At 54.5% G+C, this 141,359-nt stretch overlaps 1 protein-coding gene across 3 annotated transcripts; it reads left to right on the plus strand.

Moving 5' to 3' along the window:
• The first annotated feature begins 284 nt into the window (after window positions 1-284).
• Window positions 285-67,043, plus strand: PHF2 (PHD finger protein 2). 3 transcript variants are annotated; one of them, XM_072760730.1, is made up of 22 exons: window positions 285-698; window positions 32,758-32,843; window positions 37,494-37,608; window positions 45,424-45,584; window positions 47,230-47,371; window positions 49,524-49,710; window positions 50,169-50,331; window positions 50,737-50,824; window positions 51,159-51,265; window positions 52,278-52,369; window positions 53,248-53,337; window positions 53,894-54,262; window positions 55,412-55,531; window positions 55,884-55,999; window positions 57,425-57,603; window positions 57,679-57,749; window positions 58,349-58,509; window positions 61,999-62,273; window positions 63,520-63,615; window positions 63,994-64,103; window positions 64,323-64,746; window positions 65,153-67,043. In XM_072760730.1, the coding sequence occupies exons 1-22, from the start codon at window positions 601-603 to the stop codon at window positions 65,239-65,241; spliced, it is 3,339 nt and encodes a 1,112-aa protein (XP_072616831.1). In that variant the 5' UTR covers window positions 285-600; the 3' UTR covers window positions 65,242-67,043. The 3 variants fall into 3 exon arrangements, with proteins under 3 accessions (XP_072616831.1, XP_025840269.1, XP_025840270.1); XM_025984484.2 differs by lacking the exon at window positions 285-698 and adding an exon at window positions 1,463-2,024; XM_025984485.2 differs by lacking the exons at window positions 285-698; window positions 32,758-32,843; window positions 37,494-37,608 and adding an exon at window positions 43,738-43,785.
• Window positions 67,044-141,359: the final 74,316 nt, after the last annotated feature.

Here is a 141,359-nt window from a genome sequence, read left to right on the forward strand (position 1 = left end):
CATCTCTCCCCCAGCGGGTCCCCTCACCCCTCCCTGTCCCCCACCCCACCCCTCCCTCTCCCCCAGCGGGTCCCCTCACCCCTCCCTCTCCCCCCGGGCTCCCCCCCAGGCTCCCCCCCAGGCTCCCCCGGCCCACCTTCACCCGGCAGGTCCCCGGCCCGCCTTCTCCCCCGGCCCGCGGCCCGCCTTCCCTCGGCAGGAGCGGCGGCCCAGGCCGGCGGGCGGAGGCGGCGCCACCCGGGGCGCTGACGTAGAGGCCGCTCGGCGGCCGGGGGTCCCTTCGGTGGGGCCGCGGCTCCCCGCCCGCCGCCCCCGCGCGTCCATTCCCTTTTGTGTCCCGCGCGCGGCCCGGCCCCGCGCACACTCGCGCCCTGCGCCCCGGGGCCGGCGGGCGGCTCCCGGCGCGGCCCTGCTCCGCGCGCCCCGCTTTGTGTGGACGCGCCGGCCGGGTGCGCGCGGGCTGTCGTGCGCCCCCGGCCCCGTCCCGGCCCCGGCCCCGGCCCGGCCCGGCCCGGCCGCCGGCCCCCCGCCCGGCCCGCCCGGCCCGCCCGGCCCGACCCGGAGCGCAGCGCGGGCCGAGGGCGGGCGGGCGGCGCGAACATGGCGACGGTGCCCGTGTACTGCGTGTGCCGGCTGCCCTACGACGTTACCCGCTTCATGATCGAGTGCGACGCCTGCAAAGACTGGTTCCACGGCAGGTGAGCGCGCGGCCCGCCGCCGGCCCCGGCCCCGGCCCCGCCGCCCCCTCCCCGCGCCCCCGCGCCCCCGCGCCCCGCCGCCCCCGCGCCCCGCCGCCCGGGCCCCGGTGCGCGCCCGCCCGCCCGCCCGCCCGCCGCTGCCCGCCCGCCGCTGCCCGCCGCTGCCCGCCCCTGCCCGCCGGCCGCAGGCCCCCGCCGCCCGCCGCCCGCCGCCCGCCGGCCGCGCGCCCTTTTGTGCCCGGGGCGGGGGCCGGGGCCGGGGCCGGGCGGGCGCCCCTCGCGCGGCGCACAAAGCGGGCCGGGGGCCGCGCCGGGAAGTTGGGGCGCCGCGGGCGGCGGTGACAGCGGGGCCGCGGGGAGGCCGGCTCCAGGCCCAGGCCCGGCCCGCCGCCTCCCCCGCGAAGTTGCAGGAACTTTCCCGGCGCGGGCGCGGGCCCCGGAGAGGCTCGAGCGGCGGCCCGGCCAGGGGGGCGGCCGCGGCGGGGGGGCGGCCCTGGGGGGTCCGGCGCGCCCACCCCCCGCCGCGGACCCGGAGCCCGGGACGCGCGCGCGCGCGTGTCTGTGTGTGTGTGTGTGTGTTTGCGCGCGCGGGGGGGGCGGGTTCCCCCGCACCCCACTTCCTTGGCCCGCGGGGTGGGTGACAGCACGGCTCCGTGGGGGGCGCCCGGGTCATCTTGACCTGTGCTCTTGGGGGCGGGGGGGCGGGGGGAGGCCGTGGGGTGGGGGCCGCGGGCCGGCCTGGGCTCCTGGCTGTGACCTGGCCCCAGGCCTAGTTCTCAGAGCGAGGCCCCTTCCCACCCAGAAGTAAGTGGGGAGGAGGAAGAAGAGATGCTCACGGTGCCCAAACTGCTCCAACAGGTTCTCACGTGTTTGGGCCTGGACAGGACAGGGGCCAGGGCCGGCCAGGGGTGGCCAGGGATGGCCAGGGCGCGTGCCCTCTGGGGCTCCACCAGCCGGGCTGGGGCGACCAGGAGTGTGTGCTGGTGGGTGGTCCGGGAGTCCCTGGCTCTCCCGCTCCCCTGAAGGGTGGATGGGCCGGTAGCTCCGCTGGTTCCCAGGTTGGGGAGCCAGGCAGCCAGATGTGACAGGACCTGCTCTGGTTGGTCAGTACCAGGTGGTGGAGAGGGGCAGCGCAATGCCTGTGGCAGGGACCCCTCCTGAAATCCCAGGGGGCCTCGGGGGCTGCCTTTCTGCCTGTGGATTCCCAGGGCTGCAGAGACCCGGGGCAGACAGAGGTGTGGGGGGGCTGCCTCTGGACTCTCCAGGACGGTCCTGCACGCACACCCACCAGCTGGCATCCCCTCCAAGTTCATGGCTGGACCAAGGGTGAGAGCTGCCACCTGATCCTTCAGGGCTACTCAGTTCCAGAGACGCTGAGAAGCTGACCCTGAGCTGCCGGCCTATGGGGGCCCTCCCCCTCCTCCCCCTCCTTTCCTCCCCCTCCTCCCCCTCCTCTCCCAGGGCCTACTGAGCTCCCTGGGTGCCCAGGCCCCATGGAAGGCCTGGGAAGACCTTGCGCTGCGAGGAGCGCTCTCTGCCAGGTTGGGAAGGCAGGCCAGGTCTGAACTAGACTTTGAGACTGGGGGTGAGGGGTTGGGGGGGAACCCAGCAGTGGGGGGGCAGACCGGGCAGAGGGGCTGAGAGCTGGCGGATCTGCTGGACTGGCCAGGGTACGTTTAGCCTTATCTCCTTACTCCTCATTTCTCAGGGGAGGGCTTTGATTTGATCCAGTGTAGGCACAGGTCAGTTCATCAGCCTGGAGTCACTGCTCCCCACATGGGGTGGCCCTGGGGTCTGCGGGGCCGTGCTCCTCTCCTGCCCTGGGCACATGGTCAAGGGCCTTTCAGAAATGAGTCTTGACATAGCTTTCCCTGGAGGCTTGGGGCAGGTGCCGAGATGGGGCTCACAGGATCCAGGGGTGAGTCTGGGCACCCTCCCTCCTTGCCCCTGCACAGACTCCCTCTTCTGTGATGAGAGGGTGCCATATGCTGCTTGTGCTGCCCCAGACTCTCCAGATCCATGTCTCCCTGTTCTCTTGTTTACTTGGGGTTCGACAGCTCGCCTCATTTTATTTTATTTTATTTTATTTTATTTATTTTATTTTATTTTATTTTTTGAGAGGAGAGGGTGCAGGGATACCTAAACTAAGCAGGCTCCATGGTGAGTGCAGAGCCCAACTCAGGGCTTGAACTCACGACCTGAGCCCAAATCCAGAGTTGGACGCTTTCCTGACTGAGCCATCCAGGCGTGCCTCAATTCATTTTTGAAAACTTTATAACTTTTTATTTTTGAGAATTTTGGACTTAAAAAAGTTACCAAAGTGGTTCCGTGTCCATAGACCCGTCAACCTGCTTCCTCCAAAGGTAGTGTCATGACAGACTGTGCAACAAGCACAGAAACTGAGGCAGAAGCATGGGGCAGGCCCCAGCGGGCTGTTAGCCAGGTTTGACTTTCCCTGACTGCTCCTCCTCTGTTCCAGGACCAAGGGTGCATTTCAGTCTCCTGAATATTTCTTTTAGAAGGAAATTTTGTATCATTCCCTGAAATAGCACATTAGTGTAACTTGCAGGAGAGGTACTGTAAAAATAAACATAACCGTTAAACGGCGGCAGGCTCTAACTTGTCCCACCTGTGATCTGTCACGTCCCTCCAGGGCACCGTGTTTGGGGAAGGCTGGGAAGGGTCTCTGTGGTCACCCACACTCACAGGGGCCCAGGCTTTGCATCCCACCAGGCAGGGACGTTGTTGGGGCAGCTCGGTCCTTGCAGTGCCGCCTGTTCCCAGGGCACGTTGGCCTCTGCAGGAAGCCTGTCTGCTGGGCTGGGCTGGAAGGGAGGAGTGGGTGGCACCCCATCTCCTGGGTCCGGGGCACCCTGCAGTCCTGCCAGCCTACCCCCGCACTGCCTGCATGGCCTGCACCGTGGCCCAGGACGCTGGCCTCGACCTGGGGCAGGGAATTGTGGCCAGCTGCCTCCCGAACTGTCGTGTGTGTCTGGCAGGAAGTGTGGCGCCCTGTGGGCTCGGGGACTTGCCTCCTAGGTTTGGGGCTGCGGAGCCCCCTGGGGCCTGTGTCCCCACCGCTGCTGCAGCCGCAGCCGCATCGAGGCTGCTGCAGGGAGTGACCAGCATCTTGCCTTGTCACCACCCTGGTGGGAAACGGGAATGAATGTGTTAGAGTGCCACACATCCCGAGGCTTCCCGGTCCCTGTCAGCTGTCAGTTCCAGGGGCTCTGGAGGCATCAGCAGTAAAATTTTAAGGAGCTCAGAAGCCGGAGGTGTGGTGCGTGCCCTTGGGCGACAAGTTTCCTTGACGTCTCTCGGTAGATGTTTTTGGGCACGTGTTGTGCGTGGGTTGAGGTGCTGGCTGCAGAGGTTCCCAGGGTCACAAGGCACATCCATCACCTCTTGTGGGGTTTCTTCGACCCGAGACAGACTTGGATGTGAGGAGCTTGGTGCCAGCCTGGGAGAGCCCTGTGGGGCATGGAAGCCGCATCGGACCAGGGCTGGGAGCCCCATGGGGCCCCTGACCCAGGAGTGGAGGGGCGACCTGATAGGGTTCCTCTGGCCGTCGTGGAGATGTGGGGGGACACGGGTGCGCCCAGCAGCCAGGCCAGGTGAGAGGGGTGGGCAGGCTGGGTGTGATCTGCGTGCAACTCTGATTTCCGCTTGTCCATGTGTGCAGCTGGGCTCCTCCCCGCGAGGGGTCCCTGCTCTGGGCTCACCATCCCAGGACTGGTGGGCTTTAGGGGTGCTTCCACATCCTTATCCCACCCACCCATCCCTCTAGGGGTGGAGCCCTGTTGGGAGTCCTCGGCCCCCACTGGCTGGCCCTGTTCACCCCGAGAAGTGAGAAACATGTGCACTGGAGGGAAAGGGCCCACCAGGGTCAAGCTTCCACGCTGTGGCCTCCACACCGGAGGTGGCAGTTACGTCCTCGAGCTGGGGTTTCCTGGGTGTTGGGAGGCCATGCAGTCTAGGTGAGTGTGACGGGTTAGTTGGGGAGACGGTCATCTTGGGACCAGGAGTGCTCAGTGTGTGAGTCAAAGCGGCTCTGAGGAGGTGGGGGCAGTGTCCTGCCTGCATCTCGAGGGCACAGTGGAGGCCCCGTTCCTCCGTCCTTGGAGTCGGGCTCGCTGTCATCACCACGGTGTTGCTTTTATTGGAAGTAGTGGGCTGCAGGCATGTGTGATATGGCCTCCGTCCTGCAGCTTGGGTTTGTCGGGGTCGCTCAGGCTCAGGCCTGGCCTGAAGTTAGGCAAGGCCCCTTCCCCGGGCACCCTCTCCGATGGGCCATGCCTCCCCCCCACCTCTGTGCTCAGGGCACCTGGCCACATGGTAGGACTTTCTCCCAAGAGAATGAGGGGATTGAGGGTAAGTGTCCCAGGAAGTGGGATGTGCCAGGAAAACCCTGCACTGAGGTCCTGGGGGGGAAGCAGAGCCCCTGGCAGGCTGCTGACTGGCCGATGTGGCTGCAGCCCTTTGGAGGGGCTCTGGCATCATGCTTAGTCCTGTTTGTCGGGTCCCACAGTGGCCTACCGGTCGGCTACCTCGTCCCCTCACCCCACAGTGAGAGTCTTCACGCCCAGCAGGCGCACGCACCCAGCTTATATTAGTCTGGCTTGAGGCTGAGCAAATGGTAGGCACCGACCACTGTAGCCGTGTCCGTGGTTTCCCAGACCTGCTCAGAAGGAAGCACCTTTGCGGTGGGGAGTTCCTGGGGGTGCCCCTGCGACCCCACTGTGCCCAGCGCCTTGCGCATGCCTGCTCAGGGCTGTGCCTCGGGCCCTGCTCCTCCTCCTCCGACTTGGTCCTCAGCCCTGTGGCTGGGTGCTGCTGAATGAGCAATGGGTGAGGGCCCACCACCCTGTGAGCGCTGTCTCCTGCGAGGAAACCTGGGATTGTAGCAGAGGCTGGCTGTGCCCCCACATGTGCGGCCTGTGTGCAGAAACCAAACTTTTGTCTTGGTTGCTGCTTATTTTTAATTGGGAGTGAGATGCACACGTGGTGCTGAGTGTTTGAAAGTGCGGGGTTTACTGCATCTTGTGTGCTGGGAATTTTGCACTGCCGCCTCTGTCTGGTTTCCAAATGCTTTCATTACCCTAGAAGAAAACTGAACCCTTTAAACAGCTCCTCCATCCCTGGACAGCTGTCCTTGAGTTTCCCATGACTCGGGGGATTTCGGTGTTCTGGATGTTTCCTACGAAGGGAGTCCTACCACGTGGAACCTGTGTGTGGCTCCTCCCCCCAGCATGGCTGTCAGTCCATCAGGGTGGCTCCTGTCCACGCTTCTCGGGCGTCGTGCAGTGGGCAGACCAGGGTGGTTTACCCACTCCATGGACATTGGGTCTTCCCACCAAGGCCGTTGTCGATAGAGCCGTCATGAACACTCGTGTGCAAATATTTGTTGGAAGACCTCCCTTCATTCCTTTGGGACATTGCTGTGTCCTGCGGTTATTCTGTGTTTACCTGTCAAGGCGGCCACAGCTCTCGTCCATGAGGCTGCACCATTCCGGGTTCCCACCACCCGTGTGGGAGCCATTGGATTCCTCTGTGTCTTTGCTGACACCTGGCATTTCCCACTTTATACATCCCAGGCCTCCAGGTGAGTATGGAGTAGACTCTCAATCGTGTCGATAGACATTGTCCTCATGGCTGATGATGGTGAGCGTGGCTTCATGTGCTTGTCGTCCCTTTGTTTGCCTCCTTGGGAAAAATGTCTGTTGAAATCCTTCGCCCATATTGAAATTGAGTTATTTGATTTTTTATTGTTGAATTGCTCGAGTGTTTTATATGTTCTGGGCACTTAAAAGATACACGATTTTCCCTTTCCAGGAATTGTCTTCTCACGTATGGGGCAACGTCCATAGATGCACAAAAGTTTTAAACTAGGCAATATTTGGTTTATCTTTTTCCTTCTGTTGTCTCTGCTTTTGGTGTCGTATCTAAGAATCAATGTCTAATCCAAGGTGACAGATATTTGCCCCTTTGATTTCCACTAAGAATTTTAGAATTTTAACTCTTATTTGGTTTTTGATGTAGTTATTTTTATATGATTTGGGGTAGAGATCACCTGCATTTACTTGCAAGTGGACATCCAGTCATCCCAGGACCTGTTGTTCACAAGGCTGCTCCTTTGCTGTTGAAAGTCTTGAGAGCCTTGTTGGAAACCATTTGGCCTCGTACACGAGTCCTTGTGTCTGGGCCCCATTCCATTCGCTGGTCTGGAGCAGTCACACTGCTGCTGACTGTAGCTCCAGCGGGCTTGAACAGGAGGTGTGAGACCTCCGGCTTCGTTCTTTATGAATACCGCTTCAGCTGTTCGGAACTTCCAATTCCGTGGGACTTTAGGATTGGCTTCTGTTTCTTCAGAAAGGGCCGATGGGATCCGACAGGGGAGACGCTGCGCCTGTAGATGGCTCACTGTGGGGCATTCTGACCTCTGAACCGGGTTTTGTGTTCTGATCCTAGAGCTCGGGGTGTCTTTCCATTTATTCAGATTTAGGTCTTTGGTTTCCTTCATGGTGTTCTCTGAATCCACCATGCCTTCATGAAGCAGACCGCCGCATGGTTTACTCCTTTGGCTGCGGTTGTAAGTGGGATCATTTCTAGAATTTCCTTTTTGGGTCATTCATTGCTGGTACTTTTTTTTACCCCTGTTTAAAGAAACCACCTTTTAGTGATTGAATGTCCAGCACGAGGCGTGTGCATGACGCAGGGGTTCAGGCGTGTGCGGGGGTGTCTACACGTTTGGTGGCACTTGTGTCCACATGCTTGGGGGGGCGAGGGGTGCCCGTGTCGGCTGGGCTTTGCCTCTGTCACATTCTGGTGTCTTCCAGACACTTGTGTGTGGGTGTTGGGTCACACGGGTCTCTACGTCCTTCAGCCTCCTCCCTTCCAAGGAAGCTATGGTGTGGGGAGTCAGGCCCGCTGTTGGGTCCATGCTGCCCAATGCCTTGCTGACATTCTTGGGGTTCCCACAGTACTGGTGGGCAGGACAGCAAAGGTGGGGGTGCAGCTCAGGACCCCAGAAGGCAGGCTGACCCCTGAACCTGCAGCTTGGGTGTAGGACACCCAAGGAGGACAGAGAACCTGCCCCAGGGATGGTAGCCTGGGCTGTCGACTGAACCATGAGTTCCTGCCAGGCAGTCCAGTGTCCCCAGGAAGTTTGGCCTTGTCTCTTGCCATGTGCATGGGGACTGGGTCCTGTTTTTTGCCTCACACAGAGATACAGGTGGCTCTCCTTCCTCCTGTGGCTGCCAGATTATGGACACTGAGCATGGATGGTGCCCTGGGAGGGCCCTGGGGTCGGGTATGCAGCTCGGATCCCCCTACCCGCGCGGGCTAGTGCTCCCAGGCCAGAGTGTACCTCGTCCCATGACAGAACGCACACGCTCACAGCTCCCCTTGAAGGTTGGCTGCTTTGACTGTCACTTGGCTTCCCCCAGGACACCCCATCAGGGCAGTGTGGGTGAGCGGGAGGCCTGGGATGGTGCTTCCAGCGAATCCTTGCACATCCCTTGGAGATGCAGGGCTTTCCCAGCTGGCCCCGCTCACCATCCTCCCAGCTGGCCTGCCCTCAGCCACAGAGGGGATACGGATTTGGGGGTTCGGGCCCCATCTCCCTGCCATGTGACACTTGGCATCCTGGAAAAATCCAGAAACAGTGACCTGACGTCGTCGTTTGCCTCCTGGGAGCACAGGGCTGGGGAGGCGCGGGGGCTTCCTGAGTGCCGCAGACCCCTGGGGATCGAGCAGGCGGGGCGCATTGGAGCCCTCTGTTGAGTTAGCGGAAGGTCCAGGGTTGTTGCCCTGGGCATGGGGAGTCCCGAACATCTGGCACCCTGTGCTGTCCCCCAGCTGCTTTGGACTGAGGTGGTGACAGCAGGGACACCAGGTGGTGAGGGCGTTTCCTGCCACTTGTGTGCATGGAGCCCCGGGCACCCCCTGGCTGCGGTCCCTGTTCTGCAGCGCCCGGGCCACTCGGGGCCCCTGTCTGCCCTGACCCGAGAGCCACACTGGCTTGTGCTGCAGGCAGCCCCGGGTCCCTGGGGCTCAGACACCGGTGGCAATAGCCCTTGGGGTGGCTTCCCGCCTGCCACATGAGGTGGCGTCAGGTTATCCGCTGCCCAGCTCCCTTCTACCCTGGTGCTAAGATGGTGGGTGCTGGCCAGGGGCCACCCAGAGCACCATGTGCAGGAGGGGGGGCGACGGTGGGGAGGCGCCCTGGGGTGTGGGCCAGGGCCGCGAGTTCCCATTTTATCCCCGGCTCAGTAGGATCAGGACAGCCTGACGTTCCCTAGCAGAGGTTTGATTAACCAGGTTCTGTGCTGGTGCTGCAGGGGTGGGGGGTGGGGGAACCTGGAGAGTGCAGGGGGGTGGGAAGGAGGGGAGGGGGGAGGGAGGGAGGGTAGAAGGAGCCTTGGTGGGGGCCAGGGGGATGGTTGATGGAAGCTGGGTGGAAGGCTGACAGCCTGGCCCTGGCGGAGGGCCTGGTGAGGTCAGAGTGTACCTGCCCCTGCTCCTGCCCCGCCACTACCCTCGCCTCCATCTGCGCCCTGGAGGTGGAGCCCTAGCCGCCCCTGGGTCTGGTGGTGGGTTCGCAAGGTGAGGACTCTTGGGTGGTCCATGTGGACGCTGTGTGTGGGGCCCTGCCTACTGGGTGCTGCACGCTGGTGGGCAGGTCAGGCACGCGTGTTTCAGGCCGAGGCAGGGGTGAGCACCTGTGGTCAGGTGCGGGACTAGGGCTCGGGGCCCCTCACCTGGCTCCCACCAAGGACAGTAGGTGCCCTGGGCCTGACTTCGGGCACCAGGCACCCCCCCCCCCGAATCCAGTCCCCAGACTGTGACATTTCTGTGGGGCCCGAGGGCAGTGTCACCATGTCAGGCAGGGTTCACTCAGGGGCACCTCTGGGCTGGGGTGAGGGAGGGACCAGGAGCGGGGGCTGGCTCTGCCCACCCGTGTCCCCTGCTGCTCCCAGCACACGTTCTCCATCCTCCCCATAGCCATGCACTCCTCCACACTGGTCACCTGGCGCCCCATGGTCTCCCCTCATGTGTGTGTGAAGGCCTGGAGCTGGGGCCAGGCAGGGAAAGGACTCAGGAATACATGAAGCTGACCCCAGATGGGACACGGGGCAGGGGGCAGCCTGCAGGCCTGGGGCGTCCCGGGGACAGGTGGGAATCAGAGCGGCTGACATTTCCTGGGATGAAGAACACCTGCCTCTATTCACCTAGAGATGGTGGCCGGTGGCTGGGCTGGATTTGTAAATGCAGCACGAGCAGGTGGCATTTTAAAACTGAGAGTGTGTCCTGGAAAGCTTGACTTCTCCCAGGAACCAGCCCCGTTCCAACTTCCTGAGAGCCAAACATACTCGTGTTTGCTCAGCTTGCATGCCACCCTCCGCCCCTCCGGCCACAGGAGCCTGGGCATGCTGCGGGGTCAGGACATTGGTTCTGCTGCACCACCTGGCCAGCGTCCCCTCCGTGTCCCCTGCACATTCCCTCCATGTCCCCTCTGTGTCCCCTCCGCATCCTGTCTGCCAACCTCCTGCGTGACGTTCAGCTTGTGTGTCACCTTGGGCTCCCCCGGTTTCGTTCAGGGACAGTCCTGGCCTTTAGGTGACCTGCCCTCATACACCTGTGCCTGACGGGTACGTTGGTGACGGGAAGGTGCGGGTCCAAAGGCGTTGTGGGCGTCAGAGGGGCAGTGGGTTGTGCAGGTCCCCCAACTCCCTGGGCCTTTGTGTCCTGCTCAGGTTGGTGTCCTAGGTGACACATCCATGTGTGTCCCTCCAGGGCGGAGGGTGCAGTTGTCATATCCTCGAGCAGTCGCGTCTCATGTTCTCCTGCTGTCATGTGGGTCTGCAGCAGCCACCCTGGGGCCCATGTCCCCAGGGCCCACGTCCCAGCCCCCGGGGTTTTTCATAGCGGCCATGTGCTTTCCCAGGAGGTAGAGAGAACAGACCTGAGACAGACTTGACAAGCGCCGGCTCCTGGCCCTGCGCTTCCTGCTCTGTGGCCCCCGGAGGCTCTCTCTGTGACTCTGGGCCCCCTCTGCAACCCAGGCCCCCTCCACAGCTCCCAGAGGCCCCTTTGGAAGCAGGGTCAGGAGTCAGTGTCAGCAGCCTTCCCCGGGGGGAGGTCCCGAGGCCCGAGGGGCAGGGGAGGCAGCGCCAAGACCCTGCCTCCTTGCCCGTGCTTCCCTGTTGATGCTCTGGGTTCAGGGGCTTTGGGTTCGAGTCCTGTGGGCCAGAGGATCCGTCCCTGGGGACCACGTAGCACCTCCCATGTGGGTACTACTGGGTCCTAGAGGAGGTGTCTTGCTGGGACCGCCATGGCCCCTGGGGCTGCCCTGTCAGCATCGTGGGCCAGAGCACCCTGGAGGGCCAGAGCACCCTGTGGGGCCTTCCGGAGCCTTCCCAGTCGCACTGCCCGTGGTGGATGTCCCCCACCAGGCATGTGCACTGCTCGTGTGCCCTGCCCGTGTGTCCTGCTGCTGTCCCTGTTGTGCCGGGGCGGGTCCTTGTGCCGTGGGGGCCATGCTCTGCCTGTGTCCTCACCCTCAGGACCACCCGGTGCTCAGCCGGGGTCCCCTAAGTGCAGGTCGGACACTGATGCTCAGCATGTCCTCTCCCAAGCTCCCGGCTGCGGTGGTGCGCCACCCCCCCACAGTCCTGGCCACCAGGTTTTCGTGTCCTGTCTGTGCTTTTCTCGTCATATGGTCATGTGCGGTTAAACATGAGTGCGAAGAGTGGACCTGGTATTGCAACGGGACAGGGCCTCCAGCCACACCGTGTCTGCTCCTTCGGGTGTAGCAGCCCCGGGGGCCCAGCTGCCTGTCGCTGGGGGGCTACTCCCTGTAGGCGGCAGGCTACCCGGGGCCACCTAATGCGGCCTCCTGGGCACTGCCAGCGGGGTCTGCGGGGACGGAGGGCTAGGCCTCCCCTCCCTTGCTTTGGAGTTCTGTTTCTGTTAATATGACCTGGACTGGTTTTGCCCCAGGCCACTGACCTGTCTGGCAGCCTGGCTGTGGATGGGTGAGGGCTTCAGGGCTACAGGGTTGAGGTTTCTGAGCTCCTGGCAGGGGCGTCCCTCTGCTGCTCAGGGATGGTTTCCCTGGAAACTGCTGGAGTAGACTCTCCAGACTTGCGTCTAATTCTTAAAGGGCCCGCGTCCTCCACGTGGACCGCCTGTTGAAATCCGCGGGAGCAGGTCTCAGAGGCAGAGGGTTTGAACTGGGAGGTAATATGTGAAGAGCCCAGACCGGCAGGCTGGCAGGCCACGGGCTGGGGACCTGGGCTCTGGGGCCCGAGCGCATCAGAGCTGGTGTGCATCCCTAACTGAGCACCGAACACCTGGAGGAAGCAAGCCCACGTCCACAGGGTTGAGCGTTTTCTTCTGCGGCTCGTGGACCAGCCTGTGCCCCCGACTCGTGTCCATGACTGCATGTTACTTTATGACCCGGAGGAGGACAGGTGGGGAGTAGGATGGTCCCTGTGCAGAGGCCCTGCCCCTGTGGCCTCACAGCTCACAGGGTTTGTGGAGTTGGGCTGCCTGATGGACTTGAGGGTACCCCCCACTGGAGGGCACCTGGCCTGGTGCCCTCCTCCTCCAGATGCCCTGAGGGGCTCAGCAGACTGGCTGCTGACCACCACCTGGGGCCCAGAAGTCCTGATGCCCCCAGGAGGGGAGAGCCTGACCCACCTGGGGTACCACATGCTGGGGAGCCTGCTTCTCTGATGGTGAGGACCAGGCTGTGGTGGGATGGGCAGGACACCCAGTGCATGTGAGAGCTGTGGTTGCAGGGACTCTGCCGACTTCTTCTCCCAGACGTGGCTCTCAGCCCTCCAGAAAGGCCGTGGAAGGGACACAGGGTGCCCATGGGGCTCCCGGGGGGTGATGGAGTGCTCCCCACCCCCATAATGACTGCTGCCAAGCCCCCTGTGGTGCGGCGCCCTGCTGGGCTTGGCTCCTCCTGGCCGTCAAAAGGCCCAGGACCCCGGGCCTCCTCGCACCGTCCAGCACAGGGCCCCGGAGGCCGGCTCGTACTTGGCCACCTCGTGGTGTGCGTGGTGCTCAGGTGCCAGGCCTGTCTCTCAGGTGCTGGCCCAGGTGACCCTTCCGGATGCTGCCACAGGGGGTGTTGAGGCAGCATGGCTGCCAGGAGCACAGGAGATGGCCCAGGGCAGTGGTCCCCATGCAAAGGACATGTGGTCACTGGGTGATGACCCAGGAGCACATTTCCCTGAGAAGCGGCACCCGGTGCTGTCCTCTTGGCCTCACCCTGTGCCCCCTTACCTTGCTGTGAGTTTGTACCTGTGCCCTTGGAACTGGGTGGTGGTGGGCGAGGAGTGTGGTGCTGGGGCGGAAGCAGTGGCAGTGACAGTAAGGGGAGTGGTGTGTCTGCTGTCAGAGTGCTGGCACCCTAGACCACCGAGAGCAGCTCCTGTCTCCTGAGCTGGTGGGGATCCACCCTCTGCACACACGGCAGATCCCCTGGTTCTTCCACTGTGCTTGCTGGTTTGGTAAAGGAGAAAGGAGCCAAGAACGGAGGCTGAGTTCGGTGTTTGGGTGCCATGTGCTGGCAGGAGGGTCTGCGTGGCCCTGAGAGGACCCGGAGGGACTCTGAGCTGGGAACCCAGCACACGGGGTGGGTGGGTGTGTGGGAGGGACTGGGGTCCCAGTACGCTCTAGGAGGGACATGGCCCCACCAGTCCCCAGCTAGGACCCGCAGGCGCCCGGGACGGGGGTGGCCGAGGCCCTGTAAGTCTGCCTTCTCCTGAACCACAGCGTCTAGCAAATGTGTCTGATTTGTTGCTTAAAGTGTTCCCAGAGTTTCAGATTCGTTTCCAGAAGTTCAGTGTTCTGCAGATTGTGTGACCATGTCTCGTGCTGTGTTAGTGCCAGTGAGCACCGTCATGCTTTTGAACTCACCCCCCGCCCCCCTGAAGTCATTTGAAATTTGAAAGGACTTTCTGTTCTCAGGAGCCTCTGCTGGGACAGGACAGGGACGCTGCTTTCCCTGGTCAGCTCCTGAGTTTGGAAATTTGAGCTGGGGGCATGGGTCAGGGCGCACCTGCCTCTTGGTGTCACTTCCCCGTCCCCTTAGGATGGCTGGTGGCCTCCTGCCTGTGGCACTCCCCAGCCAGCGCCGCCCTGGCCTGGGCCTGGGTCTGGGCCTGTGCCACCACCCGGCTTCGGTGCCTGCTGGACAAGGCCTTCCGGGGGCAGAAGCTGTGGACCGTGAGGACGCTCCCCCAGGTGGCCGTCACGTCCTGTTCCTGTGGCCTTCATGGCCTGCATGTCCCAGGCAGGCTGCCTTTGGACATCATGCTGGGGCCGAGTCTGAGCAGAGGGTCCGGGTCTGAGACTCGTGTGTGGTTCTTGGCCTGCGATGTTGCCCCCAGGGGCCGTTGGGGCGCTGGGAGACCCCGGGGTCTTGGGGAGACAGAGCTTCCGGTTGCCCCAGATCCTGGGCTGCATCATCAGGGAGGGACCCCCGTGTGGCCCGGACTGTTTGGGGCAAGGATGGGGAGGGGAGCTGAGGCATGGACGTGGAGGCCCCTGGGCTGGAGGCGGCTGGGCTGGCAGTGGCGCTGGTGCTGTGCTGGTGCCCTGGGCCCCAGGACACAGACAGGCACCGTCCAGCTCCACCCACCTGCCCCCCAGGACCTGTCAGCGCTTGGCTGGCCAGCCAAGGGGAGGGACAGGTGGCCCCTAGCGGGGCTGGGCATTTCCAGCTGCCGAGCACAGGGCGTTCACAGTGGACACAGTCTGTCCTGACCCCCAGCCCCCAGAATGCTGCTGTCCCTGGATTCTTCCTGCTTCCCAGCAGAGGTCATGGGCTGTCACTTGGGCTTTCCCAGGCCAGCCCTCACCTGAGCTTCTGGGGACTGCACCGGTGGCCAGAGCTGTACCTGCAGGGCCCCGGATCCCCCATAATCCACCGCCTGGTTTGGGGCATGCTGGGTGCACCCCGAGTCCCTCTGGCCTGTCCTGTGTCAGACCCTGCACCTTTGTCCACCTGCCCTTACCTGCATGGAGAAGGAAGCCTTCCCCGCCCTCGGCTGGCCTCTGGGGGACTGGCCTGGGCCTCCCTGCCTTCGTGTGGGCCTGGCTCGGGGCCCCAACTTTGAGCCCAGCATGAGTCACCCGAGCGACACATGGCTGGGTTCAGGGTGGGCCGGTCGGCATGCACAGGATCCCAGGATGTGGCCTGGCTGCCCACGGTCCACCTGGATACCCGCTGGCCAAGGGGACATTTCTACTGATTGGAGGGACTCCCCAGCCCTGACCCGGGGAACAAACGCGGGGGTGCTTGGAGCCCCAGGGGGAGGACTCGAGATGAGCTGACCTCCGAGGTGGGAGAAGGCAGGGGTGGTCTGGGGATCAGACCAAGCGGTATGGTGGGTGGCTGAGGGCCCGGAGCCCTGGCTCCACCCGTGGTGTCAGGAACCCCGGGTGGGCGGCCGTGAGGTCGTGCTGCTGAGCGGCGGTAAGCCTCCCGCAGGCGGTGGGTGTGGCGTGTCCTGCTCCAGAGTACCTGCCTGCGGCGGTGTCTGTGCTGATGCTGTTGCCACAGGCTTTATCGGGGTTCCTGTCGGGGCAGCACTGGTCCAGCCAGGAACCCTCATGGCTCTCAGACACCTGTGCAGGTTTCCTGTCTGATGGAGAAAATAGACTTTATTTGTAGAGTGGTTTTGGATTCCAGGAAGACGGAGAGCACAGCGCAGAGGGTCCCCATGGACCCTGGCCTGCCCGCGGCCTGTTGTGGACACCTTGCGGGGGTGCGGCTGTCCGTCCGAGCTGCCCAGCCAGGACTGACGCGCCATTGTTGGTGACTGATGCCCATGGTCGCCCTGGGGCTTCACGCGGGTGTTGTGACCCCGTGCACCTTGAAAACATGCAGTGATGTGACACAGAGTAGGTGCATGGCCTAGAAACCCTGTGTGTCCCACCTCTCTGTCCCTCCCTGTCCCCAGCCCCACGGGCTCCATAGTCCTTTGTCCCGGAAGGCCGTATGGCTGGGCCCATGCTGCCTTTGCAGGCTGGCCACCCCCCTCGGCGAGGCGCCCCTGTGGCTTCTCACAGCTGGCGGCGCATCTCCTTCGCTGCCGAGTCACCCTCCCTGGGCTCACGGACCCCGGCTGATGTGTCCGGCACCCATGGAAGGATGTTTCCAATGCTTCTGAGTGTCGGCAATTACAAATAAAGCTGCATAAACACCCAAGTGCGGGATTTTGTGTGCAGTTAAATTTTTAGCCGGTTCGGGTCAACACCTAGGGTTTGCCTGGTGATCAAATGGCAAGAGCGTGTTTAGCTTTTTTTTTTTTTTTTTTTTTTAATGATTTTATTTAGTTGAGAGAGCAAGAGCAAGTGAGCATGAGGGGGGGTGGGGCAGAGGGAGAAGCAGACCCCCCCTTCTGAGTAGGGAGCCCGATGTGGGGTTCGATCTTAGGACCCTGGGGTCACGACCTGAGCCGAAGGCAGAGGCCTCACCAATCGAGCCCCCCAGGCACCCCTGGCATGTTTGGTCTTGTGAGAAGCTGCTGAGCTGTCTTCCGCAGCGGGGGTGGCGATCTAAGTCCCCAGCAGCCTGCCGGGCACACCAGGTGCTATTGGTGTCCTGGACGTCGGCCGGGCCAGCAGGCGAATAGAGGGATCCTGTTTTAATCTGCATTTCCCTGATGACAGCGACGTGGAACATCTTTTCATGCTCTTGTTTGCTGTCTGCTTGTCTCCTCCGGTGAGGTGTCTGTGGATCCTTTGCCCATTTTTAAATTGAGATGTTAGTTTTCTTATTATTGTGTGTTTAAGAGTTGTATATTTTGGATACTAGTCATTTACCAGATACATGTTTTGCCAAGATTTTCACTTAGTCTGTGGCTTATTTTTTCATTTCCTTAAAAGCATCTTTCACAGAGCAGTTTAAAAAAATTTCAGTCAAGCTCAGGATATCAGTTTTTTTCTTTCATGGATCGTGTCTTTAGTGATCATACCTCAAAAGACACCAGGACACTCAGATTTTCTCCTGTGTCTTTTAGAGATTTATCATTTTGCATTTAGGTCCAGGATCAATTTTGAGTTGATTTTTGTAAAGCTATTAGATCTGTATTCTCATTCTTTGTGTGTGGTATGTGTGTGCGAGTGTATGTGGATGTCCGGTTGATCCAGTATGCATATGTATATGTATATGTGTATATGTGTGTGCGTGCATGTGCATGCATGTGTGGGTGTCTGGATGATCCAGTGTACATGTGTATATATGTGTGTATATGTGTGTGCATATGTGCACACATATGTGGGTGTCTGGCCCACACCACATATGCCAGCACCATCTTCCTCCATTGCATGGCCTTTGCTCCTCTGTCACAGGCCAGCTGACTGTATCTCCAGGAATCCATTTCTGGGCTCTCCGTTCTTTTCTGTGGATCTCTTTGTCTACTCTCTCCTCCAAACCCCACAGTCTTGATGACCGTAGCAGTCTAGAAAGTCTTGAAGTTGGGTAAGGTCAGTCCTCCAGCTTTGATCTTTTACTCTTGTGTTGTGTTGGCTGTTCTGGGTCTTTATCTCTCCATATAAACTCAGAATCAGTTTGTTGATACCCATGAAATAAGTTGATTGGAATTTTAATTGGGATCCCTTTGGATCTACAGATGAAGTTGGGAAAAGCTGATGTCTTGACAATATTGAGTCCTCCTGTCCATGAACATAGAACACTGCTCTATTTATTTAGTTCCTTGATTTCTCTCATCAGAGTCTTGTAGTTTTCTTCATATAGATCTTGCAATATTTTGTTAGGTTTATTTATTTATTTATTTATTTATTTATTTTTTAAGTTTTTTTTTTTATTTATTTATTTTTTTTATTTATGATAGTCATACAGAGAGAAAGAGAGAGAGGCAGAGACACAGGCAGAGGGAGAAGCAGGCTCCATGCTCCGGGAGCCTGATGTGGGATTCGATCCCGGGTCTCCAGGATCGCGCCCTGGGCCAAAGGCAGGCGCCAAACCGCTGCGCCACCCAGGGATCCCTATTTTGTTAGGTTTATATCTAAGTATTTCATATTTTTAAGTGTTAATGTAAATGAATTAGAGAAGGAGACAAACCATGAGAGACTCCTGATTCTGGGAAACAAAAGGTAGTGGAAGGGGAGGTGGGGATGGGGATGGGGTAACTGGGTGATGGGCACTGAGGGCACTTGATGGGATGAGCATGGGGTGTTACACTGTATGTTGGCAAATTGAATTTAAATTAAAAAAATGTTAATGTAAATGGTATATGTTTTTTAATTTCACATTCCAATGTTCATTGCTGGTGAATGAGAAAAGCAATTTACTTTTGTGTATTAACCTTGTATCCTACAAACTTGCTCTGATCACTTAAAGCTCCAGGAGCTTTTGTTGTTTGCTTGGGGTTTTCTTTTCATTCATTTTTTTAAAGATTTTATTTATTTATTCATGAGAGACACAGAGAGAGAGGCAGAGACACAGGCAGAGGGAGAAGCAGGCTCCCTGCGGGAAGCCTGATACAGGACTCTATTGCAGGACCATGAGGTCACAACCTGAGCCAAAGGCAGATGCTCAACCGCTGAGCCACCCAGGTGTCCCAGCTTGGGATTTTCTACATAGACACTCACGTCATCTGCAAACAAAGGCAGTTGTATTTCTTCCTTCCCAATCTGCATATCTTTTATTCCCTTTTCCTATCTTATTTCATTAGCTACGGCTCCCAGTACAGAGTTAAATAGGAGGGGTGAGAGTGGACATCCTTGTCTTGTTCCTGATTTTACTGGAAAAACATCTAGTTTCTCATTTTAAGGATGGTGTTAGCTGTAAGTTTTGTAGAGCTTTGTTCTTTGGAACAGAGGGAGGGAGTAGAGGGCGTTCCCCTCTGTTTCTAGTTTGCTGTGAATTTTTATCAAAAGTTGGATTTTGTCAGATACTTTTTCTGCACTATGGATATGGTCATATTTTTTTTCTCTACCCTGTTTGTGTGGTGGTAGATTACATTAATTGGTTTTTGAGTACTGAACCAGCCTTGCATACCTGGGATCAATCCCTAGTGGTCATGGTGTATAACTTTTTTTATACACTGTTGAATTTGATTTGCTAATGTTTTGTAGAAGAGTTTTTGCTTTTTTTTTTTTAAGTTTTTTAATTTTATTTACTCATGAGAGATACAGAACGAGAGAGAGAGGCAGAGACACAGGCAGAGGGAGAAGCAGGCTCCACGCAGGAAGCGGGACATGGGACTCCGTCCCAGGGCTCCAGGATCACGCCCTGGGCTGCAGGGGGCGCTAAACCGCTGCGCCACCGGGGTGCTCTGTTTTTGCTTCCATATTTACGAGAGATGTTGGTCTGCAATATCTTATAAATACCTTCATCTGGCTTTGCATTAAGGTAATGCTGGCTTTATAGAATGAGTTAGGAAGTATTTCCTCTACTTTTAGTTCCTGGAAGAGATTATAGAAAATTGGTATAATATCTTTCCTAAATGTTGGTAAAATTCATCATTGAACCCATTGGGCCTAGTATTTTCCATTTTGGAAAGTTGTTGATTATTGATTCAATTTCCTTTACAGATGTAGACTAATTAGATTATTTATTTTTCCTTCTGTAAGTTTTAGTAGATTGAATCCTTTCAAGGAATAGGTTTTTTCTTGTAAGTTATTAAATGTGTGGGCATAGGGGCACCTGGGTGACACAGTGGTTGAGTGTCTGGCTTTGGCTCAGGGCATGATCCCGGGGTCCTGGGATCGAGTCCCACATCAGGCTCCCTGCAGGGAGCCTGCTTCTCCCTCTGCCTATGTCTCTGCCTCTCTCTGTGTGTCTCTAATGACTAAATAAGTAAAATCTTTAAAAAAAATAAACATGTGGGCATAGTTGTTCATAATAATTCCTTTAGTATCCTTTCTGTGGTATCTGTAGTGATGGCCCCTCTCTCATTTTTGATATTAGTAATTTAGGTCTTCTCTCTTTTTCTCTTAACTTGGATACAGACAAAGAATCATCTTTTGCTTTCCTTGACTTTTCTCTGTTTATTTGTGGTATTTTCAATTTCATTGATTTCTGCTCTAATTTTCATTATGTGTTTGCTTACTTTGGATTTTCTTTTCTTTTTCTAGTTTCTTCCGGTGAAAGTGGAGCTGACTGGTTTTAGATGTTCCTTTGTAACATACACATCCAATGCCATAAATCACCCTCTAACCACTGCTTTCACTGCATCCCACAAATCTTGATAAGTATTTCATTTCCATTCAGTTAGAAATATTTTAAAATTTCTCCTCAAACTTTTTTTGCTTCTGTGTTATTTAAAAGTGTGTTATTTAATCTCCAGGTGTTTTAGGGTTTTCCATATATCTTTCTGATACTTATTTCTAGTGTAATTCTGTTGGGTTGTGACTATATCCTTTGTACGATTTCTTTTAAGTTTGTTAAGATGTGTTTTATGGCTCAGAATGTGATCTTTCTTGGATGAATGTTCTATGTGAGCTTGAAAGGAATGTTTATTTTGCTTTTGTTGGATGAAGTATTCTATGAATATAAATTAGATCTAATTGATTGATAGTGTTGTTCAGTTCAGCTACGTTCTTACTGATTTTTGTCTGCTGATCTGTTGTTGGAAAGGATGTGGAAATTGCCAGTATAGTAGTGTCGTCTATTTCTCTTGCAGTTCTGTTAATTTTTGCCTCATGTAGTTTGATCCTCTGTTATTAGGCGCATACACATTAAGTAAAATTAACCCCTTTATCATTATCTATTTCCCCTCTTTATCCCAGTTATTTTTCTTGCTCCAAAGTTTACTTAATCTGAAATTAATATGGTTACTTGATCTCTTTTGATTAGTTATAAGCATGGTATAACTTTTTCATCCCTTTACTTTTTTCCTCAGTTAAAAATTATTTATTTATTTATTTTAAAGATTTATTTATTTATTCATGAAAGACACAGGCTGAGAGAGAGAGAGGCAGAGACATAGGCAGAGGGAGAAGCAGGCTCCTCGCAAGGAGTCCAATGTGGGACTTGATCCTGGATCTTGAGATCACGACCTGAGCCAAAGGCAGGCGCCTAACCACTGACCCACCCTGGCATCCCTAAATTTTTAAATTTTTATTTATTTTTTAACAGACCTTTATTATAAAAAAAAAATTGGTTTTAGGTTCACAGCAAAATTGAGTAGAAAGCGTAGAGAATTTTTCTTCCCTTTTCCCCACATCGTATCTTTACTTTTAGTCTATATTTTTTATGTTTAAAGCATGCTTTGGTTTATGTATATTTATATTTAAAACAGGGTTTTGCTAGACAGTGTATGGTAGAGTCTTGCTTTTTTTCTCAACCTTAGAGACTGTCTTTTAATTTGTATTACAGACTGCTGGAGTTTAAAGTGACCACTGATAATGCTGGATTAATACCTATATGTTTATTTCTGTTTTCTATTTGTTGCTCCTATTCTTTGTTTTGGTTTTTGTCTTCTGCTCTTTTTCTGCCTTCTCTAGTTTTAAATGAGCATTCTGCAGGATTTCATTTCTTTCTCTTCTTCTAGTGTATCAGTGATACTTCTTTTTTAACTTTTTTAGCAGTTGCCATTACATTTGCAATATATATACTTAAGGCTAACGCAGGCCCACTTGCAAATATCCTGTTAAGGGCAGTGCAAGCTCCTCACTGCATTCCCAGATTCTTCCTCTGTCCTCATATAAGTGCTGTTTTCCTATCATTTATTTCTAAGCTATAATTCAATACATTGTTGCTAGTTTGTTTTACACAAACTATTATCTGTTACATCAGTAAAAATAAGAAAAACAAAATATTTTATGTTTTCATAACTTATGCCTTCTCAAACACTCTTCCTTTCTTTATGAAGATCGAAATTTGTGACCTATATTCTTTCCTTCTCTCTGAAGATATTTCTTTAACATTTCTTGCAAGGCTGGCCTGCTTGTGACAGATTCCCTCAGTTGTTTGAGAAAGTCTGTTTCTTTTTCACTTTTGAAGGATAATTTTTCAGGATACAAAATTCTAGGCTGGTATTTTTTTTTCTTTCAACACTATCAATGTTTCATTCCACTCTTCCTGTTTGCATAGTTTCTAAGGAGAAGTTTGCTATAATTCTTACCTTTGCTTTTTCTGTAGATAAGGTATTTTCTTTGCTCTGGATTTTTGTATTTTCAAGATTTTATCTTTGTGTTTGATTTTCTGCAGTTTGAATGTGATATGCCGAGGCATTTGTTTGGCATTTATCCTGGTCGGTGTTCTTTGAGCCTCCTGGATTTGTGTTTCGAGCCCGTCACCCAATTTTGGAAAATGCTCAGCCATTATGATTTCAGATCTGTCCTCATTTCCTCTCTCTTTCGTCTCTTCTGGCCTGGCCAGCACACATGTGTTATTCCTGTACAGTTGTCCCATACTCCCTGCACATTCTGTTCGTGTTTTTCTTCCTTTTCCCTCTTGGCTCTTCAGTTTTAGAAGTTTCTGTTGACCTATCTTCAAACTCATAGGTTCTTTTTTTTAGAGATTTATTTACTTCAGCGAGAGAGAGAGCATGAGCAGGGGAAGGGACAGAGGGAGAGAGACTCTAGCAGACTCTCTGCTGATTGTGGACCCTGGCACGGGGTTCAGTCTCAGGACCCTGAGATCATGATATGAGCTGAAACCAAGAGTTGGATTCTTCACCGACTGCTCCCCAGGCGCCCCCTCAAGCTCACAGATTCTTAGGTTGGCCTTGACAGTCTAGTGATGAGCCCTTGAGGCATTTTTCTGTTGCTCTGTTTTTGATTGCTGGGATTTCCTTGTTTCATTCTTTCTGTTTACACACCCATCTGCTCTCACATGCTGTCCACCTTTTCTGTTAAAGCCCTCAGCATGTTTACCCTGGTTATTTAAATATCTGATCATTCTGAGATCTCTGTGATACCTGGGTTCTTATGCTTTCTCTGCCTCATCAGACTTGTATTTTTATCTTGTATGCCTTGTAATGTTTTGTCTTGTAAGTTTTTTTTGTTGCAAAAAATTACTTCAAAGACAAGAAAACTGTCCCCTTATATGCCACCACCTAGAGGCGCACATTTGCTCCCCTTCTGGGTGAGTTGGTTGCCTTTTCCTCCTATTGCAGTATAAATGTGTTCCTGTCAGTAAACATTTGGGTGCATAGTGATCCATTAGGTGGTTTCTGACCTAACAGCTCCCCTGACGTTGGATACTTTGGTTTGTGAGGGTTTTTTTTTTTTGTCTCTGCTGTTCCCAGGGGGGAACAGCTTTTGGGCTGTTGGGCAGCTTTTCTCGCTATAGTTCACGGACAAGGGTGCTGAGGGAGGCCCAGAGCGGCAGTGCCCAGGGCAGCCTCCTCCCCTGCCCCAGTCATCCTGCTGTTTCTGAGGCCCTGGGCTGTGCCGGTGGTTCTGCAGGCTGTCCCAGTGAGGCCCCAGGCCCAGAGTCTCCGAGGACAGATATGGTGCTCCTTGGGCTGCCGGAAGGCAGGGTGTGTTGGCTGGGAGGAGGGCTGCCCCCAGATGTCACCACTGAGGCCCGGCCCTGGAGGGGATGCTTGAAGGCCTCTGAGACAGGTGGGATCTCAACACCCTGAGGGGAGGCAGTGGAGGGAGCCTCAGGTGGGTGAGGTGGGGACGCGCTGCTCAGGTGATTTGCTGGGGAAGGAGGGCCAGAGGTGGCAAATTGCCAGCAGCATGGCTGTTGGGCTCCTGATGTTGGTCCATCTGTTTTTTTTTTTAATAGATACCTCATAGGTTTTTTTTTTTTTTTAAGATTTTATTTATTTATTCATGAGAGACACGGGGTTGGGGGGTGGGGGGGTGGGCAGAGACAGAAGCAGGCTCCATGCAGGGAGCCTGAAGTGGGACTCAATCCTGGGTCTCCAGGATCATGCCCTGGGCTGAAGGCGGCGCTAAACTGCTGAGCCACCGGGGCTGCCCTGTCCAGGGTTTTTGAAAACAGTTCTGTTAGCTGTGACATGTGAGAATCAGGAGATTTCACCTAAAGATGTGCACTTCCAGATTGTTGTGAAACCTCAGGGGATCTGACGGTGCTCAATGCTTATGTATGAGGTGCCAGGGGGCCTGTGCTGCCCTGGGGCTGCCACACTCTTGTCTCTGCTCCTGGCAGGGCTGACTAGGGGCTGCCCCTCGGTCCCCACGCCCGTCCACTGCCTCCCTGGGGTGCTGTGCTGTGTCCCTGCGCACATCAGGGCCTGTTTGGCGTGTCGTACTAGATGACCTCCAGTCCCCGCCTGCTGTGGGGAGGTGTGATTGGTCTCTGAGGGCCTACTTGTGGAGTGCCAGCGCTTCGGATGCCTCCCTCCTCCCTCGGAGCCCCGGAATGGCACCAACCGTGATTTGTAGAAGGTGCGACCGTGGGCCGGGTAGGCCTGGCATCCATGCTTGGCCTCAGCATCTTTATCGCACACATGAGGGGGCTGGACAGGATGGGTGTTTGCCGGGAGTCCGTTTCACCTCTGACAACGCAGGAGTGTTGACTCCTTGACCACTTAAAGCCGCGCTCAGAAAGTGTGGGCCGTGCACCACGAGCAAGGATCAGCACTTGTTTGACCTGCATTCTTTACAGGTTTATTTTTTAGAGTCAGAAGAGTATTTTTTAATAGGCTGTACATATAAAAAATTCCAAAAGCTTTGCTTTAAATCAAATCAGTTTATTGTGTTTATAGTTCTTTAAAATTTTTGAAGGGGGTAATAATATGCACACATAGGAAAACATTTAACAGTCAAAATTGTGTCTCCAGTGATGATAAGTCTGACCCTCCCTGCGGACCACCAGTCCTCGAGATGGTCACTGGGGCCAGGTTTCTTTTCTTTTCTTCTTTGTAAAGATTTTATTTATTTATATATTCATGAGAGACACAGAAAGAGGCAGACACAGGGAGAGGGAGAAGCAGGCTCCCTGTGGGGAACCTGATGCGGGACTCGATCCCAGGACCCCGGGATCACACCCTGAGCCGAAGACAGAGCTCAACCTCTGAGATACTCAGGTGTCCCTGGGGCCAGATTTCTGAGTCTTCTCAGAACATTCTGGTCACAGAGGAGCATGTTTGCGCATTTCCAACAATACCCAACAAAACATAGGTGTGCACCATATGCCCTCATTGCAACTCATGCGCTTTGCTGAGTGGTGTATTCTAGAGATCACTGCATGTCAGTGGAAGATTCAGTGCATCCCAGAGATTTTCCTGAGTCAGCAAGGGTAGAATCTGCACTCCTTGGCACTAAAGGTACTTCCCTGAGCTGTCCATGGGTGGACATCTGGTTGCTGCTGCTGTTAGTGCCCAGTTCACACCTGCGCCTGTGTCCCTGGGCTGTTTTGGAGGAGGGCCACAGACAAGGGTATGCAAGCTTTCTGTGCCGGCGTGTTTCTGTTGAGGACACATGGGGATGCTTGTCCGTGTGTCATGCCACCAAGCCCCCTGCGACCCCCTGGGCCATGCAGCCGATGCACCTTCTCGCACGTGGATGGCACGTCTTTCTGCAAGTGCTGTTGCGTCTCTTTCCATGTTTAAAAGCCATGAATATTTTTCCTGTGAAGTGTCTACTCAAAGGCATGACTTAAATCACTGCTCAGGCGGTGTTTTTTCCACAGCCAAACCCCGTCTTCCTCCTGTTGAGCATACCCTTGACATGCAGTCCACACCTGGGGTGAGGTTCACCCGAGCCACACAGGGAGCAGCCACTGGGCTGGGTACATGGTCTTTTTCACTCCTGGTGGAGGTCTTCATCGTTTGGAATTATTTGGATCTTTGCCTTCATAAGGCTGGTGGCAGGGCCCCTGGGAGGGCTATTGGGAGGTGTCCCAGTTCGCTGTGTCTCTTTGGAGTGTGAAAAGGGCCAGGTTTCCCTTGGGGCCCAGAGGTAGCCCTGAGGTGACCTTGTGTGTTCTCCTCACTTCTCTGCACCACTTAGCTGAACTAAACTTGCAGGTGTGGCTTGGTGCTTTTAAATGTTTTAGGAGTAAGATTTTAAGAAAGCAGCCTTAGGAGTGCATTGTTCCAGTTCAGTCTGTGTGAGTGGCTTGGGCTCTTGGGTGACAATGACGATAGTTATGTTGGTGAAGATGGTGGTGATGGTGGTGATGATGATGTGGTGATGATGCTGATGAGGGTGGTGATGGTAATGATGTGGTGGTGATGAGGATGGTGGTGATGATGGCATCTGCCTGCCCCACCTGCCCCTCTTTCATCCTGCCAGCCTGGCATCCCCCCGCTAAGCAGGCTCCCTGGAGGACACCCAGGGGCCCTCAGCTGGCTGGAGCTGGGTGTCCAGCCTCCCTGCAGGGTGCACAGCTCAGGAGGCCTTCTGCATGGGTTACCAGGACCTGGGAGAGATGGGAGGGGGGGAGCGAGGGAGAGGCATGAGGTAGCCGTTTGAGCCTGCTATAAAAGTAGGGCTCTGACTTTTACAGAAGGAAACACATTCCATTCTGGGGGCTCAGGAAGCTACAGGGGAGAGAGAAGGGAGACACACATGCCATCTGGGAACTGGAGTGGGCCCTAGGGGTGGCCGTGTGTGCAGGTCTTCACTGGTGAGATTCAAACACGGGGACAATCCGCGTTTTAGTGGCTGCCTGACTTTCTGCTCAGAGAGAGGAGCAGGCAGGGGTCTGAGGTCCTGGTTGGGGGTTCGCTGTGCTCTCTTAAGTAATCGCAGGTAAGCCACCTTGCACATCAAGCCCGTGTGTGTTCCTGCTCTTTGCCTTAGAACAGGTGTGTAGGTGTGCAGTTCCAGGAGAAGAGCTCAGGACATGCGGCTGTGCCTCAGGAGGTGGTGGGCCCTGCGCGGGCAGGTGTGCCCGGTCCCTGCCACTCCCCAGCCCTGACCCTTAGGACAGATCAGCCACGGCCACCGAGCTCGAACCTGAGCCTCTGAGGGCAGGCTGTGCCCCCCTACCCCCTGCAATTGAAAGGGGTCGCTTCCTTTTTTATTTTTTTCTGAGTTTCCTCCTGGAACTTAAAAAATAAAAAAATGTCAGAACAGGATTACAGAAGTGGTTTATGTTAAATCAACACTGTCTGACGGCAGTAATAGGAAAACCGCCATGCAGTTTAACTGTGGATTCAGGGCACATGAGCAGTAAGGTGTAGGGTGTCTGGCCAGGGGACCCTGGGACCCCAGGGAGAGGACACGGTCCCCCCACGGGGAGCTCCGACCCCTGAGAGGCTACACCAGGAAGGGACTCCCATGGGACCACCTGGGAGCAGATGCGTCTGCTCAGCCCCAGCCCTTGCTGCTCCCAGGGTGGATGTGGTTCTGCCCCCGGAGCCTGCGGCTGGGAACCAGGCCTGTGACCCACACGTGCTGCCTCTGCAGGTGTCTGTGTACCCCACTCTTTGGGCCCCTGGTCCTGCCCCCCACCCCCTTTCAGGCACCTGGTCCTGCCCCTCACCCCCTTCTGGGCCTCTGGGCCTGCCCCCCATCCTTCCCCTACGGGTCCCTGGTCCTTGGCTAGTTTATCAGTGCTGTGTCCCCCCCTCCACTTGCTGTCTTTCTTCTTACTGAGCTCCTGGCACCTCCGTTGTCTTTAATCATTTTGGGGTTGGCTGTGGATGTGGGTCCCTGGGCTTAGGTCACAGACGCCCCCAGAACTCATGCTCACATGCCCCTAAAACTGTGATCCTCCCTCTGCACTGCCTTCCGGGCCAGTGGTCAAAGGAGCTCAGGCCCTAGTACAGGCACACCCGTGAGTACACACTCCTGCACACTCACACCCATGCGTGCACACATGTATGCTCGTGTACACACACGTACACACCACACACACAGGCACATGTGCACACTCACGCACAGCTGCAGCTCGGTTGTGGTTCTCCACCAGGAGGATGGTGCATGCCAGGGCCTCCAGAGAGGGTTTTCCATGTCGGGGTCCATGTGGGTGCATGAAGAGGTATTTGGCTCTTCTTTAGAAGCGGGTCTGCAGCCCCATGCCACCCCAAGCCAAGCTGTACACATGCTGACATGTTCACCCCCCGACTGTGCTTTCATGGCTGCACACCCCAGGTGACCTGTGGCGCTTGGGGCCCCGGTTGTGACCAGGACTCCCCTGAGGGTTGCACCCTGCTTGGGGCCACGTGGGCTCCCCCCTCCTTGGGCATGAGGCCTGGGTCCCTGCTCTGCATCTCCCCCCTGCCATCTCCCTCAGCTGTCACCACCACCCCCACCTGGGCCCCAGGGGCCTGCAGGATGTGGAAAGTCTGGTGCAAACAGACCCTGTCTTTGGGGCCCTGGTGGGCTCTGAGGTGGCCTCCGTGGACCGCACTCCTGCCTGCGGCCCACCCTGTGGCCGTGGGCTCCCGGCCTGCCGTCCGTGCGGCACTGCCCTCAGCAGATAGAACCCATGACACTGCCACTGTGCCCGCTGGTCCCTGCTGCCAGGGCCGCACAGGTTCTGTGGTAGCTCTGGCCTCCCAGGGCTTTCGTGCCCTCCTGTGGCCCTGCCCTGCCCTCCAGTGCTCCCCACCACTCCCCCACTCCCTGCCTCACTCACCCTCCTCCCGCTACCCCCTTCCCCCCTTCACTCTCCCCTCCTCCCTCCCTCTCCTCTCCCTTTCCCCTCCCTCTCTCCTCCCCCATCCCTGCTCTCTCCCCCTCCCCTCCCTCCCCCTGCTCCCCCAGGCACTACAGCTGCTCTCATTTGGTTCCCAGCCCTTGGCCACCCCCCTCCCCACTGCCATATACAGAAGTGGTGATACAGGGACAGGGTGGCAGGGCCTGTAGGTGGGATCTGTCCCTGTCCCTTTGAACCCCTGCTTGGGCCTGGAGTGTGGACAGCCCTGGGGCCTGCTCCCATGCCTGATGCCCGCCCTCCATGGAGAGGCTGAGTCAGGTGTTTCCTTGCCTCCGTGGCGCACCAGGCCCTGCCTCTCTCCAGGGGGGACAGGCTAGGCCTCCGGGGCCCTGCTGCAGATGTGGAAAAGACCTCGTAGTGGTATCCATAGGCGCTGACCTCCCTCCCTGGGTGCTGGGGCTCCTCCAGGCCATGGGGCCCACCCTCCGCCTGTCCAATGGGATTGTCTCCCCCCACCTGCCCCCTGAATCTCCTGAGGTGCACCCGGTCATGATCATGAGATGCAGTTGCCTTGTGTTTGGCTTTAATGTGACAATTCCTGATGCTGGGACTGCGGCTGTGGGGACAGCTGGGCACCTCCGCGCTCTGGGGTGTGGGCCATGCAGGCCGTCGCCCTGGATCCCGACTCCGGGTGTTGGCTCCTGGCTTCAGGGCAGAGCATGTTCACGACTTTTCCATGGCTGTTGTTCCTTAGGTTTTTGGGTGCTTTCCCAGGTAATTTCTCAGGATGCGCTGGGAAAGCCTTAACTTTGGGATGGTCAAACCAACGAGTGGTTCCAGGAACAGGCCATCCCCGGGAGCTGGAGAGGATGCCGTGGCGGAGGGCTCACCACCCAGAACTCCCGTGAGCCGTGGGTTCCACGTCCCAAATGTGGGGAATTAGGTGTGTCCTGGTTGGGGTGCTCCCAGGGCAGGGTCGGATGGAGGTACGTGCTCCCGGGGCAGGGTCAGGGCAGGGTCGGGTTGCAGACACTGGCAGTCAGGGCCCCGAGGTGACACACACCACAGGTTGTGGGGGAGCTGTTGGCATCCCCAGGGGAGGGAGGTTGGCCATGGCGCCAGCACCCAGCTGAGGGGCAGCCCCAAGGTGTCCTGCGCAGAACAAGGGACCCATACCCCCACCCTTCCCTGTCCCTCATCTGGACACCCTGAACCCAGCAGCTATAGCGGGTCGTGGCTCAGCTGAGGCCTGCACACTCAGGGGCTGCTGTTGTAAAGAGGCCTGGGGCGGGAGCAGTGTTGGCTGCAGGAACGGCAACCCCTAGGCCTCAGCTTACCCCATCACATGGGTTTGTGCTGTGGGCCTTCCAGAGCATGAGGGGCTCCGGACATGTGGGACCAGAGGGTGGTGATCCAGTGGGGTGGAGAAGGCCTGTGGATTCCCATCCCCACAGCCCCCATTCCTTCTGCGCTCCACTGTACCCCTGACCCCTGACCTATTGAAAGGGCCCTGGGGCCTGTGACATCCTGTGTGCTGGGTCGGCACCTTGTGTGTCCCAGGGGTCCCTGTGGCCAGGCCAGGCAGGAGTCTGTGATGACCAAGGGTCCCCAGGATTCCCACGGGAGCAGAGGCAGACCCATGAGGGCAGATGGGCCGTCTGTTCAGGGCTGCCAGTGACCAGGTAGCCTGGAGTGGGGTGGACCTGGGGTGTGGACTCCAGGTGGAGATGGGGGTTTGGTCCTGAGGTGTGGACTCTGGGTGTGGACGTATGGTGTGGACACAGGGTGGATGTGGGGTGTAGACTTGGGGCGTGGACATGGGTTGTGGACCCTGGGTGTGGATTCTGGGTCCTGAACATCTATAGGACTCTGGCTCTCACAGCATGTGGCTCCTGGTGGGTGTGGGTGATGGGGGCTTACCATGCATCTCTGCCCACCTCACGCCAGTGTGGTCTCTGATTGATCAATGAGCAAACTGAGGCCAGCTGGCCCAGGGCCTGGGGTGCAGAGCGGGCCGGGGGGTACAGAGCAGGCTGGAGGGTACAGGGCCCTTTCTGGGGCAGGCAGAGGGCTGGGGGCTGGGAGGGAGGAACAGAGGGGCCAGCGGGCTGCAGGGGCCAGGGAAAGGGCTGGGTTGGTGGGTGGGTGACTCCTCCTTGTGGGTGGGGCAGTGTCTGGGGCTTGGAGGACCCGAGGACACAGGAGGGAGCTGGCCGCTGGTGGGGATGGGGACAGCGGGAGGAGGGGACTCCCTGGGGCCCTGTGGGAAGGCAGGCCTGGAGATCTGGGCTTTTTGCTGCCTCCTGAGCATCTACCTGAGCCTCCACCTGTGGCAGGAGCAGCTCAGCATGTCTGCGTGGCTGGATTTATGGGGTAATCGCTGCCTCATGTGCCTCCAGCTCCCCTTTCCTGGGTGGCTAGTGGGGCGGGCTCTGCCCGGTTCTTCCATGGAGGGATCACCCTTCACGCCGGGGCCTGGAGGGGCCTGTGTTCCGAGGTGGGCACTTCGGAGTTTGCCACTGGCTGGGAACCCGTCTCAGCTCCTTTGCTCTGGCTTCCTTTGCAATTCTTTGCTTGTGTGAAAGTCACTTCGCATCACGGAGCAGGTAAGTGTGGCCTGGCGGTGGGCTCATGACGGCTTAATCTTCCACGTTTGACTCTTCACGCTGCCTGCATGCTGCTCTTGACATTCTAAGATGAAGGGTGTAGTTGGTATTTTCAGGAAACTTTCCCAGGGGCCTCTGGGCTCAGGCTCCGCTCCTGTCACCATGGACCATAGACCATAGCCCCGTCTGGGGACCCTGGGGCTGTGAGGGCTCACCTGGCAGGAGATAGGGAACCCAGCGAGGGGGCGCTTGGGGTCTGGGTACGTGTCCCCCCTTGGCCACCTGGGCTTCTCCTACCACAGGCGAGTGACAATCCTCCTGTGGCTGCAGGGAGGTTGCAGGCTCACCGGCGTGGGGCCCCTGGAGCTGCCTGAGGCAGGGCGAGCACTCGGCTGGCCTTAGGACAATGGTCAGTGGTGGCGGTGATCGGGTGCCACTGTCACAAGGCAGGTCCTCTGTGTCGGTGACTGAGATCAAATTCATGTGACGTGAAACCACCCCTCTTAAAGTGAGCACCTCAGTGGTGTTCAGTTCACACTGTTGTGCAAAGACAGGCTGTGCCCAATCCGCACACATTTTAGCCCAGGAGGAGACCTTGTGCCCAGTCAGCGGCCGCTCCTCAGCCTCTGGCACCCCAGCTGGTCCTACAATCTGTGACCTTGTGTGTCTGGCTCCTGTCGTAGGCCACATCCGTGTCATAGCAGGGCCAGCGCCCGATCCCTGTCAAGGCCGAGGACGACCCCGTGGCGTGGACGGCCCACATCGGTTTGTCCATCCGTCCTCTGGTGGACGTTGGGTGGCCTCCATCTTTTTGTTACTGTGCCGGATGTTGTATGCATGGGTTTGTCAAGGCCCTGCTCTATGGGGTGCAGGGCTCCTGGTCACAGGGTGAGTCTGTAAGTGTGTGAGGAGCTGTCAGACAATCCCGTGGAAATGGTTGGCTTTTATGTTCTCACTGGCAGAGGTTTCCCACAGTGTGGCTGCACTGGCAGTTTTCCTGGAGTTTCTTTCTTGTAAAAGTCAGAGCTGCCCTAGCAGGTGTGGGGCGGCCTCTCTTGGTTTGGATGTGCGTTCCAGTGACATCACATGACTGAGAATGTTGAGCGTCTTTCATGAGCTTGTTGGCCGTTTGTAGCTCATCCTGGGAAATGTGTCTGTTCACTTCCTTGGCCCACGTCAAAGCTGAGTTGTGCATCTCGCCGTCGTCGAGCTGTGAAGCTCTGTGTGTGCTCCGGACATGGGACCCTTGTCAGACACGTGATTTCAAATACTGTCTCCTGTTCTCTGTCTTGTCTTTTCATTTTCTTCCTAGTGTCCTTTAGTGCAAAAAGCTTTTATGTTTCGATGATATCCAGCTTGATTTTTCTTAGTTGCTTATGTTTCTGGTGTCCTATCTGGGAGTCTGTGACCAAAGCCAGGGTCATGAAGTTGTACTCCTGTGTCTGTGTTCTCTTCTTAGCGTTTGTGGTGCCAGGCCTTATATTTAGGTTGTTAATCTGTTTTTAGTTAATTTTTATATATGGTGTGAGATAGAGATTCAACTTCTGGTATCCAGTTGTCATGGCACCATGGTACCACCCCCTGAGATGGCAGGAAGGGCCCAATCCGTAGCCCCAGGCTGCCCTGGTGATGTGGTGGGGGCAGCCTGCCAGACACCCTGGGACCCCCCAGCTCTGCGCTGATGGGATGTGGTGGCCCTCATGCAGGCAGGCCTGGGGGACGGCCCATCCCTCCATGTAGCCAGGTCTTGTGCAGCAAGGCCTTCCCTGCCTCTCCGCCCTCCTTCCTCCTCGAGCCCCCTTCTATCCCGTGGGCCACTGTCCTGGCGCGGGTACTGCACAGCCCTCCTGAGAGATGAGCCCTGGGTTCTGTCAGGAAGACCCCGAGCAGTTGCTGACCAATGGCAACATCTGTGCTTCCTTCATTTCAGCTGTGTGGGAGTGGAAGAGGAGGAGGCCCCAGACATCGACATATACCACTGCCCGAACTGCGAGAAAACCCACGGGAAGTCCACCTGTAAGTACTGGGCCATGGTGCTACCCCTGAGCTCCCACCGGCCCTGGCCTGGTGTGCTGGGCGACATACCCAAGGTGGCTGCATCCTGGTGCCTGGGGACCACTGCTGGCCTTGCTTGCTGCCCCCATGGACTTGTCACCGTGCCCCTCCTGGTTGCTCCTGCCCAGAGGTGCAGCTGAGGCTGCTTGGCCTGTGCAGAGAGAGACTCCACCAACTTTCAGAGGCCTGGGTAGGGGCCTCAAGCACCAGCATTTGCAGGCCAGGCCCATCCGAGATGGGGACAGCCTGCAGGGGTGTCCAGAGGCTGCTCTGCCCACTGCCCACTGCCTGCTGCCACACAGGGCCTGTGTTGGGGGTCTGCTATCCCTTCTCTGGTACCACCTATTGGGAGATTCCCTTTCTCAAACTGCCAGCTGGTCCCGTGGGGCTGTGGTGCATCCCGTGGAGCTCCTTGGGGACAGGCTCAGCCAATGTGGCTCCACCGGAGCTTGTGTCCCCACTAGGAGGTGAATTCTGAGGCTGAGCCATGCAGGGGGTGTGCCCTGGTCTGCAGGTACCTTGGGGACACCTGGCCTAGGGACAGGACAGATGGCATGGGGGTGTTAATGTGGCCTCCGGTTTCTGGCCTGGGTTGAGGGACGTAGGTGCTCATAAAAGGTGCAGTGTGGACGCTGGCCCTGGCTGGATGCTGATCACAGCCCTGCCATCCTGAGCCCTGGATCACTGGAGGCGTGTGTGTATGTGTGTGTGTGTGTGTGTGTGTGTGTGTGTGTGTAGCCACAGCTGGCTCCAGACCACCAGGAGTCCTGTCACTCCATCCCACCTGGTGTCCACCCACAGGGCAGAGGCTGTACCCCCATAGCTCCTGTGGGGCGAGTCCTGGATCCAGCAGGGGTCAAGGGGGATGCCGGCACCCCCATTCTGTGGGTTAAGGCAGTGTTGGGGGCTGTGCCCCAGCCACCCAGGAAGCTGGGCAAGGCGGGGGGATGTCACCTCTCCTTCTTGGCCTCCCTTTGTGCCTGGCCTGTGCGCCAGGGTCACTAGGGGACCGCAGCCTGCATTTACTCTGGCTTGGGACATGGTCACACGCAATAAAGCAATGCCAGATGCACACAACCAGCAGGTTTCTAGGCTGCTAACCTCCCCTCGTACCCCCAGTAGCTGGCAGTGCTGGTGCTCAGGGTGTATCTGCTGCAATTCCCCAGACATGACTGTGCTCCCTGCCTTATAGCAGGTCCACGCAATGACTGTCACCTTGTGGGTTAGGGGCCTCCTAACAGCTCGTGAGCCCCAGGGAAAGCTCAGGGCTGGGGGGTGGGTGGGGGGCTGGGCAGGGGGCTGGGGTTGCCCCGCACAGCCCTGTGGTGAGGCCAGGGATGGAGCAGGACGGGGCTAGGAGACCCTGCCTGACCCCACAACAGAGCTGAGCGTCCTGGGGACTCTTGCATGAAGTGCAAGAGGAGGGTGTTGGAGCTCACACACGGCGTGACCTCTCCGACATCTCCACATCCTGGAAGCACCTCCCTGACCACGATCTTGCCCGTGGGGGGCCCCCTGTGCCTGCTGAGACCCTGCCCCTGTGCTCGGGGGGGTCCCCACTGCCCTGTATTCCTGCTAAAACCCAAGTGCAGGTGACCCTTCCTGGAGCGTATAGCCAGCCACCCCCAGGGCACGTCTGCTGGGATCCAGCAGCCCTTCCTGGCTGTGTGTGCATGAGTGTGTGTGCATGCATGTATGTGTACAAGTGCGTGCACATGTGTGTGCACAAGTGTGTACACGTGATTTGTGTGTGCACATGAGTGTGTGCACATGATGTGTGTACAGGTGTGTGCATGCGTGTGTGCACACGTGATGTGTGTGCATGTGTGTAGATGTGTGCGTGAGCATGAACACGCGTGCACGACTGTGTGTATGCACATTTATGATCATGTGTGGGCTCACATATGTGTGCACGTGTGTGCACGTGCTTTGTGAATCCTGTGAGCTGGGCTTCACTGCTGTGGGTGGAGGCTGCTTGCCATGTCGTGGCCAAGCTGGAGGAACTAGGACTCCCACCCATGTGTGTACGCATGACTGTCACTCCACCCTTGAACAGGTCTATGTCACTGCCTGTGACACAGTGACCTGTTGGCCGCATCTGCTCCAGTCGGACGCTCCACGGTGCGGACCCTCACTGCCCCATGTCCCCGGGGACCCCTGAGCCCGTGGTCTGCCCTGGGGGCCCTACGTGGGTTTGTGGGGGGCACACTGCGTCAAGGATGGGCTCACGGGTTCACCCGATTCATACAGATTTGGGGTCTGAGGGTCCCCGGGAACCTGGAAAGGAGTCCCTGCAGCTGGCTCGGAGGCAGGGGAGGGGCGGCTTGAGGGTAGATATGGCTGCATGCTCCTGTGGTGGCAGCTGTACCCTCACGGCTCAGCCCTCCTCCCTGAGGGCACCTGTCATCCCCAGCCTTCTCCTGGACGGATGTGTCCAGGGTGCCTTATCGGGGGTGCATAGGTGGGGGGACGCTCGGCCTCCTGGGCCCCAGAGGTGGGGGGAAGGAGCCCTGTGGCACCCACCCTGCCTCTGTCGCAGCTCCGTGTCTGGCTGTTGTCCCAGCCACAGGCTCCAGTGCAGTGTCCGGCGAGTAGGTCTGTCCTCGTGGTGCCTGGTCCCAGGTGAGGCCCAGGATGGCCACAGCCCTGGGGGCACCTGCTTCTCAGGCACAGCTCTCAGCAGGCGTGTGGGGGTGCAGTGTTCCCACTGCCCTTTACACCCATACCCCCGGCCACCCTTCACCTCAGTTTCCCCACATGGCTTCCTGGCCAGGGCCCTCCTGCAGGGCCTCTGCATACTGGGGCATATGCAGGTGCTGGTGCTGGAGGACCCTGGGGACCCACGGGGGCCCCTCCACAGCAGCTCCCCCCTCACAGCTGCATGAGGGTATCTGTCACCCACCAGCCTCCCCTCTCCGTGGTGTCATTCGTGGCTGCCAGCATGTTCCCCTTCCACGTCCTTCTCAAATCCCCAGACGCGCTGGACCCCTTGTAAGCAAGGTCAGACTCAGCTCCCACGGGGGCAGCAGGGAGGCCCCGCTTGCCACCGGCAGCCTGATTGCCAAGCACCATGTGGCTGGGGCGTGTCCTGATGCAGCCATGGGCTCAGCAAAGGGATGGTGATGTGGACACTGGTCTCAGAGTCAGGGTGCCCTGAGCTATCGTTGGGGTGGTGTCCCGGGCCCTGCCTCGGCCTTGGGTGCCCTTGCTGTCACCCTCCTGGGCTCTTTGGGAAGAAGAGGTGACTCTCAGGCCACCTGCGGTATTGTCGTCCCCCGTGTGGAGCTGGGCTGCTCAGTGGGCATTGAGGGGCCAGTGCAGCACCCGGGAGGGTGGCCATTCCCACCTGTGCCCCTGGGCCCACTGGTGTTGGGCCGTGCCAAGCGTGGTGGGTGCCGGGAGCTCAGTGAACAGGAGCCTGCCGCCCAAGCAACCTTGCCTGGGGGACGGGCCATGCCTGCTCAGAGGGCACCCCAAGAGCTCCTGGGGCACCCGAGGAGTAGGTGAGACCAGGACTCGTCCCTCTCTATTAAAGATATGGCACAGAGATGCCCAGTCCCTTCCTCAGGGTTGCACAGTGACAGGATGGTGAGGCAAGAAGGATCTGGGCGGCCAACTGGGCTCTCTTCAACTCCCACATGTGCCTGGTACTCCCGGAAGCCCCAGCCTGGAGTCCTCCGCCCTCACCATCTTGCCAGGTTTCCATAACATGCGTGCAAACCAAGCATGGCAGAAATATCACGCCATTGTTGGCGACGGTCTCCGGGCTGTGACTGTGCAGGGCACGGGGGGGGAGGGGAGGTGGCATCCCACTCCCCATGCTTGTCTCTGAAGGACAGGTGCCCAGAGGGTCCACTTGCACCCCTCGCGTCCAGCTTCATCCAGCCTATTCCAGACCCCGTCCAGCAGCCTCAGTCCCCAGGAGCTGCCCTGAGTGGGGGTAGGGGCCACAAGGAAATCACTGGCTTGCAGTGCAGTGGGGGTGTGAGTGTGCGTGTGTGCACTGCATGGGTATGCGTGTGCGGGGAATGTGTCTAGTAGGGGTGTGTGCACTCACTGTGTGTAAAAAGTCCAAGGTGGGGGCCCCCGTCCTGGGAGCACACACACCAGGATGGGAGAGTCAATGGGAGCAGGCAGGTTGAGGGTATGTGAAGGTGGACACACTGGGGACGTGGGTGCCTACAGCTAGGGGGTGAGGAGGCCAGAAGCTGCGGTGCCCCAGCTGTGGCTGTCGGGGCAGTGAAGGTCCCTGCAGGGAGGTGACAGGCTTTGGGATATTTGAGGACAAGTCAGAGGGATGGTGCCCCGAAGGCTGGCCTTGGGGGGACTTCCAGCAGGTGCCTCTGACATGACAGGCTTTCAGCAGGCTGGGTGCCAGTGGAGAGCGTCCCGGGGCCACCCCAGGTGCTGGGTGTGGTCACTGAGCCAGAGGACTGGTAGGGGTGGGGCGGGTGAAGAGGTCACAGGGTGGAGGGAGGTGGGTGCGCCGGGCCCCAAGGACCTCGAGGGCTTTGCGTCTGGGGGGCTGAGGCGTGCAGCGTTGGCAGCTCCCTGGCTGTCCTCCCAGCCCTCCCTGGCTGTCCTCCCTGAGCTGCCCCTGTCTCCCCACAGTGAAGAAGAAGCGGGCCTGGCACAAACACGGCCCAGGGCAGACACCCGACGTGAAGCCCGTGCAGAATGGCAGCCAGCTCTTCATCAAGGAGCTGCGGAGTCGGACCTTCCCCAGGTGGGCGGCAGCGGCCTTGTCCTCCCAGGGCTCGGGAGCACGGCCTTCCCTCCAGGGGCTCAGTGCAACCCCCAAAGCTCCAGGCACCCTGGCTCTCCCTTCTCAGCACTTCCAGGTACAGGTGTTGGGGACCCTCTAGGCACATCAGCCCCCCTGCCTGGTGTGGGCCTTGGAGCCATCCTGAGGAGAGGTTGTTGTCCTCAGGTTTGTCCGGTCCCACAACGGGGCTGGGTCCTGCCCAAGACCACCCTCCTGGCGTGGCCGATCCCAGCCCACCTGGGATGGCCTTTCCTGTGTCCCCAGGCCTGGCAGGCTCTCCCTGGTCCCCCTCTCGGGGGCCCTGTGTCCGGGGTGAGGGCAGGGGAAGCACTGCTGAAAAGCGACACCTGCCACTGGACCTGCTCTGGGCCCTCACTCTGGCCCCTCACGCCCGGAAGACTTTGTTAGTCTGACAATGTCTTTGCTTCTCCTCGACTTTTGAAGAGTAATTCACTGGGCACAGAATGCTACGTGGGGAGTGTTTTCCTTAAACAGTTCAAATATTTCCCTCCGCTGCCTTCTTGCACGCACGATTTCTGGTGAGAAATCCAGTGTGACTCTTACCCGTGATCCTCTGTGGAGAAGGTGCTTTCCTCCTCTGTCTTCTTTCTCTTCCCCCACTTTCACTGGGATGTAACTCATGCCACTCAGTTCACCCGTTTGAAGTACGATTCAGTCTCTCTAGTGTAGTCACAGATGTGTGCACCACTACCAGCTAGTTCTAGAACATTCCCGTCACCCCAAAGTTTTTATTTAATATTCTGCTGTTTGGGTGGACCATATTTTGTTTATCCATTCATCAGCTGACACATTTGGATTATTTCTGATTTTTGGCTCCTGTGACTGTTTCTGCTGGAAACATTCTTGTACAAGATTTTGTTGGACATATGTTTTTGTGTTTGTAGGAGTAGCTCTGTATTCAGTTGTCTGGGGAACTGCCAGCCTGTTTTCCAAAGTGGTCACACCATTTTCTGATCCCAGCAGCAGAGCGTGAGGGTTCCAATTTCTTATCGCCCTTCCCAGCACATCATCACCTGGCATTTTGATTCTAACCATCATTATAGATGTGAAGTATTCTCTCACTTGGGTTTGGTTGCCATTTCCCGATGATGAGTCACGTTGGGCATCTTTTCGTGCGCTTGGTGGTCATTCATATGTCTTCCTTGGAGAAATGTCAATTCAGACCCTTTACCTATTTTTAATTTTTTGTGTTTTTCTATTATTGAGTCATAAGAATTCTTTCTTTATTTCGGATGCAAGTTTCTTGACTTACATGATTTATGAATACATTCCCCCTTTTTGTAGACTTTTCACCTTCTCGCTTGTATCCGTTGAAGCACAAACATTTGTCATTTTGAGGGAGTCCAGGTTATCCATTTTTCATTTTATTTGTGCTTTTGTTGTCATAGCTGTGGATCATTTGCCAAGTCCAAACCCAGAGTCATGAGGATTTATCCCGATGTTTTCTTTGAAGAATTTTATAGTGTTTAGGTCTTACGGTTTGGTCTTTGATACATTTTGAGTTAATTTCTTCATATAGTGTGAGGTAAGGATCTAAGTTGTTTTGTTTTTGTCTTATTATTATTAATTTTTTTTTGCATGTGGCTCTCCATTTGTTCCTGCACCATGTGTAAAAAGACAATCCTTTTTCTACTAAGTGGTCTTGGCCCTTAGCTAGAAGTGCCTGCATTTATTTCTGGACACTCTATTCTATTCTACTAATCTCTGTTTACCCTCAGGCCAGTCTCAGGCTGTCTGGATTACTATGCTTTGCAGTATGTTTTGAAATGACTAGTGTGAGTCTTCCAACTTTGTTTTTCTTTTTAAAGATAATTTTGGCCATTGTGGGTCTGTTGCAATTGATATGAATTGTAGAATCAGCTTGTCGAGCCTACAGAGAAGTCAGCTGATACAGATTATGCTGAGTCTGTACATCAGTAGGATCAGAGTACTGCCACCTGAAAAATAGTCGTCTGGCCCACAGACATGGATATTTTCTCATTTATTGAGATCTTTTAAATTTCCTTCAAATATGTTTTTCAGTTTTCAGAGTATAAGTTTTGTAGTTCCTTTGTTAAATTTATTCCCAAGTAATTTATTTTTCTTGATGTCTTTTAAATGGGACTGTTTTCTTAATTTTATTTTATTGCTACTGTACTGAAATAGTTTTTTGTATATTGATCTTGTATCCTGCAACCTTGATGAGCTAGTTTATTAGTCCTAATAGCTTTTTAATAGGTTTCTTACAACTTGCTATATACAAGATCATGTCATCTGTGAATAGATCATTTTATTTATTCTTTTCCAGTCTGTGTTACTTTTTTTTTTCTTGCCTAATTGCTCTGGCTAGGACTTCTAGTAGAACATTGAGGAGAAGAGGCTGGGCCAGGGTGACCAGGGCCACAGTCTTCTCAGTACAGTCTCAGTTCCATGAGTGTGGGCTGGGTGGAAGAGAGCCCTTGTGTCTTGGCTGCCCTCACACAGCACTTAGAACCAGCAACAGACAGCTGGGGGGAGAAGGGCTGCCGTCCTTCCAGGAGGAAATCCCTCTGCCTGGAAGGTGGGAAGCGCTCCCATTCAGCATTCCTGTGTCCCTGGCTGCCGCTTGACAGAGGGGAGTCTCCTCGCTAAGCCAGGGAAGTGAAGGGAGGCATGGTCACATGCCTTTCCTACCAAGTTTTCATAGATTTTCTGTACTAGATGTTTCTTCATTTGCTGTCTGCTCTTAGAACCATTTCCAGAGATTTTGAATCGTTGTTTTTCAAAATAATTTTCACCAGTTTCCCTGGGTGGGGTTAGCAGAGCTCTTCACACCATCGTGGTAGTACAGGATCTTTCTCATCTGCCTTTGTCAGGATACCATCTTTCATGTTTTGCAGTTTGGTTATGACATGCCTAGGAATCGTGTGGGTGTTTATCCTGCTCAGTGTTGTCTGAGTTTTCTGGATCTGTGGTTTCATGTCTGTCATTATTTTTAGACAATTCTCAGCCACTATTACTTCAAACGTTTCTTCTGCTCCTCTCTCTTTCTCTCTCTCTCTCTCTTTTCTTTCTGTCTTCCCATCATGCATGTTACTCTTTCTGCATTGTTCTCCACTGCTTGGATATTCTGTTTCTTGCCTTTTTCATTCTTTTTGCTCTTTGCATTTCAGGTTGGGCAGATTTTATTGACTTAACTTCTAGCTCACTGATTCTTTTCTTAGTCATGTCCAGTCTACTGATGAGCCCATCAAAGACATTCTTCATTTCTGCCACAGTTTTTAATTGTTTCTATCATTTACTTTTGATTTTTATAGTGTCCACTTCTCTACTTGTATTTCCCTTCCATTCTTGCATGTTGTCCACTTTTTCCACTAACACTCCTAACATTTTATTCATAATTTTAAAAAATTTCCTATCTGATAATTCCAAATTCTTGCTATATCTGAGCTATTTTCTGATAAATTAAAAAAATATTTTTTTAAATTGAAGTATAATTAACATACAGTGTATACTAGTTTCAGATGTACAAGGTAGTGATTCAGCAATTTTTAAAAATATTTTATTTATTTATTTGAGAGAGTGAATGAGCACATGAGCAGGGGGAGGGGCAGGGAGGGAGGAAGAGGGAGAGAGAGAGAATCTTAAGCAGACTCTGTGCTGAGCGTGGAGCTGACACGGGGCTTGATCTCAAGACCTGAGCTGAAACCAAGAGTTGGATGCTTAATGGACTGAGCCACCCAGGTGCTCCGTACATCACTTCAGTACTCACCAGGATAAGTGTCCTCTTAATACCCATCACTTATTTCCCCCACTGCCCCCCACCTCCCCTCTGGTGACCATCAGTGTGTTCTCTATAGTGAAGAGTCTGTTTCTTGGTTTGCCTCTCTTTTTGGTCCTCCTTATGCTCATTTATTTTGTTTCTCAAATTCCACATATGAGTGAAATCCTATGGTTTTTTTCTTTCTCTGATTTATTTTGCTTAGCATAATACTCTAGTTCCATCTATGTCATTGCAAATGGCAAAATTCATTCTTTTTTATGATTAATATTCCATTGTGTATATACCACATCTTCTATATCCATTCGTGTATGGATAGACATGTGGGCTACTTCCATCTCTTGACTATTGTAAATAATCCTGTTATAACATAAGGGTGCATCTTTTTGTGTTGTTTTGTTTTGTTTTTAAAGATTTATTTATTTATTTACTCATGAGAGACACCAAGAGAAAGGCAGAGGTACTGGCAGTGGGAGAAGTAGGCTCCCTGTGGGGAGCCTGATGCAGGACTTGATACCAGGACCCCGGCATCATGACCTGAGCCAAAGGCAGATGCTCAACCACTGAGCCACCCAGGCTTCCTGGGGATACATCTTTTTGAATTAGTAATTTCATTGTCTTTTGGTAAATACTCAGTACTCAGTAGTGGAATTATTAGACCATACAGTATCTTTATTTATTATTTTTTGAGGAGCCTCCATACTGACTCCCACAGTGGCTGCACCAGTCTGCATTCCCAGCAACAGTGCACGAGGGCTCCCCTTTCTCCACATCCTCACCAACACCTGTTATTTCTTGCCTTTTTGATTTTAGGCATTCTGACAGGTGTGAGGTGATTTGCTTTGTCTCCTCATACTATGGGTTTCTTGCCTTTTGATTAGCATGCCTTGTGATTTTTTTTTGTTGTTGAAGGCTGGACATGATGTATTGAGTCAAATGAGCTGAGGTACTTACACATTTAGAGTGAGGGACTGAGCTGTGTCCATGGTGGCTGTAGGTGCCAGACACATCGCTTCTCATAGTTTCCTTCCCTGTTTTCCTTGGGCTTCCCTAACAACTCCTTCTTAAATGGAATCTGTCTTGCAGCTCTCTCCATTATGCTCCACTGTTGTTATGCTGTTATATGGTGATCAGGGTTAGGGCAAGGGGAAGTGTTCTATAATTGAATAGTAAACCTCAGTGCTTCAGTGGGCCTGGGGCTCTGGGCTCTTACCTTTGGAAGCATTTCTTGGCCTTTGCTTTTTCTCTCCCTTCCTGAGACAGGAAGCTAGTGGGGGCTGGAGGAGGCCAGCTGCCCTTCCCCCTATCAGATGAGGACCTGGTTAAGTGCGCTCTCCTGGAAGGTAGACTTTTGTTATGGAGGACAAACACAGGCGCTTCCCCCCAACCCTGCCTGAAGTAGGAGCAGATCTTCACCAGGAGAACCTGCAGGTAAAACCCATGACCATGTGAGTCTCCTCTGAGACTGAGCCCCCACGAGTTCTTATCCCTGCAGCTAGTTCACACTCCACCTCTGCTCTTTGTCAAAAATTACTGTTTAGACATTCCTCCCACTTACCACCTCTAGCAGCTTCTGCTTCAGGTAAGGTTGCCTCAATTAGGGTTTTCTGTATTTGCCTGTCGCCCCACGTTTCCAGGGTGGCTGCTTGCTCTGTAACCCTAATTCTCTGTGAATCTAAGAAAATCTGTTGATTTTCAGTTTGTTCAGACTTTTTCTTGCAAGGACAGGAGTGACTATTTCCAAGCTCTTTACATGTTGGAATTGAAACCAGAAATCAGCCCCATATTACTGTAGCCCTGTCTAGTTAATTGGTTGCCTTTTTATTGTTGAGTTTTAATAGTTCTATACATGTTCTGGATACTTGTCACTTATCAGATACTTTCTCCCATTCTGTGGATTGCCTGCCCACTTTCTTGATGGTATCCTTTGAAGCAAAAATGTTTATAATTTTGATGGAGTCTAATTTATTTATTTTGTTGTTGTTGCTCATGGTTTTGGCTTCTGAGAAACCATTGCCAAATCAGGATCAAGAAGATTTATGCTTGTATTTTCTTTTGAACGTTTTATAGTTCTAGCTTTTGTATTTAGGTCTTCAGCTCATTTTGAGTTAATTTTTGCATATGATGTGAGGTAGGGATCCTGCTTCATTCTTTTGTGTTCATTCTTTTTTGTTCTCCTGTGTGTCATTCATGGAAATGGCTGTTTTTTCTCCATTGAGTTATCTCGGTGCTCTTGGTACAAAGCAGTCGACCATAGATGTTTGGGTTTATTTCTGGACACTGGATTCTGCTCCACTGATCTGTATGTCTCTTCTCTCTTCTCATGCCAGCACCACACAGTCTTGATTACTGTAGCTTTGGAGTGAATTTTGAGATTGGTAAGTGTCTTCAACTTTGTTCTTCTTTTTAAAGACTGCTTAGGTCATCTGGGTGCCCTGCATTTCCATTCAGCATCCCAAGTTCAGCTTGTTAGTTTCTGCAGAGAAGTCTGCAGGTGGTGTGATAGGGACTGTGTGAAACCCATAGCACGGTTTTCCATTATGCTTTGAGTCCCGTTTCTTTCTTCTAGATTTGATTGCTGTCTTGTTGAATTATCCTTTAGTGGTTTAGGAAATACTTAAAGACGTAGTCTCTGTTTTTGAAAATGTTTTCATTTTATCCTTATTCTTGAATGATTCTGATTTTTCTAAAATGGATCTAAAATTTGAGAGTAGGGCAGCCCAGGTAGCTCAGCAGCTTAGCACCGCCTTCAGCCCAGGGCGTGATCCTGGAGACCCGAGATTGAGTTCCAAGTCAGGCTCCCTGCATGGAGCCTGTTTCTCCCTCCACCTGTGTCTCTGCCTCTCTGTGTGTGTGTGTCTCTCATGAATAAATAAATAATCTTCTAAATAAATAAATAAATAAATAAATAAATAAATAAATAAAATTCGAGGGTAAAAGTTATTTTCCTTGAACTCTGAAGGTGCAGTTCTATCATCCTTTGGCATCTCTGGTTGCTCGTGAGGTGTCTATTGTCAGCCTAGGGGCTGATGTTTTGCTTGGTTGGTTTGGGTTGGTAAAAAATCTTTTTTTCTCTGAAAACTTAAGATTGTCCCCTTGTCCTTGATGTACCACAGACATGCTACACAGCTCCCAGATATGTGTTTGTTTTTATTAATTCTACTCAGGACTCAGTAAGTTCTTTAAATTTGAGGAATTATCTTATCTCAGTTCTGAAAAATGTTCTGTTTTCTTTTTAAATAAGCACTCTCCATTCTCTGTATTATTTTTCAAATTTCATCAGATTCACCATTTTTTTCAGGCAGCTACCATTGAACGCATCTGTTGAATTTAAAATTTTTTCAAACATGATGTTTTTCACGTCTAGAATTTCCACTCACACATAGTCAAAGCTTCCCGCTCTGTTTTCCTCCCTCCCTGCCTCATCCTCCCAGGGCCTATGCCTGTCCCTGCTGCCCTCTGGGCCTGGACGGCTGCCCTGGCGCTGTCTCCTGTCATCCCCCACCCCCCAGCTCTGCTCTCTGCCTGGGCTTGTGGCCCTGTCTGCCCCTCCCAATGTCTGCCTTGATTCTGGTCCAGCTCCTGGTCCCCCTGGCATGCCACTGGGCATGAATGGCCAGGGACCTGGGCTGCCTCCAGGTCCTGTGCCTGGCTTGCCTCAGGGGTCGGTTCTCCCTGAAAGGTTTGTATCCATCTGCCATGTCCTCAGGCCCGGCCCCAGCCCCACATGAGATGTGAGGTCTGAGCACTGGAGGGGAATCCTGTGCAGGGGAGGCTGGGCAGGTGGAGGGAGGGAGAAGGGCGGAGACCTCGCTCACATGTCTGCCCCTCCCTGCCTGTCCCCATCCTGGGCCTCCTGGACCCCAATGACCCAGTCTGTGCCCCCTGGCTGCCCCGGGGCGTGAGGGCACGTGGCAGGAGATCGGGCCACGGGTGTCCATATCCAGGCCCATCCGGGTGCTGCGGGGCAGGAGGCCCCAGGCTGGCATGACCCCCTACCTCCACTTTTCCCACAGCGCGGAAGACGTGGTGGTCCGCGTGCCGGGCAGCCAGCTCACGCTGGGCTACATGGAGGAGCATGGCTTTGCTGAGCCCATCCTCGTCCCCAAGAAAGATGGGTTGGGCCTGGCAGTCCCGGCCCCCACCTTCTACGTCAGCGATGTGGAGAACTACGTGGGTGAGTGGCCTACTCGTCATGGGCCCCAGCTGGTCCCTGTGCCCATGAGCTGGGCCTCTTTCATGCCTTTCTGGAATGAGACCCCTGTCCCACTAAATGGCCCCTCGTCAGTTACTGTGGCTGCAAAGTGGGGACTGTCTTGGGACTGGTTCATCCTGCCAGCGGTCGGGGGGGTCCCTTCCTGGGGTTTGTGCTGCATCCCCTTGGCCCCTCCTGGGCCAGCCTGGTGCCCAGCCTCACTGAGTCCTCCACTTTCAGTTCATGCCGCCCTGTCCAGCATGGCATACATCCCCTGGCAGCTCCTAGCGCTGTAGGCATTGTGCCCATGTGCTTGGGCATTGTCTCTGAGGCCGTCTCCCCAGCAGGGATACCCGTGGAGCTGGGGCCCTCGCAGTAGCTGGGGCTCAGGGATGGCCGAGTGGCCAGTGCAGGAGGAGGGAAGACCCTAGAAAGCAGATGTCCAGGCCCCCCAAGGGATAGGCACCACCCAGCACCTGCAGTGACAGCTAAAGTCAGGGCGTGCCCTCTGCCTTCCCTGAGTTGTCCCCACCTGGAGCCATGTCATTTTGTTCATGGCTGTGTCCCTGGGCCCAGCTCAGCCAGCTACATAGGCTGTGGCTGGCCTCATGCGTTGCCCCACGTGCTGCCCCACACGCTGCCCCTCCCGCCATGGGCACCTGCAGGAGCGGCAGCAGCTTCCCTGAGGGTAGGGGGCCCTCAGGCTGTTGCCACAAATGTCTTCCCCTCTCCTTGTTTCATTACGGACCTTGTCACACCCACATGACATGGGAAGTGGGGTCTCTGTGTCCAGTATTGGCCACAGGACCACGAGATTTCTATGGTTTTGCTGTGTCCTCACACCTGACATTTCAAGCCAATGTCTGCTTTGTACATCATTTTGGCAGATGTGAGAAGCCGGTAGGGGCCCTAGGCCAGCTCTCGGCAGCAGGGACAGAGCTGCCTTGGTTACCGCAGGGCCCTTGGGGTGGCTGTGAGGGCAGCACCACTTCCCTTGCTTACTCCCCTCAGCCTCTCCCCATTGTCCAGACGGTTGGAAGATCAGGCCTGTTGGGGTTTTGGGCCAACAGCAAGCCTGTGATGTCCATAAACCTGTCCCAGGGCCTGCCGTTCCGCCTGGGCTCCCGCCCGGGCCTGGATGGAGAGGCACAGCTGGCTACACGGCCCTGGGGACTGAGACGACAGCGAGGCTGTCCCCGCTGAGCATCTTTCTGCCACTGCTAATTTTGAGTCAGACGTGATGCGCTTGCCCTTGCCCGTTCCTTGATTGCCTAGATCCTCCCGTCACCAGCGACTTGACGCTGACTTTTTCCTCATCAGCTACAGAAAACGATTTTCCCTTTTACTTACCAGTTTTTGGGGAAAAAAGTTAGTGCCCTAGAAGTGTAGGAGTTTTTAAATTTTTTTACCTTTTGAAAGTGGAGTGTGCCCCAGGCTTGATTTGGGGCGCACCTGGACTAACTGCCCACTTGTGGTGTGTTTGTCAGAAGTCCCTGTGTGCCCGCGTCCCACATGTCCACTCACTGTCCGGCCCCCCTCGCCGTGGCAGTTGGGTAGGTGGGGGTGGATGGCCCTCCTGGGTCCCCGCGCGCACCCTGCCCCATTCACCACCCCCTCCCACCCGCAGGCCCAGAGCGGAGCGTGGATGTGACAGACGTGGCCAAGCAGAAAGACTGCAAAATGAAGCTGAAGGAGTTTGTGGACTACTACTACAGCACCAACCGCAAGCGGGTGCTCAACCTCACCAGCCTCGAGTTCTCTGACACGAGGTGAGCGCTGCCATGGAGTAGCCCACACACACTCAGGTGGCAGGGCCGCTGCACTTGCTTGCCCTTTCTCCTCTCGTGCATCGTGCATTGTGACAAATCCAAACAAAAGGATCTGTTTCATCGACTGGCCAGCCCTCATCCTGCCCCCCAGCCAGAGGCGGAGATGGCACAGATTCTTCCAGAACGCACATCCTTGCACCCACACATGGGCTTACATGCTTCCACACGCCCCTACCACGGGCTCATGTGCCTGCACACCCACAGGCGCACTCGTAGTGTTGCGCTGTGCCCTGCCCTTCCCAGTGATTCAGCCTGAGCTCCATGTGCTGGGCCTGCTCTGCCAACTGCTGTTCTCGGCGCGGAGGCCCCATGGGATGCACTGTGAATGTCTGGGGCCCACCGAGGTCCCAGCCTCTGGTGTCAGAGGCTGGCCGTCCGTCGGTCCTGCCCTCCCAGGACCAGGGCTCCGTGTAGCAGGGCCGCGTCTTCCTGCTCCTTGGTTGCACTCCTGCCTCCGGCTGGCCTCTCGTGCACCACAAGGCCTGAGTTGTTGATGGTTTAGTTTAAGCCTGACTTCACTCTTGGATCCTGTCCACCTTGCCGACTTCTGAGAAGCCCACGAGTCAGCCAAGTAGCTCGTACACAAGGGCGGGTAGGACAGGGTAGTCCGGAAAGCCCAGGGAGACGTAGAACACAGCTGTGCCAGCAGCCCCGGCAGGGTATCGTAGCTGCTGTTGGTTGTGTTTGAGCTTCTTGTCGGCAAAGGCATAAAGGGAAATAGAATGGATTTCATGGCACTAGGAGAAATGGGCGAAAGCTGCCTGCTATGCATTGTCAAGGAGGCTGAGCTGTGACCATGGCCATGGATCACACCCGGACTGGTGCCACCGCCTGATCTGCTGGCCAGCCTGTGGTCCTCATAGGCAGCTGCGGGTGTGGAGCTGGGGCGGTTGGAGCTTTGGCTTGGGGTTCCCCTTGGGCCTCTTGGGGCCACCACTCCTTTGCTGGCAGAAGGTGTGTGGTTCCCACAGGCCCAGTCTAAGTACACGAGGGTCCCTCACACTTCATGCTGGGCTGTGGCCTTGGTGCTAGGGCCGCCCAGCAGCTGAGAGGGGGAGGGTACCTCTGCAGATAGTGTGGTCTGTCCCTGTGGAGGTCAGCTGGGGTGGCAGGGGCTTGGCCCGACCCCGTAGGCCGTTGGTAGTGGTCTCAGGGCTGTGGCCTCAGGGACCCTGCAGTGACTCCTGCGTCCCCTGACCCTGGAGGCACCTGTGATGGGTAGAGAGATGGCCCTGTTGTGTATTATGTGCACATATGTGGTTAACCGTGCTCTGTCCTCCACGGGGGCCTCCGCCCCCCCCCCCCCCCCCAGGAGCTGTAGGGAGCCGCTGGCCTTGGCGACAGGAGAACGGGCTGGCTTTGCCCCGAGGAGGAAAGAAGGGCATGTGTGGCCGTGTTGGGAAGCCTGGGTGGGTGTGCAGATGACCGAGGGGCCCCAGGTGGCGGGCTGGGTCCCTCTCCTGTGTGGTGTGTGGTCTAGGCCACTGTGGGCACCGGTGCGTGGAGGAGGGCTCTGGGAACAGAGATAGGCATCTCTGGGGATCTGCTATGAGAGGGTCTGCCAGTGAGGTCACTGAGGTTGGGCGGCAGGGCCTGGTGTGTGGTCCGTGTCCGTGTCGTCTTGGCGGCATGGCCTCTGATGCATTGCTGTGCAGTCTGTCCCCCCGAGCAGCGAGCATGCCAGGCCATTGCCGGGCACTCTCACCAAGACAGCGACATTCCCTAAGAGGCCACCTTTGCATTTCCGTATCCTCCTTAGAAACAGCGTACTGGCCTACCAGAGCCCCGCAGGGTCTGTGGAGTGATGCCCGGGGCACCGGGTGCATGCGAGGCAGGCCGCTGCCACCTGCCCCCTCGTCGGCTGGCCTGTGCTCCACGGAGCACTGTCTCTGGCCTCTGTGGAACACAGCGCGGTTTGGTGTTGCCGCGGCCCCTTCCAACCCCACGAACCTTAGTTTGCTTTTCTGTCAAGTGGGGGCAATGCTTCGTAGCCCATACGGGAGGGACGCGCACCCCAGGGCCCGTTCCCCCCAGGGCCCTGGGGACTTGGGGGTGCTTTTGCTGCTGTAACCCTGTTCCGGTCTCCGCCCAGGATGTCCAGCTTCGTGGAGCCACCCGACATCGTCAAGAAGCTCTCATGGGTGGAGAACTGCTGGCCCGATGACGCGCTGCTGGCCAAGCCCAAGGTGACCAAGTACTGCCTCATCTGCGTGAAGGACAGCTACACCGACTTCCACATCGACTCGGGTGGTGCCTCCGCCTGGTACCACGTGCTCAAGGTGGGCAATTGCCTGCGCCAGCAAGGCCCCTGCTGTCCCCATGTGCTTGGCGGGCTGGCGCCACCACTTGTGCAGAATGGACACTTGTCCAACCCTCGGGGGCACAGCGGGTAGGGTGCGCAGTGTCATTCTAAGGAGGCTGCTGTTGGAGGCAGCCCGCTGGGTGGAGGCCAGGGCTGAGCAGTGTGCATGCCCCAGGAAGGGAGCGCTGCTTGGAGGACTTCCTAGAAGAGGGGGTGGGGGAGCATGCAGCACTCGGCCCACACAGAGCCCCGGGGTGTGGGGGGAGCCAGGACAGAGGCACATGTGAAGACAGACGAACAAGGGGATCCAAAGGCTTGGGCTCGGCCAGTGCCCCGGGTCGTGGCTCCCCTGTACCCCAGCACCCTGGGTTGTGGCTCCCCTGCCCCCAGCGCCCCAGGTCGTGGCGGGCTCTGCCAATGGCCTCTCGTTGGCAGGGGGAGAAGATCTTCTATCTCATCAAGCCGGCCTCGGCCAACATCTCCCTGTATGAGCGCTGGCAGTCGGCCGCGAACCACAGTGAGATGTTCTTTGCCGACCAGGTGGACAGGTGTTACAAGTGCACTGTCAAGCAGGGCCAGACGCTCTTCATCCCCTCAGGTGGGCGCCCTTTCCCGCGCCCTGTCTACCCCGCAGGGCTCTGCCCTCACCCTGGGGCCTCCAGGGGGTGGGTTCCTGGCCAAGGCTCACATCTAAGGACTGTCTGGGACGTGCCCACTTCCCTGGGCTGCGGCAGCGCTGCCTTGGCCCTTCCGCCATGTGTGGAGGCCAGAGGGAGGGCACCCCAATGTGGGCGGGCCTGGGCGGGTGCCCTTGGCTCCTGGGTCTGTGTGAGGCAGGCGTGTGCTTAGCGTCCAGGCCAGCTGGGACACAGACTCTCCTCCTGGGAGGCTGGGCCTCATTGCACGGAGCGTAGGGCACGTGGGGCAGCCTGCCAGGGCAGATGGGCTGAGGCCGGGTGGTGTGAACGTGCCACGGAGGGCTCCCACATCCCCACCTCCGCAGGCTGGATTTACGCCACGCTCACACCCGTGGATTGCCTGGCCTTCGCGGGACATTTCCTCCACAGCCTGAGCGTGGAGATGCAGATGAGGTAGGGCCGCACCTGCCTGGTTCCACCTGCCAGAGTCCCTGCTGCCAGGCCGCTGCAGTGGCACCTCCCCTGAGCTCTGGGCACGCTGTTAGCCTCTTGTGCCATCCTGCCAGGGCCCCTGGGTGGCCCGGTCCCTGATAGCCCCTGTGGCCCCTGGGGGGTGTGGGGTGAGTTGAAATCCTCTCCCTGGGCACTGGCCCGTGGGGCTTGCCCTGACGCAGGGGAGGCCAGAGTGGCACAGCCTTGGTGTGGCCTTGTGGCTGTGATGTGGGCTCACCCTAGTGTCACCTGCTCAGAACTCATACACTGGATGGTTCTTTGCTGTGGTTTCCAGAGCATACGAAGTAGAAAGGAGGTTGAAACTGGGTAGCCTGACTCAGTTTCCCAACTTTGAAACTGCCTGCTGGTACATGGGGAAGCACCTGCTGGAGGCGTTCAGAGGTATGGTGGCATCCAGGTTGGCGTCTCTGCTGTGGCTCTGGGGGCTGGTCCCTCACGGGGCTGCTGATGGGGCTCAGCTGGAATGTCAGAGGCCTGGGGTCTGCCTGACTCTGGGCTGCAGCTGAAGGACCCTGGTGGCGTTCCTGCCACCCTGGGGAGGGCGTGCATGTTGGGGTCCCCGGGGAGGCTCGTGGGAAGGGGTGGGCTCCTTGGGTCCCTGCCCTCCACAGACATCCAGCTGCCCTCTACCCCAGGCCTTGAGGGTCCATCCTGGCTTCCCACTGCGGGCTGAAGCCCCATCATGCGGAGCCCTTTGTGCTCTGGCTCCAGTCTGAAGTGGGGAAGTGAAGGACATGGACCTTAATCTTCGCTGGCCAGAGTTCAGTGAAATTTGCCCATCTCGCCCCAAATTCAGATCCCTAAGCTTCCCCCCGGCAGAGGGGTTGCCTAGGAGGGAGCCTGTGGGAGTGGGACATGCAGAGCCTACCCTGGGGTGGCCTGATAGGGTGAGCGCTGACTGCTGGGTGCCCCTTGCCAGGGCCCCAGAGTACCAGGCCGCCAGTCTCTGCCCCTGCAGTGCGCTCCCTGACCACGAGGGGGCACTCTGTCCCCAACGGCGTCTGGGAGGCCGTGCTGCCGCCCTCCCCCCCCCCCCCGCCCCCCCGTCCCCCCCCCCCAGGCGTCGTAGCTGCCACAGCTGTGCAGAGGCCGTGGGAGCCCTGGCAGCACCTGGGCCCTCACTGGAGTGGCAGGGGCGGGCAGTGCAGGGAGCTAAGCCACCTGCCAGCAGGACCTGGCAGGTGGGCGAGGGAGGGCTGGTCCCGCCCCTCCTGGGGCATCTGAGGCAGGCCCCCCGAGGTTCCATGAGGGACCGTTGGCAGTTGGGCAGGTGGCAGTGGGTGGGGGTCCCGCCGACTCCAACCCACACCCCCCATGTGACATCGCCACAGGAGTGGTGGGTGAGGGTGGGCAGGCACACACTCACCTGACCCGATCCCTCTATGACCCCCAGGTTCCCACAAGTCTGGGAAGCAGCTGCCCCCTCATTTAGTCCAAGGAGCTAAAATTCTCAATGGTGCTTTTAGATCATGGACGAAAAAGCAGGTAGGGAGATGTGCCAGGTGTGTCCCCGAGCAGAGGGAGGGTGGCTGGTGGGGGTCCCCCAGCATGGGTCCTTCCTTGGGTGGGAGCTAGCCTGCGGAGCCCACCTGTAGTGGGGAGTGCCAGAGGTGACGCAGAGGGCACCCCAGGGCAGGAGACGGCAGGGGCCTCAGCCTCGCTGGCCAGCAAGGCACTGGCTCCAAAGTGGGCTTCACTCTGAGGTGGACCTTCCTTCCACAGTGTCCCCCGTCATGCCCCCTGTTGTGGCATGGTGTCCTACCCCCAGGGTACCCACAACAGTATGCCCAGTGCCCCCCAGGTCCCGGGGGCAATGCCCCTTCCCCCGCATCCCCCCCAGCAGCACTGCCCTGTCTCCCCTGCCCCTGCCCCCAGCACACTGTCTGGTGACCTCCCACATCTCTGTCCTAGAGCCACATCTCTGGCCTCTGGGCCTAGAGCCGTATCTGGTGTCCCTCCCTGTCACTTCAGCCATGTAGTGGTCTTGTGCCCAGGAAGAGGGGATTGCTTATATAATGCCCAGCTGCTGGTGGCCTTGGGCAGCTTGCCCTCTCTGGGACATGTTACTCCCCCCTGGGGAGGGGTCATGGCAGAGCCTTGTGGGCTGACATCTGGCTGGAGTGGGCTGACTCGTTCAGGACCCCGTGTAGCTGGTACCCCTAGGCCTTTGTGGGCAGCAGTGAGTCCTGGGTTGGTAGGCAGGGGACTACTGGGAGAGACCATGTGGGTGAGTCAAGGTCCAGGAGGCTGAGCCTGCTTCAGCCCCTATGGGTGGGCAGGGATGGGGCGGCATGGCCAGTGCAGGTGGATGTCAGCACCTAGACTGGGCGGCTGACCCCTGGCCCGTGTCTGCTGCCCTCCAGGCTTTGGCGGAGCATGAGGACGAGCTCCCAGAGCACTTCAAACCTTCCCAGCTCATCAAAGACCTCGCCAAAGAGATCCGGCTCAGCGAGGTAGGGCCTGACCCTTGGGGGCCGCCAACCCTGTACAGCGGCCCTGCTGCCCACCTGCCAGGGACCACCATGTCTGAGACAGCTGCCATCCCGGCCCTCTAGGGCAGGGCTGCTGCACGGTGGGGACTCCCAGGCACTGTGGCTGCCCATGGCCTCCTGGCCCCAGCCCAGGGACAGCAAGGTGGGGCTCCTCTGCAGCTCCCCAAGTAGGTGGGGAGGGATCCAGAGGGAGGGCCGTGCCAGCTGCTGGAGACCCTGGGCTGTCCCAGCCTCTGTGCTGCAGGGTAGGATGGCAGTCCCCACCAAGGATGTAGAGGGGTTAGGTGGCTGATGGGTAGACGAGTGGCACCTTGCCACAGATGTGTTGTATGGATGAATATGTCACATAGTGGTGTAGGCAGGTGTGAGCATGTCGCACGGATGCTGTAGGAGAGATGTCAGCCTGCCCCATGCGTGGTGTAGACAGATGCTCCTTCCTGCTGGAGTGTCTCCCAGAGCCCGAGCAGAGACCCTCCTGACCGGGGCGGCTGGCCACATCTCCTCCTCCTCTCCCTAGAATGCCTCCAAGGCCGCCCGACCTGAAGTGACCCCAGCTGTCCCCACGGATGAGGTCTGCTTTGGGGACAGGGAGAAAGAGGAGCCCCCATCCCCCATTGAGGCCAGTCCTCCTCGATCCTTCCTGGAGAAAGTGTCCAAAAAAAAGATTCCCAAAACCGTGAAGATGCCCAAGCCGTCCAAAGTTCCCAAGCCCCCCAAACCCCCCAAACCCCCGAAGTCCCCTAAACCGCTGAAGCTCAAGGATGGAGGCAAGAAAAAAGGGAAGAAGTGCAGGGGGGCGGCCTCACCCACCATCCCCAACCTGGACCTGCTGGAGGCACACACCAAGGAGGCACTGACCAAAATTGAGCCTCCGAAGAAAGGCAAGGTAGGTAGTCTCACCCCGTCTGTGGTTGGAGGGCCGCAGACCTCTCAGGAGCTGGCCTGGGGTGGAGCTAGGTCTGCTGTGTCCCTGAGCTAGAGGGTCAGGGTTGGTGGCTGTGTCCTGGTGAGCATGGCACAGTGAGGAGAGACCTCCCAGTAAAGGCAGTGGTGTCTGCTAGGATGGGGGTACCACACAGGGTCACCTGGGGGAACGAGCTGGCTGAGTTTCCTCTGGGTCCCAGGTACCAGCTGATTTCTGAAGGTGGGCCAGGCACCCAGTGGAGACCAGCAGGGAGGCAGAAGGGGGACTGGTGATGGGAGTGGTTACTGGAGGGGCCTGAGCCCCTACAGGCAGTGAGAAAGGCAGGCCTGGCCCCGAGGACCTAGCAGTGTGACCAGAGGTGTGGGCCTTAGGTGTGGGCTTCAGGGACCAGGAGCCCAAGACCAAGCGCCATTGAGGGATTTCCTGCTAATGGGAGGCTGTTACCCACTTCTCGCTGGGGGTGGGGGTGGGGTCAGTGACCACCAGGGCCAGCATCACAGGGCTGCAGTGGGGCACATTGGTTCTCCCTTCATCAAGGCAAAGAGGGTGGATGAATGAATAGATGAACAGATGGATCGATGGGTGGGTGGCAGGAAGAGGGGAGAGAAAGAGGAAGCAGGGAGGGTGCATGAATAGGTGGATGGATGGACAGGTGGATGGTTGGATAGAAGGGATGGGTGAGTGGGTGGGATGGATGAGTGGGTAGGTGGATGGGAGGTAGATGGGTGGGTAGGTGAGTGAATGGAATGATGGATAGCTGGATGGATGGATGGATGGATAGTGGGTGGATGGGTGAATGGGATGATGGATGGTAGGTGGATGGGTAGATGGAATGATAGGTAGATGAGATGCATGGATGGATGGGATGGTGGGTGGGTGGGATGGCGGATGAATGGGATGGATGTCTGTATGGGTGGATGAGTGATGGACAGATGGTGGATGGATAGGTGGGATGGATGGTGGGTGAGCAGATGGGGTGGATGGGCCATTGCATGTGAGCCAGTAGGAGGCAGGGGCACTATGCTGTGTGGCTGTCACTTTGCCGGGTAGCCTCGGGGTTCCTAGATATCCTCCCATGTCCACTGCTGGGTCATGACTCCTGTGTCCTAGGCCACAAAGAGCGTCCTGAGCGTGCCCAACAAGGAAGCGATCAGCTCACAGAATGATGTGGAGAGGCTAGAAATCCGAGAGCAAACTAAAAGCAAGTCAGAAGCCAAATGGAAGTACAAGGTGAGGTGTGTGTGTGCACGTGTGTGTGCACCTGCCTGGGGTGGGGGCATCTTCCACAAGATGCAGGTGTGTGAACACCTGTCCCCCGGGGGCAGTGCCAAGCTGGCCTATGGAGGCAAGGGTTGTGAGTGTGGCCTCCGTGGGGCTGCCTTCCACGGCGGGGGCACCTCCTGGCCTGGGGAACCGACTGCATCACCCTACAAGCTGACAGCTGGCCCTGCTTCGAGCACATGCAACCCGGGGCGGGACCGGGTCCTTTAGGCCCCGAGTGACAGAGAGCAGGGGTTCCTGGGCAATGGGTCGGAGGGAAAGCTAGCTGGGGGCTCAAGGATGTCTCGGGCCTCCTTTTCAGAACAGCAAACCTGATTCCCTGCTGAAGATGGAGGAGGAGCAGAAGCTGGAGAAGTGTCCTCTGTCGGGGAACAGGGACCCCAAGTTCTCATTTTCCTTCAACAGGAGGCTGCTGAGGTAGGTGCATGCTCACACACATGTGCCCTGTCCACGGGCTCACACATGCCATACGTGCTCACACGTGCTCACGTCACACACCCCCGTTATACACACACACATATGCTCCATCACAAGTGCTCACACATATCATACATGCTCATAACACACACCCCCATTACACACTTAAACACACTCATGCCCCATCACACATGTTCACACACATACATGTTCACATGTGCTCACATCACACACCCCATTACATATACACTTACACACGCCTCATCACACGTGCTCACACACATCATGTGTGCTCACACGTGCTCACATCACACACCCCCGTTACACACATGCTCACGTACATGCGCCCCGTCCATGGGCTCACACACGTCATAACATGCTCACATGTGCTCACACCCCCGTCACACATGCTCATGCACATGCGCCCCCTCCTGCAGGCTCCCCAGCCGAGGCCCCCCTGCCCCGAGTGAGCAGACCCCATCCCTGCCTCCCAGGCCGTAGCCCTGGTGGGTGGAGAGGGGGCAGCTGGCAGAGGAGCAGAGTGTGACTTGGTTGCTGTCCTGGGCTGGTGCAGAGGGGGTAGGGTGGGTCAGGGTCCTGGCCTCAGGGCACAAAGACTGGTGGGGAGGGGCCAGCGTGAACCTCATATTATCAAATGTGCCTAAAATTATGGCTGAGATGAGGGCTATGGAAGAATGATTTGTGGGGCCTCCAGGGCCCGAGAAATCAGGAGGGCCTCCTGGAGGAGGTGGCACTGAGCTGAGGTGGAGGCCCTAGCCTGAGAGGGTGTGTGTGTATGAATGGGTACATCCATGTTCTAGACCATGAATGGGTGCATCTGCTGAGCAGCTTGGCCGGCCAGCCACCCCTCACCCGCCGAGAAGCCCCACCTGCTGTGGTCTGTCTGAAGTCAGGGTGGGCGCCCCTCGGTGGGGGAGCAGGGTGGCTGGGGCCAGTGTCCTGCCCTGGCCTTCAAGGCCCTTGCTGCAGGTGGTGGGGAGACAGGGCCACTCAAGGCCTGGCGGGGTGGGCCGGAGGCCTTGGTCACGGAGGAGGTAGCAGCGGTGTGCACGTGAGCCATGTCACCCCATGGGTGCCCCATGTGCAGCAGGGCTGCCTGCCGCTCGGAGCCACCCTGCTGGAAGCTGACGTGGGCCTGCCCTGCCCACTGTCCCTGATGTCCCCACTGCCCCCACTGTCCCCACAGCTGGGCACGCCCAGAGCCCTCCTTGCCCTGAGGGAAGGCCCAGCTGAAGGATGGTCTTTAGAACATTGTCTGAATTTATGCTCCCAAGAGCTGTGCAGGGGATGCAGGACATTGGCATGAGCCAGGCTGGTGCAGGACTCTGCGTGGGGGCTTGGGGAGCACATTATCGAGGCCTAGCAGGGGCCGTGGGGACGCTGACACTGCTCGTGCCGCCGCAGCCCCAAGGCCCTGAAGCCGCAGCCCAGCCCGGGCGTGTTTGGGGCCATGCAGAGCTTCAAGGAGGACAAGCCGCAGCCGGTGCGGGACGAGTACGAGTACGTGTCGGACGACGGGGAGCTCAAGATTGACGAGTTTCCCATCCGGAGGAAGAGGACCGCCCCCAAGAGAGACTTGTCTTGTGAGTGAGGGCGTGAGGGTGGGGAGTGGGCCGTTCTCCGTGGCCTCTGCCAGACACCCATCTGCTGTGTTTCAGTCTTACTGGATGGGAAGGAGCCACTGCCCACGCCCGTCACGAAGCCAAAGCTGGAGTCCGCACTCTACAAGGTGAGGCCGAGCCGTGTGTCCATGCCCGCCTTGGGCTGGTCTGCGCACGTGGGACCCTGCTGATGGCCTGGTGTGGGGGCTGCAAAAGGGTTGTCCTCTTTTGCCTCTCCTCGGGTGTTTTCGTGGGGAGGGTGGCCAGGGTTCAGGCCGTGGCCCCGTGGAGGAGGGCTGAAAGTGGGGGTCTGTGGGTCTCTGCGGGTGGCTGCCCCGCCATGACCATGACAGACGGTGCCAGGCCCAGCAACTCCCAGGAGGCCAGGTCCCTGCAGAGCCACTGCCAGGGGCTGTGGGTCTGAGCTTCCACTTGTTCCCTGCTCAGCCCCCCAGCTCCTTGTATCTCTGGTCAGGATTGGGGTTCATGTGGGAGGCCCTGTGAACCGGGTCCTCTGGGGAAACAGGGCATGCAGCCCCGTCCCACGGGCAGGCCTGCAGTCCCAGTGGAAAGCTCCGGCAACCTCCTGTACGGTGTCTGGCCAGCTGGCCCTGTGGTGCTCATTACAAGGGCTGGCTCTTTAAAAACTTGGAGAAACATCTTTCCGTGCAGGGGGAAATAGCAGGTCCCCTAAAGCCTCTGACCTGTGGCCCTGTCCCCACAATAGAGCGACGACTCCTCTGACGAGGGCTCACTGCACATTGACACGGACACCAAGCCTGCCCGCAACGCCAAAGTAAAGAAGGAGGGTGCAGGCTCGGCGGCGGGCATCCTGGACCTCCTGCAGGCCAGCGAGGAGGTGGGAGCCCTTGAGTACAACCCCAACAGGTAGGTCCGGGGTGCCTGCAAAGAGGCCGTGGGGAGCGGGTACCCCTGGGGAGGAGCCCAGGCCACGTCAACGTGGGGCCATTTGTGCCCTCACCGCAGAGGCAGGGCAGCCAGAGCAGGACCCGTGCCCCACAGAGGGGCTGCCTAGTGGCCAGGGAGGTGAGTAGGGGGCCGCACCCCACCCACCACAGTCCTGGACACCCAGCTCCAGCCGTGACGTCTGGCTGGCTCCATCTGGACGCTACCCAGATGCTCTGAAGGTCATGTAGGAAAATTTCCATGGCGCAAACCCAGCCTCCTGGTCAAGGGCATGTGGTATCTTTGGGCCCTGGGGCTGCAGAGACCTCACCCTGCAGGGATGGAGACCATGGCCTCAGAGCTTGGGGATGGAAGAGCTGTGGTCCGAGGAGGGTTCCCAGGGCCACACCCCGTGGGGCACGGGGGCCACACCAGACTGTCCTGAAGCCCCGTGTGCACCCTGACATGCCTTCGTGTGGCTGCGGCCGTGAAGGCCCCAGGGTGGCCTGGCCTCTGAGGGGAGATGAACTAGCTAACCCCTCCAGGCTTTGTTGGATGAAGGGCCCGGGCTCATTTTTCTGGACATGGTCCCAGTTGAATTCTCTCTCCATCTGCTTAAACTGGGTTAAGTGTTGTGTTCATTTTTTCCCCACGTGGGATTTCCACAAGTAGCACAGACAGCTCACCCGCCGTGGGCTCCCCGCCACCTTGGAGAACCAGAGCCCCACCTTCCTGTTGATGGACCCGGGTGTGGGGTCCCAGGGGTCTGCATGTGCTGGGCACCGATGTCCAGGCAGGGGGACCTGCCAGGGAAGGGCAACCTGTGCGGCCTGCACGGGGCCTGTACGGGGCTCCCCTACATCTGCCTCTGAGGTGAGGCCATGTTTCCAGAACCCAGGTCCCAGGACCGCGTGAACCCGCAGGGAGGCTGCTCCGGGTGGGTGTAGACACCCAAAGCCAAGGAGGTGGAGTCGAATGGCTGAGTCTCCTCTCAGGACTCTGTTCTGGGTGCCATGTTCCCTTCAGATGGCCAGAGGCCTGCATCTCCTACCTGCCAGGAGGGACTTCTGTAGAGGTGCCCCAAGGGCCCCTCATCCACAGATGCCCTGTGGCCTCTGCCGTGGTGGGACAGGGCCTGAGGCCCCTTTGCTGGGACAAGCCTGGCTGTGACCCCGGTTCACTGAGGGCAGGGCGCTGCTGCTGGTGCTGGCCCCTGGGGGCACCATTACCCTGGGAACCTCAGTTGCTGCCTGAAGGTCAAGATGCTGGAGAGCAGGGTCTCTGCACGGGGGACACGGGGACCCGGGCCCGGGAGGAGGGCGGCCCGTGTGCAATGCCACGCTCACTACCTGCAGACACATGTGCCCTCACACCACCCACACGTGCACATGCGTGCCTGCCAGGCCCACCCCGTCTCCCCGCTGCAGGCGGTTCCTCTCCCCAATCCCCCGATTGGAGAGCAGGTCAGTTTTTGATGGTCCATTTGCTCTGTTTTAAGTTTTTGCTGCTGGGAAAAAAAAGCTGAAAAAAATGGAGGGAAATATGTTAATTTGTTGTGGATGGTTGGCAGTGTGCACCGCAGGGGTAGGGGAATGCTGGAATGATAATTGGAGGATTAAGAGATTATTTTCCATGTGAGCTAGGTAGACTGTGCTCCTTGATTCACTGGCCGTGTGTGGACACACGTGTGGCCCCTGCTGCCTGCGGCCCTGGGCTCTCAGACCTGCCCCTTGGAGCAACCAAACTGGGCAGGGACCCCATGGTGGTGGGGAGGTCCTGTGCAGTGTGTGCCCTGGCCCCAGCCCTCCCCACCCTGGCTGAGGGGCCATGTGGACACCCCAGAGCCTGGAGTCACGGGGGGTGGGGAGCCCACTGCTGTTCCCCTGTGGGCAGAGGTCTGTCCTGTTCAGAGACCCCCAGTGACCGTGCTGCACAGCCCCCTTGTGCTCCAGGGCAGATCCTCACAGTGGGGCTGGGGAGGCTGCATCCATGGCAGGAGTTCCCGCCTCTGCGGGGGGTGGGGGTTGCTGCCTGGACTGGACCTTTTCATTGTTTTGGCCTTGGGTCTGCAGTCCTGTTTGGCCCCAGCAGAAACCAGAGCGCTGTGGTCCTGTGTCAGGGCGGGAGCTGGGGCGGTGCCCGGGCCTGGAGCCAGCAGTGACCAGCAGGACGGTTCTGTCCACGCTGGCCTCCCTGGGCCCTGCGTGCTCCCTGGGGGCCAGCTCCACCCCCAACTCCAGCCCGAGGCCTGGGAAGCTCTCATTTCCGCGTGGGGACTCATGGTCCCTTTTCAGGTTAAGGGTTCTACTACATGTGCTCCAAAACACTTTGGGGGGAGGGAAGGGGGGGAAGGGTGTAGGGGAGGGCGTGAGAGCCACTGATGCAGGATGATGCTGAACCTCTGACAGGGCTTGCTTGGACTGACACTTTGGCTGCTGCTTTGGGGTTGCAGGACCCCGCAGTGGGCCCTGCCCCTGGGGCACCTGGGCAGGCAGGAGGGGGCCTGGATGTCCGATATCAGGAGAGGACCCTGCTCCCTGGGCCTTCTGGTCTGTGAGGAGAGGAGGGCTGTGGGGCCCCAGCAGCCAGGCACGGGGTGGGAGCCTGTGCCTGGCTGCTGGGGCCCAGGGGCTGGAGGGAGGGTCAGTTCAGTAGGGCCCTGCAGCCTAGGGTGGGCTGTCCTGCCCCCCATGACAGGGTCCACAGGGATGAGGAGGATGAAGCTTCTGGAGGAGCCCAGACCTGTGCTTTGTGAGCTTTCCCCATCCAGCCATGTCCAGGACCTTGGTGATGCAGGGAGAGGCCCTGTGCCCCCCCAGAGCCTAGCAGAAAGCACAGTGCCAGGCACAGCCAAACAGGGTGTCTCAGGAGCCAGAGCAGGTCCTTGAGGGAGGGGAGCTGGAGCTTTAGGGACTGTGGGTGCAGGGTTAGGGCAGTGGGAGGCAGCCTTGGGAAAGCACAGCACCCATGGGGGTGGCTGAGGACCTGGGGCTGAGCTGACATGTGGCCATCGGGTAGAGAACAAGATGGAAGGGGCAGCTGCGATCAGACGCATGGGCACTCCCTGTCTGCCCCTCCCTGTGTCCCTGCTCCACGCCTTCTCTGTCCCTGCAGGGCGTGAGGGCAGACACCTGGCTGTTCCTTTTAAAAAAAAAAAAAAAAAAAGATTTTATTTATTTATACATGAGAGACCAAAGAGAGAGGCAAAGAAAGACACAGGTAGAGGGAGAAGCAGGCTCCCTGCGGGGAGCCCACTGTGGGACTCGATCCTGGGTCTCCAGGATCACATCCTGGGCTGAAGGCAGACACTCAACTGCTGAGCCACCCAGGCACCCTGAGGGCCCCTCTCCTAAGCAGGAGTCATGAGCAACCACCGTGTTCCAGCCCCTGTGTCCTCGCCGCTGAGTGGGAGGGAGCAGGGGCGGTGGGCGCTGGGCACTGAGCTGAGTGCCTGTCTCTCTGTGCCCCCAGCCAGCCCCCGGCCTCCCCCAGCACACAGGAAGCCATTCAGGGAATGCTGTCCATGGCCAACCTGCAGGCCTCTGACTCCTGCCTGCAGACCACATGGGGTGCCGGCCAGGCCAAGGGCAGCTCATTGGCGGCCCACGGGGCCCGGAAGAACGGGGGTGGCAGCAAGAGCACGGGCAAGCGGCTGCTGAAGAGGGCGGCCAAGAACAGCATGGACCTGGATGACTACGAGGAGGAGCAGGACCACCTGGACGCCTGCTTCAAGGACTCGGATTACGGTGAGCCCCAGGGGCGGGCGGGGCCTGTCTGCGGTGCTGGCCATGTGGGGCCCGGCCTCCTCCAGGACACGGGAGGCAGCCTTCGGAAGGTGTCCCCAGGGAAGGGGCGCCACTATCGCCACCCAGGAGGAATGCTCCTGGCCCCACCCCAGAGCCCCCGTGCGTGTGCGCCATGTGTGGTACACGCTGTCCTCATGGGCTCTCCAGGGCGCGTGCCCACAGCCCCGAGCCTGTGCTGGGCTCACCCCCCACCTCCCCCGGCTGCTCCCGTCCCAGTCGCCTGGCGGCCTCCACCTATCACCTCTGTGGATGCTGCGCTGTGGACGCAGGTGCGGGGGCTTTGTGAGGCCAGGTGTGGGGTGTCCCAGGCATGGACCTGGGAGGCGGCGTCCTGGGTGGAGGGCAGATGCCCTGTCTTGGCCCAGCCACCCCGTGGCCATACGCTTGCACACTGCTTGAGACCCCATCCACTTGGTCGGTCTCGGTGTGGATAATGACACTGAGGCCCAGAGCGGCCACCTCGGAGGTGGGCAGAGTGGGGGGGGGGTGGCCAGGGCTGACCCCTCACCACTGACCACAGCCTTTCAGACCTTGCCCTTGGGGCTCCCGGCAGTTCGGTGGGGGCTGCTGCCAGTCTTGGGGAGGGTCTCAGGAACGAGGACCTGCCTGTACACCATGGCCTTCCCCCAGGGGTGGTTAGGGCCCAGGGGTGCTGGCTCTGGTGGTGCAGGGGCTGCCTTGGAGCTCACACTCCTGCCCCCAGAAGAGCCGTCTCCGAGTGGAGGCTGGCCCTGGACCTTCTGCTGGACTCCCGGGGTCCTGGCTGGGAGTTGGCTGGGGGTGCCACTGGGGGGGTGGCTGGCGGCCGGTAGGGGACTAGCTGGGTGGGTAGCTGGGGACCCACCCCAGTCTGATGGGCTGTTGGCAGTGAGCTCCCTTGGGGGGCAGGGCAGGCCCTGGAGGTGGCAAGACACCCCTGTAGTGGGGGCACCTGGGGTCACCAGGGCTATCAGGTGGGGCTTGCTTCCCGGGGACCTGCTGGGTGGGCTCCAGGGATGCTGGGTGTTTCCCTCTCTGCAGCCACAGAGCAGGGGACCTGCTAGGAGGCCCTGTGGCCAGGTTTGGGGGCCGCCTATGCCGTGCATGGGGCAGCCGTTCTGGGGGGGGACAGCAGCTCACCAGACCTGCCCACAGAAGCTTTGTCCCCTGCGGCGTCGCTGGCTCAGGTCCTCCCCCCACCCCGTAGTTTATCCCTCTCTGGAGTCGGATGAGGACAGTCCCGTCTTCAAGTCCCGGTCCAAGAGGAGGAAAGGCTCCGACGACGCTCCCTACAGCCCCACAGGTAGTGTGTGGAACTGGGTGCCCCCTGCGTATCCCTCTGGCTTCAAGGCTGTGGCCGGGGGTAGGGGCCTGCTGGGGCCTCAGTGGGGCTGCACTCCTCCTGTAAGTGGGCTAGGCGGGTGGGGTCCCCATGGGGTCTGAGAGAGCAGCCCTGGGAAGGCCACGAGTATACCTGGCGGAGTCATGGCAGCCATGGGGGTGAGGGGCTTGTCACCATCTGCATGACCCCACCTGCTTGCTCCTGTCTTGCTGGCATGGGCCCTTCACATCGGGGCTCATGTTGTGCTCTTGGACAGATGGGGGCCGGGTCATGGGGCCCGGGAGGGCATGCAGGTTATGGGGGGGACACCGCTCCAGCAGGTGTCCTTCTCTCCCACAGCAAGGGTTGGGCCATCGGTGCCGAGGCAGGACAGGCCTGTGCGCGAGGGCACCAGGGTGGCCTCCATCGAGACTGGGCTGGCAGCTGCTGCAGCCAAGCTGTCCCAGCAGGTGAGGAGGGAGCCTGCCTCTGCTCCCGGGGGGGGCCAGGGGCTGTCACGGGCTTGGGGTCACTGGAGCAGTGCTGACCCCTGGAGGGTGTTGGGGAGGCAGGAACTGGCCGCTCAGGGTTGGGTAATGGGCAGTGATGGGGCAGGGGACTCACCCCCTCGCTCAGGAGGTCTGAGGGGCCACTCAGCATCTGAGGCCGCCCATGTGCTGTGTCCAAAGGAGGAGCAGAAGAGCAGGAAGAAAAAGAACACCAAGAGGAAGCTGGCTCCCAACACGCCCTCCCCCTCCGCCTCTACCACCTCTGCCAGCACCACGTCTGCCAGCACCACGTCTGCCAGCACCACGTCCGCCTCCACCACCTCGGCCTCCACCACCTCGGCCTCCACCACCTCGGCCTCCACCACCCCGGCCTCCACCACCCCAGCCTCCACCAGCACAGCCAGTAGCCAGGCCTCCCAGGAGGGCAGCTCACCTGAGCCCCCCGCTGAGGCACACAGCAGCAGCCTGGCGGACCACGAATACACGGCGGCTGGAGCCTTTGCAGGGGCGCAGGCTGGCCGAGCCTCCCAGCCCATGGCCCCCGGGGTCTTCCTCACGCAGAGGCGGCCCTCTGCATCATCCCCCAACAACACCGCTGCCAAAGGTACCGTACCTGCATCCCCCAGGCGGCCTGTGGCTATACCGTGGGGACGGCAGGTTCCTTGTGCAGCTTGGCCATGTGTCCACAGCCACCCCTCGGCCCTTTGGACACAAAGCTGTGGTCACACGTGGGCCGGGCGGGTCTGGTGGCCTGGGCTTCAGGGCCTGGCCAGGAGGAGGTGTAGTCAGTGCCAGGCTGAAGGCTCCTGGGAGGGCCCGAGGGGATCCGTTGGGGGCAGGACTGCTGCGAGGTCCTTGGTCCCTACCGTCCTCTGGGCCCCACCTGCCTCCACCCTGTGCCTCACCCCTGTAGCCATGCTCCCCACCCTTGTCACCGTGCCCCAAGGGTGGGACCCCGGCCTCGCCTGGTCTCTGCTCACCTGGCACATTTCCGTCTCCTCTGCCTGCAGGAAAACGTACAAAGAAGGGCATGGCCACCGCCAAGCAGAGGCTTGGGAAAATTTTGAAAATTCATCGGAATGGAAAACTGCTCCTTTAAAGTTTGGAAAGCCAGGATCCTTCTGCTCCGCTCAGGACCCCCGGAGCCCCGCTAGGACATCAGCCCCCAGGAGGGCGGCCGCGCTGCCTCACCCTGGGGAGGGCCTGGCCCTCCCGGCCACCACTCCCCCCATATGAGCATCTGTTGCTTCAGCCGGCAGAGTGTACCGACGCGGACGGACGTCCTTTCTCAAGTTGCTTAGAGTGACCAGTTCCCGAAACTCGGCCCTGCCTGTTTGAGGACCATTCCAGTTCCAGGAGAGCCTCTGGGCCCCCCTGAGTGTGGGTGTTATCACAGGGCTTCTGCAGCTCTGTTGGGAACATGAGTCCTTCGAGGAAGGAGGAGTGAGCCAGTGCTCACCAGGCCCAGAGTCCGAGCTGGCCACAGGCCGGTAGGCTCCAGAGGCTTAAAAAAGGAAAGAACACTAGAGAGGAAGAGGAGGAGAGAGTGGGGTCTTCTGTGCCCCCCTGCTCTTCCTGAGTGATTCTCAGACAGTCCAGAGAGTGTGCGGCCCGGCCGGGAGAGGGGCCTCTGTGCTCCCCGGCTGGTGGGTGGCGGGCCGGATGGTGGGTGTCGTGCCCTGAACGGCTGGGGCCTTTCTTGGGACACCGGGGCCATGAGCAGGGTCAGTGTGTTGGTGGGGGGGGGCGCCATCACGGGGTTCCCCCTCCCCCCCAGGCAGGGTCGGGCCCAGCTGTGATGTGGGGCCTGGGGGCCTGGGCCAAGCCGTGGGGGGGGCCCCGTGCTGCCCCCCGGCTACACTCCTAGAAGCACTTCTCAGCCTAGGCACCCCGCCTGGCGGGGCGGATGGCGGCGGGCAGCCCGAGGACGCGGGGCCCGGCACGTCTGTCTTGTCACCTGTGTGTTTGGTGTCGAGTCCCCAGGTGGACCCCGGACTGAACGTCCGCCCGTCGACATGGAGGGGGCTGGAGTTGTTTCTCAGGCAATCCTGTATTTTAATTTTAGATGTATCTCCTGAAGCATATTTTTCATAGAATGTAGCGTGTAAATAGCTTTTTAAATAACTTCTTTTTTATAAGAGTAAAAGTATCTTTAGGAATTTCTTTCTAGAGAGTCCGTCATTAACATTTATACGAGTTTTTTGCCGAGTATGACGAACACTTGGGTTTGCCTTCCTTCTTTCTGTTTATTGTTCCTGTTGGTGTTACTTTTTTGTTTTAGGAACTAAGGTATTGCCTGAAAAACAAGTGGTGTCTGCGGAGCCTTCTCTGTGTGTTTGCAGCAGCAAACTGCGCCCCAGACCCGTTCCACGCGGCGGGCGAGGGGTCTCCGACTCGGACACCAGCTCTTTCTTTCCGTCTCGTTGGCGAAGGGGGTGGGGATGCAGTTATTTTACTTAGCACCTTGTGAAGTGTTTCTGTGTTTTGTGATGCTGTAATTTATTAATGTTTGTAGCTTTTTATATTTGTACATTTCTTATGAGCTTTGTTTATACGCCTGTCCCGGGCGCCGTGTCCATGAGGCCGGCCCCGAGGCTGGCGGACGAGCTCGCAGGGTGCCCACGGTGCCCACCGTGCCGTCCTGGCGTCTGCGAGGCTCCTTTCCCGTCCTCGTTGAACATTTATATAATCTAACCCGGCCATCAAGCTGTTCTCTCTCTCTCTTTTATTTTTTAAAGTTTATTATTATTTGGCAACATGTACATTTCTAACAAAGTTTACCGTGGCTATTAAAGTGTTTTATTTCCCAATTCATATTACTCTTGTATCGAGTCCATGAGGTCTAAGGCAGCTTAGATCAAAGTTTTAAAAGAGTAAAAATATTTCAGGTTTTGTACAGAACCATGTCTGTGTCGTTCCTGCTCACTCGCCAGCGTCTGCCCCCGCGGTGGGGGTGGTGGGAGGGGGCACCGAGGGCCGGGCCCACGTGCTGCCCTGCACCCCAGAGCCGCCAGGCCCCACGCCGCCTGCAGGAACGGCCCGAAGAGCCCGTGGGGGCTGGCAGCCTGTGGGACCCCGGCTCCGTGACCGCGGCCCCGGGCAGCCTCGGGAGCCTCCAGAAGCACCTACTGCCCACGGTGCGTACCTAGCGGAGGCCGGTGAGTGCAGGCCAGGCACCCAGAGATGCTCCGCGGCTGTGCAGGATCTGTCTACGCCCCTGCAGTCGGGACGTGGGGCCGGAGAGGACAGAGGGTTCGGGCAGCCGGGAGGGACCGCTGGTCATCCCTGCTGCCGGCCGGGCCTATCATACTGAGGCTGGTCCACGGGGGCCAATGGGCTTGGTCTGGGCATGGGGCTCCAGCTAGCAGAGCTGCCTGTCCATGCACCAAGCCTCCAGACACAGGCCGCCCCGCTGAGAGCGTCTGTGGGTGGGCAGTGTATTCAGATGGTGTGTGGGTGGCAGTTCATCATGTGCCATTTGTGACAAAGCACAGCAAGGTCCCTCCATCCTGCTGGGCAGCCAGCGTGGCCGTCTGTGCCCCACGCGGCTGAGCGCCTCCAGGACCTCCCTGAGCTCAGGGAGGGTTGGGGTGGGGCTCCAGGTACCCACTCTCCTGAACGGAAAGTGCTGCCCCCCAGTGGTGCCCTGTGTCTATGTGGGGCGGCCCCTCTGTTGGGCATCTCAGGCATTGCTGCCCTTGGAGGTGGCACCGTCCCAGAGGCCCCAACAGCCCACGTCCCCCCGACTGGGCACTCTCCCTGCTTGCCACTGTCTTATCCCTGCCCAGCTCCAGACAGATTCTGCTCCATGGCTCCGGTGTGTGTGTGTGGGGTGACCACACTGTCACCTCACAGCCATCAGGTGCCCTGTTCTGCAGGCCCCTCTCTGGATGCCCACCAAACCCAGACTGGCCTGCCCTGAGCCCGTACCCTGGAGGCTGGGCCGTCTGGGTGCTCCTGGTGCCCCCGCCTTCATGTGGCTGTCGGGACTGGACCTTCAGAGCTTGTCTGGGGGCTGGGAACTGAGGCCAGGGCTGAGGGAGAGGCTCCCAGAGGCTACCCAGCATCCCCTGAGCCCTAGGCCCCGACGTAGCATCCCTGGGCCGTGCCCTGTGCCCCTACGGGGCCCTGCAGCCTGTGCGAGGTGTCCCAACAGGGTCCCTGGCTGGGCGTGTCTGAGCTGTGGCCCTGGGTGCACCCCGCAGGGCTGGAAGGGCCAGGTGCTGTGGATCTTCTTGGGTCTCCCCCTCCCGGCAGGGCAAGCTGTGCGGTCCGTTCATACCCAGGGCCCGGCCCCAGGTCACCACGCTTCCTTCCCACCGCCTCCACCGCCGGCCTCTGGACTTTCAGATGCCCCCGCGGGCACAAGCCCCCAAGCATGAGCTCCAGGCCCAAGGCCCCTGCCCCATGCCAGGCTCTCACAGCAGGTGCAGCAGGTCCAGGTCAGCTGCTGAGGCTGACCGCCTCCAGGTGGGGAGGCCCAGCACCCACTCCCAGGCTCCTGACCCCAGGCCCTAGCTCCCCACCTCCCCGCATCCTGTGGACCTGCAGAGCCCGAGGAGGGTGGCCCTAGGGGCGGCTGGAGCCATCGTCACCACCACAGGGCCCACACCGCGCTCCAGCCCGGCCTTCCCAAGTCCAGTGGGATTCCATGGTCACCCACAGCTGCTACGTGCCGGGCCAGGCGGTGCTCAGAACCTTCTGGAGCCATCATCCAGCCCACTTCCCCAAAGAGGTCGCAGAGCTCAGGAGAGACCGCTGCCCGGCCTGGAAGAGGACGAGGCCTGGCCAGCCCCTGCTGCGCACACCCAGGTAAGGGGGCTTCCCACGGGGAGACCGGAACGTCTTTAGCAATGTGAGCAAAGGCCCCGAGGCAGGCAGCGTCCCTCCAGGGCTCCCGTACCCCCTGGGGCTCGCCTCCCCCGGGAGCCCCTCGTTGCACCCCCTCCCTGGGAGCCTCCACCCGTCCTGTGCCCAGCACTATGGGCCCCTGGGCCCCCTCCAGGCTGGGGACCAGCCGGCAAGGGTCTCACTGGGCGTCTTGGGGAAATGCCGAGAGTGACCACCAGGGGGCAGGGCAGGGCCGGGAACCAACCGTCGAGGCATCGGAGAGGGAGCCAGTGGTGTGGGGGCGGTGGAGGTGGGGGTGTGGCGTCGGGGCTCAGCTCTGGAAGGAGCGAGTGATGACCCCGCCGGTCGTCCTGACCTAGGTGAGCACCTGGGGGGGGGCGGGGTCTGTTCCTACACCAGCCACGTCCTGGCAGCTTCACGCTCGCCACTGTCCTCAAAGGTCCTAGGACTGTCTGTATCTTAATCGGGGAGAAACTGAGGCATGCAGCCTCACAGCTGGTGGAGCTGGGGTTCAAGTGCAGGTAGGACAGTTCTCGGTCCCCAGGAGGCAAGAGCAGATGGAAGGGGGCTGCCGTACAAAGGCCCTGAGATGGGGATGGCTGGAGCAGGGGGCTGAATTCCAGGCAGCAGGGCCAGGTCACATTGTGGTACCAGGAGCTGTGTGAAGGGCGCAGGTGCTGTCCTCTCACCTGGTTTCGCCGCACTGCCCCCACCATGAGGGTCTCTAGCTCTGCAGGCTACACAGAGACCTGCCCTCCACCCAGCCCTGCCCACCCCACCTCTGCACAGCCGAGCAAGAGGCTCTCTTTGCAGAGAGGGACACTGAGGCAGATCGTTTGGGGGGCTCTCTGCCCTCTTTGGGTAGAGAAGAAGGACTGTCGAGGGGGCTCCCCATCCAGGGTTTTAGAAAGGCTGCTACCCGCTGGTTCCCAGTCCTGGAAAGCAAGTCCCCTGCACAGTAATTCCCATGGTCGCAGTGGCATAACGTTCTGTCAAACACTAGGTGGCCAGTGTGACTGCATTTCCAGAGTGCCTACTGTGTGCGAGGCCGAGTGCTCGAGCTTTCCTGCAGCTGATCCCTTATCGCTGCGCCTCCGCCTCGGCCTGTGCGGGAGGCGCAGCTTGGGCCCTGGGCTGGAGGCCTCTCGGAGGAGACAGCCTTTGAGCAGAGGGCCTGATGTAAGTGTTGGGGTTGCAAAAAGGCCTGTGCAAAGGCCCTGGGGCAGGAGTGAGCTTCCTGAGGAATAGTGGGGCACAGGGTGGGTGGAGAGCTCAGCAGGGCCAGGGTTCTGGCAAGGTGGTGTCCCCTCCCGGCCCTATGAGTCAGGAGGGGTGGGCACCCCTTGCTTGGCCGCCTGGCGGTGGGACCTCAGGAAGTTCTCCACCCCCTCTCTCACCCAGGGGCCGCCGGCTGTGTGATCTCCAGCAGTCACTTCCTGTCTCTGGGCCTCTTGTTCTGTCCGCTGACCGCGAGTGGAGGGACAGAGGAGAGGCACCAGCTGGGATGCGTGGGAGTGTGTCCCCCTGGCCCACCCGCTGTCCCCTCGGCCACGCCCGCAGGGGGTCGGGTCACCGCAGGAGGTGGCCGAGGGGCCTGGGCCCGCTGGGAGCATTTTGCAGTCTCCTCCCTCCTGGAGAGCATGCGCGCGGGGTGCCTCCCTGCCGGTGGACAGGGGGCCTGGGCGGGGCAGCGGCTGTCGGGCAGCCTGACAGATGACCTCCCTCCTCAGCCGCCGCCCGCCTTTCCCAGGCCAAGTCCCGACGGCCGCCTCATCCAAACATCCCCGGGGATGCCACCTCGGCAGAAAAATGACGCTGTTCCATTAACATCTGACACGGATTTGCAGGCCCCAAACAGACGAGCACGCATGTAAACAGCCGGCCTGGCTGGGCCCCCGCCCGGCCCGCTCATGGCGGGATCCTCATAATTGATTGTCCACCCGCTGGCCCCCCGGCCTCCCCCCAGCTCCAGCCAGTGTTATTTCAAGATCGCAATCCCCCCTCCCCCCGCAAACCGCATTTCCCAAACAGCGGATGTGCCTGCTTGGAGGAAAGAGGGGAAGGAGGCTCCTGGTTCTGTGGGCCTCAACTTCCTCCCTGTGGAATGGACCCTCCTCCAGGGTGTCCCATGGCCACATCCACACCGCTGCTAGAGCCTCTGCTCCTCTGCCCTTTGGGTCCTAGGGAGGCTTCTCACCTGTCCTCCTGCACCCCTGCACTGGGTAGGCTCAGATCAGAGCACCTGCTGGCTTCCTGAGCCCTCCCTGGGACCCCCACACACACTCCTGGACCCCCCCTCAGCATCCCCGGGACCCCCTGCCCCTGGGACCCCCCACCAGCTCCCCTCAGCACCTACACTGGCCCTGCCCTGTCATTTCCCTCTTCTAGATCCCCACATTTAGCCTCGTTCACCATGTCCTTTGGTGGGCTGTCCAGCTCTCTCACCCTCTGTGGCTCCCTGCTAACTGCCTCCATCCTCTCAGGGCGTCAGTCCCAGCCCATGTCCCTCAGAAGACAGTCCCCAGCCTCACCCTTTGCTGGGTGCTGGGGCTCAGGGCAGGCAGTTTGGGAGAGCCAGGTGGGCTGAGAGACCAGGGACCCGGGGGGAGGCAGAGATAGGAAGGGGGGAGGTTGCAAGAAAGGGAGGAGGTTGTGAGGAAGGGGGCTCCAGGCCAAGGAGCTTGTGGTGTGGGGGGCAGGGCAGGGGTGTGCAGGCAGACTGGGGCGGGAGTGGAGGGGGCTGTGGAGCCCTGCCCTGCAGGGTGGATTAAGACAGAGATGGGGTGGGGGGGCCTTCTGGGGCTGGGGTTATCGCTGCTTCCTCCTGTGAGGCCTAGGTGATTCATGGCTGGAGGGCTGGAGGGCAGGCTGTCAGGGAGAGATGCCAGCCACTCCTGTAAAGGGTTGGGCTGGCCTGTCCCGGTGGCCCAGGGGCCCTGGATGGAAAAGCACAAGGCCCCAGGCCCTACCCTTTGTCCCTGTGCCCATTCCAGACTAGTGCTCTTAGTTCTTTGCACTGCTGCTGGGGAGCTCATGCCCTCCTGGATGCTTGGCTCACACCCCAAACCCAGCTGGTCTCAAAGAGCAGGAACCTGTTTTCCTCGGTAGCTCTTAGGGCCCTGAGCTCTGGGGCTTAGGACATGGGCCTGGCCCAAGAGAAGTGAGCAAGTACCTCTGTTCCCCTTCTCTGTCCCCCTGCAGACCAGTATGTGATGGAGAAATGACACAAGTGACTCAGTGACCTATCTAAATCATGGCACAGGCTATTGGGAGGCAGATCATGCCTCACTGGAAAGTCTTGTGGGATCCCAGGCAATGGGGCCATTGCATTTGAGTAGGGGCAGATGTCTGTGTTAGAAGGTGTTTCTGGAAGCAGAAATGGGGAACAGGCAATCAGGGCCGAGAGGAGGCAGAGGTACCTGGATGAAGGTAGGTGGCCATACGGCCTGAGCTGGGGACTAAGTTATGTTTATCAGGACTATGGTGGATTACAAGGCCAACTGGCTCATCCAGGAAGCTTTCAGAAATGGCTTGCTAAAATAAATGGGAACAACTGAGAAATAGACCTCCCACCCCCAGACCAGAGCCATCCAGTGGAATTATTTGCAAAGATAGAAATGTTGGTATAATTCATGTGAGCATTTGAAATGTGGCTAGTGTGACTAACTTCTGAATTCTTTTTTTCTTTTAAATTAAGATTTATGTATTTGAAGGAGGGAAGGGGCAGAGGGCGAGAATCTCAAGCGGGATCCCTGCTAAGCACGGAGCCTGATGTGGGACTCCATCCCACAACACCGAGATCATGACCTGAGCCAAAATCACTAGTTGGACACTTAATCGACTGAGCCACCCAGGTGCCCCAAGTTTGAAATTCTTAACTTTACTTCTTCTGACTGCTTTAAGCTTCAACTTAAATATTCACATGAAAAAAAGGAATGAAGTAGAAAGTAGACAAATAATAGAGAACATTAATTAAACCAGCAATTGGGTCTTTGAAAATATCAATAACATTAATAAATCTCCAGCTAGACAGACCAAGAAAAAACATGGAGAAGATACCAACTCATAAGATCACAAATGGAAAAGTGGTCATTACTACAGACCCTATAGACATTAAAGAATAAAAGATTATTATGATCAACTTTATAAAATAAGTTCTATAGATAACAAATTTCTTGAAGGATACAAAACACCAGAGCTGCAAGAGATAGGATATCTGATTAGCCCCCTGAGTCTAAAACAATCTGAATTCATAATCAAAAAGCCTTTCCCCACAAAAAAAAATCCCAGGCCCCAGTGACTTTATTGAATTCTAGAGACATTTTATAAAGATTTATAAACTCTTTCAAAAAATACAGGATGAGGCAACACTTCTTATCTCATTTTATGTGGCTAGCATTACCCTTAGGTCAAAACTACAGACATCACAAAGAAATTGCAAAGAAAATTATAAATTCTATACCTTTTATGAATATAAACATGAGATTCTCCATAAAGTATCAACAATCAAATTGAACACCAATAAAAAATAAATTTATTATTAAAATAAATAAATAAATAAATAAATAAATAAAGTATTACTAAATTTAAAAAATAAAGTATCAACAATCAAATCCAGCAACATGTATAAAAAAAGTTGTGTTTAAGTGGGGTTTATCTCAGGAAGGCAAAGTTGACTTAGCATTCTCAAATCAATCAATGTAATTCACTATATTAAAAGAATAAAGAGGGATCCCTGGGTGGCGCAGCGGTTTGGCGCCTGCCTTTGGCTCAGGGCGCGATCCTGGAGACCCGGGATCGAATCCCACGTCGGGCTCCCGGTGCATGGAGCCTGCTTCTCCCTCTGCCTGTGTCTCTGCCTCTCTCTCTATCTCTCTGTGCCTATCATAAATAAATAAAAATTAAAAAAAATAAAAAAAATAAAAGAATAAAGAAGAAAACTATATGCTATATGATCATTTCAGTAGACTAAAAGAAAAAGAAAAAAAAACCAACCCCCTTGATAAAATTGAGTACCCATTGAGGACGAAAAATTTTCAGGAAACTGGAAATAGAAGGTAATGTCTTCAGTGGATGTCCTGGTAAAGGACATATATTTTGGGGGAGAACACAGGGTATTCCCCCCAAAACAGAATGGAATATTCTTATCACTTCCATTCAGGAGTGTACTAAGCCAGTGCGATAAGGTGAGAGAGAGGAATAAAAGGCCTGCATAGTAAAGAACATTAACAGGTCATGTACATAATAATCCCTCAGGAATCTACAGAAGAGCTACTGGAACTGATTTGAGTGAAGACCCAGAGCATAAATCAGTTTTATGTGTAATGACCAACGAACGAGAGAAAGAGGAAAAAGTGATGAGTAGACAGATTGACAAATGTCACAAGATACAAGATCAGTATTTATTTATTTTTCAAGATTTTATTTATTCATGAGAGACACAGAGAGGCAGAGACACAGGCAGAGGGAGAAGCAGGCTCCCTGCAGAAAGCCCGATGTGGGACTCAACCCCAGGACCCCAGATCACACCCTGAGCCAAAGGCAGACACTCAACCACTGAGCCATCCAGGCATCCCACAAAATCAGTATTTAGAAATCAACTGTATTTTCTATGTGCTAGCAATTAACTACCAGAGAGTGAAATTATACAGCAGTACGTAAAAACACAAAATACTTGGGAATATTGAACAAGAATATTTGAGAGACCTATATGCTGAAAACTACAGAAACTGCTGAGAGAAGTAAAAAACTTGAATGAACAAACAAAATTAGACTTAACACTGGTTGATTTCAAAATTTCACATAAAGTTATTAAGACTTATTTTTAAGCTAAGTAAACAAAACAATATAGCCGATATACAAAAATGGAACTGGATGGAGTGTCGAGAAGCGAATCCACATGTATGTGGTCAACTGGTTTTCCACAAAGTTACCATGGCAATTCAACATAGAAGGGAGAGTCTTTTCAAGAAATGTTACTGGAAAACTAGATGTCTGAACCCTGGTCCTTATTTCACTCATACACAAAAATTAAGGCCAAAAAGGACAGAGACTTAACTTCAAAGCTAAAACTACACATCTTCTAGAAGAAAGAGTAGGAGAAGATCTTCACATATTTGTGTGGGCAAAGAGTTTTTAGAGGGGATGCAAAAGGACCAAAACATAATAGTAAAAACTGACAAGTTGAACATCATCACAATAAAAATATTTTGCTACGTGTGAGTTTCTGATAAGAACACACAAACATAAACCACACGAAAGACATAAACCTGCAGATTCAAGAGACTGAGCAAATGCCAGGCAATATAAACTCAAAGAAATGCACACCCACACAGATTGGTAGAGTGGATAAAAACTGTTCCAGTTACCGGCTGACATCCTGGAACTAAGCTTGTGAAAAGTAAGGATAAAGAAAAGGTCTTTTTCAGAAGTCAGAGAAAAATTGTGTGTTGCTTGTAGAGACGCACCAACTCCGGTGACAGCAGAGCTGCCGACTGGCACTGCTGAGCTCAGGAGGAGGCAGCAGGATTTTCAAGAGCTGGAAAAAAGGACTGTCCACCTCGCGTCCTAGTCTCAGTGCAACTTTCCTTCAGGGAAAGAAAGGCTCTCTCTCCAAAGGCTGGAGACTGAGCCGGTTTGTTGTTGGAGCACCTGCAGGACGCTCTCTGATAGAAGGAGGCCGGAACAGGTCAAAATAGAAGTAAACAAGAAGTAATCATTTCACCTCAAGGGTTTCATTCATCATGCGCCCTTGGATGTGGTGCTCCGTGCACCGAGAGGAAATAATTAGGAAAATTGCATTTTAAGATTTGGGAGAGCAGAGGGAATCTGAATGGAAAAAAGGTTTCTGCACATCACTCAAACTGGTGAAATACCTCCACCAGGAGGCTGTGATGACTCATGTCAGTGTGTGGTAGAACCCAGAGCAACCATTAACAAAGCTGCACAGACTCAAAATTACCATAAAACATCACAACGGAGCCCTCAAAAATGTTCAAGTAACCCACAGAAAGGCAAGGGGAAAAAAAATCAGAGGAACAGACACCAAAGGGACAAATGGAAAATAATCATATAATGGCAAACGTAAGCCCTAATACAGCAATAATTACTTTACGTAAAAATGATCTCAATATGTCAATTAAAAAACACAGATTGGCAGAATGGATAAAAACTCTTCCAGTTACCGGCTGTCATTCAGAAATGCACTTTAAACGTGATGACACAGATAGGTTGAAAAGTGAAAGGATGGGAAAAGATACATGCATTCCAAACATTAATTCACAAAAAAGATAACTACCTACCTTAATGCCACAAAAAGTAAGATGCAGAGCAGAAAAAATGACCAGGGAAAAAGAGAGGCATTACGTAATGATAAAGGCAGCAATGAGCCAAGGAGACACAGCAATCCTAAATGTTTATGCACTAAACAACACATCTGCCAAGTACATGGAGTGAAACCCTGAAGAGGTGAAGGAGAAACGGGCAAAGCCAGTTATCACTGGGATGCCGACTCCTCCCTCTCAGCCAGAGAAGATACAGAGCTGTCATCCCATACCATTAGGAATACACATCCTTTTCACATGGCCGTGGGCATTTACCAACACAGACCATGACGCTAACCTCAATACTTTTGAAAGAATGGAAATCCCATACAGCATGTCCTCTGGCCATAACTGATTCACCTCGAAATCAATAAGGTGAAAACAAAAGGAATCTGTCCAAACACTCGGAAAGTAATCAACATGTTTCTATGTGATTACGTGACAAAAAGGAAGTTGCAAAGAAATTACAAAAATGAGTAGAACTAGGTGAAAAACAAAAACGTGGCATGCCAAAATTTGTAGGATGCAGTGAAGGCCATGCAGACAGGGAAATGCTTATGGTAGGAATGAGAAAAGTCCTGGGAGGTCATCTACATTTGAACCTCCAGAGATGAGAAAAAGAAGAGCTAAATCTATCCAAGGCAATCTGGAGAAAGGAAATCATGATAAGAGTAGGAATCTAAGAGATGGTAAAGAGGAAAAGAAATCAGAAAATTAATGAAAAAAATCCTTAAAGTTGATCTTCTAGCAAGACTGGCTAAGCCACAGAGAGGAGACCCAAATCTCCAACAGAAGAACGAAGCAGGGCATCACTAGAGGTCCTGCCAGCATTGAAACCTAACAGGGAAATACCATACGAAACTTATGATCATGAATTTGACAACTTAGAAGAAATGGATGAATTCCTCCAACATCACAAATGACCGAAGTCCAACCAAGATGAATGAAACGAGCTGACTAGTCCTATAGCCACTGAGTAAATTGAATGAGTAATTAAAAAGCTCCTGAAAAAGAAATCTCCAGGGCAAAATGATTTCCCTAGAACATTCTAGCCAACATTTTTTTAAAAGATTTTATTTATTTATTCATGAGAGACAGAGAGAGAGAGAGAGAGAGAGAGAGAGAGGCCGAGATACAGGCAGAGGAAGAAGCAGGCTCACTTCAGGGAACCCAACATGGGGCTTGATCCCAGCACTTCAGGATCATGCCCTGGGACAAGAGCAGGTGCCAAACCACTGAGCCACCCAGGCATCCCATTCTAGCCAACACTTAAAGAAAAATTAGCACCATTTGTGTACAATCTCCTTCAGACAAGAGGAAGGAACACTTCCCAGTATGTTTCACAAGGCCAAGAGCTCCCTGGCACAAAAACAGAAAGTGTACCAGAAGACAACTAAAAACTAATATCTCTCATGATTTTAGAAGCAAAACCTTCCACAAAATGTGGCTGAGTCAAATCCATCACTGTGAAGCATTCCTGGATTATTCCAGGGATGCATGGCTGGTTCAGGATTTTACAATCAGTCGATACAATCCACATCAACTGGTTAAAGAAGAAAAACCATATGATGATATCAATTCAGGCAAGAAAAACATTTGGCAACATTTAACACACATTCATGATTTAAAAAAATAAATAAAACACCTCAGCAAACTAGGAACAGAGCAGGGATCTCCCTCAACTGGCTCTACAACCAGAGTGAAAGAAATTAAACTGTACCTATTTGCAGATGACATGATTGTCTACACAGAAAATCGAAAGGAGTCAACAAGCAGCAAACAAGCCCTTTGAAGTAATACGTGAGTTCAGCAAGGTCAGAGGATAAAGGATAAAAATGGCAAAAGTCAATTGTATGTCTTTAGAGTAATGAGGACATTTGGAAATTCATATTAAAAACACAGTACCGTTTATACTCACTCTAAAGAGAATAAAATACTTCGGTGTGAGTGTGATGAATGCGCACAGGATCTGAAATGCTGACAATTATAAAATGTGGATGAAAGAAACCAAAGACGACCTCCATGAGTGGAGAGGGCCACACCATGCTCAGGAACCTGACCCCAGCGCCCTATAGAACTCAGCCCTTCCAGACCTGTCCGTAGATTTGGTGCAATTCCTGCTGGAGCCTTGAGATACCTCCTGGGAGACACAGACAGGCCCATTGTAAAATTCATGTTGAAAGTCACACACCTGAAAGAAGTGCAAGGGGCCAGATGGCGCACCCGCAGACCCGTGTTGACACCCTCACCCCTGTACCTCAGAATGATGCCTTATTCAGAGATAAGGTCTTTATAGAGGAGGCTGAGTTAAATGGAGGAGATTAGGGTGGCCCTAATCCTATACAGCTGGCATATCAGGAAACGTGGAGTCACAGACACGGGACGAGGATGCCACCCACAAGCCAAGGAGAGAGCAGAGCCTCCCCCTCAGCTGCAGAAGGAATTACCCCTGTGACACCCTGATGTGGGGCTTCTAGCCTCCAGAACTAAGGCAGAACGAACTCGTGTTGAAGCCTCCAGTCTGTGGCCCTGTGACAGCTGCCCCTGCTAACAAATGCAGGCAGCTGGGCAGCCGTGACCAGGAGGGACCCTCCCCCGACAGTAAGGCTCCCTCTGTTCCCAAGCAAAGGGGACGGGGTGGTGCCAGGGGACAGACACAGGGCACAGGGATCTACAGGACACACAGGGTGACCCCACAGGAGCCTTCCCACGAATTCCGCTGGAGTGACAGGACGTCCTCGATAAACCAGGAGCCCCGACCCAAACTGCACATGTGCTATGACCACCAGCTCGAGATGGATCATAGATCTAAACATAAAATGGAAACTACAAAACTTTAAGAAGAAAACCCAGGGGAAAATCTTTAGCACCTAGACCAGAGCATTCTTAGGCTTCATATCAAGAGAATGATCCATAAAAGGAGAATTGATAAAAAATAGAACCTTTATGGGATCCCTGGGTGGCTCGGGGGTTTGGCGCCTGCCTTTGGCCCAGGGCGCGATCCTGGAGTCCCGGGATTGAGTCCTACGTCGGGCTCCCGACATGGAGCCTGCTTCTCCCTCTGCCGGTGTCTCTGCTCCCCCCCTCTCTGTGTGTGTGTGTGTCTATCATAAATAAATAAATAAATCTTTAAAAAAATAGAACCTTTTTTGTTCCTTCGTGAAAGATGCTCTACCACCAGGGCGAACAGGTGTCTCCAGACCGGGAGAAACTGCTTGCAAGCTGCAGGTGTGACAAAAGGCCAGTCTTCACGACACATAAAGACATCTTGGCACCACATGTAAACACGAGCCTTCCCATTAGGATGGGCACATGCCTGAGCAGAAATCCAGAAGAGATGATACACGGATGAGCCCTGTGAGCAGAGGCTCGATGGCAGGAGCCATTGGGGAGCGTGATCATCATCATCTCTTTTTCCTTCCTATTCCTTCTTTCTCCTCCTCCTTCTTCTTCTTCTATTTTTTAAAAAAGATTTTATTTATTCGTGAGAGACACATAGAGAGAGAGAGTCAGAGACACAGGCAGAGGGAGAAGCAAGCCCCATGCAGGGAGCCCGACGTGGGACCCGATCCCAGGTCTCCAGGATCAGGCCCTGGGCTGAAGGTGGTGCTAAACCACTGAGCCACCTGAGCTGCCCTTCTATTTTTTAAATTTGCCCACATATAGTATAACCCCCAGCGCTCATCCCATCTAGTGCCCTCCTCCGTGCCTGTCACCCAGTTATCCCATCACCCCGCCCACCTTCCCTTCTGCAACCCTTTGTTTCCCAGAGTCAAGAGTCTCTGATGGTTTGTCTCCCTCTCTAATTTTTCCCACTCAGTTCCCCTCCTTTTCCTTATAATCCTTTTCACTATTTCTTATATTCACTCCATGTATGAAGCCATATGATGATTGTCCTTCTCCTATTGACTTACTTCACTCAGCATAATACCCTCCAGTTCCATCCACGTCAGTGTAAATAGTAGGTATTCATCCTTTCTGCTGGCTGAGTAATATTCCATTGTGTATATAGACCACATCTCCTTTATCCATTCATCTATCAAAGGACACCAAGGCTCCTTCCACAGTTTGACTATTGTGGACATTGCTGCTGTGAACACTGGGGTGCAGGTGTCTTGCTTTTTCACTGTGTCTGTATCTTTGGGGTAAATCCCCAGCAGGCAATTGCTGGGTCGTAGGGTAGCTCTATTTTTAACTCTTTGAGGAACCTCCACACAAGTTTTCCAGAGTGGCTGCACAGTTCACTTTCCCACCAACAGTGTAAGAGGGTTCCCTCTTTTCCACATCCTCTCCAACATTTGTTATTTCCTCTCATTATTTTTTGCCATTCTCACTAGTGTGAGGTGAGATCTCATTGTGGTTTTGATTTGTATTTCCCTGATGCTGAGTGATGTGGAGCATTTTCTCCTGTGCTTGTTGGCCATGTGGAGGTCTTCTTTGGAGAAACGTCTGTTCATGTCTCCTGCCCATTTCATGACTGGATTGTTTCTTGGATGTGGAGCTTGATAAATTCTTTATGGATCTTGAATACCAAGCCCTTTATCTGATGTGTCATGTGCAAATATCTTCTTTGGTCCTGTAGGTTTTCTTTTAGTTTTGTTGACTGTTCCTTTTGTTGTGCAGAAGCTCTTTATCCTGATGAAGTCCCAATAGTTCATTTTTGCTTCTATTTCCCTTGCCTTCATAGGTGTGTCTTGCAAGAAGCTGCTGTGGCCGAGGTCAAGAACACGATCTTCTTACCCACCCACCAGGACTGCTGAGGCCATGGCTGGAGGAGGCCCGGACAGGGGCTCGCTCCCACGGTCGGCGGGACTGCAGAATGCTTGGGCAGTTCTCGTTAAACCTATTAGTGGAATTACTAGAAGACCTGGCAATTATACTTCCAGGCATTTATCCCAGAAAATGGAAATTTATTTTCACACAGAAATTTGGACAGGAATGTTCACATCAACTTTATTTGTAATAGCCAAGATCTTGAAACAGCCCAGTGACCTTCCACACGCATGTAAAGACCCTGGAATGCTGACACACACGGGGATGCAGGAGGACCCCTTGGAGCAATGTGAGGGGAAAAGCCTATTTCAAAACAGACACACACTGCAGGAGCCCTTGCATAGCGCATTTATGGAGCAACATGAGTTTGGAGTTGGAGCCAAGATTAGTGGTCAGGGGAGAGGCAGCTGTAAAAGGGCCTCACACAGAGTCGTCTGGGGATGACCCGGCGGAGTGTCTGCAGCCACGGTGGTGGCAAGAAAAGGGCATAGTGTGGGGTGCGCTCGCCTGCCCGCTGGAACGGCTGCGGGGGGCTGACAGGCTCCGTGGGTTGCCTCCTCCCCACCTCAGGAAGGTGCTGGGGGAAGCTGCGTGGAGGGTATAGAGCTGCTCCTCATACTTTTTTTTTTTTTTTGCAACCTGCTTTGAATCTTCAATTATTTCAAAGTAAAATATTAAAAAGGAAAGGCAAGCCAAAGTTCAGACGGAAAAAATCTAAGTAGGACTTCTTTACCCGAAACATAGAAAGTCGTCTCAAACCCAGTCAGACACAGCCTAGGGGCAAAGGGTCTGGAAAGCCTCCCTCAGGAGAAGGTACTCGGGTAGCCAGGGAGCAGGTGGACGGGCACAGGCAGCCGAGAGTGTGAGTGACAAGTGTAACAAGACCCTTGCAACTGGGATCACATGTGGGCAGTGCCCTGGGTGGAAGGGAACGGGCAGCAGCGGGGACTCACTCCCACAGGTGCTGTGTGGTGGGCCCCACAGGGGGCACGTTCTGGAAGCTTCTGTGAGAGCAAACACATAGTGACCATGGGACCCACAGGGCCTCCTCATCCTCAGACACCCACCAGGAGGAATGGCCGCAGCAGGTGTGGGTATGGCTCGCGGGAACAGCACAGACAACTAGCAACAGGGGAGTGGATGCGTAAAGGCTGCCAGACCATGGGGCCCTCCTGGGGGCCAACCCCAGGGCTCACTCGGGAGGTGTGGCTGCCTCTGCATTCGGGTCTCCTGCAGGCGCCTGGGGCCAGGCTGGGGCACCATTTGGGATGGTGGGTGGCCTGGATCCTCACCAGGGTAGGCACGTGTGCTAGCCTGCCCCGCTAAGGCCGGCCACCGCCTGGCTCTCCAGAATGAAACCCTCCACACCAAGCACTTTCCCTCTGGTCTCCTGTGGGCGCTTGCTCCTCACCTTGGGGCCCTCCCCACCAAGGCCTTCATTCTAGGCTGTGGCTCTGGCGCTTCCTCCTGCAGGAAGCTCTCCCTGATGGATGGCTCAGGCCGAGGGGGCCCCCAGCCAGGTTTCCTTGCCCGCCCCCCCCCCAGCCAGTGCAGTATCTGTGGCTGCCAGGCCCAGGGCTGTCCTGGAGGGCCCCGGGGACTTGCGCTCCCCACACGGTTGGAAACCTGCATCCAATCTCCCGGGCAGCCATACCTATGTTTGGAAACGCAAGCCTGACAGGTGGGGTGGGCCTGGCGTGCGGGTTCAGGGCTGATTCGTTAAAAGGTTTTATGAAAGCATGCTAAATAGACCGTGCAATTGCAAGAGTGAGTCCTTTTCTGGTGGAAATTACTCAGCCATTTGGTTTTTATTTTTGCAAACGTGGTTCGGCCCTTTTGAACACTCACTTGATACGCCTTTGCTGCCAAAGCAACAGGAAGATATGCTTTGAGTTCTCTGTAAAACCCCCGTGTAAACACCAGGCTTACGGGTAATTGCAGCACTGCGCCAGTTCCAGGGGCCTTCCTATGGCCTTCCCTCCGACGACAGCCCTGGCTGCCCCGCAGCACCCACCCCAAAGCACGAGGGGTCAGTGTGCCAGTCAGGCCCCCACCCAAGGGGAGAGGTGAGGCTTCTGGAAAGGGAAGGGGAACATGCAGCTTCCATGGGCCTCTGGCCTTTGGACACCCCATCCCTCCCATTCTGGGTCCTTGGGCTGCTGGGGAAGGCATCCCGTCGGGGTTTGTCTGGGCAGCTCCTGTCCACCTGCAGGCCCCCCAGTTGGGCCTACTCCACCTGCCTCCTGCCGGCCCTGCGCTCTGTACCTGGGACTCACCATCTGCATTCCCACCTCGGCAAAGCAGCCTTTCAAGAGCTCCCATGGGGACAGCTTCCTCTCACTTCACAACCTTCGGGAGTGTTCTGAGGCTGGTGCTGATGTGTGTGCCTTTGCTCTCACCGGATGAAGGGAGCCTTGGCCTGGGCACAGGGCATTCGGATGGACATTTTAACCAAGCCCCAGACATTGCAGATGGGCTGTTTCCAAAGGCAGGATTGGAATTCACACAACCTGACCCAGCAAGGACCCAGGGAAGAGGGGGGGGGGTCGGGGCTCTGGTGGGACAGGAGGGGCTAACCTCTGCCCCTGGAAGCCCCCAGCATGCAGGAACAGAGAGGGTCACCAGGGACTACAAATGGAGCCTCCTTGCCTGGCCAGGAATGGCAACTGGCATGGGGACCCCGCTTGGCTTCCCAGGGCCCATGCCCTGCTCTGAGGACTCTGGGGGCCGCCCACTGACACAGCGTCTGGTTCCCAAGTAGAAATGTGAGGGAATGCAGGATGGTTTGCCCCCTTGGGGGCCTGGGGAAGCGTGAACCGGCTGGTGTCCATCCTCTGAGCACATGAAACGGGACAGAGGGGGTCATGTGCTGTGTGAGGTGGCCTCCCAGCCCTCGAGGAGAGAGTCAGCCACATTGTGCACTCCTGCACTGCACCCCTCTCTTGCTCCCTCACCCCTCCCTCACTGGTTTCCCCCTCCCTGCAGCTGCTGGCTCCCCACCTCCCTGGGGACCACCATGCCAGCATTGCCTCAACCCAGCCAGGCTGCTGAGCACCCCCCACCAGAAATGCGCATGACCCCAGGGGCTGCTGTGATCAGAGCTCCCACCCCAGCCTGGGGAAGGGGCCAGTCAGCTGGGGGGGTATGGCTGTGATGGTGGGCCTCTGAGCTGTCCTGTCTCCAGGGGTCAGAGAGCTTGAAGGTCCCCGGGTCCAGCCTCCACCTAGGGCCGGGGCCTTCTGTCTTGCTCAGGCACTGCCTCCCCTGCTTGCTGTGGTGAGTGTTAAGCAGAATGATGTCTGGCACCCTCTTAGTAAAGGTTGCTGTCCTGCCTCTCTGCCTCCCTTGAAAAGCCACAGGCATGGCTGGCCAAGCATCGTCCTGGGTGGCACCCACTCTGGATGCAGACTTGACCTGTGGGTGGCCCTGGGCCCTGGCCCACGATCCCTGGGATCTCTGTAGCCTGGTGGATGGGGCCCTGGGGGAAAGTCTTGCCCCTCCATGGGAGCCCCAGTCCCCGGTGCTTGCCAATGCTGCCAGGAGACACACACAAACTTGCCGGATGCTAGGCTGCGTATGGTGGCCGATCTCCAGCCACCCGGAAGAGATGTGGCCATGCCAGTCCCTGCCCCCCGACTTTGGCTGACAAAGGTCCCATTATCTGTCACTTGGGTGTCCTGAGGGCCCTAGAAGCAGCAGGACTGTAGTACTTGTCCCTTGATCCAAGGACACTCCATCCTGGAATGTTCCACCTGCCCGACAGAGGTAGGGGTTCTGCAAAGGGGCGGGGGGGGGGGGCAGTGGCCTCTCAGTGGGGTGAGACATGTGGCTGGGCGGTGGTGTCTGTCCTGGGACACAGGGTGAGCCCACCCCTCCTGAGCACAGAGCATGGTTCCCCATCACGGCTCCACGTGCAGCGCTTGGCCTAGAGAGAGTGTATGAGTGGGGTCTGACTTCTAGAACCATGTGGAAGCTTCTTTGTCACAGACCCACCACATCCAAGGGGAGACCCTGCTTTTTGAGGGAACATCAGAGGACTGGCAGCCACGTTGAGAATCACCATCTGCTGAGCTTTGCCCACCCCTGCCCACTGGCTGGCGAGGAGAACAGACCTGGATTTTCCTCCGTGGCCCCAGGGCTCCCGCCCTTCTGTAACCGCTAGACCCCACTGTTGCATAAAAACCTTCCTCCTGCCGGCAGATGTTTGTGGAAGGCTGCCCGTGGCCCCTGGAGCTTGTGGACTGGTCTTTAGAGGCAAGAACCCAGCCAGCATTACCTGTGTGGCTGGGGAGCATCCTGTGCTGGGGGAGTCCAGGAGGGCCACCCCGAGAGGGGCATGGACAGCAGGTGGGCAGCAAGCACAGACCTGGGCCAGGAGCTGCCAGCCTTCTGTGGGGAGCAGCGCTGTGGTGTCTGTGCAGGGAGTGTGTGAGGCCAAGGAGGGACCAGAGGACAGGTCATCCGGACTTGACCTGGCCGTCTGTCGTGGGGAAGAATAAACGGGTGTTCCACAGGCCACATCCAGCACAGCTGTTCCCCTCCCCCCACCCCCAGGCCCCATGTGAGGTCTCCGGGGACCTGGGCACCCATGCCCTGGCGCTCCCACCCTCTGCTCCCAAGCCCCACGGGAGGGAGCCGTGGCGGGCCGATTGGATCAAAAGGCCCCAGCCCGGCCTTGCCCATCAGGGAAACATCACGCTGCTCTGGAATGAGGTGGTTTCGAGCAGCCAATGCGAGGAAATGGGTATTTATGTAACGGTGGGCATGGTTTTTATTTTCCCTAATTTTCAGATTACTTTCGATTAGGCGTCTTCGGAGTAGAAAAGGCTTGCAGTGAAATAGATCCTGCCTAAATCATTACTGCCCCCGCCCCGGGCCGCCTCTGCAGACAATTACCCCGACCCAGGGGTTAGGGGCAGACTCCAGGCCGGGCCCTTCCTCAGCGCACACAGGGCTCCGGCCGCACCCGCCTTTGTGCTCCTGTGGACACACAGTGGCCATTGATTCTGAAGCCCCCGTGGCCAGAGGGGCTGGGGAAGGGGGCGGAGGGAGACATTCCCACCAACATCTGGACTCTATCTCTTCTCCCCGCCCCCAGCTCGGGACAAGGCGGGGGAGGGGGAGGCGGGGGGGGGGGGGGAGAAAGAAATGCCCAGGCCAAATTCAAATGCTTTCATAAATTTTGCACCAGAAATGTTTTGACGTGAATATTTTTGTCAGTCTCCAACGTGTGCCAAAAGAAACTCAACTCCACACGACAGCTCGAATATATTCTCTAGATGACTCTGGAGTGGCTGGGCCCCAGCACCTGCACGCGGGGCCTGGGGCCAGGGCTCGGAAGGCAGAGGGGAGGCGCCGGGACCGGGGCGCTCCCTGTCTGGCCAAGGCCTGGCATGGCCTCCGCGGCCGGGGCGCTCTCCCCATGCCCACTGTCAGGGCAGGGCCACATCGCATCTGCCAAGCCGGGGCAGCAGCCATGCATGGAAAGGGCAGACTCAAGGGGAGCAGTCGCGTGGGGTGGAGGTGTGTTCACACCCCCAGAGGGGACCCCACATAGGGGATATAGCAGTTTTCTTCTGCAAAGCTGAAAAAACAGTCATTTTTGGCTTTTTTTTTCTTGACTATGTTTTTCCCACTTTCCTGTAATCAATATAAATTAGTAAAAATGTCATGTAAGAACATGTCTCTCTTCCTAAAAAAAAGTTGAGAATGGGATTGTCGTCTGATGCACCAACCACACGTCTGGGTGTAGCCCGAGAGAACGAGGGCAGGGGTCAGCCCACACTTGCCTCTGGTGCCTGCTGACCACCGCCCAAGCCTGTGCCCACGTCACAGCGTATGTCACTCGGCCTTAGGGAGATCCTTTCACCCGCTGCAGCATGGGTGGACCCTGAGGACGCGGCGGTCGTGAAGGGAGCCAGTAACAGAAGCACCAATACTGTAGGACCACCTCAAGTATTCAGGTAACGGAGCTAGGAGGTGGGTGGCACCCGGGGGGTGAGTGCTGGAGGGGTGCGCAGGATGAAACGTCCTGGAGGCAAATGTGCTGATGGCTGCACAAATGTTTAAAACGGTACATTTGTGCTCTGTGTACTTTACCCCACACGATCCAACAGGGAGGTGTCCCCCCCAATCAGCTACCCTTGGGTGCAGCTCCCTGACCGCGTCCCTAAGGCCGTGGGCTGGCTAGAGTGTGGGGCCCCTGTCTGGGCAGCCTGTGGCCTTGATCGCTGGTCTGTGCGGTAGGTGCCACCTCTCCTGGGCCGGAGGCTTGGAGGATGGTGAGGGCAGCCGCAAACCGTGTGTCTGGGTGGGCCCTGAGTGCCAGGTGGGAGGCATGGCCCCCAGGGGGGGGCACGGTGGGTACAGCCAGAGGCAGCCACGCCCCCTCCTTCCAGAGACAGGAGTGACCATGGGGGGGATGGTGGAGGTGGTGGCTGAGGTTAAGCACCTCAGTTTTCCATGACTCGGTTTCCCCATCCATAGACTGGGGTGGCGATGGGGATCCCATGCACTCATACATTGTTTCTTTCAAAATCCTCCACGGAGCCCCTGCCTGTGGATGGAAGGAATGGGGCAGGAGGCCAAGTGAGGCATCCCACAGCAGGTGTGGAGCCCATGGCCTGGGGGCTTTGGGAAAGGCCCAGCTCTGGGAGGGCACAGGAGGGCGTGGGTGGGCGCGGATGGGTGCGGGTGGGCATGGGTGGGCGTGGATGGCGGCAGCTGGGCCCTGCGGGTGCTGATGTAGACAAGGCTTTGCATCTGGTTGGCTGTCAGAGCTGTGGCTGCGAGCACCTCCCACTGGTGGCTTGCAGCCCGGGGACACAGCCCACCTGCAGGCTGTGTGGTCTGCGCACTGAGCAAAACACTTTAACGTCAGGAGGTGGGGTGGCTAGCTGTGCGCTTGGCGGGGACTTCTTCCCTCTGAGCACCATGGTTAGCTTTACTGCTGGCCAGAGGTGAGCAGAGGCGACCATCCCTCCACGACTTGGCCTGTTGCTGTGGGGTCGGGGAGGGGAGGTGGCCGTCGGTCCTTGGTGTGGACATAGCTGGGCCGGGGAGGCTCCTCTGGCGGTGTCCACCCCTCCAGCCTCCCTATGTCCCCCTGTGAATCACACGGGACACGAGTCACAGTAACAGTGCCAGTGACCTGGGCTGACTCTGCAGCACAGTCCCTTTGTTTCAGCTGTGTGGGCCGCTTGTTACTGCAGCAGGGCCAAGATGGTCTTGACTGTTACACACGCTTCACTGAACTATCTGGATCTCTGGAGCTTCTAGGAAAAACCAGGAGGTCTGTCCATGCGAGTCCAGGCTCCCACATGGCAACTGTGGGTGGACGGAGGGGCAGCTCCATCTGCGGACAAGGTTGCGCCACTTTGCCTCAGTGTCCCCTGGTGCGTTCTCTCCGGCGACTGCTCCGCCTTGGTGTTTGCTTCCCAAAGGGCCTCCCAGGGCGCCCATCCTCACGGGGAGCCCTCGCCTGGAGGAGTCCTGGGCAGGTGGGAAGCCCCGCCTCCCATGGGGATGTCTGACCACACCCCACGTCCTCCCTGTCTGTCGGAAGATTCTGTTCCAAGAACTCACAAGGAGGTGGTGGGCCCCTGGGGCAAGAGGCCCAAAGGGGAGGTGCCCAGGTCAAAAGCACCCAGCTAGTGAAGCCGAGCACCCAGCGCCCACCTGTATTCGTGGTGTTTCCCTCTGTGCAGTGCCCCAGGGGGACCCCGTGCTCTCCTGCTTCTCCCCCTGCTTTCCTCAAGGCTCATCACGCTTCCTAAGATACTTGAAGAATACTTAAGTCTTACTCCTTTACAGAAGAGAAATCACCCCTGTATGCTGCCACCAAGCAGTCCTTCACCTTCCCACCTGGGTGTTCACTATCGTTGGGGGCCCAATGTCATTACAGTTACATCTTCACATCTTTGGGACAAAAATGTATCAGGCCAAGAGAATGAGACTCTCCCAGTGTGGTTGCCTCGGGCACATGGAAGTAACCAGGCCGGGCCCCAGAATGTCCCCTGCATGAGCATTATGGTCACAGTGACTCAAGCGCAAAGCCCCATAAGGGGGATGTTTGGGTCCTCCTTTACTGATGAAGGAAACAAGACTGGACTGAAGACGTACAGTGAGCCAGAGCCAAAGCCTCGAGCCGAACTTTCCGCTTCCAAATCCAGCACTTCTTTGCCTCTCGCCTGATGAGGCCTCCCTTCTGTCACTAGAAATTGAGAGAAAGGATTCGGGTAGATGTGGGGCATGGACCCTGACTGCTTGTGTGTGTCCACCTGTGGGACCTGGGCTGGTCCCCATGCCTCATGGCGCTGGGGGTCTCTGTCTGCAGTGCAGTTACGATGTGGGAGATGCGTCACTGTGGTGTGAGCCTTAGGCTTGGTTAGTTGTAGCTGCTCGCTCACCTCCTGGATTCTTCTAGAGCTAGAAGAGTCCGCCCCTCCCACGGAAAGGCTAGGATTCCCACGCGGGGACAGAACGAGAGAGCGTCTCCCCTTCCGCTGGAGAACTCAGGCTGAGAGAGGGGAACATCTTTCTCTGTGGACGACAGCACCCTTCTGCTGACCATTCTTGTGGGTCGTGGGCTGCATGGGGAGGAGGGGTCCGGTGGGGAGCAGTCGGGCTGGCCTGCGTGCTGAGCCTCCTTTCTTTCTTTCTCGGAATCTTTATCGTGGCCAAATATATAATATAAAATTTACCATTTTAACCACTTTTAAGTGACGTCTCAGTGAGGGCATCAAGTACCCTCACTGTTGTATATCCACGGCCACCACACACCCCCAGTACCTGCTCATTGTCCCAAACACAATGTGTAAAGCAGCACCTTGCCGACCCCTCTGCCAGCACTTGTGGACCACGTTCCACTCTCTGCCTCAACTTCCCCATTGTAGGAGCTTCTCAGAAGTAGAATGGGAAGGTGTGTCCCTCTGTGGCTAGTTTCTGTCCCTTGGTATAACATCACTGAGGCTCATGCAGGCCGCAGCATGGGTCGGAGCACCCCTGCCTGTCATTCCCCATGGCTCTCCCCTCATCCGCACGCGCCACGTTTGTCTCCCCTGTTTGTGTGCAGGCAGCCACCTGGCGTGTTTGTGCCTCCCGGCTGTCATGAGAACAGCTGACCGGCACCTGTTTGATGTGGCTATCTGGCACCTGTTTGAGTCCTCAAGTTCTTCTGAGTCTGCTTACATGTGGGATGGTGGGGCCCTATGGTAAGTGTGTGTTTCTCTGTCTGCAGGACCACCACTCCACTTCCCATCCCAGCCAGGGCATTTGACATTCTAGGCAGGACTGGGGTGGGGGGGTGTTCCAATTTCTCCACACTCTCACCATACTTGTTATGTTTCTTTGATTTTTTACAATAGCTGTCCTGGGAGCTACGAGGTGGTATCTAATAATGGTTTTCACTGGCCTTTAGCTAATGACTAATGAGGTTGAGTATTTGTGCATGTGTTTGTTGGTCCATGTGTATGTCTTTGAGAAATATACCTTTCCGACCCTTTGCCCATTTTTGAAGTGGATTGTTTGATTTTTGTAGTTGAGTGGTTGGAGTTCTTTTATTTATTTATTTATTTATTTATTTATTTATTTATTTATTTATTTATTTATGATAGTCAGAGAGAGAGAGAGAGAGAGAGAGAGAGAGAGAGAGGCAGAGGCATAGGCAGAGGGAGAAGCAGGCTCCGTGCACTGGGAGCCCAATGTGGGATTCGATCCCGGGTCTCCAGGATAGTGCCCTGGGCCAAAGGCAGGCGCCAAACCGCTGCACCACCCAGGGATCCCCTGGTTGGAGTTCGTTATATATTTTTGAGATGAGGTCCTGATCACAGATGCGACTTGCAAATATCTTCTCCCGTTCTGTGGGTTGTTTTTTCACTCTCTGGATTTTGCCTTTGGATGCACAAACATTTTTAATTTTGCCAGATCCAACTTATTTTTTCATGTTGCCTCTGCTTTTGGTGACATACCTAAGGTCATGAAGATTCCCCTTTATGATTCCTATTAAGACTCATAGTTTTCAACTCTTATGTTTATGTCTTGATCTGTTTTGAGTTAATATTTGAATAGGGGATGGAAAAGGGTCCAGCTTTATTCTTTTATATGTGGATATGCAGTTTTTCCAGCACTTTTTGTTGGAAAAAAATCTGTGTTTTCTGCATTGAATGGTCTCGGCTCCCTTTTTGGAAATCATTTGAACCCCCTTCACTTTGTGACCCTCCATTCTATCCCAATGATCTGTAAGTCCATCCTTATGCCAGATCACACTGTTTTGATTGCTTTAGTTTTTCCAGTAAGACTTGAAATAAGGAAGTGTAAGTCCTCCAAATTTGTTCTTCTATTTCAGGATTCTTTGGCGATTTGGGCTTTCTTGAGACTCCTTTTTAGGGTGTGTTTTTCTATTTCTAAAAAAAATAATAAAAAGTGCTGTAAAGATTTTGATGGAGATTGCATTGAATCTATAGATCCTTTGGGTAGTGTTGTTACCTTGACAGTATTAAGTTTTCTGATCCATGAACATGGGATGTCATAACATTGATGTCTGCCTTAATTTCATTCAGCCATGTTTTGTAGTTCTCTGTGTACAAGGCTTTGTATATTTTGTTAAATTTATTCCTAAGTATTTCATTCATTTTGATACTATTGTAAATAGAATTATTTTTGTAATTTCCTTCTTATTGTTAGTGTGTAGAAATGCAACTCATTTTAGCCTGTTGGTTTGGTATTCTGCAACTTTGCTGGACTCACTTTTTAGCTCTGAGAGCTTTGTTGTGTATCGATTCATTATTGTTTGTACATAGAACATCATGTTATGTTAGAACAGAAATGATTTCACTTCTTCCTTTCCAATTTGGATAACTTGTATTTATTTCTTTTTCTTGCTTTTTAAATGTTGAACAAAGTGGTGACAGTGGGTAACTTTGTCTCTTATTCCTAATCTTTGAGGAAATACTTTTAGTTTTTTACCATTGAGTATTATGTAAGTTGTGGGTTTTTCATATATGATATTTCATGTTGAGGAACTTCCCCTTACTCCTCCTAATTTATCGAGTGTTTTTTTTTTTTATCACAAAGGAGTATTGGATTTTTCTGCATTGATTGAGATGATCGGGTGTTTTCCCCATACATTCTATTAAGGTGGCGTATTGCATTGATTGGTTTTCATATGTTGAACTTCCCTTGCCTTCCTGGGATAAATCCCACTTGGTCATAGTAATAATTATTTTCATATGCTGCTGAATTTGGTATGCTAGTATTTTGTAGAAGATTTTTGCATCTATATTCATAGGGGATATTGGTCTGAGCTTTTCTTTTTCTTTCTTTCTTTCTTTCTTTTTTTTTTTTTTTTTGTAGTGTATTTGTCTACAGCAATCAGGGTCATGCTGGCCTCATCAAATAAGTTAGGAAGTATTCCTCCTCTTAAATTTTTGAAAGAGTTTGAAGAGGATTGGCATAATTTCTCTTTAAATGTTTGTTAGTATTCACCAGGGAAGCCATTTGGCCCTGGATATTTCTTTTTTGGGAAATTTTAAATTACTGATTCAATCTCTTTACTGGTTATAGTCCTATTCAAACTTTCTATTTCTTCATGAGTCAATTTTGGTACATTGTGTGTTTCTAGGAATTTGTCCATTCTTCTAGATTTCCTCCAATGTATTTTTCACAATATTCTTTTGAATCCTAATTCTTATAATCCTTTTTATTTCTTTTTTTTTCTTTATTTATTTATGATAGTCACACAGAGAAAGAGAGAGAGGCAGAGACACAGGCAGAGAGAGAAGCAGGCTCCATGCACCAGGAGCCCGACATGGGATTCGATCCCGGGTCTCCAGGATGGCGCCCTTGGCCAAAGGCAGGCGCCAAACCACTGCACCACCCAGGGATCCCATCCTTTTTATTTCTGTAAAATCAGTAGTATCCTCACTTTCAGTTCTGAATTTGAAAGTTGCATCTTCATTATTTGTCAGTTTAGCTAAAAGTATGTCAATTTTGTTGATTTTTTTTCAAAGAACCAACTTTTGGTTTCATTGATTTTTTCCCCTCTGTTGTGTTTCTATCTATAGTTTATCTCTCCCTTAATCTTTTTTTTAAAAGATTTTATTTATTTATTCATGGAGACACACACAGAGAGAGAGGGAGAGTGGCAGAGACACAGGCAAAGGGAGAAGAAGGCCCCATGCAGGGAGCCCCATGTGGGACTCAATCCCGGGACTCCAGGATCACACTCTGGGCTGAAGGCAGGTGCTAAACCACTGAGCCGCCCAGGGATCCCTCTCTCCCTTAATCCTTATTATTTCCTTCCTTCTTCTCCCTTTGGGTTTAATTTGTGTTTCTTTTTCTAGGTTTTTAAAGAGTACAGTTGAATTATTGATTTGACATCCTTTAAAAATGTATGTATTTGGGGTACCTGGGTGACTCAGTGGTTGAGCATCTGCCTTGGCTCAGGGTGTGATCCCGGGTCCTGGGACCAAGTCCTACATTGGGCTCCCTACAGAGAACCTGCTTCTCCCTCTGCCTATGTCTCTGTCTCTCTCTCTGTGTCTCTCATGAATAAATAAAATCTTTTTAAAAAATATATGTATTTACTGCTATAAATTTTCCTCTTAGTCCTGCTTTCTCTGTGACCCATAAATTTTGGTATGCTGTGTTTTTTGTTTTATTCATTTCAAGACATTTTCCCATTTTCCTTTTCTTTTGATCATTGGTTATTTAGGAGTATATTAATTTTCACATATTTGTGAAATATGTTTTTGTATTTCAAATTTTTCCTTTTGTTATTGATTCCTAGTTTCATTTTTTGTGATCATCGAAGATACTTGGTATGATTTCAATTTTTTAAAATGCATTGAGATTTATTTTGTGGCCTAACATGTGTTTTATCATGGAAAATGTTCCATGTTTACTTGAGAAGGACTGCATTCTGCTGTTGTTGGGTGGAGTGTTCTGTACGGGTCTTTTACAGCTAATTGGTTTATGGTTGTTCAAATTCTGTATTTCCTATTGATCTTCTGTCTGATTGTTCTGTCTGCTATTGAAAGTTGGTTATTAAAGTCTCCAACTGTACTGTTGAGTTATCTTTTTCCCCTTTTAATTCTGTCACTGTTTGCTTCATATATTTGGAGGCTCTGTTATTTGGTGCATATATATTTATAATTATTTTACATTCCTGACTCTTCCATCAATATATAAAGTAATTCACTTGTCTCTTGTAACAGTATTTAACCTGAAATCTATTTGTGATATTAGTATAGCTATCCCAGCTTTCTTTTGTTTAACATTTGCATGGAAAATCTCTTCATTCTATGGCTTTTGATCTATTTATATCTTTAGATCTAAAGTGAGTTTCTTATAGGCAATATATAGTTAGATCACTTTTGTGTATTTGTTCTATTAATTTTCCCTTTGACTGAAAATTTTAATCATTTACATTTAAAATAATAGCTGATAAGGAAGGAATTACTTTTGTCATTTTGATGTTTGTTTTCTATGTGTCATATAGCTCTTTCTGTCTCATAGCCTCATTACTGGCTTCTTTGGATTTAGTTTATTTTTTTTAAGTGAAACATTTTTATTCTTCTCTCATTGCCCTTCATGCATATTTTCTATACATATTATTTTTTGCGGTTACCATGGGGCTTACATTTAACATTCCCAAGTAACAACAATATAATTCAGATTGATACAAACTTAACAAACTTAATTTCCATTGTATACAAATCCATGCTTCTGTACAGTTTTGTTCCCCTTGATATCACAAATTACATCTTTAACACTGTGCATCCGATGGCATAGATTTATAATTTTATGCATTTGTCTTTTAAATCCTTTGGAAAATAAACAGTGGAGTTGCAAACTAAAATTGAAATAATACTGGCATTTTTATATTTTCATGTATTTTCCTTTATCAGAAATCTACATTTCTTTGTATAGCTTCAAGTTAATGTTTTGTTTTTCAACCTGAAGAACTCCCTTTAGCACTTCTTGCAGGGTGGGTCTAGTGGAGGCAAATTCCCTTAGTTTTTGTTTCCTAGGAATGTCTTAATTTCTTGCTCATTTGGAAATACAGTTTTGCTGAACATAAAAATCCTGTTTGATAATTTTTTCATTCAGCACTTTGTTTATTTTTTATTTTTTTATTTTTATTTATGATAGGCACACAGTGAAAGAGAGAGGCAGAGACATAGGCAGAGGGAGAAGCAGGCTCCATGCACCGGGAGCCAGACATGGGATTCGATCCCGGGTCCCCAGGATCGCGCCCTGGGCCAAAGGCAGGCGCCAAACCGCTGCACCACCCAGGGATCCCTCATTCAGCACTTTGAATATATCATCCCACTTTCTTCTGGCCTCTAAGATTTCTGGTGAGAAATCAATTGGATAATTTTATTGTGGACCCCTTATATGTGACAAGTTGCTTCTCTTTTGATGCTTTCAGTATTTTCTTTTGGTCTTTGGCTTTTGACTATTTAATTATAATGTGTCTGCGTATGGTTGTATTTAAGTTTAGCTATGAAACACTGAAATTCACACAACACATATGATGATCTATTTGATGGTGTCCCACAGGTCCTCTGGGCTCTGTTCATTTTTTGCCATTGATATTTTTTTATTGCCATTGATTTTTCTTTCTATTTTTCAGTCACAATAATTTCAACTCTCCTATCTTTGAATCCATTTATTCTTTGTTCTGCTTTCTCAAATCCACTGTTGAATCCCTCCAGTAAATGTTTTAAATTTCAGTTATTGTATGCACCAGCCTAGGATTCTCTCAAACTATCTATCAATTGATGAGAGAGAGATTTGGTATGAGGAATTGGCTCATGTGATTATGGGGGCTGAGAAGTCCCACGATCTGCTGTCTGCAAGCTGGAGACTCAGGACAGCAGGAGGTGTAATTCATCCCACATCTGAAGGCCTGAGAACCATGGGAGCCAGTAGTGTAATCCCAGTCTGGGGACTGCATACAATGAGATGAGATGTCCCAGCGCTGCAGTGAGGCAGAAAGGGGCTGTCTGAGCAGCACCCTCTCCAGGCTCAGGCACTGTAGTCAGTGCACTTGGTCATCATGGACACTCTAGGGGTAGGTGTCATGATGCCACTGACAGTGAGTCCATATCAGGAGGGCTACTTGAGGAGACTGCGGGTAAGTGTGGGAGCCGTGCTGTGCTCGGTAACAATGTCTGCCCTTAAAGGAGATGGGGGAGGTGTGCAAGGTCTTGTGTTTGTCATCATGTTCTATGACCAACTTAGATCCTTTTGCATCTGGAGAAATGGAACTCAGATTTCCACATCTGGCCCATGGCAGATTAGGGCTTTGGATGCAGAACCCAGTGCTCTGTGATCCTATATTCTAATGACCTTTTGCTACATAGCAAACCAGCCCAAACTTTGGGGTTTAAAACAATAATTTTATTGTGCCCAGAGATTCTGTGGGTCAGAAATTCAATCAGGACACAGTGGAGACAGCTTGTCTCTGTGATACAGTGTCTGGTGCTTCAGCCAGAAAGATTCAAAGGGCTTTACAGAGGCTGGGATAGTGGGGGTGAGAGGTCCACTTGGCAACAGCATGCTGGTGCCAACAGTGCCAGGGCGGCTGGGGTACAGGCTCCATGGGTACTGTCAACTGCACTGGTTCTCTGGCCTCAGGGTAATGAGACTTTCCACGGCAGGCTAGGGCTCCAAGGTGGGAGTTCCAGCAAGGAAGGGGGAAGTTACATGGCTTCTTGTGACTCAGCCTCCAAAGCTATCACATCACTTCCCCTTTTTCCTTGTTCAAAGCAGCTACAGCCCACCCAGTTCCAAGGAGGGGACATAGACTGCCACTCCATGCAGGAGTGTCAGAAGGTTTGCAGCCAGATTTTAGAATGGAGATTGCATTCTCTGAACTGGTACTAGCTTCCAGATGGGGCTATCTAGCAGCCAAAGAAGAGAACATGCTTCAGGCACACCTGGAGGCAGGGTAATGATAGGCACTGTTCTGCCCTGTGCTGGCAACACCATCCTAAGAGACAGTCACAGAAGTAATGACCCTGCCTGAGCTAGGGCTGTGAAGTTCTGAGAAACTGTCAGGGGAAGAAGGAGATGGAATCTTGGTTATCAAGCACCTACTATGTGTCAAAAACCTTACCAACAATGCTGTAGGATATCAGAGGACAGTGTAATGGGGGCAGGATAGTGTTTGGGATACATGAGTGCTCATTACCAGTGGTGTTATCATTATTGCTTCACGTTTCCTAGGGAGGGCTTTATGGATCACTGTCCCTCTACATGTGGTCTGAGGACAGAACAAAAAGGGTGTGGTCCATGAACTACACATTCCTGACACCCCACTGCATGTGACCACGTTAAGGCCACTGCACCACATCTAAGGGCTAGTTGCTGTGATGACTAGCTCTGGTTTTCTCATCTCTCTGGGCCTCAGTTTCCCTGGCTGCTAGCCCTCAGGTGGCCTTGTAAGCTCTGACTGCCTATGACCCAGCTGCTCCAGAGCTCTTAACAGTCTGTAAAGAGCAAACAATTTTAATTTGATAGGGTCCAATTTATAAATTTGGTAGCGCAGACTGACACTGGTCCTAGATCCTAAGACTTTCCCCTGAGTTTTTTTCTTGAAATTTCATAGTTTCCATTTTACCTTTAATCTATGATCCATCTTGAGCTTCTGTTCATATTAGGTATGTGGTTTAGATTGGGGCTTCTGGTTTGCCTGTGGATGTCCTATCGCTCCAATGGCATTTGTGGAAAGGCTGTTTGTCCTTCCTTTGTGCATTTGGCAATCACCCCTGCTCTTGGTGGGGCTCCTGCCAGGTCCCTGTTGTGTCCTGTGGATCCCTGTGTCCTGTGTCTTTCCCCCCGGCACCACCCCATCCTCTTTGCTGTGATGACAGAGGGAGCCTTACTGTCAGGAAAGGGGTTTCTCCTGCGTGGTCCCTCGTCATGGCTGCCTAGATTCCCTGGGCCTGTGCTGTCCACATACATTCTGGAATGAGCTTGTTTGCATGGATCAAAAACCCATTTGGGTTTCTGATAGGAATTGCATCAATATTATAGGTCAGTTGAGACTGACTTCTTCACCATGCTGAGTCTTCCAATCCATGAGCATGGTATGGCTCTACATTTTATTTAGATCTTGTTTGTTTGTTTTTTTTAAACCAGTATTTTTAAATTGTCAGATTCTGTATGTATTTGTTATACTTTATACCTTTGGGGGCATGTAAATGATGTATTTTTATTTCTATGTTTACATATTTATTGTTAGTATATAGCAACACAGTTGATTTTTGTGTGTTGGTCTTGTGTCCTCTTGGCCTGCTGAGCTCAGTTAGTTGTAGGGAATTTTTTTCTGTAATTCTTTTGGGTTTTCCACATAGACAGTCACATCATCTGCGAATAGGGATGGTTTAAAATCTGTGTACCCTTTCCCCTTGCCTTCCTGCAGTGACTGGAACCTCCAGGACTATGTGAAATGACAGTGATGACTGACCCCAAATTTAGAGGGAAAGGACCCAGTCCTTTGCCATACCATTAAGTATGATGTTAGCTGTAGGGTTTTTGTAGTAGGCCTTCTTGGGCAAGCTGAGTGGTTCCCCCTCTATTCCTAGTTCCTTAAGTTTTTATCATGAGTGGGTCTTGGATTGTATCAAGTGGTTTTCTGCATTGATTGCTGTGATCATTTGACTTTTCTCCCTAATCTTTGGATGAGGTTTATTATTCTGATTGTAGAATATTGAACCAGCTTTGCATTCTTGGAATAAATCTCACTTGGTCATGGCGTATAATGCCTTGTGTTACACTGCTGGGTTCATTGGCCTCATTTGTGGAGAATCTTTGCATCTGAGTTTGGTAGAGAAATTGGGCTATCATTTCCCTTCTCTCCTTTCTCGAACAGTCCTTATCTGGGTTGGGTGTCAGGCAGTGACAGGACTCCTAACAGAAGTTGGGAGGTACTCCAGCCTCTGTTTTTGGAGCGTCCCTGCATAGAAATGGTTTCCATTCTTCTTTAAGTGTTCGTTAGAATTCTCTAGCAAGACATCTGGGCCTGGTAACTTTTTTCTCGGAAGCTTACAAATTACCAACTCAATTTATTAAAGGTTATAGGATTATATAGTTTGTCTCACTTGTCTCAGTGAGTTTTCATAGTTTGTGGTGTTTGAGAAATTACTCTCTTGTTCTTTCTCTCCGTTTTTTCTCAGTTGTTGAATTTATGAGGCTAGAATTGTTTGTAGAATCCCCATCATCATGTACATGGTTTCAGTATGTGGAGTGGTACTGCCTTTTCCATTCCTGATGTGGGTTATTTGTGTCTACTCTCTGGGTATTTTTAGTATTGCCAGAGGATGATCTCTTTTATTGGTTTACTCAAAGAGACAGCTTTTTTCCCCATTAAATTTCTATACTGTTTTCTTGTTTCAATTTCATCCATTTCTACTCGTTATTTTAAAATTAAAAACATTTTAAATTCAAGTATAGCTGAGGTATGATATTAAATTAGTTTCAAGTATACAGTGTAGTGATCAACAATTATGTACATTATGAAATGTTCTCCATGATAAGTGCATTACAATATTATTGGCTGTATTCTCTATGCCACACTTTTCATCTCATGACTTATTTTTCTTTTATAAGGGGACACCTATACATCCTAGTCCCCTTCACCTATTTCACTGACCTCCCTTGAGCAATTGCCAGTTTGTTCTCTATGAGTCTATTTCTTTCTCTCTTTTTAGTTGTTATTTATTTGCTCGTTCATTTGTTTTATTTTTTAGATTCCACATACAAATGAAATCATATCTATTTGTCTTTCTCTGTATGGCTTATTTCAATTAGTGTAATATCTTCTAGGTCCATCCATGTTGTCACAAATGGCAACATTCTATCTGATAAGGGGTTAATATCCAAAATATGTTAAGAACTCCTATGACTCAACACCAAAACACCCAGGTAATCCTATTAAAAATGGGCTGAAGTCATGAACATTTTGTTTGTTGTTTGTTTTGTTTTGTTTTTATAAATTTATTTTTTATTGGTGTTCAATTTGCCAACATATAGAATAACACCCAGTGCTCATCCCGTCAAGTGCCCCCCTAGTGCCTGTCACCCAGTCACCCCCACCCCTGCCCACCTCCCCTTCCACCACCCCTAGTTCGTTTCCCAGAGTTAGGAGTCTTTCATATGAACAGACATTTATCCAAAGAAGACATATAGATGGCCAACAGACATGTGAAAAGATGCTCCACATCACTTGGCATCAGGGAAATACAAATACAGGTTTTGATGTGATCAAAACCACAATGAGATACTACCTGACACCAGTCAGAATGGCTAAAATCAAGAACACAAGAAAAACAGGTGTTGGTGAGGGTGTGGAGAAGGAGGAACGCTCTTACACTGTGCGTGGGATGCAAACTGGTACAGCCACTCTGGAGAACAGTGAGGAGGTTCCTCAAGAAGTTAAAAATCGAAATACCATATGATCTCTTAATATCTCTCTGTAGATTATTTCAACATCTTTTAGTATGCTCTTTTGATTTATGTACAATGTTTTTGAACAAACTATAAAGTGTAGAAAACCTAATTCCCTGTAGGTTCATTACCTTTCCCATTTAAAGAACAGATCTCAAGTATTTCTTCTTCATACACTGAGCACCACATCAGATTACAATTTTTGCTTCAATCGTCAAATATGACCTAAAAACTAATGAGAAGGTAGTTTATTACATTTGCTTTTATTTTTAGCCACATCAATGTTGTTCTTTCCTTTTTGACATTCTGAACTTCTGTTGTTTCAACTGCTTAGTGTGAGATCCTTTGTTTCACAGTGATAGCTAACTAGTACAGATGAGCAGGAAGACTGCTCTGAGCACGGGAAAGAGCCTAAGCTAGGGCCTTGTGATGGGACCAGGCCCGAGATGCCCGTGGGGATGTGTCATGGGATGAGACCAGGGGAGCTGGTGTGGCCTCCTGACCAGGCTGGCCCTCTGAGGCTCTCCATAGACAGAGCTGTTGGGGGGGACGTTTCTTGGAGGAAGTGCAGATGGTGCGCATCCCCCCCGGCTTCCTGCACGTGATGGGAAGTGTCTGCCCTGAGCACAGAATGGGGGCGTCCAGCTGGCCCTCCCCAAGCTGCTTCTTGTTTATGTTGTGTTTTGTTTTTTCTGGGTTCCTCATTTACAGTCACCAGATGTTGGCTGCTTTCAGACACGCTGGCTGGCGCTCCTGGGGTTCTGCAGGAGAGACGCTGCCCAGCGATGCAGAGAGTTATAAATGAGTCCATTAAGGGAGGTGGATTTGCTAAAAGGTTGTCTTCATTCCACCTGGTCTGAAGCAGCCTTCACGTGATGGATGGTTTCAGAGCCTCCGACACATCTTAAACCTCGGTGCAGTATTAATGCCTCAAAAGTTTCCAATTAAAGTCAAATGGCTCTTGGCAAAGTCCAAGGCATTTTCACTAACTAAAATAAATACCTGGGCAAGCTCCACGGTTTATGCCTTCTTCACGCGGTTGAGGATAAACAGCTAGGAGGCCGGGGTTAGAGGCATGTCAGGGGCTGGAGGCCCAGCCAGCCCGTGGAAGTCACCGAGAGCTCCACGCGCCTGTGGGCCGGGAAGGGAGTCGTCTCTCCACAGGCTCTGGGCTCAGGGGTCCTATCACCCTGTCCCTGTGAGACAACCAAGGTCAGAGGCAGGCACGAGGGTGAGGGCCAGCAGAGCAAGGCGGGGGCCCCGAGGAGGGCGCCCATAGTCAGCCCTCGCTCCGCTCCCTCCTGCCGCCCCACGAGCCCCCAGGACCAGCGGATAAGGAGGTGTGTGCAGCCGCTGGAAGGTGTGCACGGGGAACCTGTGGGTGTGTCAGAGCGTATCACCCTGCTTTGCTGCCTCCTGGTGTGGGTAGGACCTCCATGTGCGGGGGGGCCTGGCTGCTAGGACCCCTCCTCCCCTCTGCCTCCTTCTCGTCCCTCTCTCTGGGGCCTCCCAGCCACCCTACTGCCCCTGGCACATTCAGGGTCACTTCCAAAGCAGCTGGACTCCTGGTGTTGCTGTGAGACTGGGTGAAATGCAGGCTTTCTGCTCAAGGAGAAGCCACTTGGGAGAGCCAGCAACTGTTCTGGGGACAGCAGTGACCCTGCCGTGGGGGGTTGATAGGAACACCTAGGAGGGCTGGCGTGGACATCTCCACCAGGAGGGCTGCCCCCTGCCCTCTCTCCTGGCCCCAGGGGTTTCCCTCTTCTTCCTCCAGGAGGCTCCACATGTCCACTGACCGGAAGAAGGCTATCCCTCAAGGGACTATGCCCAACCCAAGCAGCTTCAGCCTCTGGTGCAAGAAGGGTTAACACAGTCCCAGGTGCATCCAGAAGGGTCCCACCAGGGGGCTGGCCGGGGAGAAGAGGGGCATTCAGGCCTGGAAGACCACACAGCATTGCAGGCTGGGGCTCAGGCAGCCACGCATCTGTGGTCCTGACAACATGCAGGTCTATGTCACGGGAGCTCACGGGGTGGTGCCAGGAGCCCATGGAGGGGTGTGGGCAGCTGCCTGCCTCCCCCTGGGTGCCCCCATGTCCTTCCTGGTCTCTCCCTGCCCAGGGTGCCCCAAGCATTGGGTGGCACCTTGCCAGGTCAGCAGGGTGCTCTGAGGGCCCCTCTGCTCCTTCCCTCTTTCCTTCCACAGGTACAGTCCCAACATGGGCCCGTTGCCCCCAGAGGGCCCAGCAGATGCCCCCCGATGGCCCTGTTCTCCCTCTCAAGCCTCCAGATCCCATTCTGGCCCCAGCCACACATCTCCAGTGGACTTCCCTCTGTGTCCTCTGCGGGGGCCCCTCCATTGGCTCCACACAGATGAGATTTCTTGTTTTAGGGCTGTTTATAGAACAGGCACTGTGTGCCTCAGGTCCCACTGAGGTCTGAGCCCTTCCCAGTGGATGTGGAAGCTGAGATCAGCCAGATAGCCAGGTCCAGCTGAGTTGGGGGGTCAAGCCCCGCCCTGAGTACCTTCGTCCTCGCTAACCTGAGCCCTACACCTGCCCACATCCCGCCAGCCCCACACAGCAAGCCTCTGGACTTGCTGCCACTTCCAGCCCTGTCCCCAGGATCTTAGCCTGCACATCACAGCCAGGGCTCCAGAGCACAGCCTCCCAGAGCTGGCAGTGGTGGAAGCCCGGGGGGGGGGGGGAACCCTGGGGAGCCTCCCAGAGAAAGGCTGTGGCCTTGGGGTTTAAGGAAAGAGCAAATACGGAAAATACGGTCATGTCTCTTACCCTGGAGCCCGAGACAGGAGCAGCCAACAAGCCATTCCTGCTGCTTTCCTGGTCATTTTGTGACATTTGTGAGCAGTATTGTGACCATCTTGAAAAGTATGGGACGTAGAGGCGAGAGTGGGGGGGGGGGGGGTCGCTGGGGGAGGAGCTTGGTGGGAGAGGGCTGGGGGGAGGGCTGGAGCCAAGCAGATCCCTCCCCTCGCCGCAGCGGTGAACCTGCCCGTGGGGCCCCATGGCCGGTCTGGGGTCAGGCGGCACAGCTGACACCTGCCCACCGCCCCGCGCAGCCCCGCTCCCAGGCGGGTGACCACTCTCGGGCACCGGGGTCCGCGCACGAGCATCCCCAGGACCTTTCTCGTGGCGGCGACCGTGTGGGGCAGCCACGTGTCCCCGGCCGGAGCGGGGACAAATTGCGCAAACTCCCCCAGTGAAAAGCGCATGGCGCTGCGGGGCCGCCTGGGCCACCCAAGAGGCCGTGGGATGTCCACCCGCGGAGTCTGCGTGGTGCGAGTCCCGCGGCCTGCGCGGTGGCGCTCGGCGGTTAGGGGCGCGTCTGCAGGAAGCGAGGACGGTGACCCTGCGCCCCGGCAGCGGCCGTCCAGGTGGGACCGGGAGGCCCAGGGGGACAGGCAGGCCCGCTCCTGGGTGTTGTCTACACTGCAAGCATGTCGTAAGGGATCACTGCTGTGAAGTAGTGATCTGAAGTAGTTTCTGAAGGTGTGTCTGCGCAGTCAGGGTCCCCGCTCCGCCTGAGACGCGGGCCCCGCACGGTCTGTCCGCTGTCTGTCCGCACACCCACTAGGCTGGCTCTGCGGCCCCCACTGCCCAGGGGTTCCTGCCCCAGCCCTGGTCACCCGGCTCTGTTCCCCCGTCCTCCTGAGTCAGCGAGGGGTCATAATAAGCTATTCTGCTTCATTTTCAGTGTTCCTCCGTCTTGTGGCGTCAGCTGTCCCCGGGCCTCCCCCCTCCCTCCGCCCTTCAGGGGAGTTTGCCCAGCACCCCAGCTGCCAGGGCGCAGAAGTCCTGGTGGCTCACGGGGACCAGTGTGGACACGCGGCAGTAGCTGTCAGGTCCCTACCTGGCGCCCTCGCCCTTCTTGCCAGGGATGTGGCCTCCACCTGGCAGGGCCAGCTTCTCCCCCTGCACCCAGGCCCCTTCTTCCCTGCAAAGCGGCTCTGCAGTTGGGACACTGCCTGGGGGCACCCCACAGCACGGGGCACAGCTGTGACTCCAGGAACAGAGGATCGTCCTCAGTTCCATCTCCCTATTCCTGACCTGCCCGATTCCTACAGCTGGCCGATTGCTCACCAGGGCATCCCCACACTGAAGGTTGTGTAGAAGTCCTGACCCCAGGGCCTCAGGAGGTGCCCTTGCTGAGAGATGAGGTGTTTACAGATGCCAACTAGTTAAGACAAGGTCACACTGGTGGGTGGGGGGACACCTAACCCAACATGACTGCTGTCCATCTAAGAAGAGGAGACATGAACTCAGGGCCACAGACACAGAGGAAAACGGCCGTGTGATGAAGAAGGCATTGATCAGTGAGGCATCAGCGGCAAGCAGGAGGGGCCCAAGCCTGCAGAGCCGAGGGAATAAACACCTGTCCCAGAAGCCATCTGTCTGCTCACAGCAGCCACAGGAGACCTACACACCTGGGGGCACATCTCAGAGTGCAAGTAAAGGCACCTGCAGCCCCCCGCCCCCACAGAGGAAAGGCGGCTATGCTTCTGACCACCACGGCCCTCACAGTTCCTGTGTACAGAGTCCAGTGGCTCAGGGACCAGCTTGCCACCTGAGGATGGGGTGTGGACCCACCCGGGATCTGCAGCACCGCCTCGGATGGCCACGGCATCCCGGGCATGCACAGAGCATCTTTCCACAAAGCCCTGGCGGTGGGTACTAAGATTGCCTTCTCCTCCCTCCTCCCTCCTTCCCTCCCTCCCTCTCAAATCTCCCTGACACTGTAAGGAAATGAGAAAACACAGACCTTTCTGATCACAAATGTTTTAAAATGCCTGCGTATTAATGACTGTGAGTATGTGTGTTGGCGAGTAGAGGGCAATCTTTCTTGTCTTAAATGAGAAAAAGTCATAGGAAAAATGGGCTTTGTGTTGTCAAACATTAGCCTGAGCAGACACTCTCTGAGAGCCGGACCCCGAGGCCTTCCTGAGACCAACTGCATTTTTCCTGAAGGAGTGTGTTTAACGTCAGCACCCTGAGGAGCTTGGCCGAGAAGAGTCCTGAAGGCCAAATATTTACACAGCCAACCCCAAAGCCCATGGATATGACCTCATGGACATTGTTTTTAATTCGCAGGACGTGGTGATAAACGGGACGCCCACTGTGTCTGACACTTGCTGCTGGACAGTGGAAGTGGGGGACTGGGCTCCTGGGGGCAGCAGCGCTGGGCTGGGGAGAGGCCCAAGCAGGTGGATACGTGTCAGGGCCAGCTGCAGCTTCCCCGCGAGCCGCAAGCCACGTGGCCTCGTATAGGCGAGGGCAACTCTCAGTCCCTTCTGTGGAATGTGGTCTGTCAGTGGGCATCAGGGCTGGGTGGGAGCCTCACAAAGCCGGGCTCCCTTGTCTGCAGCTGGAGTCTCTGTGAAGAGCTGCCGTGCCCTGACCAGGAGTAAATGAGGTGATGGGAGCACCCAGACCAACGGCCGAGCCAATGGGAGGTATCAGGGGTGGGAACTTTCACTCCTAAATTTGGGAGCCCCTGGCTCATGCAGGGCTAACCGAGGACTGTCCTTGCTCCACCACCCAGCCCCTCCCCTACCCCTTTGGACCTCAACAGCCCACATCCAGCTGCCAACACCCACGTCTCCACCCAAGGTCATTTGCCCCCAGAGCCTTGCTCTGCCTGGGTGAGGCAGGCCAGCAGTGTCTGAGCGTCAGTGCCCAGGACCAGCCCTCATGCCTTGGATGGCTCCCTCTCCCTGTCCCCTGCATTGGCCACCTCTGAGGAGTGTGTTCCACAGGGGCTTCTGGAATTCTCGGGTGGGAGAAGGCACCCACTGCCTGCAGTGCTAACTTGGACAATACACCTGCATCCACCTGCCTTCCTCCTCTGCCCATGTCCCTTTCCTATCTGGTGCTGCCTAGGATCGTCTCTCAAGCTACTTGCCCTGTAATTTCTGTCCAAGGCTCTGCTTTCTGAGGCAGCCTGAGGAACATGCCACCTTCTTCTCTGAATCGACCAAGCTGTGATTTCTCACAGCCCGTACCAGCTGCATTCTCAGCAACCTGCACTCCATCTTCCCAGCTGCTCAAGCTCAGACTTTTGGCAGCATCTTTGATGCCTTTACTTCTTGGCTCCTCCATCTGATCCATCATCAGTAATCTGCTGGCTCTGACTTCAAAACATGTTCAGAGACTTTATATATCATAATCCTATTTCTTAAAAATGATTATAAAGGAAAAAAGAGAAAAGTAACATCATACAAGAAAAGAGAGGACTTCTTGTCAGAACCTGTGCAAACCAAAAGATAATGGAGACAAATCTTAGAGCACTGAGAGGAAAACATTGTCAACCTAGATTTCTACACCCAGCAAAACTATATTTGAAAATGAAGGCAAAGACAACACCAAATTATGGAAAGGATGTGGAGCAACAAGAATTCTCATTCACTGCTGGTAGGAACGCAAAATGGTGAAGCCCCTTGGGAAGAGTTTGGTGATTTCTCACAAACTGAGTGTACTCTTACTATACTGTCCAGCAATCACTCCCCTAGCTGCTTAATGAGTTGAAAACGTATATTCACACCAAATCCTGCACATCAGCATTTATGCCAGCTTTATTTATAACTGTCCCAAACTGGAAACAATCAACAAATTCTCCAATAGGTGAACTGATAGACAAACTGTGGTGCATCCAGGCAAGAGAATATGACCCAGCACAAAAAAGAAATGGGCCACCAAGCCATGAAAAGACACGGAGGAAACTTGAGTGCATATTACTAAGTGAAAAAAGCCTATCTGAAATGGTAGTGTACTACATGACTCCAACTATATGACATTCTAGTAAAGGCAAAACCATGGAGGCAGTAATCAGAGGTCATAGGGCAAATGGCCACCTGGAGCCTGGAGCATTGGGTAGACACACAGCATCGCAGCTTCTGCTGAGCTGAAGCCACTACCAGAGCCAGAAACTGGGGAAGCATCAGGGCCAAGTGACAAACTTCCAGGGACTGAGCATGGGCTAGCTTGAGACATGAAACATTCACTTTTATGAGTTCCACCTCCTGGAGCAGCATGGGATCCTCAGGACGAAGATCAGAGAAGAAAGCTCGCATGCTTCCAGCAGGGAAGGAGAAGGGCAACCCAGAGCATTCTGCCCTCTCTGACCATGAAAAAATTATTAAACTTCTAGAAGATGACATAAGGGAAAATCTAGATAACTTGAGTTTGATGAATAGTCTTTAGATAAAATGCCCCAGTGCATGGTCCATGAAAGGATAACTTAATAAGTTGGATTTCATTGAAGTTAAAAACTTCTGATCAACAGAAGACACTATTCAGCTAATGAAAAGAGAAGCCTCAGACTCAGAGAAAACATTTGATTAAAAAAAATACAATCCCTATTTCTAAAATACACAAAGGGCTCTTAAAACTCAACAATAAGGATGGCCCTGGTGGCCCAGCAGTTTAGTGCCGCCTTCAGCCCGGGATGTGATCCTGGAGACCCGGGATCAAGTCCCATGTCAGGCTTCCTGCAAGGAGCCTGCTTCTCCCTCTGCCTGTGTCTCTGCCTCTCTCTCTCTCTCTCTCTCTCTCTCTCTCTCTGTGTCTGTCATGAATAAGTAAATAAAATCTTAAAAAAAAAACCCTCAACAATAAGAAAACAACCTAATTAAGAAAAAGGAGCAAAGTATCTGAATAAACTACTCACAAAAGAAGATATACAAATGGCAAATAAACATAAGAGAAGATGCTTACTATCATATATAATTCAGAGGTGCTAATTTAAACAAGGAACCTCTACTGCAGAGGTACTGGAATGGCCAAAATCCAGAGCATGACCACACCACATGCTGGGGGGAATGTGGAGCACCAGGAGTGCCCAGTTCCTGTCGGTGGTAATGCAGAATGGCACAGCCACTTTGGAAGATAGTTTTGGTGGTATTTTAGAGTCCCAGACATTTTCTTATTTTACAATCCAGGCCCTTTGCTACCTTGATATTTTCCACCAACTCTATGGTGATATCACTGACATGCAACATATGTAAGTTTAAAATGTGTAGTGGTATTTTATTACATGGACAAACTGCAAAATGACTACCCTTCCATAGTTGCCTTTATTTACTTATTTTTTAATGGTGGTGATAACATTTAAGATCTACTCTTTTAATTTCCTCATTTGTTCTTTCACTTGACAAATGTTTGTTGAGGGCTTACTAAGTGCCAGTCAAGGTTCTAGACACCTGGGATCCTGCAACTATCAGAGCTGTCTTGGTACCTTCTCTCTTGGAGCTTATATTCTAATGGGGATAGACAACTATTAAATAAGTGAATAAGATAACTTTCAAATAATCCTGAAAACCTACGAATTTGAGCTGAGATTTAAAGAGAGAACAACTGGAACGCTACAGAGAGAAGGGTTTTTGCTTCTAACAAGAATCATCTAGGGTGAAATTTACTTAGGTCGTGGTTGATATTCTTGATGCAGCCTGTTCATACAGCCACTCTGCACTGAGCAAAATGACTAGAAAGAAGAACTCACCACAAAAGAAAGAACCAGAAACAGTACTCTCTGCCACAGAGTTACAGAATTTGGATTACAATTTGTTGTCAGAAAGCCAATTCAGAAGCACAATTATAAATCTACTGGTGGCTCTGGAAAAAAGCATAAAGGAATCAAGAGACTTCATGAATGCAGAATTTAGATCTAACCAGGCAGAAATTAAAAATCAATTAAATGAGATGCAATCCAAACTGGAGGTCCTAACAACGAGGGTTAATGAGGTAGAAGAAAGAGTGAGTGACATAGAAGACAAGTTGATGGCAAGGAAGGAAGTTGAGGAAAAAAGAGAAAGACAAAAGACCATGAGGAAAGGTTAAGGGAAATAAATGACAGCCTCAAAAGGAAAAATCTATGTATAATTGGGGTTCCAGAGGTCACTGAGAGGACCAGAGAGCCAGAAAGCATATTTGAACAAAGCATAGCTGAGAACTTCCCTAATTTGGGGAGAGAAACAGGCATTCAGATCCAGGAGATAGAGAGGTGCCCCCTTAAAATCAATAAAAACCATTCAACACCTTGACATTTAATAGTGAAACTTGCAAATTCCAAAGATAAAGAGAAAATCCTTAAAGCAGCAAGAGACAAGAGATCCCTAATTTATATGGGGAGAGATATTATATTAACAGCAGGCCTCTTCACAGAGACCTGGCAGGCCAGAAAGGGCTGGCAGGATATATTCAGGGTCCTAAATGAGAAGAACATGCAGCCAAGAATACTTTATCCAGCAAGGCCCTCATTCAGAATAGAAGGAGAGATAAAGAGCTTCCAAGATAGTCAGAAACTGAAAGAATATGTGACCACCAAACCAGCTCTGCAATTAATATTAAGGGGACCCTGTAAAAGAAAGAGGAAGCCCAAAGAAATAATCCACAAAACAAGGATTTAATAGGTATTATGATGACACTGAATTAATATCTTTCAATAGTAACTCTGAACGTGAATGGACTAAAAGATCCCATTAAAAGATGCAGGGTTTCAGACTGGACCCATCTATTTGCTGTCTACAAGAGACTCATTTTAGACCTAAGGACACCTCCAGCCTGAAAATGAAACGTTGGAGAACCATTTACCATTCAAATGGTCCTCAAAAGAAATCTGGGGTAGCAATCTTCATATCAGATATATTAAAGTGTTTTTTTTTTTCAGATAAATTAAAGTTTATCCCAAAGACTGTAGTAAGAGATGAAGAGGGACGCTGTATCATACTTAAAGGATCTATCCAACAAGAGGACCTAACAATCATAAATATTTATGCCCCTAATGTGGGAGCTGCCAAGTATATCAATCAATTAATAACCAAAGTAAAGACATACTTAGGTAATAATACACTAATACTGGGAGACTTCAAAACGGCACTTTCTGCAAATGACAGATATTCTAAGCACAACATCTCCAAAGAAACAAGAGCTTTAAATGATACACTGGACCAGATGGATTTCACAGATATTTACAGAACTTTACATCCAAACGCAACTGAATACACATTCTTCTCAAGTGCACATGGAAATTTCTCCAGAATAGACCACATACTGGGTCAAAAATCAGGTCTCAACCAATACCAAAAGATTGGGATTGTCCCCTGCATATTTTCAGACCATAATGCTTTGAAACTTGAACTTAATCACAAGAAGAAATTTGGAAGAAACTCAAACATGTGGAGGATAAGGACCATCCTCTAAAAGATGAAAGGGTCAACCAGGAAATTAGAGAAGAATTAAAAAACATTCATGGAAACTAATGAGAATGAAGATACAACCATTCGAGGTCTTTGGGATACAGCAAACGCAGTCCTGAGAGGGAAATGCATCGCAATACAAGCATCCCTCAAACAATTGGAAAAAAACTCAAATACACAAACTAACCTTGCACCTAAAGGAACTGGAGAAAGAACAGCAAATAAAACCTACACCCAGCAGAAGAAGAGAGTAAATAAAGATTTGAGCAGAACTCAATGAAATAGAGACCAGAATTGTCGAACAGATCAACAAAACCAGGAGTTGGTTCTTTGAAAGAATTAATAAGATATATAAACCATTAGCCAGTCTTATTAAAAAGAAGAGAGAAAAGACTCAAATTAATAAAATCATGAATGAAAAATGAGAGATCACAAACAATGTCAAGGAAATACAAACAATTTTAAAAACATATTATGAGCAGCTATACGCCAATAAATTAGGCAATCTAGAAAACATGGACGCATTTCTGGAAAACCACAAACTACCAAAACTGGAACAGGAAGAAAAAGAAAACCTGAACAGGCCAATAACCATGGAGGAAATTGAAGCAGTCATCAAAACCCTCCCAAGACACAAAAGTCCAGGGCCAGATGGCTTCCCAGGGGAATTCTATCAAACGTTTAAAAAAGAAACAATTGGCCACAGTAACTTCTTGCAAGATACATCCATGAAGGCAAGAGAAACAAAAGCAAAAATGAACTATTGGGACTTCTTCAAGATAATAAGCTTTTGCACAGCAAAAGAAACAGTCAACAAAACTAAAAGACAACCTACAGAATGGGAGAAGATATTTGCAAATGACATATCAGATAAAGGGCTAGTATCCAAGACCTGTAAAGAACTTATTAAACTCAACAGCAAAGAAACAAACAATCCAATCATGAAATGGGCAAAAGACATGAACAGAAATCTCACAGAGGAAGACAGACATGGCCAACAAGTACATGAGAAAATGCTCCGCATCACTTGCCATCAGGGAAATACAAATCCAAACCACAATGAGATACCACCTCACACCAGTGAGAATGGGGAAAATTAACAAGGCAGGAAACAACAAATATTGGAGAGGATGTGGATAAAGGGGAACCCTCTTGCACTGTTGGTGGGAATGTGAACTGGTACAGCCACTCTGGAAAACTGTGTGGAGGTTCCTCAAAGAGTTAAAAATAGACCTGCCCTATGACTCGGCAATTGCACTGCTGGGGATTTACCCCAAAGATACAGATGCAATGAAATGCCAGGACACCTGCACCCCGATGTTTATAGCAGCGATGTCCACAATAGCCAAACTGTGGAAGGAGCCTCGGTGTCCATCAACAGATGAATGGATAAAGAAGATCTGGTCTATGTATACAATGGAATATTCCTCAGCCATTAGAAATGACAAATACCCACCATTTGCTTCGACGTGGATGTAACTGGAGGATATTATGCTGAGTGAAATAAGTCAATTGGAGAAGGACAAACATTATATGGTCTCATTCATTTGGGGAATATAAAAAATAGTGAAAGGGAATAAAGGGGAAAGGAGAAAAAATGAGTGGGAAAAATCAGAAAGGGAGACAGAACATGAGAGACTCCTAACTCTGGGAAACGAACAAGGGGTGGTAGAAAGGGAGGTGGGCAGGGGGTGGGGGTGACTGGGTGATGGGCACTGAGGGTGGCACTTGATGAGATGAGCACAGGGTGGTATTCTATATGTTGGCAAATTGAACACCAATAAAAAATACATTAAAAAATAAAAATAAATAAAAATAAAAAAGAAACAATACCTATTCTACTAAAGCTGTTCCAAAATATATAAAGGGATGGGATACTTCCAAACTTGTTTTATGAGGCCAGCATCACCTTAATTCCAAAACCGTACAAAGACCCCACCAAAAAAGAGAATTGTAGACCAATCTCCCTGATGAACATAGATGCAAAAATTCTCAACTATATACTAGCCAATAGGATCCAACAGTACATTAAGAGGATTATTCACCTGACCAAGTGGGATTTATCCCCAGGATGCAAGGCTGGTTCAACACTTGATTGTAAAGCAATCAAGGTGATAGATCATATCAACAAGAGAAAAAACAAGAACCATATAATCCTCTCAATAGATGCAGAGAAATCATTTGACAAAATACAGCATCCATTCCTGATCAAAACTCTTCAGAGAGTAGAGATAGAGAGTACATTCCTCAACATCTTAAAAGCCATCTACAAAAAGCCCACAGTGAATATCATTCTTAATGGGGAAACACTGGGAGCCTTTCCCCTAAGATCAGGAACATGACAGGGATGTCCACTCTCACCACTGCTATTCAACATAGTACTAGAAGTCCTAGCCTCAGCAATCAGGCAACAAAAAGAAATAAAATGCATTCAAATTTGCAAAGAAGAAATCAAACTCCCCCTCTTCACAGATGACATGATACTGTACATAGAAAACCCAAAAGACTGCACCCCAAGATTGCTAGAACTCATACAGCAATTTGACAGTGTGGCAAGATACAAAATCAATGCCCAGAAATCAGTGGCATTTCTACACACTAACAATGAGACTGAAGAAAGAGAAATTAAGGAGTCAATCCCACTTACAATTGCAACCAAAAGCATAAGATACCTTGGAATAAACCTAACCAAAGAGGTAAATGATTTATACCCTAAAAACTACAGAACACTTCTGAAAGAAATTGAGGAAGACACAAAGAGATGGAAAAATATTCCATGCTCATGGATTGGAAGATTAATATTGTGAAAATGTCAATGCTACCCAGGGAAATTCACATTTAATGCAGCCCCTATCAAAATACCATGGACTTTCTTCAGAGAGTTGAAACAAATAATCTTAAGATTTGTGTGGAATCAGAAAAGACCCCGAATAGCCAGGGGAATATTGAAGAGGAAAACCAGACCGGGGCATCACAATGCCAGATTTCAAGTTGTACTACAAAGCTGTGATCATCAAGACGTATGGTACTGGCACAAAAACAGACACACATATCAGTGGAACAGAATAGAGAACCCAGAAATGGACCTCAACTCTATGGTCAACTCTATTGGTCCAACCAATATTGGACATAGCAGGAAATACTATCCACTGGAAAAAGGACAGTCTCTTCAGTAAATGGTGCTGGGAAAATTGGACAGCCACATGCAGAAGAATGAAACTGGACCATTCTCTTACACCATACACAAAGATAAACTCAAAATGGATGAAAGATCTAAATGTGAGACAAGAATCCATCAACATCCTAGAGGACAACTCAGGCAACACCCTTTTTGAACTGGCCACAGCAGCTTCTTGCAAGATACATCTATGAAGGCAAGGGAAACAAAAGCAAAAATGAACTATTGGGACTTAATCAAGATAAAAAGCTTCTGCACAGCAAAAGAAACAGTCAACAAAACTAAAAGACAACCTACAGAATGGGAGAAGATATTTGCAGATGACATATCAGATAAAGGGCTAGCATCCAGGATCTATAAAGAACTTATTAAACTCAACAGCAAAGAAACAAACAATCCAATCATGAAATGGGCAAAAGACATGGACAGAAATGCACAGAGGAAGACCTACACATGGCCAACAAGCACATGAGAAAATGCTTCGCATCCCTTGCTGTCAGGGAAATACAAATCAAAACCACAGTGAGATACCACCTCACACCAGTGAGAATGGGGAAAATTAACAAGACAGGAAACAACAAATACTGGAGAGGATGTGGATAAAGGGGAACCCTCTTGCACTGTTGGTGGGAATGTGAATTGGTGCAGCCACTCTGGAAAACTGTGTGGAGGTTCCTCAAAGAGCTAAAAATAGAGCAGTAGTTGTACTGCTGGGGATTTACTCCAAAGATACAGATGCAATGAAATGCCGGGACACCTGCACCCCGATGTTTCTAGCAGCAATGTCCACAATAGCTAAACTGTGGAAGGAGCCTCGGTGTCCATCAACAGATGAATGGATAAAGAAGATCTGGTCTATGTATACAATGGAATATTCCTCAGCCATTAGAAATGACAAATACCCACCATTTGCTTTGACATGGATGGAACTGGAGGGTATTGTGCTGAGTGAAATAAGTCAATCGGAGAAGGACAAACATTATATGGTCTCATTCATTTGGGGAATATAAAAAATAGTGAAAGGGAATAAAGGGGAAAGGAGAAAAAATGAGTGGGAAAAATCAGAAAGGGAGACAGAATATGAGAGACTTCTAACTCTGGGAAACGGACAAGGGGTAGTGGAAAGGGAGGTGGGTGGGGGGTTGGGGTGACTGAATGACAGGCACTGAGGGTGGCACTTGATGGGATGAGCACTGGGTGTTATACTATATGTTGGCAACTCTAATAAAAAAATACAAAAAAAAGATCTACTCTTTTAACAACTTTGAAGACTATAATACAGTGTTGTTAATCATAGTCAGCATGCTGTACATTAGATCCCCAAACTCACTCATCTTATAACTGAAAGTTTGTACCCTTTGAGTAACACCTCCTTCATCCTCCAGCCTCTGGCAACCAGCGTTCTGACTTATTTCACTTAGTGTACATCCATCCATGTTATTGCAAATGGCAAGATTTCCTTCATTTTTATGGCTGGATAATATTCCATTGAATATATATACACCACATCTTCTTTATCCATTCATCTGTGAATGGACATATAGGTGTTTCCCTATTGTGGCTATTGTGAGTAACGCTGCACTAAACATGGGGGTGCAGATATCTCTCCAAGGTCATGATTTTACTTCCTCTGGATATATACCCAGAAGTGGAATTCCTGGTATTTCTATTTCTATTTCTATTTCTATTTCTATTTCTATTTCTATTTCTATTTCTAACTTTTTGAGGGCCCTCCACACAGTTCTCCAGAGTGGCTGCATCAGTTTGCATTCCCACCAGCAGTGCAAGAGGTTCCTCCATCTCCACATCCTCACCAACCCCTCTTGTTTCTTGTCTTTGTTTTTGTCTTCTTAGCCATTCTGACAGGTACAAGGTGTTATCTCATTGTGGTTTTGATTTGCATTTCCCTGGTGATGAATGATGCTGAGCATATTTTCATGTGTTTGTTGACCATCTGGATGTCTTCGTTGGAAGAATGTCTCAAGTCCTTTGCCTGTTTTTTAATTTGATTTTTTTATTTTTGGTATTGAGTTGGAGTTCCTTATATAGTCTACATATTAATTTCTAATCAGATAGGGGGTTTGCAAATATTTTCTCCCATTCTGTAGGTTGCCTTTACATTTTGCTGATTGTTTTTTGGAGTGCAGAAGTTCTTCAGCTTGATGTAGTACCACTTGTTTATTATTGCTTTCATTGCTTCTGATTTGGTGCCATATCCAAAAATTTTAGGCATAGATTAATGTCAATGAGCTTTCCCTCCATATTTTCTTCTAGTTGTTTTATAATTTTGGGTCTTTCATTTAAGCCTTTAATCCATTTCAAGTTAATTTTTGTGAGTGGTCTGAGATGGGATTCTAACTGCATTCTGCATGTGCTGGTCCATTTCCCCCATCATCATTCTCTGAAAAGACTATTATGCACCCCATCGAATCTTCTTGGCTCCCTTGTCAAATATTTGTTGGCTGAATATGCATGGGTTTGGGGCCCTCAAGTCTTTTCCATTGGTCTATGCATCCATTTTTATGCCAGTGCCACCCTGTTCTGATTACTATAGTTTTGTAATAAAGTTTAAAATCAGGAATTATGATTCCTGAACTTTGTTCTTTCTCTGGATTGCCTTGGCTACTCTGTGTCTTTTGTTATTTTATATGAATTAGGATTTTTAAAAATTTCTGTGGAAAATATTGGTGTTTTGATAAGAATTGCATTGAATCTATAGATGGCTTTGTGCAAATGGACATCTTAACAATGTTAGTTTTTCTGATCCACGAATATGGACTATCTTTCCCTTTATTTGTGTCTCTTAAAATTTCTTTCATCTGTATCTTATAATTTTAGTGTTCAAATCATTCACCTCCTTGGTTAAATTTTTTTCTAATTATTTTTATTTTTTGACCCTATTGTAAATGAGCCTGATTGATTGATTGATTGATTTAAGATTTATTTATTTATTCATGAGAGACACAGACTGAGAGAGAGAGGCAGAAACACAGGCAGAGGGAGAAGCAAGCTTCTCGCAGGGAGCCCAATGTGGGACTCAATCCTGGATCCTGGGATCATGACCTGAGCCGAAGGCAGGCGCCCAACTGCTGAGCCACCCAGGCATCCCTCCTTTATTTCTTTTTCAGGTAGTTCATGGTTATGTGTAGAAATGCAATTGGTTTTTAAGTATTGATTTTGTATCCTACAACTTAACTGAATTTATTGATTAGTAGTAATAGTTTTTGGTGGCGTCTTTAGAGTTTTCCACATGTAAAATCATAACGTCTGCAGGCAGAGACATTTTTACTTCTTGACTTCCAATTTGGATGTCTTTTATTTCTTTTTCTTATTTAATTCCTCTGGCGAAGACTTTCAATACTATGTTGAACAGGAGTGATAAAAGTGGGAATTTTTGTCTTATTCCTAATCTTGCCAGGAAAACTTTAAATCTTTCACCCTTGAGTATGACATTTTCTGTTTGTTCTATATAACCTTTATTATGTTAGGGAAATTCATACTATACCCAATTAGTTAAAGGTTTTTTGGTCATGTTAAATTTTGTCAAATGCATTTTATGCATCTATTGAGATAATCATGTGACTTTTATCTTTCATGATATTATTGTGGTATATCACATTTATTGATTTGCATATGTTGAAACTTCCTTGCACCTCAGGATAAATCCCATTTGATCAAGGTGTATGATTCTTCTATTGTATTGTTGAATTTGGGTTGCTAGTATTTTACTGAGTTCTCTTACATCTGTGTTAGTCAGGGATATTGGCCTATAGTCTTCTTTTCTTATAGCATCCTTATTTGACTTTGGCATCAGAGTGATTCTGGCCTCATAAAATGAGTTTGGGAATATTATTTCCTTTTCAGTTTTTTTGGAAGAGTTTGAGAAGGATTGGTATTAATTCTTCAAATATTTGGTAGAATTCACTAGTGAAACCATCTAGTCCAGGGCTATTCTGTGTTGGGAGGTTTTTGATCACTGTTTCAATGTCTTCACTCATTATTGGTCATTTCAGATGATCTATTTCTTCATGATTCAGCGTTGCTCTCATATCTCAATAAAGCTGATTTTAGACGCCATATCCCGAATCCATCCCTTACTGCCATCTCCTGATGACCCTGGGCTCTTGCAAGGCAATTGCATTTGCCTCCACACCAGAGACCCCTCCTGTCCGTTCTCCATACACAGCCATAGGGTTGTTGGACACTGTAGAGTGCTGGAATGGATCTTTACAAACATACATCAAAATCTCATAATCTCTTTGTTTACATCCCCACAGCAGTGTCTTGTTAACTTTGGAGGAAATCCACACTCCTCTGTGGCCTCTAGGTCTCTGCTGACCTCTGACTCCTGACCACCCCTCCGTGGTCTCCCACTTGTGCTTCGCCCTCCAGCCATACTAGGCTGAGCTTGCAGAGGCTTCAGGGCATTGTGATGTGCCACCTTCCTGCCACCATTTTGGCCCTGACCTCTGCCCTTCACATCAGAATTCAGCCCAACTAGTGCTATTTCCAAAAGCCTTCAGCTGGTGTTTCCCACATTTTACCCATTTGTGAAATTCCCCCCGATTTTTGCTGTATCAGCATAATATCTATACTGTCATTTTGAAATATTTTATTTAAACCTATCTTATTTTTATTTAAACAAGTTTACTTCAAAGAGGAAACTAGGGTGTGAGGGGAGGAGGGAATTGGATGTGGCTCTGAAAGGGCTATGTAAGGGGTCCTTATGGTGGAAATGTTCTGCAGCTTGACTGCACCTGGTTGTTATCAGTGGGAGAAACTGGGTGGAGCACACCCTGGATCTTTGGTATTTCATACAACTGATTGTGAATCTACCATCATCTCAAAATACAAAGTTTACATGAAAATATGTAGAATGGGGGGGCGGTATCCATGGGTGGCTCAGCGGTTTAGTGCCTGCCTTTGGCCCAGGGCGTGATCCTGGAGTCCGGGGATCAAGTCCCGCATCAGGCTCCCTGCATGGAGCCTGTTTCTCTCTCTGCCTGTGTTTCTGCGTCTCTCTCTGTGTGTCTCTCATGAATAAATAAGTAAAATATTAAAAAAAAAAAAAAAGAAAATATGTAGAATGGGGATGCCTGGGTGGCTCAGCGGTTGAGTGTCTGCCTTCGGCTCAGGTCATGACCCCGGGGTCCTAGGAAAGAGTCCTGCATTGGGTTCCCTGCATAGAGCCTGCTTCTTCCTCTTCCTGTGTCTCTGCCTCTCTCTGTGTGTCTCTCATGAATAAATAAATAAATAATCTTAAAAAAATGTAGAATGAATGTGCACTGCAACAATGATACAAGAGGCAGAAGGTGGTGAATGGAGTTTGTGTCATAAGATCCTTGCACTGCCTAGCAATTGGTAAAAATACCAATTTAAATTAGATTTTAATAAAATAGGGTTGCATATTGTAATCTCTATCGTTACTATGAAAAGAGCAATAAACAAATATATTGTATTACTAAGAAGCTAAAAGAATGGAGAGGGGAAGATAAAATCCAGAATAAAGCAGGAAAGCAGAGAAAAAAAGAACACAGAACAGGTGAGATAAATAATAGTAAATGTATATTTAGATGCAAATATATCAGTAATTACATAAAATGGTGTCAAATATAAGTGGGCTGAGTATCCTACATAAAATATAAAGATATAGGACTGGGTTTTTTAAAAATCAGCAATACGGGGCAGCCCTGATGGCCTAGTGGTTTAGCGCTGCCTTCAGCCTGGGGTGTGATCCTGGAGACTCGGGATTGAGTCCCACATCAGGCTCCCTGCATGGAGCCTGCTTCTCCCTCTGCCTGTGTCTCTGCCTCTGTGTGTGTGTGTCTCTCATGAATAAATAAATAAAATCTTTAAAAGAAAATCAGCAATACTTTGGTTATAAGGTTAAAAAGTGAAAGGACGTAAAAAGTGTTATCTTTCAAGCTATCAAAAAATGAGCCAATACCAGTCAAGAGACACATTTAGTAATAAATATAATTTAAAAAGAAGGGCAACACACATCATTCAATTTTATTGTTTTTAGTGTCCATACACCTTAGTAATAGAGCCTCGAGATATCGAATGCCCACCATGGACGAAACTGAAAGGAAGCCGGGCCCAGAATTGGGTGGAAGACTTTCATGCATCTCTCTCTCTCTCTCTCTCTCTCTCTGTCTCTCTCTCTCTCTCTCGCCTGGTGGCTGATGGAGCGAGCGGAAATGCATCTGCGAGTGCGGAAAAGAGGTGCCTGGGAGTAAAACAGTGCAGCAGGCGAGGAGGATAAGCTACGAGAAGGAAGCGGCTGCGGGTAGAGCAGGAACGGTGGGTGCCGAGAGTCACGGGCGGTTTTGGCCCTTGTTGGATTCCATTTGTGTGTGTAACTCATGCCAGTGGTGATGGAATCGGATTCACAGCTCCTCTGATGGTTTGAAACGGAGTCGGAACCTTAACTGTAAAGAAGCAAAGTCTTGCGTGTTGTGCTGTTAGTGTGAAAATCATTTTGTATTTTAAACTCGAGAAATAGCACCTTCCATAAACATCAAAGGGCCCCCCTTGGTTCCTGACACGATCGCTCGCATAACCAGGACACAGAGTTTCCAGCACCCTGGACAGGTCCCCCATGTCTCTTGGAGCCGCCCTGCCCCCAGAGGTGAGCTGCCCCCCCTCACCCCCTTCTGCTTTCTGTTGCCAGCACCTGGTGCCTGTTCCGGGACCACTCTGCCATCTACCCGCCACACTATCTTGCTGGCTGGCTGGCTTTCTGTCCGAGGGAAACTGAGTCATGCTCATAAAGCAACAACCAGCATCGCTTTCCAGGAACTGAAGTCACCTGTCACAATGAGCCAACGGAAGCTTAGTGTGGGTGTTGACTTGGGGCAACCTGTCACTGAGGTGGCTGAGTGAACCGAGGTGATGCTCTTTTCACTCCAAATGCCTAGAAAGGCGTTCAGGGGATGTGATCAGGAACGGAGACTTCCTCCCTGGTAACATCAGAGTCAGGATAACAGACCTGCAGATGCTCTCGCTGGGTGATGCTGAGTCATTCAACTCTGCCTCAGGGACACTCCGGAGCCCCCGGGCTGTCCCCGACGGACACGTCCCATCGTGCATTTCTCAGAGCGTTCTGAGGAGGGTCTTGTGGCTGAGACCTCCAAGCAGGTACCTCTGCCTCCGGGGTTGGCCTCGGTCCACACCAGGCCCTCGTGCTTCGGTCTGCCCTACCTAACACACAGCTGAGATCCCAGCTCTGTACCCTGGGGCTGCGGGAAAGAGCTGCAGGGTCTCCCCTGGCCTGGCCTGTGCTCTCCAGCATGGCAGGCATGAGAATCACTGCTCCCTGCACAAAGCACAGCTGTGACTGTCACCTGTCCCAGCCCCACTCCCTGCTTCAGGTGTGCCTTGTAAAGGTTCCACTTGTAAGAGGTCCATGCATCCCACCTGAGCTTCCTGAGGCCCAGGGTGGCCTTGCTCCCCAGTGTCTCCGAGCCCAGGGCAGCGATGTCCCAGAGCTGGTGCTAATGAAGGCTGTAGGATCGAGGGGCTGGCCCCCTGATCCGTGGACTGGACTTCCTGCGTAGAAACTGAGGAAGGTGACCTCAGTCCTGCCAGTAAGGTCCCACCCTGAGTTTGGCACCACGTCTAAGGTTAATGATCACCCAGGGCCTGAGGCCTGAGCGCACCTGGTTGCAGGCCTGTAGGTGTATGTGAGCCAGAAGCCCAGGGTCCTGGGGTGCAGCCTGGCCTCACCGGGTAGACACATAGGCTGCCTCCCCCTCACCCCTGGACTGCCGTCAGCTCCAGGCCAAGGCCAGCACCCCCACCCCACACCTCAGCGGCCTCTGAAAGTCATCAGCCAACCGTGGGCATGGGACCCACCAACTGCTGAGCACCCAGCTCCCTGCTGCTCTGGAAGAAAACCGGTGTGCCACCTGAGGTCCTTGCTTCACCCCGAGGAGGAAAGGTGAGAAGGCATTTGTTTCCTGGGGTCAGCAGGTGGCTCGAAGAAGGAGGCTGTGGCCTCCCAGACTGCTCTGGGTGTTGTGGGTCACCAGCCGGACCCTGGTCCTGGTGTGTGACCCCAGGTAGCAATGCCCCCACTCTGACCTCAGTCCCCCCATCAGCAAAATGGGATCGTGATGGTGTGAGCTCGTGCAGTGAGAGTGGAGTGCATGCAGCTCTCATTGTAGCTGCGATCTGAGGTCCTTGCTTCACCCCGAGGAGGAAAGGTGAGAAGGCATTTGTTTCCTGGGGTCAGCAGGTGGCTCGAAGAAGGAGGCTGTGGCCTCCCAGACTGCTCTGGGTGTTGTGGGTCACCAGCCGGACCCTGGTCCTGGTGTGTGACCCCAGGTAGCAATGCCCTCACTCTGACCTCAGTCCCCCCACCAGCAAAATGGGATCGTGATGGTGTGAGCTCGTGCAGTGAGAGTGGAGTGCATGCAGCTCTCATTGTAGCTGCGATCACCCCCCACAAGGACCAAGATGACCCAGAGCCCAGCACAGGTACAGGAGTACACAGGGTACACAAGGCGCCAGGCCTCTCCCGCTGGCCCTTTGGGGGCCTTGCCAGGATGCAGGCCTGCCAGCTTGCAGTTAATTACGGGCTGGCAACTGGTGTCTCTGGCCGTCCTTGGTCGGTGGCGTGTGGCCATGTGCTCAGAGCGAGTGCCCCACAGACCTCACCTTGTCAAGTGTGGGTGGTCCAGCCTTCTTCCAGGAAGGGAGACATGGCCAGCCTGCTGGGAGAAGTGCAGGGAGCGGGATCCCTTCCAGGGCAGGCCCAGGGACAGCCATGCTTCTTGGGACAGGCCTCGTGGTGTGGAGCAGGCCCTAGCTTCGCTGTGGGTTCTGCCCTCGGCTACGTGGCTCCTCTGTGCCTCACCGGGCTTGGCTGCTCTGTGTGCACGTCACAGGCCTCACGGGGTCCATTGGAGGGATAGTCCTGGCAGGGAGCAGACAGGAGCTGCCCACCTTCCCTCCATGCTGCACACAGCAGTGGCCAGCCAGCCAGGCTCACAAGGTGCACCCTGCCTCCAGGCCTCCCTGGAAGCCCCGTAGCACATATGGCACACACCCCATGCAGCTGGAGCAGGTGTTAGCACTTTCAAATGAGGCTGCGGCCTTGAGGACATGCAGGACCTCACGTGCCATCCCGTAGTGAGGCTTGTGAACCCCCAGAGCTGGCAGGGCACTGTTCCCACCTCGGGCACCCAGCTGGGGACAGATATGAAGATGCAGACAACGCAACAAGGCTTGGGAAGGTCAGCAGGCCTCCTACAAAGGGAAGGGGTGGAGATAGCAGGTGGCGGTGGCCCCTGGACGGAAGGCAGAGCCGGTTCTGCAGGCTGCGGGGAAGAGTGGTCTCCCCGGCCCCGGGTGGGGTGGGGGTGTAGGGTGGGGGAGGATCTGGAGCGGCCAGCTCCACGGCAGCAGTGGTGGCTGATGGTGACAGCGAGTGCTGACCGCATGCCATCCTGAAGCCTCTCTTGGAGCTCGTGTGGCTTTCAGGATGGCGACCTCAGGCCCAGGCTCCTCAAACCCTGCAGGGCGTCCACTCTGGGTCTCTGAGGTGGGCCACTAGCCAGGGAAGTCTGTGACCTGGGCCCCCTGTGATGGCTCCCCTGGGCCTGGAGGCACACATCCTGGGGAAGCAGGGATCGGTTTGGTGCTGCCTTACCGGGCCATCGCCCAGGGGACAGTGAGTTCCAGGCCCAAGCTCATGCCAGATCTTGGCCACCATGACCTTGGCCACCTGTTTCACATATATGCATCTAGGTACACCTGCCGTCATGCCACGCCAGCAGCAGGGCTGCTGTGAGGACCTGTCAGCTCTCCTGGGACTGATATCAGAGATAATGTGTCCACGGTCACACAGCAGGCAGGTGGTGACCAGGAATGGCGTCCAGCTCTGTGACCCAAGGACTCCCTTTGACCCAAGCAGGGTTCACCATGTTCAGTCTTGTATGCAGATTGTATTATTTAATCCTTGCAATGGACCGATTGCTGTGTCCTCGAAAACCCACACAATGCAGCCCCACCCCCCAGGGGGATGGCGTCTGGAGGGGACTTTGCAGAGTGACTAGGGTAAGATGGGGTCAAGAGGCTGCGGCCATGATGGGATTGGTGCCCTGGGGAGAAGAGACACCAGAGCTTGCCCCCCCTACCACATGAGGACATGGCAAGGGGTCATGTCTGCAAGTGGGGTCCCCCACCCCAAGGTGGCCTCCACAGCCCTGAGAGTCAAATGCAAGCATCTGTGCTGTCTCATTCTTGCACATGTGCTGAGACATTCTTAGGTGGTCATTGTGCCATATTATGGATGAAAGAGCTGACAGCAGGGGCTCAGCCACTGGCCTGGGCGCCTGGCCTGTAGGTGTGGAGCTGGGGATGTCCCCGGAGCTGTCCCTCCCGCCCTGGTGTCAAGGACGCCCACACGCGGAGGACAGTGCTGCTGACCTAGGTTGGCAATGGGATTAGTGGTGCCTGATTGTGCCCATGGGGCACACGAGTGATAAAGAGGCTTTAATGTTTGTTCAATGGATGCTGAACATTAAAATGTAATAGTGTCAGTCATGCCTGTTGATCCGGGGATATGACATGAGTGTTTGGGGTGAGGGCTCCAGCGGAGGTGGGGGCGCGGCGCACAGCTGGCTCACAGCACCCCGGCTCAGGACAGACATCACGGTCCTGGTCACCTGCCTCCTGGCTGCACGCCCAGACCCTGCGTGTGCTCGGCAGTGCCCCCTCCCACCCACCTGTACACTGCAGGTGTTGGTGGAGTTGCTTCTCCCACAGGTCCAGGTGAGCTCATGCTGTGTGACCCCTAGCTGGTGAGCCCCTCAGTGCCTTACTCCCTGCTCTGGAAGGTTGGGCAGCAGGAAATGCCTGCCCAACACGACTGTCCTGAGGATCACTGATGCTACCTGTAAACCAGGTCCAACCCGCACACAGCAGGCACTGCATAAGTGCTCACTTCTACCTGGGGCTGTGGCCCATTAGCCCTAGGAAGGGGGAAGGTCTGGGGTCCCTGTACCACAGCCACCTTGGGGAGCCCCACTGGCCACCCACCCGGGAGCTGGTGCCAAGCTCTGTGTGCCAGCAGGAGGGGCTCCCGGGCCTGCCTGGCCCAGGGACCGAGTCCTGGCCTTGGGATGCTGGCCCCAGGCGTGGGTGTGCAGTCCCCTGAGACCAGCGGTGCCCTCATGTTCTCCCACCCAGGTCTGGGCCTCACCTACCCTGGGATTTGGAGGAGGACTCCCTAGGTACTTTGGGCTCAAACAGACCTGCCCCCCCAGGCCTGCAGTGACCACTTGTGTCTCTTGCCCGTGGCGCTGCCCGTCCCCTGGCCCATGACCTTCTGGTTCACACAGGGGGCAAGCACTCACACTGGACAATTGCAGCAGGTGGGCGCTTCCTACCCCTCCCAGTCGGCCCCCATCCCTCCCCCCACCCAGTGGGTCCCCTCTCCCTCCCCATGTCCATTCCCTCCCCCTCCCCGTCCCCCATGTCCACTGCCTCCCCTCCCCTCCCCCCACCTTGTCCTCCCTCCTCTGGGTCCCCTCAGCCTTGGGGAGTGGCTGCGGGCCGTGTCTGAGTAATTGGGGCCCCTGTTTAAGGAGAGGAAGCAATAATAGTGACTATAATTGTCCAAATTACTGCTGCCCCTTCAAGCTTGACATCTGCCTGATGGTGGCGGATGGAAACCTGACCTGGGCAGGCGGCGCGGCCTGGCCCCGGGAGTGGAGCGGCTCCAGGGCTGGAGCCCTTGTCCGTGCAGAGGGGACAGCCCACCTCTTGGGGGCAGGCGGCCTGTGCATGCTGGGCCTGCTCTGTGCCAGGTGGGCGGGCAGCCCTGGTGCCTCTGGCCTCTGAGCGCAGGCAAGGGCAGCGGGGGCAGGGGGGCAGTGGGGAGCCCGAGGGGGCCTACTCTGTGCTTCCTGCAGCCCGGTTTCCTTGCCTTTGGAGGTTCCTGTTTGAGAATGCGGGTGGGTGGGAGGTGGGCCTGGTGGAGGGCGCTGGAGGATCTGCAGGGGGGCCAGGGTGGAGGGGGAGGGCTCTGGAGGACCCGCGGGGGTGTTGGCTGGGAAGAGGTCAGCTGGGGGGATGCCCCTGCTGTTCTCAGAGAAGCCAGGCCTTGTTCTGGGGTTTGACTCCAGGAATGGGACAGGGAGGGGCAGCAAGCAGGGTGCGGTGTGGCCAAGAAGCACTCTGGGCACCCTCCCGCCCCATGGACACCACTGCACACCCAGTGCCCCCAAGGGAGGACTGTGTCAGGGACGGGGAGGGGGTCTGTCACTGGCTATTCCTTGGATTTTGAACCAGGTTTTCTGTTACCCATTAAAATTTTTGAATAACCAGCACAGCCTGTCTTCCCTTGGTGGTTGGATCCCTCCCCAGGGTCAGAGACACCTGCTGACCTGGCCTGCCGGTAGCCAGTACACATGCCTGTGTCACCAAGGCCGGAAGGCTCTGAGGGTCAGGGAGGACCTGCCGGAGCCGCACAGAGTCGTCAAGCAAGGACCCCGCTGCTACCTGTTGTCCCCAGGAGCGTCGGGGCAGGCCTGATGGGGCGGAGAGCCAGCAGAGGGGACGGCTTCTGGGGAGGGTCACCACCCACTTCCCCGCGCCCCACCATCTGTTGTCTCCACGCTGGTCAGGACCCCTTCTCCCCACCAGCCCCTTCGGTGTTTGGGTAAACCCAGACCCACTAAAGAGATGGAGCTGGGTGTCTTGGGGCCCCTGGGGAAGGGACCAACAGTGACTCTGGGGTGAGGAGAGAATGAAAGGAGCCCAGAAGAGGGGCCCTGAGGCCCGAACAGCCCTGGGACTCTGGATAGCCAGGCTGTTGAGTGGAAACTGTGGCTTTCCAGGGCTCGGAGGGCTTGGCATCCTGCCAATGCCCAGCCGGGGACCAGGGGGCTGGGGCACCCCTGCCGCGGAGATCCCGACACTGAGGTGGGCCCTGGGGTGGGACACAGGGTCTGTCCAGGTGACCTGAAACATCCAGGAACCTGCTGTGTCTTCCTCCCGAGTGGCCCCTAAACAGCTCCATCCACTTTTCCGGAACACTCAGCACTCCCGTGGGGCGGGGCTGCCAGCTGTGGACGGCACCCTCCACTGCAGCCTGTTGCCTGTTACCTGCCTCCGGTGTTCAGGGCCTGGACCCCTTTGTAGGGAGTCCCTGTCCTGGACACTTGAGTGTCCGGGATCCCTTGGGGGGGTCTCCATCCTGGACCCTCGGGTGTCTGGGCCCCTGGATGCAGCCCCAGGCTTTGCTCCATCTCGTGTGCTTGGACGTGGCCCGGCCACACTTAGCCTGGGGATCTCCCAGGTCAGGTGGACCCTCCTTTCCTGAGCTCTGAGACTTAGGGAGGGGCCCAGGAAGAACCCCAGTGAACGTGTGTGAGGTGCTGGCCCTGGTGAGAGGTTTCCCAACCCCACTCCTGCTGACCCTCCAACTTCAAGGAGGCACTGGAGTCATAGGCCCTGAGCCTCTGTATTGGGGATGGTGATGCCACGGGGCCAGGTGCCTGGGGACAGCCAGGGTTTGACAAACTGGGACTCTGCCCACACCCTGTTGGGGGCTCCTAGGACCAGGTGCCCCCAGTGTGCATCTGTCAGGCTGCCAGTCCTCCCGGATTCCTCCCTGGAGGGGCCCTGGGCCATGCCCACGTCCCGACCCCAGGCTCCCTCTCAGGCCTGGAACCTGCTAAAAGCAGCCGCTTCCTCAGGCCACAGTTAAAAGCCCCGGGTCCTTCCGGCCGCGCAGCAGCTGAGGTCTCGGGAGGAGCATAAAAATGTCTGGATGACACTCTTTCACCTTTATTATATACAGAGGCCCCTCATCTCCTGCCTTTCAAGAGGGCCTCTCCGATGGCTGCTGCGGGGGCGGCCGCTCGAGGCCGTTTATCTGCAGGAGGAATGTCTTCGGGAATGGAGCCTCCCTCGCCCATCCATCACTGCCTGCCCCTCGCTGAGCCGGGTCGGGGGCGCCTGGGGGGTGGAGGCCTGACACAGGGGCTCCCGCCCAGCTGGGCCCGAAGGCACGGCCATTCAAAAGGAGTGGGCCAGGCTTTGCTCTGGGTCCAGAGGGACAGGGGCAGGGGGGGCAGGGTGCGGGTTAGGGCAGCCTATAGGCCCTCAAGGGGATGCCTGGGGTGTCACCACACCTGTGCAAAGTCCAGCCCAGGCCTCTTGCTGGGGTCAGCACACACTCGTGGTGAGGGTCCCTCAGGGTCCCAGCTGCACCCTCAGCTCTTTGTCCCATGGAAACCTAGAGGACCTTTCTCCAGTCCTAAGATTTCCACGGACGATGGCACCGCGTTCTGCGATGCCTCCCAAGGCAATTCTCAGCTCTGCGGGAGCCCGTGCCCCGTGTGCTGGGCCGCGTCATGCAGTGTTGTGGGAATGGAGTCCCAGTCCCCTGGCCTCCCGCGGTAGCAACGGGGTCAGCAGTGCCCGGCTGAGTGCCTGGCTCAGGTCTGTACTGGCTCTGGCCGGGCCCGTAAGGTCCTGTGGCTGTGTCCCTCCGTGGCTCCCCTAGAGGGTGGCCGTGGTGGTACCTGGGCTCGGCCCCATGGGTGGGTTTGTGGTGGGGACAGGCCAGCGGGCGAGCTTCTGTGTTGCATAAAGGAGGCTCACACTGAGCAGGAAGCCCTGGGAGCTCCATTGGAGCAGACCAAGTGGGGGTGGCCCTGGGGCGCAGGCTGAGCACTTGTTTGTGTCCTAGATGTTTCAGGGCACCCATTCTGTGCCAGGCCCTGCTCCAGGCAACAGACACACACGGGACGCTGGGTGTGCAAGAGCCCAGCCCTGTGCTGTCAAGGAGGCACAGCTCCTTGGAGTATGGGGGAGAGACAACGATTGTGGGGAGAAGTCACACAGGGCACGGCTAGGGTGAGGACGGGGGGCACAGCTGTTCTCCCCGTCTGGCGCCGGGCAAGGGCTCTGCAGTGCCTCATGGGCACGAGGCGGCTGCCAGCACTCCCGACAGCACGCACGCACACAGGACCACAGCTGGAGGACAGGCATGGAGCACCTGGGTCGGGACATCTCCTTGAGGAGGATGGACGTCTCAGACTCCCCACCCTCAGGGACTCTTCCCGACATCTCGGGGACCAGAGCTGCTTGCTATCCTCCACCTTGCACTGCTGCAGGGTGAAGTGAGGGTCTGGCCCTTTCTCCCTGACAATAAGGGAGGGAGGGGGCCGGGGCTAGCAGAGGGCTAGATGGTCCTGTGGCCGGGCTGCTCAGAACCCGCTGGCCCCCCTACCTCCCACCCTCCCCAGGCTCAGCCTTGCTGGCTTTTTCACTGTTCCTTGAACCCCCAGTCTTGCCCCATGGCCTTTGCACAGGCCCTTCCCTGGGGCCCCTTCCCCAGATGCCTGCCCTCACCCCCTCAGGTCTGTCTCCAGCACGCGCCCTCCCCAGCCGACCCTGGGGCTCCCCCGGGGTCTCCTGCAGCAGGACCACCACCTGCCCCCTGACATGCTGCTCCTGCCTGCACCCCCCCCCCCACCCAGGGTCTGGCGGGGGTGGGGGGTGGTGTGCTCAGGAATTCATTCATTCCTTTGCGCATTCATTCAGGAAACACTGATTAGCGCTGACAGAGGAGGTGGAGGTCATTAAACTCCCTCCAGAGCCCCTCCGTCTGGTGCGGAAGACAGCCTTGTAAACAGACCATCAGGCCGCGTGGTGAGTGCTGGGGGCACAGGGCTGCCTGTGAACCCCGGGGCTGGGGGACACAACACCATCTGGACACAGAGTGGGGGCGCCCAGGTGCCTGGCGGGTGTGGGAGGGGATGTGGCCTGAGCAGGGGGGTTGGCGGATGCTGGGCACTCGGCAGCTCCCCAGCGCTCAGAGCCCCCTGCGGGGCACCTGGCCCACCTCTGCTCAGGTGTCCCAGGTGCACCCCCACCCCCTCCGGAACCTGCACCCTGAGCCCCATGTTTACATGAGCAGCAGCCGCAGGACAAATCACCTGCCTCTGCTAATGGACACTCCACCCGCCCAGGGCGGCCCCTGACAGCTGCAAGATGCTTTCGGGAAAGGCTTTTGACATCAGGGTGCAACCTCCTGCCCAAACCCCCACCCCTGCCCCACTGCCCCACACAAAGGACGCTCGTGAGCAAAACAAGGCAGGAAGGCCAGGAAGGGGTGCAGGGTGGGCGCAGCCCCACAGCACTGACCCAGGGGAGAATCGGGGGTGCCCTGAGCGGGGGGTGAGTGTGGTTCACCCTCTCCAGCCCCTCGGGAACCTCTGGGGGCTCCAGGAGCAAGCCCCCCAGTTCCAGTCTCTAGCTAGGATTGAACCTGTTTCCATCTACAGGTTTTATGAGTAAACATCTCCTTGGAAGTGAATCAATTTGAGGGAAACAGAGCAAATCCAAGGAAGGGGAGATGGGGAGGCACAGCCTATGCGTGCCCTGAGCCCCAAGGTGGCCCGAGACACCTTGGTGGCCAGCGGGCCTAGGTCCACAGCCAGTGGGAGGGGGGCACTTGCCCTGCCACATCCTGGGGTGAATTCCTGGTTGAGTGGCTGCTCTGCGTCCTTGGGAGCAGGGATCACCAGGGGCGTCTGTGCTCTGCACAACCTGCTGCTCCCTGGGCTGGGGGGTGAGCAACTGGGCGAGTCCCTGATGAATGATGACTGATGACAGGGACAGGCTCCCTGCAGCTCTGCCAAGGCTGCAGTGTCCTGAGCGGGAGAGCCCTGCGCACCCACAATCTGCGGATATTGTCTCCCACTCTGCGGTGGTCCTTTTACTTTCATCACAGGGTCCTTCGAAGCGCAAAAGTTTTTAATCTTGATGATTTCTACTGTAGTCATGTTTCCTCCCCCGGCACGTGCTGCCTGCATCACATCCAAGGGATACCATCCACCCCAAGTTTAGTACACACCTACTGCATTTTCCTCTAGGAGCCTCCCCCTTGTGTCTCCTACACTTGGGCCTTCCATTAGTCTTTGCAGTTGAAGGCAGACTCCTAGAGACCGAGCTTTACCAGGTTCAGGGAGCTGAGGCTGCGGGCCTGGTTCACGTTTGCCATTGAGTTTGTGAGGATGCTCGCTGGGAGGAAGGAGATGTCATACCCCCTGCCCTCCCCACCACTGCCCTGTGTGACCCTCAACAACTCTGCTCTAGGCTGGGGGGAAGGGGGGTGACTGAAGCTCCTGGGGGGCAGAGGGAGGAGGAGGGGGAGGGAGGAAGGGAGGGAGGGAGGAAGGAAGGAAGGAAGGAAGGAAGGAAGGAAGGAAGGTAGGAAGGAAGGAAGGAAGAAAAAGAAAGAAGGGAGGGAGGGAGGGAGGAAGGAGGGGGGAAAAGAGAAGGAAGAAAAGAAGGAAGGGGAGAGGAAGGAAGAAAAGGAATGATGGAGGGAAGAATGAAGGAAGGAGGGAAGAAAAGAAGGAAGGAAGGAGGGAAGGAGGGAGGAAGGAAGGGAGGGAGGAGGGAAGAAAGGAGGGAGGGAAGGAGGCAAGGAAAGAGGGAGGAAGGAGGGAAGGAGGGAGGGAGGATGGTACTTCCTCAGAGCAAGGCCCGATCCCCCACCCCATGTAGACCCCAACAGGACCAGGAGGGCCCTGGGGGACAGCAGACAGTGGGGGGTGGGGGGTGTAGGTGGTGGGCTGTATCATGGCCCCGTGCACCCTGGAGGGGCTGTGTGCCCCTCTGTTTTCCATGGCTGGGCAGTGGTCAGGCTGACGGGGAGACAAGAGCTGGGGAGCCCCAGGGCCATGGGCTGCCTGGTAGCTGCATGAGTGATGGTCTCAGAGGACTGACCGCTGTTTGCCCGGCCCATAAACAAGGGCCGAGAGTGGCTGGGTGGTGCCATCCATCACTCGTGGACCCTGTGGCTCTGGCTGCAACCTGGATTGACGCTGCCTGGGCCCCACTGGGGTGTGCAGGTTGCACCTGACCACTGACGGCTCCTTGATGGATGGGCCCCTCCCTGAAGAGGTGCCACATCTGGCAGCCCAGGGACATCGGGGGCCTCAGCAAGAAGAATCCAGGTGGAGGGTGACCCACCAACCACCCGTCTGCTCACACCCTGCTGACACCACCACCGGGCAGCCCTCCAGGTTCCCCCCTGGATGCAGGCAGAGCACCGGGCCAACTGGCAGGAGAAGGCTGGCAGGGGGCCTGCAGGGGAGCAGAGCATGCTGGCCAGACCTCCAGGGACCCATCGACAGCAGCTGCATCTTCCACCTCCTCCAGGGACTCCCAAGTGACCCCAGCACAGCTGCCCCCGCGGCCTCCGCCCTGACCACGGCCTAGGTCCTCCTGCCATTGCAGTCAGTGCTGGCGGCTAGGGAGAGAGCAGCGGCGCGTCAGCAGCGCTGGGGCCTGACCTCATGGGGTCACTCAGCGAGGGCTCCACGGCCTTGGGGTACCCCGCCGGACCTAGGGGGATGGCACCACTCCTGATGGGGACCCTGAGGGCCCTGCCCAGGACTGAGCAGTGGGGCAGGCCTGCGGACGCCACCAGGGCCTCCCGCTGCCCCAGCTACCCGCAGCCCCAACCACCCGCCGCCTGCCCTCTTTCCAGGATACGCAGACTTTGGGGAACACAGACCCCTTGGCGTCTAGGAGCTCCCTGCACAGGGTCCCTAGAGTTTGGGCATTGCCCTTGCTTACATGCCTTGTGTGATGGGGAGCTCATCCCCTGTGGTGCAGTCACCCAGCCCTGCTTTCTTACCGCTGACGGCATGCCTCCCTCCCTCCCCATGCCCGTCCTGCCGTCTCCCTGGGGTCCCAGCTCTGTTCTCCAGGCCCTTCTGTTGTCTTCGTTTATCGGGAAACCATTTAGCATTTACAGAAAGCTGCAGGAGTAAGGACGGCGTGGAGGACGCCGACCTTGATGAGGGCAGACCGGTTCATGCGCGGTGCCACTGGCTCCCTTCCCGCTATTCCGTGCACACCCAGCCTGCCGGGCACCACAGGCATCAGGGCGCCCCCAGCACACCCGCAGCTCCCTCTACAGGAAACCTGGCCCTGGGGCCGCACGTCCCCCATGTGCCATGTACACGCCCTGACTCTGTTAGCTGACCCTGTGGTGTCCCTCCGGGGCTGCTCCCCCACTGTCTCCTGCAGTCTGACGGGGTGCCCACGCCTTCTTTGCAGCAGCAACAGCAGCAGCAGCAGCCTGGAAGAAGGTGGCCTCTTGAGGGATACTCCCTCGTGGGTCTGCATTGCCTCCTGCTTGGGTTCAGGTTGTGTCTTCGCAGCTGGGTGAGAGTGTCTCAGGGGAAAGTCCCTCTTGGGGCACCACGCAGAGGCGGCAAATTTTCCACCTGCTAAGGTCCTGCCTGCCTGCCTGCCGTTTGCTCTTGAGCTCCCCTTCCTCGCATCTGATCCACTCCCTGCTCCTTGGGAGGGTTCCTGGCTTGGTCAGCATGGGGGGGGAAGGGGGGAAGTGGGGGGAAGGGGCCCTGCCAGAGCTTGCCTTCCTCACAGAGGCTGCTGAGAAGCCAATTTTCAACACAGATCCCCCCACAGTCGCCAGCTGGTGACAGAGCCTGCATGTTGCCTTGTAAGAAAGACACCCCCCACCCCCCCCACCCCCTCCTGGGACACCTAGCGGGCTCAGCAGTTAAGCACCTGCCTTTGGCCCAGGGCAGATCCTGGAGTCCCAGGACTGAGTCCCCCATCAGGCACCCCGCAGGAAGCCTGCTTCTCCCTCTGCCTGTGTCTGTCTCTCTCTCTTTCTCTCTCTCTCTGTGTGTGTGTGTGTCTCTCATGAATAACTAAATAAATAAAATCTTTTTTTTTAAAGACCCCCCCCATCTATGTATGACGGGACAGGTCAGGATGGGGCCCACTTCTCACAGCCGTGGCTGTCCTGAGGGGCTGCGGGTGACCCCGCAGGCTGGTTCCTCTGACCCTCCACGGCGGCCACCGTTTTCCTGCGTGCTCCCGCAGAACACATAGAACACGCAGTCCAGATTCTTATGGCGCCCACCCCACCCCAACCCTGGGACGGTCCATATTCCCAGGCTCCGGGTTCCTTTCCCTGGGCACAGGCGTGCTCACAGCTCCACAGCCACCTTTGCCTCATGTGTCCTTCATGGCACAGAGCCAGGTACATGCAACGGGTGGTGACCAACACCTGACCTATGTGTGGGCTCCCTGGTGCTGCCCCGTTCTGGGTGCGCACGACCCCCTGGGACCATCTGCTATGCTGAAGTGTTCTCTCAGCCCACCCCCATGGCCCCCAGAAACAGGGCTTGGCTGACATCCTCACAGCATGCCTGGGGAGGAGGGTGGCTTTAAGAGGCTGGACCTTGGGGGACCGTGAGGTTTGCCTGAGGTCACGGGTGAGAAGTGGGGTCCATGCATCAAGCCAGGGGGCCAGCTGAGTGGCTGGGGGACTGGGCTGGGTGGCTAGGGGGCCGGGCTGGGTGACCAGGGGGACCGGGCTGGTGGCCGGAGGCCGGGCAGCCACGTTTGCCCCGCAGCAGTGTGTGTCCCGGGCACCTGCTTCCCAGCTCTCTCCCCACTGGGGACGGGGCGTCCACGCCAACGGTGGGGCCAGTGCCCGTGTCCTCGCAGTGGCCCCACCCCTGGGGGAGCCAGGGCCCCATTTTTCAGATAAGGAAGCCAAAACCCAGAGAGGCTCCGGCATGTCCGTGGAAAGAGGTCATGGAGCCAACTCTGCCCAGGGCATCGCCCCGATGCATAGTGGACGTGTACCAGGGGCCGGGTCCCCTGTCTGCACAGAGGCAACCCAGCCTTGGCCTGTTGGGGCCCCTCCGCTTCTCAGATGGACACTGGACATGTGGTAGTCCTCAGTGAACGTCTAGCAGGGCAGGCTGACGTGGACGAGCCCCCTGACGTGCCTGTCCCAGTGCCAAGGGTTAGGGATCCGCAGGGTTTGCCCTGTGGCCCGTCCCCACCCTGTCAGGTCCAACCCTCTGCCTGGGCCCTTGCTTGGCCTGCACGCACATGCTGTGGCTGCCTCACCTCAGTTTCCTTACCTGTAACTGGGGCTAGGCAGGATCATGGGGGAGGGAGCCCTACCTCCCCCAGAATGAGCCCCAGGGCGGTCTCATCTCTGTCCCCCAAACCTCACTGGCTGTGTGACCGGCATTCACGAGAAAGGGGAGGGCAACTCATTTTTCAAACAAAACGGTATCAGATGTGTGATTTGGTTAAAAAAAAAAATTTTCTGGCAATGGCTTGAGCTCTGCTCACAGGAGAGCAGGGTGGGGGAGGGGGCCGTTCCAGTGGCTTAAAAACCCCAGATAAGTGTGCGGTGATTAAGCGCGACCATTAGCTCTAATGGGCAATAATTGGCGATGAGAAATAATTTTCTGGGGCACAACTGCCCCTGGTGCCCCCACGCCCCAGCCCCGAGGGGGAGGGCCAAGGGGCTGATTACCTCTCAGGCTAGAGGAAATGTCGGAGGCACAAAAAGTTTCCAGATTCGAGGGTAATTGGGAGGAGTTAGTCCACTTTCCACATCAGGCTGATGAGGGGCCACCCACCTGCTGCTGAGGAGGGGCCGAGCTCTGAGCTGCTTCCTGCCCAGGACTGGACAGGGACGGGAACGGAGGGGACAGTGTGGGCTGGCCAGGCAGGTAACACCCTGCATGTGGGTCTTCAGGAGGGGGTGTGGGGGCCACGGGACAGGGCCCAGCCCTCTGTGCAGACTGCCTCCCCCACCAACGCGGTCTGGTCCTCACCCTAAAACTCAGAGCAGATGCATCTCCAGGCCAGCCACCCGGGGCCCAAGGCCTCCCCACCCCAGAGCCCACCCAAGGCCCCTACTGGCTTCTTGCAGGCAGGCAGGTGGGAAATGGCTGGACTCCACACAGCCCCTATGTGCAGTGTACAACCCGCACACCGCCATGACCTGCAGCCCAGCTGTGCTCCTGCCTCCTCCGTCCACGTCCCCATGCCTCCCACTGGGCCCAACCCCAGAAACGGGTCTGGTCACCTCCTGCGGTTGGACCCCCAGGCCTCCTTCCAACCACCCACCTGCTCCCTGTCTCTAAGGCCTGGCCTCCCTTGTTCCCCATCTGATGCCCTGCTTTCCCCAGTCTGAAGCATGGATTCATCTTCTGTCTCTCCTTCCTTTCTTTGTCTGTGTGTCTCTCAAGTGTCCCACAGTGACCCTGGCCCTGTGAGGGGGGTGAGCAGCTGATGTTCTAACAGGGATGGGGACAAACTGCAAGCAACCCATGAACCGGCTCACTGTGGAGAGGAGTGAGTACCTAGACTACAGTGGAGCACGTGCCGGTGAGGGGACAGCTAGGTGGGTGGTCAGAGTGGCCTCGCTGCACAAACGTACGCTTGAATGAATGAATGAGAGGAAGAGATCCAGATCCTCCTGGGGCTTCAGAGCACAGACCCAGGACTGCCAGGAATGCTTTGTTATTTGGGGAGACCTTGACCCCCAGCCTAAGGCTGCAGGGCTCTATAGGGATGGGACTGAGCTGCCCATCACTGGGGGTGTGCAGCTGGAGCTGAGATGCTGTGCGGGGAGTCCTGCCTGGCATGGGGCTGGGTGGGCTGTCAGAACGCACACAGTGGCATCTGCTGGACATCCCTCTGCCATCTGCAGGCCGGGACCTCGGCCCTGAAGTGGCTCGTGTGGGCTGAGGCCACAGGCCACATCCCCACTGACTGGCTGTGTGACCATGGGCCTCTCAGACCATGGTGTCCTCCTCTGAACGTGGCCTCAGAGTGGCGGCAGGTCAGCCATGTCGAGTGGTGGCCCCTGTGTAGGGAGTGGGGAGGTGCCTTTGGACAGCTCCAGGCTTCTCTGAGGGGGGCCACCTGGAACCCTCCCTGCATCCCAGGAGTCACCGTGAGCGTGACGGGGTGCGTGCCCCTGCCCAGCACTGTTCACGCAGCTGAGCGGCCCATCTGTCCTGCACCACACCTCCGGAGCTCCCTGCCTGCAGCAGAGAACTGGAGCCAGGGCCTCCTGGGGGCCGGGAGCTGCAGAGCCCGCTGTGCCTCCACACTTGCCCTGGCTGCAACCTGCCCTCTGCATGGAGGGATGGGACAGGGCGGATGGAGGCTCAGGGGCGCCACCCCCAGGGCTCCGGGGCGCAGGGCCGCAGGTGCCTCCCCTGGAGTCCTGGCCTGCACACACCTGTGTGCTGGGCGCCTGCTGCGGCAGGAGCTGGTGGGGCTGCAGGGCTCTCGGCAGCTCATCGTGGAACATTTGCAGGTAATTTAGGCGTGGGTCACATGTGGGAGTCATCAGGCAGAGGAAAGGCTCAATCAGGGCCTAATCACTGTCTGTTTGGAGGGGTCTGGGCCCAAGTGAAAAATGAAAACGGGCCTATTTTGCTTGAGTGACAACCATCAGCAATCACCTTTGACCTCCCCACTGAGCTGGGGTCTGAGGAGCTTTAAAAACCAATCACCAGGGAGGCCCTCCCCCACTCGCTCTGGCATTCACCCCTCCCTCCCTCACGCTTCAGCAGTGGTGTGGGCAGCATGGCCTGGTGGTTAGGGCCCTCTGGAGCCGGTTGAGGCCCCTGTCCTGGCCAGCACTTGCCGGACAGGTGGCCCCGGGATGGGTGACCCTCAGAGTGCCATGTGCCCATCTGCACAAATGGTACGTGTGGCCTGATGAGGACAGCGCTCCGTACACACAGATGAGTGCAGTTCAGGTCCTGGAGGACCATGCAGGGCTTCAGGCTGCAGCGTGGGGGCGGCAGGCCTGGCTCTCCCTATGCCCTCTCTGTGCCCTCCACAACCAGGGTGAAGGGCAGTGGAGACCCCACCCAGCAGACAGGGCTGGGCCTGGCATGCAGGGGTGTCTGCCTGGCGGCCAGGAAAGGGGCAGTGCAGGCTGGGGGGCCTCCTTGAGAGGACCCTCAGGGCAGTGACACTCAGCTGAGCGCCCCCCCACCGTTGGGGTGCAGAGCTCACCCCGCTTCACCCCCGCCCTAGGGACTGTGGCCTCCAGGAGGCCTCCAGGAGTCAAGGGGCTGCCAGGTCCAGGCCCTCCCCTGACCATCGCCAGGGCCGGCTTAGGGGGAGGCTCCCCGAAGCAAGAGTGAGTGACCACCTGTGTGAACGGGTGGCCCACCAGTGGCAGGTGCGGGTCCTGACTGACACGGCAGGGGGACGGGACGGCCTGGGATGGCCCAGCACGCCCAGCTCAGGGGATGCTCGGCTGCCACAGCCAACAGGGCAACGGCCCAGGGGCGAGCACCAGGGTGTGTGGTGGGCCATGGGTCTGCCCCCTCAGGCCTGGGAGCCTACCGCCTGCCGCATTAGCACCTGGGGCAGCGCCCTGGGAGTAAACAGGGACGTGGAGCGGGGCCTCCAGGAAACCGTCTGGCAGGCCAGGCTTCAGCAAATGGATTGCCAATTAATCAGCATCTATTTATGAGAACCTTTAAACCATTATTAATGTAGTGTAAACACGGAACCGCTGGCGGCCCGGGCGGGCTGGGGGGAGGGGGAGGGGAGAGGAGAGGATGAAGGGAGGGGAGGGGCCTGTCCCCGCCCAGCCTTGGCAGTGCCCTGGGAGGGCCCACACCGGCCAGGCTGTGGGACTGCCCCTCGCCCCCACTCCCCGTGAGCTCCTGGGCCCAGGTACAAACAGCTCCACACGCCCCACATGTGGGGCTTTCAGCACGTTCTCACTTCAGATGTTGAGCAGGACAAAGGGTCGAGTTCTCGTCACTCCCTCACTCGGCAGAGGCCTGGCAGCAACCCTGGGCCCCCTTGGCTGGTACGTCTCCACCCTTGGGGAGCCCTGGGTGGGGGCCCCCACCACATCTCCCTCCTCCCAGCTCTGCACCCATGGCCAGGCTGGGGTCCGCAAACTGGGTGAGTCTGCCCTGCTCCCGGGCCATCCAGCTCCTACCTTTTCCTTGCCGGTGCCCCTTCAGGCCCTTCAAAGACCCTGGCCGCCACCTGGGGCCAACCTGGGCACACCTGGGAGCCAGGTGTGGGGGTGCACTGGGGGGCCTCATAAGGTCAGACCCGATGGCACACCCCCTCCATCAGGGCCACCTCGGTGGGCTTTGCCATCCGTGCCCATTTTACAGGTGGTAGACGGTGCCACAGAGACACTGTGAGCCCCTGCAGTCACTGTGGCTGGCTCCTCGGGGAGCACTGACCCGAGGTCTTGTCTCTCTGATTAGGGTTCTTATGAATGCCACCTCCTGGGCGGGGGGACAGCAGACATAAAAGCCCTGTCAGCGGGGGCAGTAGCCGGAGGTTGTCTGCAATGGAGAAGATCCATTTGGCGTTGCAACCAGGAGTGTTGGTGACTCCAGGACTCTCCGGCTGTGGGTACCTGGGATGCTCACTGACCCTGGCCCTGGGGAGGTGGGGGTGGTGCCCTTACACAGGGCAGGGTCACAGGCTCAGGTCACAGACAGCCTCCCAGGCCTGGCCTTGTCCCGGTGGCGGCGGGCGTCCCTGACCTGGGAGCCTGGGGCCACTGCTTGGCCTGCGGTTTGCCTGCTGATGGTGTCTGTGCCCCTCGAGGTGGCGAGCGGGTCCTCACCCCTTCACATGCCTCAAGGGGACACTGACGAGCATCTGTTGACTAACCATCTCTTCCAGGAAACTTGCTCAGACGGGCTTCCCCAGGCTCCTGTCCTTCATCCCTGGCCCCGAACCCTGCTGGCCTCTGCTCCTGCAGCCCCCAGACCAGGCCCAGGGTGCAGAAGCCTGGACGGTGGGACCGGTAGCACCCCCACCCCACAGAACCGGCTGTCCCGTGTGACCCGGTGCCAACACAAGCCAGGGTCTCAGCGCGGCCGCTCAGCTCTTTGGGAGCCCGGCTTCCACCGCCTGGAGCCCCCAGGCTGGCCTGCCCCACACCCGGCCCGGCCGGCTGCGGGATCCCGCCGCTCTGGCATGCCAGGGGAGAACAAAGAGGCCGCGTGCGCCCTATTTCCCCACTGCTCCCCGCCCCCCATTAGCCGAGCGAGGCTTGTTTATATTACAGCAGGAATTATTTCAGCCCTAATCAGAGGCCCTGTGAGGTTTCGGCATTCCACGTATTTCTTTACCCAAGGACACTCTCCAATCCTATAATTTCCATTTCCCCAGACGCCCCTGATTGAAAGCAAACATTTTATATTTGGAAAGGAAAGGGGCCGTTTGCTATTCATAGCGCAGGCGGGCTGTCCGGAGGTGGGTCCGGGGCCTGGGCCTGGCTTGGTGGCAGATCCAGGAGTGCAGCACGGGGTGTGGCAGGAGCGGGGGCTGAGACGGGGATGGAGGCCCCACAGCACCCTGGTGCCCTGACCGGCGGGGGGGGTGGGGTGGGGGGGTGGGGTGGGGTGCGCCTCATGCAGAATGGGACTGAATTCAGCACAGCACGGTCAGCAGGGGACTGCAGGCGCTCTACCTAGGGTCCCCAGGACAGGACCCAACTCCCACTGCCCCCCCCCCCCCCCCCCGGGGTTTACTGCCCCACCCACCCACCGTTCTGGGACCTCAGGGGCTGCGTGGCCCGGCTTCTCCCCTCTGGGCTCCTTCCACCTGTCCTCTACTGAGCCCAGAGCCCCCTGTGCTCAAGGCTGACATGCTGGGACGCTGCTAGGCCTTCTCTAAGACGCCTCCATAAATCCCTTGACGTGGCCATTATTGTGATTCCTGTTTTGTGGGAGAACTAACAAGGCAACAGCACCCTGCCACCTCTCAGCACCGGGAACCCCAGCCCCTGCCTCCTGCCCCCCCACCCCCCACCCCAGGGCTGTGCCTCATTCTTAGCTAAGTGAGTGAGTCCCAGGGCAGCAGGGGCCCGGTGAGATTCTGTTCGGTAGAGATCTGTGTTGTGGAATTACTTAGAGACTACATTCATAAAAATTAAATTTCTTTTTTTTTTTTTTTTTGAGTTTATTTATTCTTGAGACAGAGAGAGAGAGAGGCAGAAATACAGGCAGAGGGAGGAGCAGGCTCCATGCAGGGAGCCTGACGTGGGACTGGATCCCAGGACCTCAGGATCACACCCTGGGCCAAAGGCAGGTGCTAAACTGCTAAGCCACCAGGGCTGCCCATAAAAAATAAATTTTAAGAAAATTTTAATTTTTATCAAAGTAACAGATGCATAGTTTTGCTAGCTGCTTTATGGAAATATAACTGACATACAATGAAATGCTTACATGTAAAGTGTAAAAGGTGATACCTTTCATGCAGAGTTCACCCACTTAAAGTGCACAGTTGGATAGGGTTTGGTTTATCACAGTATTAATAATCTTCAATTGTGGTAAAATACATACAATATAAAATTTGTAGTTTTAACCATTTCAAGTATGCAATTCAGTGGCTTTGCTTACAGTCACAGCATCTTGCAATCACACAGAAACTGTGTCCCCACTAAATACCAACTGCCCCCCGCCAATGGCCTGGAGTCCCCTTCCTGTCCCTGTGAATTCACCTGGCCCGTGTGGCTTATACACCTGGACCTCCATAGGATCGTCCTTCAGTGTCTGGCTGACTCCCTTTATCCTAGTGTCGTCAGGGTC

Source organism: Vulpes vulpes, chromosome 1 (assembly GCF_048418805.1).
Source record: "Vulpes vulpes isolate BD-2025 chromosome 1, VulVul3, whole genome shotgun sequence".
In the NCBI taxonomy this organism is placed as follows: domain Eukaryota; kingdom Metazoa; phylum Chordata; class Mammalia; order Carnivora; family Canidae; genus Vulpes; species Vulpes vulpes.

Excerpts from the sequence above, each read along its gene's own strand:
- PHF2 (XM_025984484.2), top strand. The coding sequence starts at position 1,834 with ATGCCTGTGGCAGGGACCCCTCCTGAAATCCCAGGGGGCCTCGGGGGC. Across the intron at positions 52,370-53,247 it reads GATCATGGACGAAAAAGCAG|GCTTTGGCGGAGCATGAGGA; the intron begins GTAGGGAGATGT and ends GCTGCCCTCCAG. Across the intron at positions 63,616-63,993 it reads CGCTCCCTACAGCCCCACAG|CAAGGGTTGGGCCATCGGTG; the intron begins GTAGTGTGTGGA and ends TCTCTCCCACAG.